The sequence below is a fragment of the Schistocerca cancellata genome, chromosome 10, assembly GCF_023864275.1.
Source record: "Schistocerca cancellata isolate TAMUIC-IGC-003103 chromosome 10, iqSchCanc2.1, whole genome shotgun sequence".
NCBI lineage: Eukaryota > Metazoa > Arthropoda > Insecta > Orthoptera > Acrididae > Schistocerca > Schistocerca cancellata.
In genome coordinates, this window is record NC_064635.1 from 180668373 (window position 1) to 180812551 (window position 144179).

Sequence of the window (144179 nt, forward strand, 5' to 3'; positions counted from 1 at the left end):
TCCTACGGTCTTGGCGTGCATCCGTGCGTCGCTGCGGTCCGGTGCCAGGTCGACGGGCACGTGCACCTTCCGCCGACCACTGGCGACAACATCGATGTACTGTGGAGACCTCACGCCCCACGTGTTGAGCAATTCGGCGGTACGTCCACCCGGCCTCCCGCATGCCCACTATACGCCCTCGCTCAAAGTCCGTCAACTGCACATACGGTTCACGTCCACGCTGTCGCGGCATGCTACCAGTGTTAAAGACTGCGATGGAGCTCCGTATGCCACGGCAAACTGGCTGACACTGACGGCGGCGGTGCACAAATGCTGCGCAGCTAGCGCCATTCGACGGCCAACACCGCGGTTCCTGGTGTGTCCGCTGTGCCGTGCGTGTGATCATTGCTTGTACAGCCCTCTCGCAGTGTCCGGAGCAAGTATGGTGGGTCTGACACACCGGTGTCAATGTGTTCTTTTTTCCATTTCCAGGAGTGTAGATCATCAAAAAATGGTTCAAATGGCTCTGAGCACTATGGGACTCAACTGATGTGGTCATAAGTCCCCTAGAACTTGGAACTACTTAAACCTAACTAACCTAAGGACATCACACACATCCATGCCCGAGGCAGGATTCGAACCTGCAACCGTAGAGGTCGTGCGGTTCCAGACTGTAGCGCCTTTAACCGCTCGGCCACTCCGGCCGGCTATTGATCATCGTCCAGGGAACGGAGCACAGCATTAGACAGGGAACATCGTTTAGTGAACTCTTAGAAGGGAATAGACAGTTGTAAATTGCATTGTTCTTGTTGTGGTCTTCAGCCCTGAGACTGGTTTGATGCAGCTCTCCATGCTACTCTATCCTGTGCAAGCTCTTCATCTCCCAGTACCTACTGCAGCCTACATCCTTCTGAATCTGCTTAGTGTATTCATCTCTTGGTCTCCCTCTACGATTTTTACCCTCCACGCTGCCCACTAATGCTAAATTTGTGATCCCTTGATGCCTCAGAACATGTCCTACCAACCGATCCCTCCTTCCAGTCAAGTTGTGCCACAAACTCCTCTTCTCCCCAATCCTATTCAATACCTCCTCATTAGTTACGTGATCTACCCATCTAATCTTCAGCATTCTTCTGTAGCACCACATTTCGAAAGCTTCTATTCTCTTCTTGTCCAAACTGTTTATCGTCCATGTTTCACTTCCATAGATGGCTACACTCCATACAAATACTTTCGAAAACGACTTCCCGACACTTAAATCTATACTCGATATTAACAAATTTCTCTTCTTCAGAAACGCTTTCCTTGCCAGTGCCAGTCTACATTTTATATCCTCTCTACTTCGACCATCATCAGTTATTTTGCTCCCCAAATAGCAAAACTCCTTTACTACTTTAAGTGTCTCATTTCCTAATATAATTCCCTTGGCACCACCCAACTTAATTCGACTACATTCCATTATCCTCGTTTTGCTTTTGTTGATGCTCATCTTATATCCTCCTTTCAAGACACTGTCCATTCCGTTCAACTGCTCTTCCAAGTCCTTTGCTGTCTTTGACAGAATTACAATGTCATCGGCGAACCTGAAAGTTTTTATTTCTTCTCCATGTATTTTAATACCTACTCCGAACTTTTCTTTTGTTTCCTTTACTGCTTGCTCAATATACAGATTGAATAGCATCGGGCTGAGGCTACAACCCCGTCTCACTCCCTTCCCAACCACTGCTTCCCTTTCATGCCCCTCGACAGTTATAACTGCCGTCTGCTTTCTGTACAAATTGTATCTTTTGATATAAATTAAATATAACTTCTTCCCAGTCTGAAGATTCAAAATGTTAAAAGGGACGCATCCACGAGCGTACCCTAGCAAACTCAGCACTGAGCATCATTTCCCCGCAAACAGAGCGACAACTAAGAAAACTCAGCCGCGTGGTTTGAGGCGCCATGTCAGGGATTGCGCGGCCCTCCCCGACGGAGGTTCGAGTCCTCCCTCGGGCATGGGTGTGTGTCTTGTTCTTAGCATAAATTAGTTTGTTTAAGTAGTGTGTAAGTCTAGGGACAGATGACCTCAGCAGTATGGTCCCTGAGGTTTTCACAAACATTTGAATATTTGAATAAGAGAACGCAAGATATACAGTGTGTTCAGAGACAGCCTGAAAACTTGTAGGCTCTGCTGACACACAACTGTTAACAAAAAAAATCGATTTGTTGCGCCATTTCCGTTTTAATTATCACTGAAGTTATCGAATCAGTTAGTTGTGCGGACAAATTCGAGCAGCCTGCCAGGTGGTGTCGCCAACCGTATTTTTCGTTTTGATTCCTGACTTCTGACTTCCGAAAAAGGAACATTTCTGCTGGTAATGACCGTTTCAACAAGTGGTAACTCACGCGAATGTCTCTCCATTACCGCATTTCAGTGCGCCCAAGTGTTTGAATTTACATCTGATTGGCTAACCTCAGTGCCAAATAATTCGTAAACGGAACAACGTATCGAATTATTTTCTTAACATTTATGCCTCCGTATAATCTCCCCTGCTACAACCTTACAAGCTCTCCAGACTGTTTCTGACCACCATGTATAGTGATTGCTAAAACTGAAGTATTTCTCGTCACTATCCGCATTGTTCAATCTACGGGTTAATGTTTGCTAGAATTTAGAGAGAATTCTGTAACGAATAGAAGCGCTGCACCCATATTCCAGCAGTGCTCGAACTTGTTGCTGGACCTCCTCCCTCCCCCCCCCCCCCCCCCCCCCCGCTCTTCCCTTGCGGCTATGATGGGAAGCAACGCCTAGTAACTAAAACAGAGCTAATCCGATGCTCCCAAGCAGACATTTCCAGTTTAGAGGCAGTTAAATCCGGCCTAAGGTTTTTATAGCAGTTTGATCATTGTACCATTTCTCCGACAGAAAATAATCTATTGATTTCTGAATGTCATCTCGGCAAAGATACGATGAATATGGCAATGTCATTGTTGCCACCACTTTTTCGGCGCTTGTTTCAGTTCGGTCCTTTAGCGCCAGATATGGCTCGTTGAAGCACTGACAGTTAATCTAGAAAGGTTATCGAAGTAGTTCGTTTACGCTGCAGAGGGTGCGATAGCATTACCGCACGGAGATAACCCCAGTCCGACCAGGCATTTTTTGCTCATCAACTTTTAAATGCTGATAATGAAATAAGAAAGTAGTATTTTTTTTGTCCGCGTGTGCAGATGTGAACTTTCCGCTAATGATGTCTCTTATTCGTTCGATTGGGCTGTTGTAGCTCCGCCCCTAGGCATGACGGGGAGGGAAATTCACGCACGTGAGAACATTTAAATAAAACGCTTCTGTGTCGCTTTGGGCACATTTTACTGTGATCGGATTCTGAACGTCCTGCACTTCATAATGGAGGTAAGAAATCTGTTTCTATTAGCTCTTCACTAAGAACAACAATGCATGCCGGCCGCGGTGGCCGTGCGGTTCTAGGCGCTACAGTCTGGAGCCGAGCGACCGCTACGGTCGCAGGTTCGAATCCTGCCTAGGGCATGGATGTGTGTGATGTCCTTAGGATAGTTAGGTTTCATTAGTTCTAAGTTCTAGGCGACTGATGACCTCAGAAGTTAAGTCGCATAGTGCTCAGAGCCATTTTAACCAACAATGCATGTTTGTTTTCAAAAAATGGGATGGCTTAGTGCCGTTTGTGCTGTAACGCAATTGAACCCATAAAAATACATAATATGCAGCGTCAGTATACAGGCCTCCGATAAAAATGTGGTAACAATGCGAGGAGAGTATGCTTGAAAATGAATGCAACTGCTAGCCAAGCCTCCAGGTTGTGCTGTTGTATTTGACCACGAGCGCCACCTGTGAGATATCCTCGATACGTTGTAATAGTCAGCCGTAGGCACAACAGTGTTCTGGGTAGTCGCGTGTACATTACGACGGAGCCAATCCCAAAGTGGGTACATTGTTGGTGCTCGTGTGGTGAGTGATTCCCTAGCGAAGGAAGGCTAAGTGTTAAGTGTTTCAAGAAGCACCGTATGCAAGTTTTGTACCGCATAGAAAAAAAAGTGGAAAAATATCAGCTAAGTCACAGCGGGAGCGGAAGTATGTGTTGAGTGATCCTGTCAGACGGTCATTGAAGAGGAATGTGACGAAAAATAAGAGCAGCTGCAAAAGTAACGAGCTAAGTCGCAGCAGTCATGGACTGTGCAGCTGGTCCCGGCGGAGGTTCGAGTCCTCCCTTGGGCATGGGTGTGTGTGTTTGTCCTTAGGATAATTTAGGTTAAGTAGTGTGTAAGCTTAGGGACTGATGACCTCAGCAGTTAAGTCCCATAAGATTTCACACACATTTGAACATTTTGCAAAAGTGAATACGGAACTGAATGTCGCATTCACGAACCCTGTCGACACCGAAAGAACACGAAGGAGCTCCACAAGCAGGGAACTGCAGCGCGATTTGGAATTCCAAAACGACTCACCAGTGACACAAATTTCCGTAACGTGGTGCCGAAGCCATAAAACCTGCGCTATGGAGCAATGGAAGGAAATCATTTGATCAAAGGAGTCTCTTTCACACTTTTTCCAACTCCTGGCCTACTTTACTTCCCAAGGGGTACTCAACTGAGGGAAGTCCACTGGACCTGACGGGATACCAGTTCGATTCTAACAGCCGTGTACCGGAAGTCTCTAGAGGAACGGAAGGTTCCAAATGATTAAAAAAGAGCACAGGTAGTCCTCAAGAAGGGTCATCGAGCAGATGCACAAAACTATAGACCTGTATCTCTGACGTCGATCTGTTGTAGAATTTTAGAACATGTTTCTTGCTCGCGTATCATGTCGTTTCTGGAAACCCAGAATCTACTCTGTAGGAATCAACATGGATTCCGGAAACAGCGATCGTGTGAGACCCAACTCGCTTTATTTGTTCATGAGATCCAGAAGATATTAGATACAGGTTCCCAGGTAGATGCCATTTTCCTTGACTTCCGGAAGGCGTTCGATACAATTATACAATTCCCCACTGTCGCCTGATAAACAAAGTAAGAGCCTACGGAATATCAGACCAGCTGTGTGGCTGGATTGAAGAGTTTTTTGCAAACAGAACACAGCATGTTGTTCTCAATGGAGAGACGTCTACATACGTTAAAGTAACCTCTGGCCTGCCACAGGGGAGTGTTATGGGAGCATTGCTTTTCACAATATACATAAATGACCTAGTAGATAGTGTCGGAAGTTCCATGCGGCTTTTCGCGGATGATGCTGTAGTATACAGAGAAGTTGCAGCATTAGAAAATTGTAGCGAAATTCAGGAAGATCTGCAGCGGATAGGCACTTGGTGCAGGGAGCGGCAACTGACCCTTAACATAGACAAATGTAATGTATTGCGAATACATAGAAAGAAGGATCCTTGATTGTATGATTATATGATAGCGGAACAAACACTGGTAGCAGTTACTTCTGTAAAATATCTGGGAGTATGCGTGTGGAACGATTTGAAGTGGAATGATCATATAAAATTAATCGTTGGTAAGGCGGCTAACAGGTGAGATACATTGGAACAGTCCTTAGAAAATGTAGTCCATCAACAAAGGAGGTGGCTTACAAAACACTCGTTCGACCTCTACTTGAGTACTGCTCATCAGTGTGGGATCTGTACCAGGTCGGGTTGACAGAGGAGATAGAGAAGATCCAAAGAAGAGCGGCGCGTTTGGTCACAGGGTTATTTGGTAAGCGTGATAGCTTTACGGAGATGTTTAGCAAACTCAAGTGGCAAACTCTGCAAGAGATGCGCTCTGCATCGCGGCGTAGCTTGCTGTCCAGGCTTCGAGAGGGTGCGTTACTGGATGAGGTATCGAATATATTCCTTCCCACTATTTATACCTCCCGAGGATATCACGAATGTAAAATTAGAGAGATTCGAGCGCGCACGGAGGCTTTCCGACAGTCGTTCTTCCCGCGAACCATACGCGACTGGAACCGGAAAGGGAGGTAATGACAGTGGCACGTAAAGTGCCCTCCCCCACACACGGTTGGGTGGCTTGCGGAGTATAAATGTAGATGTAGATGTAGGTGATGGTTTGGACAGTCATGTCATGGTATTCCATAGGCGCCATGGTTATTCTGCTAGGTCGCATTACTGACGAGAATTGTGCGACCATTTTGGTTCACTCCATCTATGCTACGACACATTGTTTCTCCTTCAGTTGTGATGCCATGCCCTGTTCACGCAGCTCGCATAGTCCAGGACTGGCTTTGTGAGCACCAGGGCGTACTGGCGCGTCTCCCCTAGCCACCCAGTGTTACTGAGACTTTGTGGTCGACTTGGGAGAGACAGATACGTGATCGGTTTCTACATCGCTCATCGTTAGCAGAATTTGCCACTATATTGCAGAAAGAATGTTATTAATTTTCCCTTTAAAATCACACAGGAACTCTATCCACCCCTTCGGAGACGACTGAAAGCTGTTTTGAACGCCAACAATCCCCGGCACCCTATTCTACATCTACATACATACACCGCAAGCCACCTGACTGTGTGTGGTGGAGGGTACCTTGAGTTCCTCTATCGGTTCTCCCTTCTAAAATGGTTCAAATGGCTCTGAGCACTATGGGACTCAACTGCTGTGGTCATAAGTCCCCTAGAACTTAGAACTACTTAAACCTAACTAATCTAAGGACATCACACACATCCATGCCCGAGGCAGGATTCGAACGTGCCACCGTAGCGGTCGTGCGGTTCCAGACTGTAGCGCCCTTAACCGCTCAGCCACTCCGGCCGGCTTCTCCCTTCTATACCAGTCTCGTATTGTTCGTGGAAAGCAGGATTGTCGGTATGCCTCTGTGTGGGCTCTAATCTATCTGATTTTATCCTCATGGCCTCTCCGCAAGATATACATAGGAGGGAGCAATATACTGCTTAACTCTTCGGTGAAGGTATGTTCTCGAAACATCAACAAAAGCCCGTACCAAGCTGCTGAGCGTCTCTCTTGCAGAGTCTTCCACTGGAGTTTATCTATCATCTCCGTAACGCTTTCGCGATTACTAAATGACCCTGTAACGAAGCGCGCTGCTCTCCGTTGGATCTTCTCTATCTCTCCTATCAACGCTATCTGTTACGGATCCCACACTGCTGAGCAGTATTCAAGCAGCGGGCGAACAAGCGCACTGTAACCTACTTCCTTTGTTTTCGGATTGCGTTTCCTTAGGATTCTTCCAATGAATCTCAGTCTGGCATCTGCTTTACCGACGATCAACTTTATATGGTCATTCCATTTTAAATCACTCCTAATGCGTACTCCCAGATAATTTATGGCATTAACTGCTTCCAGTTGCGGAGCCGCTATATTGTAGCTAAATGATAAGGGATCTTTCTTTCTATGTATTCGCAGCACATTACACTTGTCTACATTGAGATTCAATTGCCATCCCCTGCACCATGCGTCAATTCGCTGCAGACCCTCCTGCATTTCAGTACAATTTTCCATTGTTACAACATCTCGATATAGCACAGCATCATCCGCAAAAAGCCTCAGTGAACTTCCGATGTCATCCACAGGGCATTTATGTATATTGTGAATAGCAACGGTCCTACGACAGTCCCCTGCGGCACACCTGAAATCACTCTTACTTCGGAAGAGTTCTCTGCATTGAGAATGACATGCTGCGTTCTGTTATCTAGAAACTCTTCAATCCAATCACACAATTGGTCTGATAGTCCATATGCTCTTACTTTGTTCATAAAACGACTGTGGGGAACTGTATCGAACGCCTTGCGGAAGTCAAGAAACACGGCATCTACCTGGGAAACCGTGTCTATGGCCCTCTGAGTCTCGTGGACGAATAGCGCGAGCTGGGTTTCACACGACCGTCTTTTTCGAAACCCATGCTGATTCCTACAGAGTAGATTTCTAGTGTCCAGAAAAGTCACTGTGGCAGTACCATAGTTTTGTTCACCCCTTGTATTAGTCTCCTTTCTGCTCTAACATTAAGTGCTTGAAGTATTTATACTGTGTGTGTGCTTTAGCAATATGTGTTATTTTCATGTGAGAAGCTAGTGCAAAACAGCAAGGTGATGCACACTGAAGCGCCAAAGAAACTGGTATAGCATCCGCATTCAAATTCAGAGATATGTAAAGAAGAAGAAGGAAATGGTTCAAATGGCTCTGAGCACTATGCTACTTAACTTCTGAGGTCATCAGTCCCCTAGAACTTAGAACTACTTAAACCTAACTAACCTAATGACATCACACACATCCATGCCCGAGGCAGGATTCGAACCTGCGACCGTAGCGGTCGTGCGGTTCCAGACTGTAGCGCCCAGAACCGCTCGGCCCCCGGGCCGGCCAAGCAGAAGACGGCGCTGTGTTCGGTAACGCCTATACAGGACAAGAAGTGTCTGGCTCATTTGTTAGTGCGGTTACTGCCGCTACAGTGGCAAATTATCAACATTTAAGTGAGTGATGTTGTAGTCGACTCACGAGCCATGGGACACAGCATCTCCGAGGCAGCGATGAAGTGGCGATTTTGCCGTACGATCGTTGCACGAGTGTCCGTCAATATCAGGAATCAGGTAAAACATCAAATCTCCGACATTGCTGCGGCCGAAAAAATATCCTGCAATAACGGGACAGACAGCTGAAGAGAATCGTTCAGCGTGACAGTAGTGCAGCCCTTCCGCAACTTATGGCAGATTTCAGTCCTGGGATGTCAATAAGTGTCAACGCGCCAACCATTCAGCGAAACATCATCGATATCTGCTTTCGGAAGCGAAGGCCTACTCGTGTACCCTTGACGAATGCACGACACGAAGCTTTATGCCTCGGTCGGGTCCGTCGACACCGACATTGGACTGTTGATGACTGGAACCATGTTGCCTTGTCGGACGAGTCTTGTTTCAAATTGTATCGAGTGGATGGACGTGTATACAGGGTGTTACAAAAAGGTACGGCCAAACTTTCAGGAAACATTCCTCACAGACAAAGAAAGAAAATATGTTATGTGGACATGTGTTCGGAAACGCTTACTTTCCATGTTAGAGTTCATTTTATTACTTCTCTTCAAATCACATTAATCATGGAATGGAAACACACAGCAACAGAACGTACCAGCGTGACGTCAAACACTTTGTTACAGGAAATGTTCTAAATGTCCTCCGTTAGCGAGGATACGTGCATCCACCCTCCGTCGCATCGAATCCGTGATGCACTGATGCAGCCCTGGAGAATGGAGTATTGTATCACAGCCGTCCACAATACGAGCACGAAGAGTCTCTACATTTGGTACCGGGGTTGCGTAGACAAGAGCTTTCAAATGCCCCCATAAATGAAAGTCAAGAGGGTTGAGGTCAGGAGAGCGTGGAGGCCATGCAATTGGTCCGCCTCTACCAATCCATCGGTCACCGAATCTGTTTTTGAGAAGCGTACGAACACTTCGACTGAAATGTGCAGGAGCTCCATCGTGCATGAACCACGTGTTGTGTCGTACTTCTAAAGGCACATGTTCTAGCAGCACAGGTAGAGTATCCCGTATGAAATCATGATAACGTGCTCCATTGAGCGTAGGTGGAAGAACATGGGGCCCAATGAAGACATCACCAACAATGCTTGCCCAAACGTTCACAGAAAATCTGTGTTGATGACGTGATTGCGCAATTGCGTGCGGATTCTCAACAGCCCACACATGTTGATTGTGAAAATTTACAATTTGATCACGTTGGAATGACGCCTCATCCGTAAAGAGAACATTTGCACTGAAATGAGGATTGACACATTGTTGGATGAACCATTCGCAGAAGTGTACCCGTGGAGGCCAATAAACTGCTGATAGTGCCTGCACACGCTGTACATGGTACGGAAACAACTGGTTCTGCCGTAGCACTCTCCATACAGTGACGTGGTCAACGTTACCTTGTACAGCAGCAACTTCTCTGACGCTGACATTAGGGTTATCGTCAACTGCACGAAGAATTGCCTCGTCCATTGCAGGTGTCCTCGTCGTTCTAGGTCTTTTCCAGTCGCGAGTCATAGGCTGGAATGTTCCGTGCTCCCTAAGACGCCGATCAGTTGCTTCGAACGTCTTCCTGTCGGGACACCTTCGTTCTGGAAATCTGTCTCGATACAAACGTACCGCGCCACGGCTATTGCCCGTGGTAATCCATACATCAAATGGGAATCTGCCAACTCCGCATTTGTAAACATTGCACTGACTGCAAAACCACGTTCGTGATGAACACTAACCTATTGGTGCTACGTACTGATGTGCGTGATGCTAGTACTGTAGAGCAATGAGTCGAATGTCAACACAAGCACCGAAGTCAACATTACCTTCCTCCAATTGGGCCAACTGGCGGTGAATCGAGGAAGTACAGTACATACTGACGAAACTAAAATGAGCTGTAACATGGAAATTAAGCGTTTCCGGACACATGTCCACATAACATCTTTTCTTTATTTGTGTGTGAGGAATGTTTCCTGAAAGTTTGGCCGTACCTTTTCGTAACACCCTGTATTTACGGAGACAGCCTCATGAATCCATGGATTCTGCATGTCTGCAATTGACTGGTCAAGCTGGTGAAGGCTCTGTAATGGTGTGGGGCGTGTGCAGTTGGTGTGATGTGGGACCCCTGACACGTCTAGATACGACTCCGACTGGTGACACGTACGTAAGCATCGTGTCTGATCACCTGCATCCATTCATGTCCGTTGGAATTCTGACGGACTTGGGCAATTCCATCAGAACAATGCTACACGCCACACGTCCAGAACTGCTACAGACTGGTTCCAGGAACACTTTCCTGAGTTTAAACACTTCCACTGCCCACCAAATTCCCCAGACATGGAACATTATTGTGCAAATTTGGGATGCCTTCCAACGTGCTGGTCCGAAGAGATCACCCAATTCCCTCCAGCACTAATTCAGACGTTAGTCGAGTCCATGCCACGCCGTGTTGCGGCACGTCTGCGTGCTCGCAGTGGCCCTACACGATATTAGGGAAGTTTACCATGTAATTGGTTCAAATGGCTCTCAGCACTATGGGACTTAACATCTGTGGTCATCAGTCCTCTAGAACTTAGAACTACTTAAACCCAACTAATCTAAGGACATGACACACATCCAGGCCCGAGGCAGGATTCGTACCTGCGACCGTAGCGGTCACGCGGTTCCAGACTGAAGCGCCTAGAACCGCACGGCCACACCGGCCGGCGAAACATGTAATTGTTTTACCGTTTCATCTGCTGAGATACCTTGATAGTGAGGCATTAGCTACAGAATCTCCGCGATCCAACGTGAATTACGGCACGTAATTCATATGTATCATGAAAGCCCATTTTCAAGTTGTCAGGAAGTGGTTTGTTAGACTGATAATAAAGTTAATTGCACTCTTTCTCTTTCTTTGCAGAGTTCCCAGAACAGGATACTTATCAAACATGGGAAGATTGTCAATGTGGATTCTGTGATAGATGGAGATGTTTACATTGAAGGTGGAGTAATAAAGTGAGTTACGTCAATCTGAAGTGCATTATCTTAATACTGTCAAGAAGTCTCCATCGAAGTTCAAAGTTTGTTTTCCGCAGGCAAGTTGGCAGCAATCTGACCGTTCCTGGTGGTACGAGAATAATTGATGCTCGTGGAAAGTATGTGATGCCTGGTAAGTAGCAAAACAGTTAGACCTTCCTGGCTAAGAATCAGAAATGGGCCACGGCTACTTTTCTAATGACTAATATTTAGTTTTTCATTAACCGTTCTGTAGCTTGATTTAAAGAGGAGCAATCTCAGATTTTGCTTTAATAAGGCGAAATACAGCATGAAGCTATTGTATGGTTGGGTGTCTTAAGTGACTGAGATGCTCCGAGTGCAGAATTATTGGCTTGAATCATGTTAATTCATAGTTTGCGTGTTCTGGCTCTGCATAGCCGAAGCACACATTCTGATGTCGTTAGTAACTACAGAGCTGGAGAGTATTTTTAAAACACTTAAAAGAATTCTAAAATTTCAGTTGTAAATGAACACCTACACCCATACTCCGCAAGCCACCTGACGGTGTGTGGCGGAGGGTACTTTGAGTACCTCTATCGGTTCTCCCTTCTATTCCAGTCTCGTATTGTTCGTGGAAAGAAGGATTGTCGGTATGCCTCTGTGTGGGCTCTAATCTCTATGATTTTATCCTCATGGTGTCTTCGCGAGACATACATAGGAGGGAGCAATATACTGCTTGACTCCTCGGTGAACGTATGTTCTCGAAAGTTCAACAGAAGCTCGTACCGAACTACTGAGCGTCTCTCTTGCAGAGTCTTCCACTGCAGTTTATCCATCATCTCCGTAAAGCTTTCGCGATTACTAAATGATCCTGTAACGAAGCGCGCTGCTCTCCGTTGGATCTTCTCTATCTCTGCTATCAATCCTATCTGGTACGGATCCCACACTGTTGAGCAGTATTCAAGCAGTGGGCGAACAAGCGTACTGTAACCTACTTCCTTTGTTTTCGGATTGCATTTCCTTAGGATTCTTCCAATGAATCTCAGTCTGGCATCTGCTTTACCGACGATCAACTTTATATGATCATTCCATTTTACATCACTCGTAATGCGTACTCCCAGATAATTTATGGAATTAACTGCTTCCAGTTGCTGACCTGCTACATTGCAACTAAATGATATGGGATCTTTCTTTCTGTGTATTCGCAGCACATTACACTTGTCTACATTGAGAATCAATTGCCATTCCCTGCACCATGCGTCAATTCGTTGCAGATCCTCCGGCATTTCAGTACAATTTTCCATTGTTACAACCTCTCGATATACTACAGCATCATCCGCAAAAAGCCTCAGTGAACTTCCGATGTTATCCACAAGGTCATTCATGTATATTGTGAATAGCAACGGTCCTACGACATTCCCCTGCAGCACACCTGAAATCACTCTTACTTCGGAAGACTTCTCTGCATTGTGAATGACATGCTGCGTTCTGTTATCTAGGATCTCTTCAATCCAATCACACAATTGCTCTGATAGTCCATATGCTCTTACTTTGCTCATTAAACGACTGTGGGGCACTGTATCGAACGCCTTGCGGAAGTGAAGAAACACGGCATCTACCTGGGAACCCGTGTCTATGGCCCTCAAGGTCTTGTGGACCAATAGGGCAAACTGGGTTTCACACAATCGTTTTTTTTTTTAAACCCATGCAAATTGCTACAGAGTAGATTTCTAGTCTCCAGAAATTTTAAAAATACTGTCCAACTTTATATGCTCACCAGACGAAAAAATTTGTGGCCCCTAGGGAAATCATAAGCATCGTTTAATACCATATAATTCGGCCCCTGGATTTGTTAACCGCCTAGATTCCGTTAGGAAGTGACACTACAAGCTTGTGCAGATACGGCGCACACAGTTTAAGCCACTCACTGCAGAATCTGATCGAACAATTTCACCAAACTTCGGGGATGATGATGTCAGCGCCTGACCCGTCATTCCAACATGTCCCATAGATTTTCTGTGAGATTCCAGTCAAGTGATTTTGGCGGGCCAATCGAAATGGAAAAAGGTAGGGAAGTGTTCAGAAAACCAATGACACATTCTTTCAGTCCGCTGAACTTTGTTGTTGTCGCGCTTTGTGTGACAGACTCAAAATGTTGATTACACGCAGTTCCCATCGAAATGTTCTCTAACTAGCAGGCTGGGATGGACCATCAATCATTGCTTGCAGCAACTCGATTTTGATTCTCAAGTCGTTAAACGCGTCTCCGGACACTCTCGGTCTGTATGTTTTTGCGACCGCAATTCTGAGGTCGTGTTTCGTGACCATGAGTATTACGTCACTGCTTCTACACACGTTGAACAGCCCGCCGCGAAAGACCAACAAATCCCGCAATTTCATACACACTATATCCATATTTGCGCATTGGCAAGCGCTAAAGGAAACCAAAGAAAAATTTCGAACATAAAGTTCAAGGAGAAAAAATAAAAACTTTGAGGTGTGCCGATGTCATTGTAATTCCGTCAGAGACAGCAAAGGATTTGGGAAATTAGTTGAACGGAGTAGATAGCATCCTGAAAGGAGGATATAAGATGAGCATCAACAAAACCAAAACGAGGATAGTGGAATGTAGTCGAATTAAATCAGGTGAAGCTAAGGCAATCATATCAGGAATGGAGACACTTCAATCAGTAGATGAGTTTTGTTATTAGGAAGCAAAATAACTGATGATGGTCGATGTAGAGAGGATATAAAAGTAGACTGGCAATGGCAACAAAAGCATTTCTGAAAAAGAGAAGTTTGTTAACATCGAGTACATATTTAAGTGTTAGGAAGTCTTTTCCGAAGGTATTTGAATGGAGTGTAGCCATGTATGGAAGTGAAACATGAACGATAAACAGTTAAGACAAGAAAATAATAGAAGCTTTTTACGTGCGCCGCTACAAAACAATGCCGAAGGTCAGATGGGTAGATCACATTACTAATGAGAAGGCACTGAATAGAATTGGGAAGAAATTTGTGGAACAACCTGACTAGAAGAAGGGATTGGTTGGTAGGACACATTCTGAGGCGTGAAGCGACCACCAGTTTAGTACTGGAGCACTCGTAGACAGTAGAGGGTGACCGACAGATGAATACTGTAAGCAGATTCAGGTTGTAGGCTGCAGTAGTTACTCGGAGACGAAGGGCCTTGCACCTTCTTGCACCTAGTTGCAGGAAAATTCTGCGTCTCCCTGGAGTATCTGTTGCAAGGGAAATGCTCATTACAGAAGACCTTTATGAATTTCTGAAAGTATAAGCAAATTGTGGAAAAATATCTCACATTACACTCTCACCGAGCTGTGGGAGAATGTGTAACTGGCCTCATTTTCTCTGGATCAGTGACCCTATCGCTACTAACTAAGTGCCACAACATTATTATTTCTTGGCCAATGAAGAGGCACTTTCTAAGATTCAGGTGAGGCTTGCAGTACGAACACAATGCAGCACTGTTGTCAGGTCACTTGGGCGTCTTCGAAAAATCGACAATGTCATCCAGATAGCAAAGTGTGAAGTGCCGAAGCAGATTGCCATGGAACGTTCGAAAGTGACTGGACGATTACACAAACCAAACGACATAACTTAGAATTTGTAGACGCCAACAGATGTTATAATGGCAGTCTTTTCCTGGACAGCATCGTCAACCTCGACTTGCCAGTTGGCTACCTGCATGTCCATAGTTGAGATATATTCTGCTCCTTTCAAGCAGTATAGGGGTTCATCAATTCTTGATTTTGTTCAGTCAAATGCAGTCGACGCATAAACACGATGAGCCATCATTCTTCTTAACAAAGACAACAGGACCAAGGAAAGAACTAAGGATTTCCTGAAAAATTCAGTGATGTTGCTGTGGCCTTGGCTGTTGGCTCCATCGCACGCACCAAACATACAGCAGTGGCATGGGTCTTGCCGACCCACCAGCTACACGATTCGTGTGTTCATGAGGAAACAATCTGGCAGCCATGTAAGCATGCCAGGTTGCTTCCCTCTGCATCTCCAGCAGCCGCCACAGCGCTTTTGTTGTTGGCACGAACTTGCAGCTACAAGACGTGTACCACCTGAAGGTCTTCCCTGTGTCCTTCCGCCAGGAAGCTTTGTATGTCGCTGCCTTTTCGCTCTCCTGCAGAAGTTAACACTAAGGCACACTTCGGGCTTTACCTCGACTACACCAAGTGCTTCCTCAATCAGAATTCACTCATCACAGCTGACTCTGTACTGAGATACACCGGTGTAGTGGCACTACCCAGTCTTTTAGCAAAAGTAATAAGGAGTACACTGATGTTCAGAAAAAACAGCTTGAAAAACTAGAGATAGGACGTTTATATTCACAGGACATGTAGACTAGTATGTTCTGCAGAAATGATTAGCATTTGAACCATGTCGAGGTGTGGCTTCAAAGTCAATATCAATATCGTCGTGCAACACCGGTATACTGCGCCTGCAGCTCTGACATGTATTCATCTGGGACACTGATGATCATCTGGGACGTAATGTTTCGACAGTGGAACGCCTGTGTGCAGACTGGTTCATGGAAGGCCGTAGAACACGACGAGATGGATCGGGTCACACCACCCATACCCCTGCTGCACCCCCCCCCCCCCCCCAATCGAGAAGATCGACACCTGATCAGAATGGATTTGTGGGACAGATCTGCGTCCTCCTCACCACTGGTGCAACTGTGGAACAGTGTAACACATCGCACACTATCAGGGGTAACAGTCCGTCGCCTTTTTTTATGGCATGGGTTATGTGCATGTCGTCCACTTCTCCACTTACCTTTGACGAATCTTCAGAAACATGCTAGATGGCGATGGTGTATGTAATGACATCACTTGGGGAAGAAATGGCATCAGATAGTGTTTTCGGATGAATCCAGGTTCTGTCACAGAGGGGAGAGGCATCACAGTGACTGCACCCGTGCAGACGTACAGTGCAACTCAAGGCCTTATGAGTGGTAGAGCAAACTATGTACGAGCGCATTTTGTTAGTGCAGGTTGCCTATATCAGAGGCAGGTATGCACTCTCCTTTGATTGACAGGTACTTAACATATTGTTCTCCTTTGATTGACAGGTACTTAACCTATTGTTCTCTTTTCATTGACAGGTACTTAACCTATTGTTCTGTTAAGTGCTGAGTGCTGAGTGCATACCTGCCCCTGATGTAGCCAACCCGCACTAACACAAAGGGTTAATACATGGTTTGCTCCACTACTCTTATGTTGTCGGGTGGTATTGGGTACAACCACAAATCGCAGCTGGTATGTGTCCAGGCCACTGTGACCAGTGTGACCTATACAAATGACATCCTGCAACCCGTAAGCCAAACCCTTTCTGCACAACACTTCAGAAACAATTTTTCTGGAAGACAATGCATGTCCGCATGTTGCTGCCCAAACACGTGCCTTCCTGGTGTCACAGGATGTCGGCCTTTTGCCCTGGCCCACCAGATCACCAGGCTTGTCGCCAATCTAAAATATGTGGGATATGGTTAAATGACAGGTGCACCGCCTTGACCTAGTGCCAACCATGACAGATGAACTTTGGAACCAGGTGATTGCAGCATGGATGGCTAACCACAGGATGCCACTCGTACCTTACATGCGTCGATGCCATCATGCATGGAACAACTTATCAGGACCCGTGGCAGAATGTGTGCCTACTATGCAGCAGGACACATGCTGAACCGAGGTGACTGAAATGCTAATTATTTCTGCATAATATACTAGTGTACATGTAAATATGAATGTTCACTCTCTAGTCGTTCAAGATGTTTTGCTTTCTATGAACATGACTTTAGTAAAAAAGACACTGCAGAGTACTTCATTAGCATTTGGTATACATTTCGGCTCCTATTCACTAATTTTCTTTGTGAGTCATCTGGATTTGTGTCTCTGGTGTTCACTCACTAATGATCTTTCTGTGCTGACTGACTGGCTGAGATGGCCTAAGGAAGACTCTACTTACGAAAGCTTCCAACGATTGAGTGGATGGTGGAATTTCCTTATGATGTGCCCACCCGATATATACCTCATAGCTGAGATAGACAATGCCCAACCTAGTTATGCAAGATTTTTGGGGCCGCGGTCAGATATTTTTATGCTAAGTACTAAGTATCTTCCCAATTGTCTGATGAACTCGTTCTGTCCCTCTGTTAGCTTGAGAATGAAGTGGACTGGTTCTTAACTTCTTTACTTCTAACAACTGACACAACTCCTTCATTATGTCTGACATGAAGCTCGTCCCTTTGTGTGTAATTATTGTGTCTGACACCCGAACTTCAAAATCTGCCTATTAACTAACACTTGCGCGACTTTGATTGCCTGCTGGTGCGGCATCAGCACTATATCAATGTAACCAAAAAAAAAAAAAGAAACGATCTATTATGGTCAGCTGGTGTTCATTTTAATGATCGAAACTCTCATCTCAATGGAATTAAAGGGTTTCATTGCTTCTGTCAGCCTCAGCAATAGCACCTGCTTCTGATTCCACATGCTGTTCACCCTCACACACTAAACCGTCACTCACGCTAGTCTGCTGTTGCTTGCTACATAAACACCGTGCGAACAGACTTCGAAGGTCCGACGGTACCTACCGGCCGCCGTGTCATCCTCATCCCTTAGGCGTCACCGGATGTGGATGCGGGAGTGTCATGTCTCAGTCACGTAGCTCCTCAATTGGCTTCACAAGTGCGAGTGCACACTGCTTGCTACTCGGCAGACATGGACCCTTCCAAGTACTAGCCAAGCCCAGCAGCGCTTAACTTCGGCGATCTGACGGATGTTGCTTGCTATACTCTTCACATTTCTCATCGAAGCTCTGTGCTGTTTACTACTCAGCAAGGTGCTGACCCAGTGCTTGTACTACTGCTGTATTCCTGCTTCACTCGTCTGCATTTCTACGCTTCTTCCCCGATTTATGGATTATTTGGTACTCGAATTCACTGGCTTTAAATGCCCATTTCGTCTACTGGATGGGTCTTTCAAATCTAGTAACCACTTCAAAGCAACATGGCCCGTCACTACCTTGAAGCTAAGCTAGCATCTCTCTCTCCATTGCAGAATAATTCTTCTCTGCTATATTCGACTGTCTTGACGCAAAGGCAGTAGGATGTTCTTGACATCGATCTTCTGGTTTTAAAACGCACCCAAGGGCATGGTTTGAAGCATCACGTGACCACACGAACTCCTTCTGAAAGTCCCAAAACATGAACACAGGACTCGAGGTAAACAACTACTTAAATTCGACAGCGCTCCATGACATTCCTATGACTACGCCAACGTTCTTCCAGAACTGTGTAAGCGGTCATGCAATATTCACAAACCCCTTCATGAACTTTCTATAATAATTTGTCTGAGCCATGAAAGACTAGTTGTTCCTTGTACTAATCTAGGATCAGTTCTTGCACCATACTTACATATTACATTGCCTAAATAGTTGATTTCTTCTAGTGCAAAGAGACACTTTTCAGTAGTTTGTGTTAAACTAGCTGCCCATAACCTTTAGAATATGTCTCTCAGTCAAAGCCAATGTCCCTGCAAATCTCTGAAAAAGGCTAGTATGTCATCTAGGGACACCAGACGCTGATGCTGTTGTAATACTTTTAGTACTCTGTCCAATAAACGATGGAATTTTTCTAGCGCATTTTAACCCAAATAGTATCCTTCTTCACTGATAGCAACCCCAAGGCGCTGAAAATGCAGTTTTCACTCCTCTGGAGCCAGTTCTGACTGTTGGTATCCACTCTTAACGTCTACTGTCAAAATGTTCCGGCATCGTTCCTGTGTTTGGTGTAGGGTACGTATTTTTCGTAGTTTTAATATTTAAATAGTGATAGTCGCAACAGAATCGGCGTTTCTTCGAACTGTTCGTAGACTTCTTCATGCTGTTACAATTCCCTCACCCCCTTCCCCAGGTTCTACTACTTTCTTCTGCTATACTGTCAACCAATTGTTGATAAATAAATTCCTCTGAAACTGGTTGCAGAGATCGTGGTATTCTGTATGGGTGGCCAATACATTGGTGCTGCATTCCCTGTCAGAATCCTGTGTCATGTTACCGGTGTAGCAGGCAACGGCCCATGTGGAAAAAACAAGTCTTGAGATACTAGCAACAGATCCTCCGTCTGACCCCTTCACACACTTCAGTTTTTCACGAGATGCAGTCCTAGCAGCATTATATGCCCTCTTATCGCCTACACCTCCTGTTTGGCAATGTTGTTCACCCAGAATCTGCAATGTAGCCAACGATGTTTCCTTCACCAGTTTAACCTCCTTGGCGCCAAAATTATCGACACTGACGGGTGCTACCATGCCTATGCCCTTCTCTTGCATGTGTGCAGTACTACGTCTCACCAAACAACATGCTGCCTCAAATACTCCACTATTCTCCAGCGGTTCCACTATACACAGTGTATCACACGGTAAGGCTGGCTACACATTCACCCACTCGACACGCGATCACGCCAGTTAAGTCTTAACGTTTGTGGTTTATGTGGATTGTCCTGTTCTCTAGATGCTCCTCACGACACATCAACATTGACAACGGCTTTCCCTAGCCGGAATGTCTGCCCACTAAGCTCCACTACGTGCCATCAAAGGTCAATTATGGCAGAAACTCAAATTCAGGATCATGCTGTAGCCCTGGCTTACTTGAGACACCACTTCCACACATTGCCTAAACCTGGTTGTCTCCAACTGTAAATTCATCATTACCGATCCCAGTAGTCCTATACCACTGTCCCCTAATGTGTGCAGCCTGTAGCGTGGTGAGCTCCAGTGCCTCCTTCCTACTAATTCTCTCGAGGCCACTGACGCCACCCTGAAGACTGCAGATGCGTTTGGTGGTCTGAGTGCTGGTAGCGAGGGGTCAGAGGATACAGTGGACGTACCTCTGACACAATTAATAAAACATTCCGGGCTATTATGCTGTGGTCTAAGGGATTTCACTTCAAAACCCGACGTTTCGTACCCATCTGCGCAGCACATTTTCAAGGGGGATCTTAGCTTCGTTGAACTTTCGATTCACACCCTGTCTCGCTACTGACTAGTTCAACAAAGGTACGAAACGTCGGGATTTGAAGTGAAATCCCTTAGACCACAATATAATAGCACAGAATATTTTATTAATTGTGACAATTCTGGCAGTGAAATTTTACATTTTATAATATTTCTGACAGTAAAGAATGCCTTGCACAACTTTGGTACAACCTTTGTCGCTGGGGAGTTACTCAAAACACGCTTCACTCTGTTGACCCTGAGTGCCACACACGTATGGGTGGTGGCTTCTGCCCTAGTGCATACCTGCTACGGTCATCACTGCTGCATGGAGCAGTTTTCAGCTGAGAGCGGCTAACCTCATCCTGCAATCACCTTAAATGCATGGTTTTGCAACTCATATGTCGCCATACTGTATACTGTAGGTAAATAGGTGACAATTCACTTATCTTCTGTGTGCTGGAATTTTGTTTCTAAGGTGTCCCATTGTCTGTGCCATCTAAGACACTAGTATTCATTAGTCTTGTGGGTAGTTTTTCTGCTAGTGGTTGACGTTATCACTAGTGTTTGTTTTATCCGTGCCTCCCCACAGGTCCTTGGCGACTCTATCTCACTTCCCTCAGCTTTCACCTCTGCATCTAATTAGCACTCTAGGCTGCATCCGGAAGTTGCTGACCCTCCGTCTACAAAGCAGTTCCGGGGCCCTTGGCTGTTCCAGCTGAGCCATTTCAATGTAGCAAAGGTTTCAAACTCTTTAACTTCGGCCTCCATGAGAGGTCATGCGCTGTTTCGAATGCATCAGGTATTTGGAACTATGTACCAGGGCACAACATATACGCCCACTCTCAGTTGGTGGTTGTTCATTGCCAGTCTTGGCATATGGTGTTAACAGGTTTTTATCATAACCTCAAACATCTAGTGTTCATCAGATTTGTGATTTCTACCTTTCGGTAAACATTACGATAATAATGGTGAACCACACATGGAAAAATTAGGGAACAGTCATTCTACTATAGGCAGCATAAAAATCACCAGCTCCTTACTGTAGGTTCAATTTAGTTCCATGTGCCTATAATATGAAATAACACATTTCCAGCTCCATCTTCTAGCATAAGAAAACTTGGTGTTCTGTCCGCTGGAAAGTGTGAGTGCGAATGTAAAGGCTGGCTTACAGAGATTATTGCAAATTTTAATAGAGCTTTCCAGGCAAATACCAGGAATTTGAGAATATGACTTCTTATTACTTTACAGGTGGCATCGATCCGCACACACACCTAGAATTTCAGTTTATGGATGCAGTAACGGTTGATGATTTCTACCGAGGCACAAAGGCTGCTATAGCTGGAGGAACTACTATGATAAGTAAGTAAACTGACAGTCCATTATGCATCAAAATTGTGAATTTTTAAACACAACGCTGACTAAGCACTTTGTATTTACAGTTGATTTTGCCGTGCCCAAGAAAGGCCAGTCACTTCTTGAAATCTACCAGAAATACAGAAAGTTAGCAGATGGAAAAGTCTGTTGTGACTACGGCCTACACGTCGGAGTCACCTGGTGGTCGGACGAGGTACAGCGTGACGTACTTCTGTTCACTTTCAGTGTTTATCGCGTTGTTACGTACTGTAATACTGCACAATTGTGATATATTTTGTATCGTATCATCACACAGTCGCACAGATGACAAAATGGTAGATATCGAAATAGACGACAGAGGGATAGAGAAACAATTAAAATCGCTCAAAAGAGGAAAGGCCTCTGGACCTGATGGGATACCAGTTCAATTTTACACAGAGTACGCGAAGGAACTTGCCCCCCTTCTTGCAGCGGTGTACCGTAGGTCTCTAGAAGAGCGTAGCGTTCCAAAGGATTGGAAAAGGGCACAGGTCATCCCCGTTTTCAAGAAGGGACGTCGAACAGATGTGCAGAACTATAGACCTATATCTCTAACGTCGATCAGTTGTAGAATTTTGGAACACGTATTGTGTTCGAGTATAATGACTTTTCTGGAGACTAGAAATCTACTCTGTAGGAATCAGCATGGGTTTCGAAAAAGACGGTCATGTGAAACCCAGCTCGCGCTATTCGTCCACGAGACTCGGAGGGCCATAGACACGGGTTCACAGGTAGATGCCGTGTTTCTTGACTTCCGCAAGGCGTTCGATACAGTTCCCCACAGTCGTTTATTGAACAAAGTAAGAGCATATGGACTATCAGACCAATTGTGTGATTGGATTGAGGAGTTCCTAGATAACAGGACGCAGCATGTTATTCTCAATGGAGAGAAGTCTTCCGAAGTAAGAGTAATTTCAGGTGTGCCGCAGGGGAGTGTCATAGGACCGTTGCTATTCACAATATACATAAATGACCTGGTGGATGACATCGGAAGTTCACTGAGGCTTTTTGCAGATGATGCTGTGGTGTATCGAGAGGTTGTAACAATGGAAAATTGTACTGAAATGCAGGAGGATCTGCAGCGAATTGACGCATGGTGCAGGGAATGGCAACTGAATCTCAATGTAGACAAGTGTAATGTGCTGCGAATACACAGAAAGATAGATCCTTTATCATTTAGGTACAAAATAGCAGGTCAGCAACTGGAAGCAGTTAATACCATAAATTATCTGGGAGTACGCATTAGGAGTGATTTAACATGGAATGATCATATAATGTTGATTGTCGGTAAAGCAGATGCCAGACTGAGATTCATTGGAAGAATCCTAAGGAAATGCAATCCGAAAACAAAGGAAGTAGGTTACAGTACGCTTGTTCGCCCACTGCTTGAATACTGCTCAGCAGTGTGGGATCCGTACCAGATAGGGTTGATACAAGACATAGAGAAGATCCAACGGAGAGCAGCGCGCTTCGTTACAGGATCATTTAGTAATCGCGAAAGCGTTACGGAGATGATAGATAAACTCCAGTGGAAGACTCTGCGGGAGAGACGCTCAGTAGCTCGGTACGGGCTTTTGTCAAAGTTTCGAGAACATACCTTCACCGAAGAGTCAAGCAGTATATTGCTCCCTCCTACGTATATCTCGCGAAGAGACCATGAGGATAAAATCAGAGAGATTAGAGCCCACACAGAGGCATACCGACAATCCTTCTTTCCACGAACAATACGAGACTGGAATAGAAGGGAGAACCGATAGAGGTACTGAAGGTACCCTCCGCCACACACCGTCAGGTGGCTTGCGGAGTATGGATGTAGATGTAGATGTAGATCTGTAGCAGCAACTGACCTAAAATGAGGAATATCTTACATGAGATAGTTGTTGAAGGTCTCATAATGGTGAAACTTCCTGGCAGATTAAAACTGTACCCTGCACTTGGGACTTTTCGTTTCGCAAGTCCTCTACTGAGCTATCCAGTCTGTTCAACAGAACTTGTGTGAAGCTTGGAAGGTGGGAGATGAGGCACTGGAGGAAGCGAAGCTGTGAGGACGGGTCGTGAGTCATACTTGGATCATTTAGCCAGTAGAGCACTTGCCCACGAAAGTCAATGGTCCAAGGTTCACATCCCATAGCAGAAACAGTTTTAATCTGCCAATAAGTTTCAAATCAGTGCACACTCAGCTGAAGAGTGCGAATTCATTCTGGTCCCAAAATGAGTTAGTGGGTTTTCTTCTACAGAGTTGCGTATCTTCCCACGAATAAAATCTCTTCCAACCAGTTTCCCCTATTAGTCATATATTTGTCATTGATCCAAGGCATGTTCCACGTGTCCAAAAGCCACCATCTGTTCTTTTGCTTCCATTAGTATATTACACTTGATCAAAAAAGTGATACATTTCTGAAGGCATGTTTACAGTAATGGGCATTATCCAAGCTATTTATCCATTCGACGAATATCAGCAGTCGCCTCTGGACTAATAAATGGCTACTATAAAAAGGTTCCCCAAGGTAAATTGATCCATGAGGTTGCTGAACACAACGGTTAACTACTCGCACATATTGTTTCAAGATTTGAATTGTTTACCTATGTTGCGCACTATAGTTAAGATCTGGACTCACGGTCAGGAACAGCAGAGTTCAGATTCCTTCCTAGCCATCCAAATTTAGTTTTTCCTTGAATTAGTTAAGATGAATGACAGAATGGTTTCTCTGTAAAGAATACACCAGATATCCTACCCCAGTCTTCCTTCCCTCTTTCCAATTTTCCAATCTTTCTTCCTTTGTCTTCTTCCCTTCCTTCAATTTTCCATCCTTTTAATCTTTCTGCCTTCCAGTCTTCCTTCTTTCTTTCCTTCCTTCCTTTTAGCCTTCCTTCTTTCCTTCCTTCCAGATCTTTCTTCCTCCCTTTCTTTATCTGCTCTATCTGAATTCGTATCTAGATCAGTTCTCTTGAACCACAGGAACGAAATTCTGCCTATTTCACTGCGTTTCCGTAATTCTCGTAACCTTAAAATCTGATAATCCTACAGCGTTGTCATTGTATACAGGTGAGTCAGGAGGAAAGGTATATGTTTTGAGGGGGGGATAGTATTTCTGATTATGAACAAAAAACTTCAAATGAACAAATGTCCGTTTCTTAATCGTATCCAACATAGAGCTGTGTGAAAATCATGGACATCATTCGCATGTCCTCCTTCACCAGTACTCACATGCAAATGTAACTAAAGCAACATCAGGCTACGTAGTGTTGCCTTAATGACCATTTCAGTGCACACTTCATTTGCACTTAGTGGTTCCTCGATTTGCTTCAGCATGCATTACCAGAATACTTGAAGGATATTCCTTTGCCAACACGACGTCGTATGTACTTTCAGCACGACACGGAAATGTATCGTGGCCGTTGGATCAGACACTGTGGAGTCATTTCTTGGCCACTGAGGTCACCTGATCTTACACCATCACATTTCTTTCTGTGGCAAAGTCTACGAGCACAGAGTGGACACAAAGGAAGCATTTATCGCTTGCATTTTACATGTGGGTGCTCAAGTTAAAGACTGTACTAATGAGCTCAGATCAACAATACAGCAGCTGTCTGTAAGAACTGCAAAAGGTATTGCAGTTGATGGCGGACTTTTTTTTGAACACCTTTTGCGAGGAAATTGAACGACGCCTTACACTGTAATGTTTCATTTACTATCAACTATATTTATCCTGTTCCCCATCATTAGTTCCCTCGGAAATGATTAAGAACAGCACATATGTTCAAACTACTTTTTTGTTCAGAATCGCTGATACTATCGCACCTCAAAGCATGTACCTTTCCTCCTAACTCACATTGTATAATCTTTCCCATTTTCTTTCTTTACTCTCCATTTATACATTATCTTCATTCATTTATTTGCCTTGTTATGTATTTCACCATTGCTTTTACTTTTTGGATAATCTTTCCTCCTCACTCTGCTCCATTACATTTTCCCCCTTAAGTTTAGTTGTTTTTGTCCCACCTTTTTTTTCACGTGGATTATATGAACATGAGAACTGATAGCAAGTCCACATAAACAACACTTATGATATGAATTTTGTTTATTAGTACTTTGCAAATACACTTAATCAGTCGAACACTTTGCATGATATACTGTTTACACACGATATCTCTCACGAGTAGTTTATGTAAGGTTTTGGAGCGTATGGTGAACTGCCGTGTAGCCTGGTGGCTGGAGTCCCGGAGCCTTTTAACACTTGCCCAATGCGGTTTCCGAAAGCATCGTTCTGCAGTTGACGATCTATTTGCTCTCTCCACTTACGTAACGAACAATTTTCTCAGGAAACGCCAAACGGTAGTAATATTTTTTTCTGTGGACTGAGCATACGATACCTGTTGCAGGACAGGCATCCTCCGTACCCTGTTCTCTTGGGGCTTTCGAGGTCGGCTGCCCCTTTTTATTCGTGAATTTATGGCAGAGCGCACATTTAAAGTGCGCGTGAACAGTACTCTCTACCGTACTTTCTCCCAAGAAAACGGGGTGCCCCAGGGCTCCGTGCTAAATAATGTACTGTTTGCCATCGCCATAAATCTAATTATGGATTGTCTCCTTCCTGATGTCTCGGGCTCCATCTTTGTGGACGATTTTGCGATCTACTACAGCTCTCATCGGACCAGCCTTCTTGAACGACTTCTTCAAGGATGTCTCGATCGCCACCATTCTTGGAGCATCGAAACCGGCTTCCGCTTTTCTCCCAGTAAGACTGTGTTAATTTTTGGCGACGTAAGGAGTTTCTTCCACCCTCCTTACATCTAGGACCTGTCGACCTTCCGTTTTCGGACGTCGCTAAATTCTTGGGTCTTACGTTTGACAGAAAACTGTGCTGGTCCTCCCACGTTTCCTATCTTTCGGCTCGCTGTCTGCGATCCCTCAACACCCTCCCTGTTCTGAATGGTACCTCCTGGGGAGCGGACCGAGTGGTCCTTCTCCGCCCATATCGCGCCTTAGAGCGCTCGAAATTTGACTATGGAAGCATAGTTTACTCCTCTGCTCGACCGTCTATTCTTCGGCGTCTCGACTCTGTCCACCACCGTGATTTGCGTTTAGCGTCTGAAGCTTTTTACACCAACCCCGTGGAAAGCCTTTATGCTGAGACTGCTGAACCTCCGCTGTCCAATCGGCGAGCTGTCCTTCTGAGTCGTTACGCTAGCCATCTGCCTTCCATGACCTTTTTCTGCACTCCTCCTTGGATTTAGGGTATGCAGGCTGCCCTTCCTCTCTACTACCACCGGGAGTCCGCTTCTGTCAACTGCTACGTTCTCCTTCCTTCCACTTTCCTATAACTTTCTTGACAACTGAGATTCCGGACCACCTTGGCTTCGCCCACGGACGTGCCTGCTCCGAGACCTTTGTCAGCTTCCCAAGAATGGTACCGCTTCTCTCGTTTATCGTCTGGCATTTGCTGCTCTATGCGCACAAATGAAGGATGCCACATTTACTTACACTGATGGCTCAAAAACATCATTTGGTGTTGGGAGTGCCTATATTGTTGGCGACACCCCAAATCGCTTTCGGCTTCCCGACCAGTGTTCGGTTTTTACTGCGGAGCTTTACGCTGTCCTCCAGGGTGTCCAATACATCCGTCGCCATCAGTATATTATATGCTCAGATTCGCTCAGGTCTCTCTTCAGCGTCCAAGGTCTTTATCCTGTCCACCCTCTGGTCCACCGGATTCAGAACTGCCTCCACTTGCTCTACTTGGAGGGTGTCCCTGTGCCATTCCTCTGGATCCCAGGACACGTTGGTATCCGTGGTAACGAGGCGGCCGATATAGCGGCCAAGGCTGCACTCTCTTCTTCAGCCTGCTGTTCGCATGGTTCCCTTCGCCGTTCTACAGAGTGTTTTATGTCGTCGTGTTGCTCTTTTATGGCACACACATTGGTCTACACTTCCCAATAATAAATTGCGGGACGTGAAAGCTCTTCCCTGTGCTTGGACCTCTTCCTCCCGAACTCGTCGTTGGAAGGAGGTAATTTTAACTAGACTCCGGATAGGGCAGTGTCTTTTTAGCTATCGACAACTTTCAAGTGGCGATCCTCCCCTACTTTGTCCCCACAGCTCTCAACTGTGGACGATGAGACAGTGCCCCTATTTTACTCCTCTACGCGCCCGTCTGCAGCTGTCGCCTGTTCCATGTTAGCAGATGACTCGCGCTCAGCCGAACGCGTCCTCAAGTTTATCGGTGTGAGTGAGATGGCATCGGTCATTTTAAGCTCCTTTTGTGGAAAACAACCCCTCCCTTCCATAGTGGTTTTCTAAGCTTCCCCTCTGCTTTTTAGTTTCCCCACTTTTTGAGTTTCGCTCCCATTGCTGCTGATTTCCAATTTTTTTTTTTTTTTACCCTTCCCTAAGCCACAGAACGGTCGCTAATGACCGTAGCAGTTTTGCGCCCTAAAACCGTAAGAAAAATCAAAGACAGTCAGCCAGCGACACTGTTTTCTGGTCACTGTGAATGACATCACAATTCACTATCGATGCGATGCCGCATCAGCCTCTCCCTCTTCGAAGATATGATGTCCGGTAATGTGCTGAAGTGATGGGGTTCTTTCGTGGATGGCGACCAGCTGCATTGCTGCCAGCGATGTGAGTGGGAAATAACTGGGCTTTTTCTTGGTGTGGTGACAGTACATCTACACCACACATGGTGAAAGAAGGACTTGTGCAAGTGTGTTAGTTGGCCGTCCACAGACAGATAGCAGTTGGCATGTCACAGTCAACTGATCTCTGTCCACCATCATTAAGCTGGTTCCTTGTGTGAATGAAAGAGTTCTTGGTGCGTCCGCCGGGTTTCTGAAGCGGTTTCCCTGGTCGTGCACTTCTTGTATCCATGTGCTTTGATATACGCCGGTATGAGTCGTTCCATAGAATCGCTATTGGGTGCCGAGGAATGGGGCGGGGGGGGGGGGGGGGGGGGTGACTGACATCCCAACCAGAACAACACTCCTGGCTATCGGATCCCGTGTGGCAGCACACTGCTATTCTCTGTTCTGGACGTCTCCAGACATGTCTTTGCCTGTCACCAGGGCTCAGTTCTAAGTGGGTTTCACCACTGAAGGTAATTCTACCCCAGTTAATGAGATTCCAGGCCCAAGATGTGATCTTGGTCGCCTACGGTGGACTGGATGGCCGAGCGGTGTCCTCTCCAGTTGTCAGGATGCTAGGAAATGACTGTGGACGTGTCACTAACGCCAAAGAAACATTATTAATTTATGACACCTTTATTCCTGCCGAGTACAATGTGGCCCGTGTAACACAGGCTGGCTGAGCTTGGTGATACCAACGACCTTCCCTGAGTCCTCGCTGACTCGGAACGATGACAGCAGCTCCAGGCCGCACCAGTCTTGCTAGGGCAGCACTGCGTGCTGTGACGTAGCGCTGGAGTGCCCTTAGTTCGGCCACGCATGGCTGGCGGCGCCCGGCTCGCCCACTGGCTCCGCAGAGGACTGCAAGCCACTGCGCGTAGGAGGCTCCGGGTTGGAGTCCCGGCGCTGTCGGCACTAGAGGCGTTCTCGTAGGGTGGAGTGCACCCTATCCCACCCCGCCTTCTTCTCTGCTCCTCCTGGTGGCTCGTCTGCAGTGGACGGGCGGAACGGACTGCAGTGACCCAGCATCGTCGGCTCACCCGGTTGTGACGGCGGATGCACAGGGCCTAGGCCCCGCACGATCTCGACGACGGCTCACTGATGTGGTCAGCATTGGCGGCGAGCGAGTCTGCTAATCCTGGGTCGATGATTGACAGCGGCAGCAGAGAGGACCAGAGCTGGTACTGTCCCCTCACGTCTGCTGCTGGATGGGCCGCCCTTACTGCAACATCTCCTTAATAAAGATTAACACGTCTATCACCGAGCTGAGCGCTACGCAGCGACCCAGTACACATCTAACTGCAAGTCTGACTGTGAGTGCCTTGTTTGCTATCAAACCTGACGTATTTATTGGAAGCATGAGCGACGTCCTGACGTCATGCTCGTTTGTAATGAACGCATTCATTCCACTTATACTGCTCATTTATCTGTCGTACTCGCCCCTTAGGTGTTCTTGCGACAGAGCTACGTGTTGTTACAGGAGACTTACGCGATGTTGTGAAATGCAGTACAGCTGACGCTATACCTCTGTCTTACAATCTACGAAAGTCTCCATCTAACACAAACCCACGTGCTAAGAAATTCTCTCTCACCTGTTGTGTGAAACCAGGTCACTGCCCATGTGTGACGACACATTCCGATACATGTGCAATCCTCTTACCTCTTGGCTAACCTACTGTCTCTGGCTCTCGGCATAGGCAACGAAACTTTGACAATATTCCACGTTTCCAACTCTTTACTATTCCGCGACACTATAGTCTGCAGATGCCCAGGACAGTGGTGGGATACCAACTCGACTGTTGCCCACCACACGGCACGACAGTTAGGAGTCATTGTCTGGGACGCCATTTCTTTTCGTTGCACAATGTCTCTGATTGTCATTTGCGACACCCTTACACCACAGCAGTACCATACGTCGACGATACTCTATCTCCCGTTACGTTGCACTTCATGGCAAGCCATCCTGAGCTTACTTTTCAGCAAGATGATGCCTACCGGCACATGACGAGAGTTTCTACCTCTTGTCCTAGTGCCTGCCAAAACCTACTCAGCCGTGTATCGCCTCGTGCTACACCTTGTGTTTAGATTGCATTGGTTTTCCTTTTCTTCCCCTGACATAATTTTAATCTTCCCTCATTCGTTTAAGAGACGTAACAGTCGTAGATGTGGCATCATTCCTCTATATTTTAGCAATTCAGCATTAAGACAATCTCTTCCTGTGACTATTTCGTTCTTAAGTGATGTCAAAGCAGATTGCGTTGCGTCAGGATGTATTTAAGCTAAACCCTTGCCATCTATTTTTCAATTACAGTTTGTTGTACTGTATCATCACATCATAATACTTTATAATAATTTACTCCTCCTCTTCTTCAATGTTGTTTATTTGTATCTTCTTTTTAAAAAGGACAAACGAAAATGGGCCAAAGGATATATCAAATTATCAACCTGGGATGTCAGAGGAACTTTCCAAAAAGAGACAGAACTAGTAAATATACTAAAAGACATGAATGTAGATGCTGTAGCGATCACACAAAAGAAAAGAAAAATGAGGAGTACTAAATATCTAGGCGACTGCGTATTGTTCTGTAGTGGAGTCAAACAAAATCTAAGAGTAAGCAAAGGTAAGGCATTACTCTTGCGTAAGAAATCAAAGATTACACATACATAAGCGAAAGAATACTCTTAGTCAGACTGAAACTGAAAACAGGCAACGCTATCATTATAAGAGTATATGCACCAGAAGAAGGAAAAAAGGGATGAATCTAGAACCATGAATCTAGAACCTCCTATGAAGAACTACAGAAGACTCTGAATAAATACAGTGTTACTGATCAGATTATTATGATGCGGGATTTCAATGCCAGAATAGGAAATATCCCAGTAGCCTTTGGGAGAACCGGCATGTAATGAAAATGGAAAGATACAAAAAGACTTTGCCACTTACAATAATCTAAAAATAATGAAATCACTTTTTAAGGAAAGAGATACGCGTAAGTATACTAGACCAGTAATTGACTACATTTCAGTAAATGTTTAGCTAGCGAGTCAAGTAAGGGATAAAAGAGTTTACGGTCAAGATACAGAGCCAGATCATTTTCTACCAATCTACAAAATAGATCTCTCAGCAAAATGGAAGAAAATGACAGAACGAATGAGTAACCAACGATATCAAAGCGTTTCTAAAGTATACTTACTGGAAGAGGACAGCAACAAACGTCTTTCCCAAAGCAGTTTGAATAAGAGCTAATTAACTTTCAAACTAAAGATAATATAGAAGAAAAATAACTAAGTCTAAAGAACGTGATACATACAGCAGTAGAAGAAGCTCTCGGTAAAAAGAAAAAAATAAGGAAAAAATTGGCCTAAAAATTGGAAGGAGCATACAAGAAAAGCTGTTAAAGATAAACAGGACACATGTATAAAACTCATAACCAACACCATAGATGAAAAGATGAGAACATGCACTCTTACATGGAGAGAAGAAATATTCCTAAATGTGTAGTAAGAAAGGCACGCCAAGATCATTGGGACTGATTAATTTCTAATATCAAGAATGATGTTCAAGGGAGACTGTATATGGCTTATAAGGTTTTAAAAACTTTAAACACATCAGGGAACGAGAATTGAAGCTCTTTCTCTTGAATAAATCATCCAGTTTTTCTGAAATTGTGGTCATTTGTTTGTCTATGCATCTGCTTTATGTCTACCAATTTCCGTTCCATTCGGATAATTCCTTCGTTCTGCGTCATGTTCTTTTTCTTAGAGTGTATGTACGCATAATAGTAGGCTTCTTGACAGTACTGACTTTCTTCAAGTTCTCTACAGTTCTGTAGCATATTACAGGGGCAATATACGATATTACGGTAATGTACACTCCTGGAAATGGAAAAAAGAACACATTGACACCGGTGTGTCAGACCCACCATACTTGCTCCGGACACTGCGAGAGGGCTGTACAAGCAATGATCACACGCACGGCACAGCGGACACACCAGGAACCGCGGCGTTGGCCGTCGAATGGCGCTAGCTGCGCAGCATTTGTGCACCGCCGCCGTCAGTGTCAGCCAGTTTGCCGTGGCATACGGAGTTCCATCGCAGTCTTTAACACTGGTAGCATGCCGCGACAGCGTGGACGTGAACCGTATGTGCAGTTGACGGACTTTGAGCGAGGGCGTATAGTGGGCATGCGGGAGGCCGGGTGGACGTACCGCCGAATTGCTCAACACGTGGGGCGTGAGGTCTCCACAGTACATCGATGTTGTCGCCAGTGGTCGGCGGAAGGTGCACGTGCCCGTCGACCTGGAACCGGACCGCAGCGACGCACGGATGCACGACACGACCGTAGGATCCTACGCAGTGCCGTAGGGGACCGCACCGCCACTTCCCAGCGAATTAGGGACACTGTTGCTCCTGGGGTATCGGCGAGGACCATTCGCAACCGTCTCCATGAAGCTGGGCTACGGTCCCGCACACCGTTAGGCCGTCTTCCGCTCACGCCCCAACATCGTGCAGCCCGCCTCCAGTGGTGTCGCGACAGGCATGAATGGAGGGACGAATGGAGACGTGTCGTCTTCAGCGATGAGAGTCGCTTCTGCCTTGGTGCCAATGATGGTCGTATGCGTGTTTGGCGCCGTGCAGGTGAGCGCCACAATCAGGACTGCATACGACCGAGGCACACAGGGCCAACACCCGGCATCATGGTGTGGGGAGCGATCTCCTACACTGGCCGTACACCACTGGTGATCGTCGAGGGGACACTGAATAGTGCACGGTACATCCAAACCGTCATCGAACCCATCGTTCTACCATTCCTAGACCGGCAAGGGAACTCGCTGTTCCAACAGGACAATGCACGTCCGCATGTATCCCGTGCCACCCAACGTGCTCTACAAGGTGTAAGTCAACTACCCTGGCCAGCAAGATCTCCGGATCTGTCCCCCATTGAGCATGTTTGGGACTGGATGAAGCGTCGTCTCACGCGGTCTGCACGTCCAGTACGAACGCTGGTCCAACTGAGGCGCCAGGTGGAAATGGCATGGCAAGCCGTTCCACAGGACTACATCCAGCATCTCTACGATCGTCTCCATGGGAGAATAGCAGCCTGCATTGCTGCGAAAGGTGGATATACACTGTACTAGTGCCGACATTGTGCATGCTCTGTTGCATGTGTCTATGTGCCTGTGGTTCTGCCAGTGTGATCATGTGATGTATCTGACCCCAGGAATGTGTCAATAAAGTTTCCCCTTCCTGGGACAATGAATTCACGGTGTTCTTATTTCAATTTCCAGGAGTGTATGATAAGTGTAGTCCCTACAAATATAATCTCGAAAATATTATGTTATCAGTGGCACAATGTGTGTGTGTTCATGTATTGCAGGTTAGAGAAGAAATGGAACTTCTTTGTAAACATCATGGAATAAACTCTTTCAAAACATTTATGGCTTACAAAGATTTTTTTATGGTGGATGATTCCGAATTATTTGAAATATTCAAAAGATGTAACGAAATTGGAGCAGTAGCACTAGTTCACGCCGAAAATGGTTCCATCATAGCTAAGGTAACTGACTTATTTCCATTATTTTAATTTTAGGTTATATTTCTGGATGTTTCACTGTGGTAATAAAAATTTTCACAGGTAATAGTATATGATGACCAACAGAGTTTGATAAATGATTTTGTCTGTATAGTACACACTTATTATTGAACTATACACATACTAACGATTTTATTCTGATTTACTGGGATTTTATAGTGAAACATGCAATGTATGATATAGCAGAAAAAAACTGTCTTAATTTTTTGTTGTAAAACTTTGATTAGTCAAGGTGTAGCTGTAGCATATATTGCTTGTGAGCAAAACAAAGTTATTATTTGAAACAATTTTTTTAGAATTAATTACTTATTTTATTTACATTAAAATGTGTCAGTTAAGAGAGCCTAGAGCTAGGGTAACATAACATAAGTATTACTTTGCTGTAACACTGTGACAATATAGCCATGTGTCTGTGCTTTTGTTAGTTAGTTAGCTCCAACAAACGCCACTATCCGAAATATCAATAACAATGTCAGTCCTGTCTGTGTGCTTTTAGACAGCTCAAAGCCTCATCTACATTAGTGTTTACTTTTAATTTTATCCATTACTTACTTTCTTTGATTAAAAATATTTGTGTAAGAAACAGAATTACAAAACTCAGTTTCTTTTATTAGATACGCAAAGTAACCAAATGTCCTAGGAAAAATCATGAAATACAAGCTGTTCATTGGAGGGTATACAAGAATAGGCACAGTGTGTCAACATCACAGACATGTTCTGCCCAAGCACAAAAATGAAAAGGATAGCTAATTTGATTGAGATGTTCTCATTTCTACTACTTCTCATTACCTTCGTCTTTCTCCGATTTACTCTCAAACCATACTGTGTACTAATTAGACTTCATTCCGTTCAGCAGATCATTTAATTCTTCTTCACTTTCACTCAGGATAGCAATGTCATCAGCGAATCGTATCATTGATATCCTTTCACCTTGTATTTTAATGCCACTCCTGAACCTTTCTTTTATTTCCATCATTGCTTCCTCGACGTACAGACTGAAGAGTAGGGGCGAAAGGCTACAGCCTTGTCTTACACCCTTATTAATACGAGCACTTCGTTCTTGATCGTCCACTCTTATTATTCCCTCTTGGTTGTTGTACATATTGTATATGACCCGTCTCTCCCTATAGCTTACCCCTACTTTTTTCAGAATCTCGAACAGCTTGCACCATTTTATATTGTCGAACGCTTTTTCCAGGTCGACAAATCCTATGAAAGTGTCTCGATTTTTCTTTAGTCTTGCTTCCATTATTAGCCGTAACGTCAGAATTGCCTCTCTTGTCCCTTTACTTTTCCTAAAGCCAAACTGGTCGTCACCTACCGCATTCTCAATTTTCTTTTCCATTCTTCCTTATATTATTCTTGTAAGCAGCTTCGATGCATGAGCTGTTAAGCTGATTGTGCGATAATTCTCGCACTTGTCAGCTCTTTCCATCTTCGGAATTGTGTGGATGATGCTTTTCCGAAAGTCAGATGGTATATCGCCAGACTCATATATTCTACACACCAACGTGAATAGTCGTTTTGTTGCCACTTCCCCCAATGATTTTAGAAATTTTGATGGAATGTTATCTATCCCTTCTGCCCTATTTGACCGTAAGTCCTCCAAAGCTCTTTTAAATTCCGATTCTAATACTGAATCTCCTATCTCCTATCGACTCCTGTTTCTTCTTCTATCACATCAGACAAATCTTCACCCTCATAGAGGCTTTCAATGTATTCTTTCCACCTATCTGCTCTCTCCTCTGCATTTAACAGTGGAATTCCCGTTGCACTCTTAATGTTACCACCGTTGCTTTTAATGTCACCAAAGGTTGTTTTGACTTTCCTGTATGCTGAGTCTGTCCTTCCGACAATCATATCTTTTTCGATGTCTTCACATTTTTCCTGCAGCCATTTCGTCTTAGCTTCCCTGCACTTCCTATTTATTTCATTCCTCAGCGACTTGTATTTCTGTATTCCTGATTTTCCCGGAACATGTTTGTACTTTCTCCTTTCATCAATCAACTGAAGTATTTCTTCTGTTACCCATGGTTTCTTCGCAGCTACCTCCTTTGTACCTATGTTTTCCTTCCCAACTTCTGTGATGGCCCTTTTTAGAGATGTCCATTCCTCTTCAACTGTACTGCCTACTGCGCTATTCCTTATTGCTGTATCTATAGCGTTAGAGAACTTCAAACGTATCTCGTCATTCCTTAGTACTTCCGTATCCCACTTCTTTGCGTATTGATTCTTCCTGACTAATGTCTTGAACTTCAGCCTACTCTTCAACACTACTATATTGTGATCTGAGTCTATATCTGCTCCTGGGTGCGCCTTACAATCCAGTATCTGATTTCGGAATCTCTGTCCTACCATGATGTAATGTAATTGAAATCTTCCCGTATCTCCCGGCCTTTTCCGAGTATACCTCCTCCTCTTGTGATTCTTGAACAGGGTATTCGCTATTACTAGCTGAAACTTGTTACAGAACTCAATTAGTCTTTCTCCTCTTTCATTCCTTGTCCCAAGCCCATATTCTCCTGTAACCTTTTCTTCTACTCCTTCCCCTACAACTGCATTCCAGTCACCCATGACTATTAGATTTTCGTCCCCCTTTACATACTGCATTACCCTTTCAACATCCTCATACACTTTCTCTATCTGTTCATCTTCAGCTTGCGACGTCGGCATGTATACCTGAATTATCGTTGTCGGTGTTGGTCTGCTGTCGATTCTGATTAGAACAACCCTGTCACTGAACTGTTCACAGTAACACACCCTCTGCCCTACCTTCCTATTCATAACGAATCCTACACCCGTTATACCATTTTCTGCTGCTGTTGATATTACCCGATACTCATCTGATTAGAAATCCTTGTCTTCCTTCCACTTCACTTCACTGACTCCTACTATATCTACACTCCTGGAAATGGAAAAAAGAACACATTGACACCGGTGTGTCAGACCCACCATACTTGCTCCGGACACTGCGAGAGGGCTGTACAAGCAATGATCACACGCACGGCACAGCGGACACACCAGGAACCGCGGTGTTGGCCGTCGAATGGCGCTAGCTGCGCAGCATTTGTGCACCGCCGCCGTCAGTGTCAGCCAGTTTGCCGTGCATACGGAGCTCCATCGCAGTCTTTAACACTGGTAGCATGCCGCGACAGCGTGGACGTGAACCGTATGTGCAGTTGACGGACTTTGAGCGAGGGCGTATAGTGGGCATGCGGGAGGCCGGGTGGACGTACCGCCGAATTGCTCAACACGTGGGACGTGAGGTCTCCACAGTACATCGATGTTGTCGCCAGTGGTCGGCGGAAGGTGCACGTGCCCGTCGACCTGGGACCGGACCGCAGCGACGCACGGATGCACGCCAAGACCGTAGGATCCTACGCACTGCCGTAGGGGACCGCACCGCCACTTCCCAGCAAATTAGGGACACTGTTGCTCCTGGGGTATCGGCGAGGACCATTCGCAACCGTCTCCATGAAGCTGGGCTACGGTCCCGCACACCGTTAGGCCGTCTTCCGCTCACGCCCCAACATCGTGCAGCCCGCCTCCAGTGGTGTCGCGACAGGCGTGAATGGAGGGACGAATGGAGACGTGTCGTCTTCAGCGATGAGAGTCGCTTCTGCCTTGGTGCCAATGATGATCGTATGCGTGTTTGGCGCCGTGCAGGTGAGCGCCACAATCAGGACTGCATACGACCGAGGCACACAGGGCCAACACCCGGCATCATGGTGTGGGGAGCGATCTCCTACACTGGCCGTACACCACTGGTGATCGTCGAGGGGACACTGAATAGTGCACGGTACATCCAAACCGTCATCGAACCCATCGTTCTACCATTCCTAGACCGGCAAGGGAACTTGCTGTTCCAACAGGACAATGCACGTCCGCATGTATCCCGTGCCACCCAACGTGCTCTAGAAGGTGTAAGTCAACTACCCTGGCCAGCAAGATCTCCGGATCTGTCCCCCATTGAGCATGTTTGGGACTGGATGAAGCGTCGTCTCACGCGGTCTGCACGTCCAGCACGAACGCTGGTCCAACTGAGGCGCCAGGTGGAAATGGCATGGCAAGCCGTTCCACAGGACTACATCCAGCATCTCTACGATCGTCTCCATGGGAGAATAGCAGCCTGCATTGCTGCGAAAGGTGGATATACACTGTACTAGTGCCGACATTGTGCATGCTCTGTTGCCTGTGTCTATGTGCCTGTGGTTCTGTCAGTGTGATCATGTGATGTATCTGACCCCAGGAATGTGTCAATAAAGTTTCCCCTTCCTGGGACAATGAATTCACGGTGTTCTTATTTCAATTACCAGGAGTGTAGATTGTGCCTTTGCATTTCCCTTTTCAGATTTTCTAGTTTCCCTATCACGTTCAAGCTTCTGACATTCCACACCCCGACTCGTAGAACGTTATCCTTTCGTTGATTACTTAATCTTTTTCTGATGGTAACCTCCCCCTTGCAGTCCCCTCCCGGAGATCCGAATGGGGGACTATTCCGGAATCTTTTGCCAATGGAGAGATCATCATGACACTTCTTCAGTTACAGGCCACATGTCCTGTGGATACACTTACGTGTCTTTAATGCAGTGGTTTCCATTGCCTTCTGCATCCTCATATCGTTGATCATTGCTGATTCTAGCCGGCCGTGGTGGCCGTACGGTTCTAGGCGCTGCAGTCCGGAACCGCGTGACCGCTACGGTCGCAGGTTCGAATCCTCTCTCGGGCATGGATGTGTGTGATGTCCTTAGGTTACTTAGGTTTAAGTAGTTCTACGTGCTATGGGACTGATGACCTAAGATGTTAAGTCCCATAGTGCTCAGAGCCATTTGAACCATTGCTGATTCTTCCGCCTTTAGGGGCAATTTCCCACCCCTAGGACAAGAGAGTGTCCTGAACCTCTATCCGCTCCTCCGCCCTCTTTGACAAGGCCGTTGGCAGAATGAGGCTGACTTCTTATGCCGGTAGTCTTCGGCCGCCAATGCTGTTTATTTATCAAAATTTAGGCAGTGGTGGGGATCGAACCCGGGACCGAAGACGTTTTGATTATGAATCAAAGACGCTACCCCTAGACCACGGGTGTTAAAATGATGTGATTATAAGACCCCAAAAATTTGAGGTGCTCATCAGAGAATTTTCACAGCATCTAAGTGTGTCTGTGCCTGCTGTTAAAGTTGTTAATGTGAAGATATTAAGAAAATACTAAACACAATTATCACTTTTTTAGACATAAAAATTAGTTGCTGTGGACTGACAAAGCGTATTTCATATTGCACAAACAGATTTCTGAGTATCTCTGTCAATTACTTTAGATAAATTGTGCTGCAGCCGAGATACAGTGGCCATCAGCAGCAAAGATTATATTAAGATGTGATAGAACTCAGTTTTCAATAAGTAATTTGGAGAATGAGTATTTGATATCACTTAGCCGCGTAAAGAGCGTTACTGTTTGTCTGTGTTGCAACAGAATAAAGATTTATGGAGTGATTAGCCACCATACATTGATTTGGTATTCAGATGTGCTCATGTTGGCCAAGCAGATGCAATGCATAGTGGTTTTACCTGAGTGTGTTGTGACAGTGAAACTCTGAGTGACTGATGTGATATTCTGGAACTGTTTATTGTGATTTCGACTTGAACCATTCGCTTTGGTTAATAGTAAAATGAATGCAGGCATTTACACACCTGAAAGACCATCACCATTTTTATGTTGTGGCAACAATTTGGACCTGAACCTTTTCTGTGTCAGCATGATGAGCCTCCTGGTCACAAAATAAGAGTCATCCCCTAAGGGTCTAATGAACATTTGGTGAATATGCTGGACCAGCCTACTAAAATCTCTGACCAGGAACTTCTATTGATCATCTTCAACTAGTATTAGAATGTCAGTTAATTTCATTGCAATTGACTCTGAAACCCATTATAATGTAGGCACTATTCTTAAATTACAATTACATACATACTGCTCTCAACGCATCAGAACTAATGGAAAGCTTTCCCCAAAGACTAAGAACAGTAACTGTAATGAAAGATAGTCTATAGGCTGGTACTTACTTGGTCAGCATCTTCAAAATGAACTATTATTTGTGTCTGGAAGTCTGGAGTCTTGATGTCACATTCTAATACACTCCTGGAAATGGAAAAAAGAACACATTGACACCGGTGTGTCAGACCCACCATACTTGCTCCGGACACTGCGAGAGGGCTGTACAAGCAATGATCACACGCACGGCACAGCGGACACACCAGGAACCGCGGTGTTGGCCGTCGAATGGCGCTAGCTGCGCAGCATTTGTGCACCGCCGCCGTCAGTGTCAGCCAGTTTGCCGTGGCATACGGAGCTCCATCGCAGTCTTTAACACTGGTAGCATGCCGCGACAGCGTGGACGTGAACCTTATGTGCAGTTGACGGACTTTGAGCGAGGGCGTATAGTGGGCATGCGGGAGGCCGGGTGGACGTACCGCCGAATTGCTCAACACGTGGGGCGTGAGGTCTCCACAGTACATCGATGTTGTCGCCAGTGGTCGGCGGAAGGTGCACGTGCCCGTCGACCTGGGACCGGACCGCAGCGACGCACGGATGCACGCCAAGACCGTAGGATCCTACGCAGTGCCGTAGGGGACCGCACCGCCACTTCCCAGCAAATTAGGGACACTGTTGCTCCTGGGGTATCGGCGAGGACCATTCGCAACCGTCTCCATGAAGCTGGGCTACGGTCCCGCACACCGTTAGGCCGTCTTCCGCTCACGCCCCAACATCGTGCAGCCCGCCTCCAGTGGTGTCGCGACAGGCGTGAATGGAGGGACGAATGGAGACGTGTCGTCTTCAGAGATGAGAGTCGCTTCTGCCTTGGTGCCAATGATGGTCGTATGCGTGTTTGGCGCCGTGCAGGTGAGCGCCACAATCAGGACTGCATACGACCGAGGCACACAGGGCCAACACCCGGCATCATGGTGTGGGGAGCGATCTCCTACACTGGCCGTACACCACTGGTGATCGTCGAGGGGACACTGAATAGTGCACGGTACATCCAAACCGTCATCGAACCCATCGTTCTACCATTCCTAGACCGGCAAGGGAACTTGCTGTTCCAACAGGACAATGCACGTCCGCATGTATCCCGTGCCACCCAACGTGCTCTAGAAGGTGTAAGTCAACTACCCTGGCCAGCAAGGTCTCCGGATCTGTCCCCCATTGAGCATGTTTGGGACTGGATGAAGCGTCGTCTCACGCGGTCTGCACGTCCAGCACGAACGCTGGTCCAACTGAGGCGCCAGGTGGAAATGGCATGGCAAGCCGTTCCACAGGACTACATCCAGCATCTCTACGATCGTCTCCATGGGAGAATAGCAGCCTGCATTGCTGCGAAAGGTGGATATACACTGTACTAGTGCCGACATTGTGCATGCTCTGTTGCCTGTGTCTATGTGCCTGTGGTTCTGTCAGTGTGATCATGTGATGTATCTGACCCCAGGAATGTGTCAATAAAGTTTCCCCTTCCTGGGACAATGAATTCACGGTGTTCTTATTTCAATTTCCAGGAGTGTATATGTCTTTTGATTTAATGACTCTTTAAAACATGCATGTCAAGCACTCTGTTTTTCGATGCAAGCAGCTCCTTGTTTCCCATAATTATTCTATATGCACAATACCATACAACTGTAAGTAGAGAAATTCAAATCGTTACTATGTTTGAAGTATTTAGTGTTTTATTGTTCACTTTGCGACAGGCCTATTTTGTCTATAGCGCCATTTTCTAGCTTCCTGCCAATGATACATAAACTTGTTAATTTTTTTCTATTCCTTTGCACAATTACTGAAAATATTATGTGATTACACAATATTACTTACGTCTTGTTACTTTTGACATCCACAAAACATCGATTGCTGCTTTCACTGTCTAATGATTTGATTGCTGTGTCTTAAACGTGATTGTGGTGGCTATACTGCCAGATCCCAATCGTTAATATTCTTCTTTTTGTTGGCTAAGGCCTTTTCGTTCTGTTTCCTAATATTTGTACTTTTGACGAATTTATTTGATAGGACACCAGCGATTTTCAATGGTTCGAATTTTGTTTTCATTTATTAATCTCTGAGTATCTTTGTATAAGAGATTTATCTTTGCTGTTAATTTTACCTTTGACTGAAAAGGTTTTGGCTGTGTATGTTTATCCATTTGCTATATTTAGTATGTCAATAACATTTTCAGTATAGTGTGTCCATTTACGACCAGTTTGGTCATTTAATGTGCTCTAATGGTTGATATACATACACAAAAATTTCTATATCTTCTCAGATATTCATGATTAGCCCTTTTGGTATTATGTGTAATATTTGCATTGCTCGTTCTGTTTGGTTCTACTTTGTTGTTCTTTGTTTTCATGTGACTGAACAAAGTGAATGGATTTCTATAGCTATTTCTGATGTGTTCTCGGAATCTAATACATAAAAACTCATAGATTAAGTCATTAAACCGAAATTGTAACCTTATGAAATCGCTGGTGTCACATTAAATAAAGCTGTCAAAAGAACAAAAGCTAGTAAACAGAACCAAGAGGCTATAGCCAACAAAAAATCTCGTCTACAACAATATTAACGATAGAGATATGGCAGTACAGTTGCCACAGTCATATAATCATGCTACCTATAACACATAACAATAAAATAATGAGACAGTGACATCAATAATCGATGTTTTATGGACGTCAAAAACAACTAGATTATATTGTATAATCACCCAAAATTATCAATAGTTGCGCATAAGAATAGAAACCAAGGTCAACAAAGAAATGTATTATTTGCAGAGAGCTAAAAAATGGCACTGTAGCTGAAACGGGCCTATCGAAAACCAAACAATAAAACAAGATACAAAGGGTTTAAGATTATCTGCAAGTGGGAATTGATTTATATGAATGGGGCAAGTTGAAATTTGTGCCATATGGGGTTCGAACCCATGTCTCCTGTTTATTAGGCAGGTGCGCTGACCACTAAACCATCTGGACACAGTGGTCACCACAACAGTATGGACTACCCTAGATGCCTTCCATCAGACCCAGAGTCTGAACTTATATCACACATTACTGATGCAGTAGCCCTTCTTAGTCTCATTACATGTGGCATCTCGCCAATTACTATAAGAATTCGAGCTTGCTGTGCATCTGCACTAAAAGGATCATTGTCTATCGTTGACCACTGTGTCCAAGCTCTAAATCAATGCACACTGGTAGCTAATGTTTTTAATTCCTTTATGTGTGATTTACGGTATCTACAGGATCAAAATGGTGTCTGTTGTTTTAGACATGTCTGAAAGAACAGACACCACATATACACAGACAATAAGGCACTACATACTTTAAACATAGCAGCGATTTGGGTTTTTGTACTTGCAATGGCTCTGCAACACATACATCGTGTCATGGGCCATCAAGAACACAAACCATACTATTATGTTCAAAATAAATTTGGAGCAGTCCAAGAATCAAATCAGGCATCCATACTGTCAACCATTATACCATAGAGACTTTTCTCTTTCAATATATTCCCCCAATGGCCTAGTCCCACCTTTGTCTCATAGGTCAGCTTTTCTTAATTTCTCTACACTATTTCCACTTGGAAGCAATATCCATCTAATACATTTTATACTGGAATCTTTAGCCTGTCCTCAGTGTTTTTTTTTGCCACAAATATATCACATGGAAAAAGTTAATTGCTAAATGGCTTACATGAAATGTAACTCTATGAATAATTTTGAGTGTTACTAATAAACACCGATGTCTGACAATCATATTTTTTGATTGGGATATATGTATAACAGAAGACCATGCCCATTACAGAAAGCACAACAGTTGTTAGCTGCTGGCATTACTGGTCCTGAGGGGCACCAACTATCAAGGCCAGAACCAATTGAAGCAGAAGCCGTTGGAAGAGCATGTGTCATTGCTAACCAGGTATTGTTATCACTTTTAATGTCATGTACATAAATAATATAAGCTCACAATTTTAGTCCAATATGAGATTTCACATAGCACTAGAACACAGTGATTGCTAGCTATTACTGAATTTCAATTGTATAAAGTGAAACAAGTATTTTGAGCAAATCTAAAGCTGGCAACACCATACCTGTTTGTCACTGTCTGCTTTTCTGTGTTAGTATTTATAGGTATTGAACTGTTGTTCAGGACCTGCAAAGAATAATGAAAACATATTTTATTGTTCTTCTTGAAGGTCCTACAAAGAATAACAGTACTGCTGCTGTTTGTATCATTTGTCTGTCTTCAAAGTCAGTTATGTTGTTGAGACATTGTAGAAGTAAATAGTCAAACCATGAGGACTCAAATGCAGAATAAATCTGACATCTATGAGTAGTAGCAATTTGTCCAGTCTCTCAGAAGCAAACAAATGTAATTAACTCAGACTTTCCATTATACATATGGCTTTTGTGAGGATGCATTTTCACCTTATGTGAGTATTTTTTGTGAAATAAATTAGTCAACATGAAAACATTGTGCTAGAAAAAAATTGGTTCCATCAGGATGCTGAAGTGTTTAGCCCCTCCATCCCCCCCCCCCCCTCACTCTCATACTATGAAATAGCTTTCAAAGACTGAAATGTTACAAACTTCTCATCTACTGTCTGGAGATGATAGGGAAGAGTTAGTAGGTTATTTGCACTAATAATGGCGAAAACGATTTTAACCTAAGTTCTTTTTTTATGTTCATTTTAATTTCTTCAATTTTTGTCATAGCAGCCTTGAAGCATGTTATTCTGCTACATGGCTCACAACTCCAACCATATTCAACTCACAACAACTAACTTGACAAGAAGCATGAATTTATTGCATATCAAAGTAACTCTTTAACTTAACAAAAGACTTACATATTAACAGTGTTTTCTACATTATCTTTTCAGAATTCATAATTACCTATTACAACATCAGTAACTTCAAATGTAATGATAATTTTGAAATATATAGAACATACAAAAAGGTAATTATGTTTCTGAAAGGTAATAAATCTTACATTAAATTCATGTTGTATTACATTTGTTGTTCATAAATACATAAGATCACTTTAGCTATGTCATCTCACCAAATCTACACTATATGCAAAATTGCTATTTGTACACTGTTGGATTGTATTGTGAATTTATTGTATACCTCAGATGCCCAGTATGTGACAAAGAATGTTCACTGATGAGTTGCATTACAATAGGCCCCCAAGCCCAAGAAGTTTTTTAAGCAAAGCCTCAAACTATATAGATAGATAGACAGACAGAAAGTCTAGTGATATTGGATGAGTTCAGTCAAAACTACCATCATCAAAAGAAGAATTAAGAAAGAACAGCAACAGTGACAAGGCAAGAGGGTGAGAATATGAATGAGTGCACTAAAAAATATATATATGAGTAGCATCCAATGGCATCTGCCCACCAGTGCAAATTCACAACACACATTGGCGAAATGGATGATTGTGATAATAGCCTTACAGCATTGTAAGGAACCTTATCGCTGAGAAATATTTTCCAAGAGACTATTCTGGATATCAAGGAAGATGTAAAAATGAATATATGACTGTATACAGATTTAAAAACGATGTAAATAAAATACTATTCGTAACTATACAAATCATAAAATTTCAGAAAATCGCTTTGTTGCTATATTGAAGGTGAATCAAAATACTTCAAACTGTAAAACACATTTGAGTTATTGATAATTCTAGGTAGTAACCAAAGAATTTTTAAAAAATCATAGATTTGTAATACTAACTTTCAAATACTTGATAGGTAGTATGGACAGAAAAAATAGCATTGATAGATTTACAGGATCTGGAAGAAGACACACCAGGCACATAACATATTAATTTGTATGTTCTTTTGAGGAGTTCCATATAAATTTTTCAGACAAAATACACATATTTAGGTCAAAATAATAATTATCATGTTGAATACACATATGTTACAACATATACATGTATTTTTCAATATTCAATTAATTCAGAACATTCAGTTTCTTTTTCCCAGTGAATAAACTTCTCCTTTTATTCAATTTTTTTATGAATCGTCTTCACCCTTCTGCTTATAAGTTTTCAGAGAAGTTATGTTTCTAAGCCAAAGAAGTTTCCTAGATTTGAGATTTTTTCAATTGATTTGCAGTAGGATGGGATTTTCAAGAATTTTTCAGTTCAGCAGTTAAGAGTTTTGATTTGCCGAGTTTTAACAAATATATAATCTCCATCCACCAGGTGGGATGTACACGGTTCGATAGCGTCCGCATTGTTACTTTCTACCAGGAAGAGCTCTAAACAAGGGAAGTGTCCAGGCGTCTCACAATGAACCAAAGCGATGTTGTTCGGACATGGAGTAGATACAGAGAGACAGGAACTGTCGATGACACGCCTCGCTCAGGTCGCCCTAGGACTACTACTGCAGTGGATGACCGCTACCTACATGTTATGCCTCGGAGGAAACCTGACAGCAACGCCACCCTGTTGAATAATGCTCTTCGTGCAGCCACAGGACGACGTGTTACGACTCAAACTGTGCGCAATAGGCTGCATGATGCACAACTTCACTCCCGATGTCCATGGCGAGGTCCATCTTTCCAACCACGACGCCATGCAGCTATGTACAGATGGGCCCAACAACATACCCAATAGACCGCTCAGGATTGACATCGCGTTCTTTTCACCGATGAGTGTCGCATATGCTTCAACCAGACAATCGTCGGAGACGTGTTTGGAGGAAACCCGGTCAGGCTGAACGCCTTAGACACACTGTCCAGCGAGTGCAGCAAGGTGGAGGTTCTCTGCTGTTTTGGGGTGGCATTATGTGGGACCGACATACGCCGCTGGTGGTCATGGAAGGCGCCGAAACGGCTGTAAGACACGTGAATGCCATCCTCCGACCGATAGTGCACCCGAGTATATTGGCGAGGCATTCGTCTTCATGGACGACAACTCGCGCCCCCATCGTGCACATCTTGTGAATGACTTCCTTCAGGATAACGACATCGCTCGACTAGAGTGGCCAGCATGTTCAGAGATGAACACTATCGAGCGTGCCTTGGATAGATTGAAAAGGGCTATTTAGGGACAACGTGACCCACCAACCACTCTGAGGGATCGACGCCGAATCGCCGTCGAGGAATGGGCCAATCTGGACCAACAGTGCTTTGATGAACTTGAAAGTTACGAGCTCTATCTTCTTATCTCGTGTTTTCGACTGAAAATCTTGTGCTTGTACTCTTTACTATTACAGAGATCGCGTAAACTCTATTTTTTATTGGTCCTGTGCGCAACAAACAACTTACTTGGACTTTCTTCTGCCACTGCTTGATCTGCTGTATTCCATTATTTAACAAAAACATAAAAAACCTATTATTCATGCTGAGTGCAATGCATGTTCTGTATGGCGGCTCCTGCTGTTGCTGCGGCTGCTGCTGCTACATATAATTCAACAGAAAGGGTTTGGTCAAATCTAAACTCGATAAATGATAACCCAAACAAGTAATTCCTTTTTATAAAAAAACTATATTCTGAAAGCTATTCTTTCTCATTCAATTAACAAAACGGTAACCAAACTCTTGAGACAGGCTGAAATACTTCTCAATTAAAAACATAGTGAAACAATTCCCTGACAATTACAACAGAAATCAATGACAAAAATCAGTACTTAATCTATTCGACTAACAATAGTTTCCCTTACGAATTCAACTCCTATCATTATCAAAATTACCGTCTGCTGCTACGCACATACAGAAACCCTTTTCTTTAAATTGATAAGCGCGCTGCAAATTATAAAAAAAATGTCAACTCAGTACCAAATCCCGTGTCGCTGCTGGCGGACACGGCAGTACGGCAGCTCGGCGACGACCCCTCGCCCAACACACGTGCGCACCACAGCAGGCGGGCTCCTACACTGGCTTCCAAACTGCCACTAGTTAATCCGTGCGCTGCGAGGCGCGACATCAATATCTTAGATTCCAGAGTTCCAGAGCTTATGTATGCATGCTGTAGCCAACCTTTAAATCCTAAGAGAGCACTGCCAACTCTCAAACTTGTGGATGGTAATGCCACGACGAGTACAGGCATGCATCAATGCAAGAGAAAGTGCTACTGGGTATTACAGGTACCAGTGTGTACAGCAATTGTGGACCATCACCTCTGAAGGTCTCGCTGTATGGTGGTACAACAGCCAATGTGTGGTTTTCATGAGCAATAAAAAGGGCGGGAAAGATGTTTATGTTGATCTGTATTCCAATTTTCTGTACAGGTTCCGGAACTCTCGGAACCGAGGTGATACAAAAAGTTTTTTGATGTGTGTATTTCTCCTTCTCGTTATGGTAGTTGTTTTTGTTAACCTTAAGGGGCTCCGGAAAGGCTCAAAATCATGAAAAGTTCCATTTTTACTTTTTTGCGTTTTCTGAATCTGCAACTATTTCCTTTTAATAGATATATAATTTATTCAATTCCGAAGACTACAACAATTTTTAAATTTTTTTGAAATGTGTTCTACATGGGCGTGACCCACTGTGGCGCTGTTAAACTGCTGTCAAATGGTGTTATTATTAACCAATTATTAATAATAATAAGAATAATAATAATAATAATAATAATAATAATAATAACTGAACTGTTGAAAAAGTGTATTCACGGAAAAACTCAAAACCCCAATGAAAGTGTAAATAGTGTTATATGGTCGAGAATCCCCAAGACTGTATTTGTTGGAATAGAAACACCTCACTTCGGTGTGTATGATGCTGTTGCGACTTTCAATGATGGCAACATTGTAAGGTGCAAGGTATTTAGAAATATGGGAATGAAGATAGGTTCTAACATGGTACGAGCGATGCTTGCTTCAGACAAGGAACGCCTTCGGGCTGCAGACAGGGCTGTAAAGAGTCTAGAAATACAAGCAAGAGTAAACAGGAGGAGGAACAAGAGGAAGCTGGAGGAGGAGTTTGCAGAGGATGAAGATAATCCATCCTATGGACCTGGAATGCACTAAAAAGTTAATCCAATCTTTGTCGCTCGATTCCCAAAACTTTTATTTTCTCATACTAATTACATGTTTTCTAAGGATCTTCCAAACATATTTGTTTCAAACTTTCAGTAACTGTTACACAGTACCTTCTGCATAATTTAACACAGCCTTTTTCCAAAAAACTGTATATTTTTGAATATATAAATAAAAAATTGCAAAAAAATGTTGTGAATTTTCATTACAATTGAAAAAAAATCATCTTTAATAACTGAACTAAAATTTTGTAAAATCCCTGTGTTAAGTTGTAGCCCATATTCCAATAAATAATCTGTAAAAAGTTCAACTTTCTACCTCAAATACTTTGTGAGGAAAGATGTAATTTATAAGCGTTATTTTAACATTGCAAGTATAGGGCGTTCCGGAGTCCCTTAAAGCGTAAATTATTAGCCTATTAGGTATGGTGGTTTGTTGTAAATTTACATTAGTCACATCCTGACTTCTCATTCTGTCATACGGTCAAAGTCGATTTTTGTGTTGTACGTGTGACACACTTTGCTGTGTAGGTGAACTGCCCGCTGTACGTGGTGCACGTAATGAGCAAGCCTGCAGCGGACGCACTGGCGCACGCACGCAGTATCGCCTCTGCTACCGGGGGCAGCCCCGTGTTTGGAGAGACGCTGGCGGCTGCCCTGGGCTCTGACGGCAAGCAGTGCCTCCACAGGTGCTGGTACCACGCCGCGGCCCACATCGTCAGTCCGCCGCTCTCTCCTGACGTCACTGCCAAGAGCTACCTCATTCGTCTGCTGGCAGAGTAAGTACGGCCGAGGACGCACGACTTTCTCTTGTAAAAAAAAGCTCACTGTTGGTGAGGGTTCGGTTTGTGTGCACATTTAAGAGTAGCTGCATTGAGCAGATTGTCAAACTAAGTGATATATACACTACTAGTCATTAAAATTGCTACACCAAGAAGAAATGCCGATGATAAACGGGTATTCTTTGGACAAATATATTATACTAGAACTGACATGTGATTACATTTTCACGCAATTTGGGTGCATAGGTCACGAGAAATCAGTACCCAGAACAACCACCTCTGGCCGTAATAACGGCCCTGATACGCCTGGGCATAGAGTCAAACAGAGCTTGGATGGCGTGTACAGGTACAGCTGCCCATGCAGCTTCAACACGATATCTCAGTTCGTCAAGAGTAGCGACTGGCGTATTGTGACGAGGCAGTTGCTCGGCCACCATTGGCCAGACGCTTTCAGTTGGAGAGATCTGGAGAATGTGCTGGCCAGGGCAGCAGTCGAACATTTTCTATATCCAGAAAGGTCCGTACAGGACCTGCAACATGCGGTCGTGCATTATCCTGCTGAAATGTAGGGAAGACAGAGATTTGAATACGTCAAAGCCAATAATTGAGGACGTAGGTTGCAAGTGCTACTCTGAGATGAAGAGGTTAGCACAGGAAAGGAATTCGTGGCGGGCCGAATCAAACCAGTCAGTAGACTGATGACCAAAAAAAATTTGGAATGATTTCTCTAGAAGTGACGAACGTTATTTTCCGGTGACAATACGAAGAAGGCATTGGAAGCCTGTGCTGGGACTAAAAAACATGACTGGAAGACGTACAAATGTGAAAACTGCAAGTGACAATCTCAATGCAGTTGCAAGGGAGTCATTATTATAATAAAACTGGTATTAGCTCAACATTACTTTATGTAATAAAACAGTATTCCTATAGGTATGCGATCTTCAATTTTTTCTTATGCAATAACCCTATCCAAAATTAGGAACTTCATAGCCCGAAAGTACGCGCCATTTTAGTACACTCACCAAAATGCCCAACATCCTTTGACATAAACTATAAAATTAATCTGTTGACTTTCGCTGTGTTGTTGTTGTTGGTGGTGTGGTCTTCAGTCCTGAGACTGGTTTGATGTAGCTCTCCATGCTACTCTATCCTGTTTAAGCTTCTTCATCTCCCAGTGCCTGCCGGCCGGAGTGGCCGTGCGGTTCTAGGCGCTACAGTCTGGAACCGAGCGACTGCTACGGTCGCAGGTTCGAGTCCTGCCTCGGGCATGGATGTGTGTGATGTCCTTAGGTTAGTTGGATTTAATTAGTTCTAAGTTCTAGGCGACTGATGACCTCAGAAGTTGTCGCATAGTGCTCAGAGCCATTTGAACCATTTTGAACCCAGTGCCTACTGCAACCTACATCTTTCTGAATATGCTTAGTGTATTCATCTCTTGGTCTCCCTCCACGCTGCCCTCTAGTACTAAAGTAGTGATCCCTTAATGCCTCAGAACATGTCCTACCAACCGATCCCTTCTTCTAGTCAAGTTGTGCCACAATCTCCTCTTCTCCCCAATTCTATTCAGTACTTCATCATTAGTTATGTGATCTACCCATCTAATTTTTATCATTCTTCTGTAGCACCACATTTCGAAAGCTTCTATTCTCTTCTTGTCCAAACTACTTATCATCCATTTTTCACTTCCATACATGACTACACTCCATACAAATACTTTCAGAAACGACTTCCTTACACTTAAATCTATATTCGATGTTAACAAATTTCTCTTCTTCAGAAACGCTTTCCTTGCCATTACCAGTCTACATTTTATATCCTCTCTACTTCGACCATCATCAATTATTTTGCTCCCCAAAGAGCAAAACTCCTTTACTACTTTAAGTGTCTCATTTCCTAATCTAATTCCCTCAACATCACCCAACTTAATTCGACTACATTCCATTAACCTAGTTTTGCTTTTGTTGATGTTCATTTTATATCCTCCTTTCAAGACGCTGTCCATTCCGTTCAACTGCTCTTCCAAGTCCTTTGCTGTCTCTGAAAGAATTACAATGTCATCGGCAAACCTCAGTTTTTGTTTCTTCTCCGTGGATTTTAATACCTACTCCGAATTTTTCTTTTGTTTCCTTTACTGCTTGTTCAATATACAGATTGAGTAAAATCGGGGATAGTCTACAACTCTGTCTCACTCCCTTCCCAACCACTGCTTCCCTTTCGTGCCCCTCGACTCTTATAACTGCCATCTGGTTTCTGTACAAATTGTAAATAGCCTTTCATTCCCTGTATTTTACCCCTGTCACCTTTAGAATTTGAAAGAGAGTATTCCAGTCAACATTGTCAAAAGCTTTCTCGAAGTCTACAAATGCTAGAAACGTAGGTTTGCCTTTCCTTAATCTAGCTTCTAAGGTAAGTTGTGCGGTCAGTATTGCCTCACGTGTTCAATATTTCTACGAAATCCAAACTGATCTTCCCCTAGGTCGGCTTCTACCAGTTTTTCCATTCGTCTGTAAAGAATTTGCGTTAGTATTTTGCAGCCGTGACTTATTAAGCTGATAGTTTGGTAATTTTCACATCTGTCAACACCTGTTTTCTTTGGGATTGGAATTATTACATTTCACCTGTCCCATACATCTTGCTCACCAGATGGTAGAGTTATGTCAGGACCGGATCTCCCAAGGCCATCAGTAGTTCTAATGGAATTTTGTCTACTCCCGGGGCCTTGATTCGACTCAGGTCTTCCAGTGCTCTGTCAAATTCTTCACCCAGTATCGTATCTCCCATTTCATCTTCATCTACATCCTCTTCCATTTCCATAAAAGGTTATATACAGTGTGAGGCAGCTAAGTCATAACACCCCTTGTATCTGCTATTTTTTACTACAGAGATATGAGGCCATGTCTTTTTTTTTTTTTAATGGAACCCTATGTTAAATTTTAGCGTAACATGATGGGCTTAAAAAGACAGTTTCAAATATGTGTATATCATAATACTTAGGCGAATAGTTTTTGAGACACAGATATGCTCTCGTGTTGTGTTCGTCCTTCGAAGCGGCGTTGTCTAATGCGACCTTTTCTGTTGTATAGAGTACAAGATAAACGTCGCGAATCCGTCCTTACACAAACACGCCCATTTACCCGACAATAGTAATACATACTGTTATATTTTGCGCAAAAATTAACTGATGATGTCGTGCAAATATTATTCAGTTATTTGACAACTGTGATACCAAAATAGTAGACAACATTCAGTGTTAAAATACTACAAGATGTTAATATACTTTAAGTAACAGAAATGCAAATGTAAATGAGGAGGCCCTTATTGGTCACAATTATTTCGTAAATATTTGTTTTTTATTTGAAAATATTTACTATTGATCACAATACGAAGCAAATACACACAAAGATGCAAAATACATACTGTACATGATACAAAACTTTACTGAAGCATGTGCTCAAAATGCTTCTCCTCTGCATCAATGCACATTTGTAGTTGCCGTTCGAATGATTTGTGAACGGCTGCGAGGGTGACTCGTGAGATATCAGCGCACGCTTCGATGATACGTTGCTTCATATCGTCTGGCGTAGTTGGTATCTGAGCATACACTTTATGTTTGGTTGCTGCCCACAGAAAAAAATCAAGAGGGGTCAAATCAGGAGACTGGGCTGGCCACTTCACTCCAGCACAACGTCTTATCCAACAGTCCGGGAACTTTTCATTTAACAGCTCTGTGGGCACACGGGATGAGTGAGCAGGACAGCCGTCATGCTGGAACCACAAGCACTGACGCGTAGTTAGTGGTACCTCTTCCAGCAAAATGGGCAGAACGTTTCGCAGGAACTGTGCATAGTTATAGACATTTAGTATACCCGGAATGACGTACGGCCCCACAGTGACATTTCCGACGATGCCGCACTGCACGGTATCACTCCACGGTTGCTGATACTGTACCTGTGGCAGCCAATGAGGATTCTCTATTGACCAGTAATGCATATTATGGAAATTCAAATTACCGTGGTTGATGAAAGCCGCTTCATCAGAAAAAGCACCCGTTGAAAAAATGGTGGATCATCTTGTAGGCGCTGCAGAGCAAGCCGGCAAAATTCCTGGCGCCGTTCGAAATCCACACCGGAGAGTGCTTGGTGTAATGAGAGGTGAAACGAGTGAAATCTATGCCGGTGCAATACGCGTAGAACACTTCTCTGGCTTACACCATATTCCGAGGCGATACGTCGCGACGAAACAGTAGGGCTGGCCTCGGTGGCCGTGCGGTTCTAGGCGCTACAGTCCGAAACCGCGGGACTGCTACGGTCGCAGGTTCGAATCCTGCCTCGGGCATGGATGTGTGTGGTGTCCTTAGGTTAGTTAGGTTTCAATAGTTCTAAGTTCTAGGGGACTGATGACCTAACGTGTTAAATCCCATAGTTCTCACAAGGGAACATCCCCATCGCACCCCCCTCAGATTTAGTTATAAGTTGGCACAATGGATAGGCCTTGAAAAACTGAACACAGATCAATCGAGAAAACAGGAAGAAGTTGTGTGGAACTATGAAAAAATAAGCAAAATATACAAACTGGATCGTCCATGTGTAAGATAGGCAATATTAAGGGCAATGTAAGGCGAGGAGCTCCGTGGTCCCGTGGTTAGCGTGAACAGCTGCGGAACGAGAGGCCCTTTGTTCAAATCTTCCTTTGAGCGAAAATTTTAACTTTTTATTTTCAGTTTATGTGAAAAACTCTTATGTTTTCATCACTTTTTTTGGAGTGATTATTACATCCACAAGAAAACCTAAATTGGGCAAGGTAGAAGAAACTTTTCACCCATTCGCCAAGTGTACTAGTTAGGTGGGTCGACAACATATTCCTGTAATGTGACGCACATGCTGTCACCAGTGTCGTATACAAAATATCAGACGTGTTTCCCTGTGAAGGAATCGGTTGACCTATGACTTTGCGATCAAATGTTTCCGGTTCCCATTGGAGAGGCACGTCCTTTCGTCAACTAATCACACGGTTTTGCGGTGCGGTCGCAAAACACAGACACTAAACTTATTACAGTGAACAGAGACGTCAATGAACGAACGGACAGATCATAACTTTGCGAAAATAAAGAAAGCAAAATTTTCAGTGGAAGGCAGATTTGAACCAAGGACCTCTTGTTCCGCAGCTGTTCACGCTAACCACGGGACCACGGCGCTTCTCGCCTCAAATTGCCCTTAATATTGCCTATCTTACGCATGGACGACACAGTTTGTATATTTTGCTTATTTTTTCATAGTTCCACACAACTTCTTCCTGTTTTCTCGATTGATCTGTGTTCAGTTTTTCAAGGCCTATCCATTGTGCCAACTTATAACTAAATCTGAGGGGGGTGCGATGCGGATGTTCCCTTGTCAGAGCCATTTGAACCATTTTTTTTTAAACAGTAGGGTCGTTATGCGGCAACGCTAGAACGCCCTCTTCATGTACCTCGCCACTTGCAGCTTTCTGCCTTGTCTTCTGTATGGCGTTCCATGATCCCGATTCGAGTAGTTTCTTGCAAATACGTGCAAGAAGCTGGCGCGTAGGACGCACACGATCAGGATACACCTATCCATATAACTTTATTACTCTAACAGCATTTCTTCTGCTTTCATCATACACTAGAGGCATACCTAACTTTTCTTCGTTGGTGTACATGCACGTCTGCTCCAAGGAACTGTGACGGAAATGCGATGTCTCATTACCCCAGCAGCACATTTATGCCCTTCTATCCAGCTACATCGTGCGTCACTTTGCGGCGTTATCGAGAAGCAGGCAAACAACGCCTTCCCTGTTAAGTTCCTCACTGGCCAATAGGAAAGGTCGCATTAGACAACGCCGCTTCGAAGGACGAACACGATACGAGAGGATATCTATGTCTAAAAAACTATTCGCCTAAATATTATATTTGAAACCGTCTTTTTAAGCCCATCAAGTTACGTTAAAATTTAACATAGGGTTCCATTTAAAAAAAAACAGAGATGGCCTCATATCTCTGTAATAAAAAATAGTACAAACGTGAAATGTGATGTATTCAAGTAGCCTCTGTCCCTGCAATTCACTATCTAATCGGCATCTTTATATCTATTACGGTTGGGGAGATACAAGGGGTGTTATGACTTAGCTGCCACGCCGTGTATAACCAAAAAATCAATTATGTGGCCGGCCGGGGTGGCCGAGCGGTTCTAGCCGCTACAGTGTGGAGCCGCGCGACCGCTACGGTCGCAGGTTCGAATCCTGCCGCGGGCATGGATGTCCTTAGGTTAGTTAGGTTTAAGTAGTTCTAAGTTCTAAGGGACTGATGACTTCAGAAGTTATGTCACATAGTGCTCAGAGCCATTTTTTTGTCAATTATGTGAAAACTGCGTAATTTTTCAGAGAGCTTTCAGCTGGTTTTTAAGCAGCCGTATACTTAGATTTCTTTAGGTATCCGAAAATAGGACAATTTATCCTAGTGTGTGTGTGTGTGTGTGTGTGTGTGTGTGTGTGACGGCACGCCGGTGGTACTCGCACGAATTGCTGCTCATCTGACTTAAATAAGGCGCTGGACATGCTAAGCCTGACCTTGAGCCCGTACATTGATGCATCTTGTTCGTTGAGCTACTCTTCAAGTGTCGCATTTTGTAATTTCCAATTCAGGCCGAGAGGTTTTTTCACAGGTTTGCACTTTTCCATTTGGTATTCTGTTAAGATCGAAGGATGGTGCAGTGATTAGCACACTACTGACTCCCATTTGGGAGGACGCCGGTTCAAACCTGTGTCCGGCCATCCAAATTGTAGTTTTCCGTGATTTTCCTAAAATGCTCCATCCAATTGCCTTGATGGTTCCTCTAGATAAGGGCACGGCCGATAACCTTCCCCATCCATGACACAATACGAGCTTCGTCTCTAATGACCTTGATGTCGACGGGACGTTAAACCCAATCTTGCTTCATACAATGAAGGCTTTCACGACCGGATGGTACTGTTGTTGATAATTCTTCCGGGTTATATGGCCGTGGTCCATGGAATACTTCTGTTCCTAACGTTTCGTCCAATACTACGTTGGAAATCCTCAGAGGTATGGCTGGTCCTGCTGAGTCCTGCCGACTGACGAGTCGGACGTCGGAGAGCGGCCTAAATACTGATGAAAGTGGGCGTGGTCTAGCTTGCACATCGTAGCAGAGAGAAAACTAGTCAAAGATAAAGTTAACTATCGGTAATAGTCCGTCATAGATAAAAATCACTTATCGATTCTGTAACGCCACTGTCCATATCTCGCATAATTTCAAGGCCTCTTCTTTTCTATTAAAATTATCTTCATGTTTCTAAATTTCAATAGCCTCCCTATACAGTCGTGGATAATAGTTCGTGGTAGCACTTGAAACTGTAGTTTCAGAAAACTTAACTACACGGTCACCGGACTGAAGTGCATGTTCCGCAACGGCCGATTTGTATATTTTTCCCAGTCGGCAAAGACTTTTATGCTCCTTTACCCTCGTATTCACACTTCTTTTCGTAGTACCAATATAGACCTTGTCACAGGTACACGGAATTTTATACACACCGCTAGATGATAATGGTGGCCTATCTTTAACAGAACGAAGTACTTGTCCTATTTTTCTGGTGGGTTTGAATACCGATTTCACTTTATGTTTCAGCAAAATTCCATGGACCACGGCCATATAACCCGGAAGAATTATCAACAACCACTTTCCTCCAATTCTGTTAAGATTTCTTTTGTATATGCTGTTTAGTGTTCCATCTTCTCTTGTAACTCGACCTGACGGTACCTGTAGAGCTCCTACAAGATCCCTTCCTTCAAGTGCAGTACTTAAGGTATGTTTCCTTTTCTTTACTTCTCTCGTCTCACCATACAACATTATACGAGGGGCCTTCGATAAGTATTGCAGCACTTTTCTTTCTCGTCCGATTTCGGTTGAAAACATGCGGAATTAATGGTAGGAAATCTTGGCATATTCCCACTTCAGACTCTATGGTTCCATGAATTTCCGACAGGTGGCACGCTATACATACCTGTGGTGTGCGTACTGTAAGATCTTCAGTACACACACCATCAGATTATTTGACTTGTCGCTCTAGCGAAGTAGGCGAGTGTCAGCAATATGTCTCCTTATTGTGGCGTGTTTATCTTCTGCCGTTAGGTCAGACGATACAAATGCCACTTGCACGCTTAGAGTAGCAGATTGACGTGAACTTTGAACAGAACTTGATTAACTTTCACACACATTTATTAAAATAATAACAAACATAAAAGTTACTTAACTTGGTTCTGGATGCTATTTACAATTGACAATCTGAAGTTCCTTTGGTATTGGTACGTTAATCTTATTCTCACATATATCTCTGATACTTGACAAAAGTGTCTATACATTTATCTTCATGGCTATGTACGGGAATATGGTAATTTTATTAGGTGCAGACTGAAACTTGACTATAGACTTGTTCAGACAAATGTTGAACTCGTACAGACTGGTACAGATTAATGCAGACTGGTACAGACTGATGCATGCTGGCTAATCAGAGGTCTGTACACTCGTTATAATACCTCGATCGTTCATGTATCACTGCGCGAGTGTGAGCTGCGAGGTTCTACGTTACCACAAATCTCATTGGCTGCGTTACATATTAATACACGGATCCGCGGAAGCAGAATTTGGTCCATCTCTATGGCAGCGCCATCTCGTAGTGTGGAGACGGACGAGCGCTGCGCCTGCGCTGTTGTGCTTATCGGGGCGCGCTTAAGTGGGAAAGTTGCGTACGCGCTGACTACGCGGTACTATGTACACAACAATACCCTTCATAATGGTGTCTGTAATGAGGGTGTGTTCCAAGCAGAGAGAGCTCTCACTGAGTTTTCTTTGGCGGACAAGTAGAGTATGCAGATATTCATAGGCGCTTGCAGAATGTCTGTGGAAACCCAGAAGTGAACAAAAGCACGGTAGGCCGTTGGGCGAGGCGTCTCGTCATCATCGCAACAAGGTCGCGCGAAACTGGTAGCGTGCCTGCCGGCCGCACGCAGCTCTGACTCCTGCAATAGCGGAACGTGCGGACACACTCATTCGAGGTGACGGACGGACCACAATCAAACACTTCGCTGCTCAACTGGACGTCTTTGTTGGCAGCGCTGACACGCTCATCCACCAGCTGGGGTTCTAAGAGGTGTCTGACGGCTGGACTCCTTACTGCCTAACAGAAGACCATAAAGAGCAACGGAGAACCATCTGAGCAGAATTGCTTGCGCGTTACGAGGCTAATCGTGACACCTTTTGCCGAACATCGTCACAGGTGATGAAACATGGGTTCATCGATTCGAACCGAAAGGAAAGCTCCGAAGAAAAAATTCAGAGTCGCACCCTCAGCCGGTGAAGGCATTGTAACGGCCTTCTAGGACTCTGAACAGGTTATTCTGTTTGATGTCCTCCCTCACGGTGCAACGCTCAATGTGAAGTGTATGTACTACCCTCAGGGTACTGAAGAAACGACTTCAGTGTGTTCGTCGCCACAACAATATAAACGAAGTTCTCCTCTTAAATGATAACAAGAGGTCTCACACAAGTCTCTTCACCCGGGAGGAGTTCACAAAACTTCACTGGACTCTGCCCTCCGTGCAAAGCACTGAACGAATTTTATGGTGAAAAATGGGGTCTTGTAGCTGAAAAAGTGGGAAAAATATGGTGCGTTGCAATCCTGAATAAAAACAACTGGCTTTTATAAAAAAAAACTGTAATGCATTACTCACTGAACGGCCCTCGTATCATCCATGTATGTACACTACTGGCCATTAAAACTGCTACACCATGAAGAAATCCAGATGATAAATGGGTATTCATTGGACAAATATATTATACTAGAACTGACATGTGATAACATTTTCACGCAATTTGGGTGCATAGATACTGAGAAATCAGTACCCAGAACAACCACCTCTCGCGGTAATAACGGCCTTGATACGCCTGGGCATTTAGTGAAACAGAGCTTGTATGGCGTGTACAGGCACAGCTGCCCATGCAGCTTCAACACGATGCCACAGTTCATCAAGAGTACTGACTGGCGTATTGTGACGAGCCAGTTGCTCGGCCGCCATTGAGCAGACGTTATCAATTGGTGAGAGATCTAAATGGTTCAAATGGCTCTGAGCACTATGGGACTTAACATCTGTGGACATCAGTCCCCTAGAACTTAAAACTACTTAAACCTAACTAACCTAAAGACATCACACACACCCAGGCCCGAGGCAGGATTCGAACCTGCGACCGTAGCAGTCGCGCGGTTCCGGACTGAGCGCCGAGAACCGCTAGACCACCGCGGCCGGCGTGAGAGATCTGGAGAGTGTGCTGGCCAGGGCAGCAGTCGAACATTTTCTGTATCCAGAAACACCCGCACAGGACCTGCAACATACGCTCATGCATTATCCTGGTGAGATGTAGGGTTTCGCAGGGATCGAATGAAGGGTAGAGCCAGGGGTCGTAACACATCTGAAATGTAACGTCCACTGTTCAATGCGAACAAGAGGTGACGGACACGTGTAACCAATGGCACCCCATACCATCACGCCTGGTGATACGCCAGTATGGCGATGACGAATACGCGCTTCCAATGTGAGTTGACCGCGATGTCGCCAAACACAGATGCGACCATCACGTTGCTGTAAACAGAAGCTGGATTCATCCGAAAACATGACGTTTTGCCATTGGTGCACACAGGTTCGTCGTTGAGTACACCATCGCAGGCGCTCCTGTCTGTGATGGAGTGTCAAGGGTAACCGCAGCCACGGTCTCCGTGCAGATAGTCCACGTTGCTGCAAACGTCGTCGAACTGTTCGTGCAGATGGTTGTTGTCATGCAAACGTCCCCATCTGTTGACTCGGGGATCGAGACGTGGCTGCACGATCCGTTACAACCATGCGGATAGGATGTCTGTCATGTCGACTGCTAGTGATACGAGGCCGTTGGTATCCAGCACGGCGTTTCGTATTACCCTCCTGAACCCACCGGTTCCATATTCTGCTAACAGTCATTGGATCTCGACCAACGCGGGCAGCAATGTCGTGATGCGATAAACCGCTATCGCGATAGGCAACAATCCGACCTTTATCAAAGTCGGAAACGAGATGGTACGCATTCCTCCTCCTTACACGAGGCATCACAACAACGTTTCACCAGGCAGCGCAGGTCAACTGCTGTTTGTGTATAAGAAATCGGTTGGAAACTTTCCTCATGTCAGGACGTTGTAGGTGTCGCCACCGGCGCCACCCTTGTACGAATGCTCCGAAAAGTTCATCATTTGCATATCACAGCATCTTCTTCCTGTCGCTTAAATTTCGCGCCTGTAGCACGTCATCTTCGTGGTGTAGTATTTCAATGGCCAGCAGTGTAGTTGCTATGAGTTCACGATGTAGATCATAGAAAATATACGGGTCAGCCAGTGATCGCAGCATCGTTTTCTTGTGCAGGATCTCGTCGAGTGTTTCACTCCATCTCGCATGTCCCACAGATTTTGTATGGTGTTCAAGTCAGGTGATTTCGCAGGCTGGTCGAGATGTAATAGGGTGGGTGGGGGGGGGGGGGAATGTTCAGATAAAAACTCTCCGTCCAAACAGTCCTCGGAAGGCACAACGATGTCGTCCGACAACCGTGTGATGCTCAGCCGACAGGCGTGTCTAGATGTGGATACGAATGGGCGCGTGGTCAGCGCACCGCTCTCCCGGCTGTTGTGAGTTTTCGAGACCGGAGCTGCTGCTTCTGAATTCAGCAGCTCCTCAGTTGACTTCACAATGGCTGAGTGCACCCTGCTTGTCAACGGCGCTTTGCAGACCCAGACAGTGTCCCACCCAAGCCTGACACCACTTAAGATCAGTGATGTGACGGAGGCTGGTGTTAGCACTGCCGCAAAGATGTTGCCAGTGTTCAGAAACGCACTGATATATTCTTCCAGCCTGATGAACTCTCCTGTTGTCTTCTTGTGAAACAGGAGTATCATCGTGCAGAAGTTGACTGAAAGGAAACACCTGATCATTCAGAATAATGTGATTCTTGAGTTTCTCCCGGCGTATTTGATGATCAAAATATCCACGGGTGTACTGCCGGTCTACAGTGTCCAACGGGCACAGTATTTCGGCGATCATACATGTCGCCATCATCAGGTGAACTGACGGACTGAGCTCCTGTGAACGTGCCGGCACGGAGATCCGTACGCTATGGCTGCTCAGACGGAACTGGGTTCGGTCGCGGCGGCGGCCGATTTAAATACCCTCCGCCCGCGGCGCGCTCTCTCCGCCTTCCGCGCCCCGCGCCACGGTCGCGCGGTGGAACAGATTGCAACGGCGTCTGAGATGACGTCGGTGTGACGGCTCTGTCCGCCGTGGTCGTCACAACTATACGTTTGCTCGATTTACTCTCGATTAACCCAATCGCTTGTTCCCAAGCCTTGCTAAGATTATAGCCACAGTCACGGTTTATGACGTCGTCATTGGTGCGAATTTCGATGGCCTCTCTAACAACGCTATCCCAGTATCTCGATTTGTTGCTGGTAGGTTTGATCATCACGCGAGTGTTACGGAAATCCTTCAGGAACTCGGGTGGGAGTCTCTAGAGAAAAGGAGGCGTTCTTTTCGTGAATCACTACTGAGGAAGTTTAGAGAACCAGCATTTGATGCTGACTACAGTACAATTTTACTGCCACCAACTTACATTTCGCGGAAAGACCACAAAGATATGAGAGATTAGGGGTCGTACAGAGGCATATAGGCAGTCATTTTTCCCTCGTTCTGTTTGGGAGTGGAACAGGGAGAGAAGATGCTAGTTGTGGTACGAGGTACCCTCCGCCACTCACCGTATGGTGGATTGCGGAGTATGTATGTAGATGTAGAAGAAATGAGAGCATCAGAGAGCTAATTACAGGAGGAGATAGAGAAATCAAGGCTGAGATGGTATGGACACGTTACGAGAATGGAGGAGAAGAGGATACCCAGGAGGATACACGAGATGAAAGGAAAGAGACCAAGAGGAAGACCGAGAGACAGATGGCTGGGAGGAGTAGAGGAATGCGTCCAGAAGAAAGGAGCAGACTGGACCAAGGTGAAGACGGAGAGATGGTGGCAAGACAGAAGACGACCGAGTGGCCTATGTCCCATACCGACCCGGCCAGAGGTTGGAAACTGTCCAAGATGATGGTGATGGTGATGGTGATGGTGATGGTGATGGTGGTTTAGTGTGAACGTGCTTCCACCGTACTGAATATAAACTAAATTTAATAAATACGATATCGCACTGCACTGTGTTGTTCAGAAGTACAATGCAATACATGAATGTCCGAAGGAACAGGCACTGCGGTGACTACGGCCGTTACGAAATACCTGAAATGTGTTAGCAGCTGCAAATATCGGTAACCATCAGGCGTATAATGGAATGACGACACTGAAAATTTGTGCCAGGCTGGGTCTCGAACCCAGATTCCCTGCTTCAGAAGAAATTCTAAATGTTTCAGTATTAACAACAAGAAAGGAAGTTTAACGTTATGTGCTCCTATGAGCATGTGCCCCATGAACCTGTGAACGCAAATGCAGCGTTGGCATGGTACGTGGAGCTGACGAATGACAGTTCCTCTGACCACGTGCCGTGTGCTCCATGTGTGTTGGAGACTGTGTGATTGACGCAGCGAACTGTAAGCAGCAGAATGGTCCGGTATTCATTTCATGTCGCGAACAAACCGAGGTCTTATTTGTGTAGGGTCAAGAAGATGGAAACGGTCGAGAGGCGGTACGGCTATACCAAAATTACACTACTGGCCGTTAAAAGACACCACGAAGATGACGTGCTACAGACGCGAAATTTAACCGACAGGAAGAAGATGCTGTGATATGCAAATGATTAGCTTTTCAGAACATTTACACAAGGTTGGCGCCGGTGGCGACACCTACAACGTGCTGACATGAGGTAAGTTTCCAACCGATTTCTCATACACAAACAGCAGTTGACCGGCGTTGCCTGGTGAAACGTTATTGTGATGCCTCGTGTATGGAGGAGAAATGCGTACCATCACCTTTACGGCTTTGATAAAGGTCTGATTGTACCCTATCGCTATTGCGGTTTATCGTATCGCGACATTGCTGCTCGCATTGGTCGAGATTCAATGACTGTCAGCAGAATATGGAATCGGTGGGTTCAGGAGGGTAATACGGAACGCCGTGCTGGATCCCAACCGCCTCGTATCACTAGCAGTCGAGATGACAGGCATCTTATCCGTATGGCTGTAACGGATAGTGCAGCCACGTCTCGATCCCCGAGTCAACAGATGGGGACGTTTGCAAGACAACCATCTGCACGAACAGTTCGACGACGTTTGCAGCAGCATGGACTATCAGCTCGGAGACCATGGCTGCGGTTACCCTTGACGCTGCATCACAGACAGGAGCGCATGCGATGGTGTACTCGACGACGAACTTGGGTGCACGAATGTCAAAACGTCATTTTTTCGGATGAATCCAGGTTCTATTTACAGCATCATGATGGTCGCAACCGTGTTTGGAGACACCGCGGTGAACGCACATTGGAAGCGTGTATTCGTCATCGCCACCCGGGGTGATGGTATGGGGTGCCATCGATTACACGTCTCGGTCACCTCTTGTTCGCACTGACGGCAGTTTGAACAGTGGACGTTACATTTCAGATGTGTTACGACCCGTGGCTCTACCCTTCATTCGATCCCTGCGAAACCCTACAATTCAGCAGGATAATGCACTACCGTATGTTGCAGGTCCTATACGGACCTTTCTGGATACAGAAAATGTTCTACTGCTGCCCTCGCCAGCACATTCTCCAGACCTCTCACCAATTGAAAACGTCTGGTCAATGGTGGCCGAGCAACTGGCTCATCACAATACGCCAGTCACTAGTCTTGATGAACTGTGGTATCGTGTTGAAGCCGCATGGGGGGCTGTACCTGTACACGCCATCCAAGCTCTGTTTGACTCAATGCCCAGGCGTATCAAGGCCGTTATTACTGCCAGAGGTGGTTGTTCTGGGTACTCATTTTTCAGGATCCGTGCATGCAAATTGCGTGGAAATGTAATCACATGTCAGTTCTAGTATAATATATTTGTCCAATGAGTACCCGTCTATCATGTGCATTTCTTCTTGGTGTAGCAATTTTAATGGCCAGTAGTGTATCTTCACAGACACCAACCACATCACACAACTCTTAAAGCCCTTTTTGGGCGTTTGTGTGACCATGGCTTCCTTCAGACAGACGGAAGCGCAGGGAGACGGCGGACTGTGCGTACACCACAATTGGAGGAGCGGATGCTACGGGACACTGATACGGATCCTAGAACAAGCTCCAGGCAAGTGACCCGTTAAGCCAAAGGGCGATTATGTGTATCCTTCACGACAGCCGCTACTATCACTACCCCTGCAACGAGTGCAAGGATTATCAGCAGTGAATTTTCCTGTACAGAAAGGACTTTGTGGATGTTCCTTGCACCAGACCATCACAATCATTGCATTTCTGTCATCAGTCCTCTTTACTGTCGAAGCAACCTTTACAAGAACTGGCATAACCAATCTGCATTATCGTCATATGTTCAAAATGTGTGTGAATTCCTAAGGGACCAAACTGCTGAGGTCATCGGTCGCTAGACCTACACACTACTTAAAGTGACTTAAACTAAGAACAACACACACACGCATTCCCGAGGGAGGACTCGAACCGCCGCGCGGTTAGAGGTGGAATGTCGCGGACTGCGCGGCCACTCCGCTTGACAATCGTCATATACAGGGTGGTCCATTGATCTACATCTACATGTATACTCCGCAAGCCACACAACGGGGTGTGGCGGAGGGTACTTTACGTGCCACTGTCATTACCTCCCTTTCCTGTTCCAGTCGAGTATGGTTCGCGGGAAGAACGTCTGTCTGAAAGCCTCCATGCGCGCTCGAATCTCTTTAATTTTACGTTCGTGATATCCTCGGGAGGTATAAGTAGGGGAAGCAATATATTCGATACCTCATCCAGAAATGCACGCTCTCGAAACCTGGACAGCAAGCTACACCACGATGCAGAGCGCCTTTCTTGCAGAGTCTGCCACTTGAGTTTGCTAAACATCTCCGTAACGCTATCACTCTTACCAAATAACCCTGTGACCAAACGCCCCGCTCCTCTTTGGATCTTCTCTATCTCCTCTGTCAACCCGACCTGGTACGGATCCCAGACTGACGAGCAATACACAAGTATAGGTCGAACGAGTGTTTTCTAAGACACCTCCTTTGTTGATGGACTACCTTTTCTAAGGACTCTCCCAATGAATCTCAACCTGGCACCCACCTTACTAACAATTAATTTTATATGATCATTCCGAATCTCAAAAACATCGGTGTTGAGAGTGCTACCTCAACATCGGTTGCACCCGTACCATATTTCTATCCACCAGGAATTGCTTGGCGACGACTTTGAACGTCGTGTACAGTTCTGGCACTGGGCACAAGAGAAATTACGGGACGATGACAGATTTTTTTGCACGCGTTCTATTTAGCGACAAAGCGTCATTCACCAACAGCGGTAACGTAAACCGGCATAATATGCACTATTGGGCAACAGAAGATCCACGATGCCTGCGAAAAGGGGAATATCAGCGACCTTGGCAGGTTAATGTATGCCGCGGCATTATGGGAGGAAGGATAATTGGACCCAATTTTATCGATGGCACTCTAAATGGTGCAATGTATGCTGATTTCCTACGTAATGTAATCTACCGATGTTACTACAAGATGTTTCACTGCATGACAGAATGACGATGTACTTCCAACATGAGGGATGTCCGGCACATAGCTCGCGTGCGGTTGAAGCGGTATTGAATAACATATTTGATGTCAGGTGGATTGGTCGTCCGCCCGGGTTTCCGGGTTCGATTCCCGGCGGGGTCAGGGATTTTCTCTGTCTCGTGATGACTGGGTGTTGCGTGCAGTCCTTAGGTTAGTTAGGTTTAATTAGTTCTAAGTTCTAGGGGACTGATGACCATTGATGTTAAGTCCCATAGTGCTCAGAGCCATTTGAACCATTTCATTTTGATTGGTCGTCGAAGCACCATACCATGGCCCGCACGTTCACTGAATCTGACGTCCCCGGATTTCTTTCTGTGGGGAAAGTTGAAGGATATTTGCTATCGTGATCCACCGACAACGCCTGGCAACGAGCGTCAGCGCATTGTCAATGAATGTGAGAACATCACGGAAGGCAAACTGCTCGCTGTAGAGAGGAATGTCGTTACACGTATTGCCAAATGCATTGAGGCTGACGGACATCATTTTGAGCATTTATTGCATTAATGTGGTATTTACAGGTAATCACGCTGTAACAGCATGCGTTCTCAGAAATAATAAGTTCACAAAGGTACATGTATCATACTGGAACAACCGAAATAAAATGTTCAAACGTACCTACATTCTCTATTTTAATTTAAAAAACTCACCTGTTACCAACTGTTCCTCTAAAATTGTGAGCCATATGTTTGTGACTATTACAGCGCCATCTGTCACAAAGCGTAAAAAGTGGTCCAACTAAAACATTCATATTTCTTTACGTACTACACCAATATGTAATAAAAAATGGGGGTGCCTATTTAAAAAAACGCGGTATTCGTTTCACCTACAGCAGCGCCATCTAGAGGGCCAACCATAGCGCCATCTGGTTTCCCCCTTCAAGCTAGATAAGTTTCGTTCTTCGTAGTTTTTTCGCTTCACGCTTATTTCGTGAGATATTTGGCCCGGTCACGATCTTCGGACCACCCTGTATTACGACGTGAATGTTATGCTTTCTCTCTCTCTCTCTCTCTCTCTCTCTCTCTCCCTCCCCCTCCCCTTCCTCCCCGTGTGTGTGTGTGTGTGTGTGTGTGTGTGTGTGTGTGTGTCTGTGTGTGTGTTCTGAGACAGAGAGCGATAAAATAAATGTATGTAACACAATGACTGTGCTCTCTTAAAAATTTTACTGCATAATTGTATGTCGTCTTTTGTTTTGCTTTCCTGCGTCGCTCATATCAAATACTTCCATATTTGACAATCTGAACGATTTAATCATTTTTATATTTCAGAGACAAACTGCAGCTTGTTGGCAGTGACAACTGTACATTCAGTCAGGACCAGAAAGCTCTGGGTAAAGACGATTTCACCAAAATTCCAAATGGCGTGAATGGTGTTGAAGACAGGATGTCTGTAGTGTGGGAGAAGGGTGTGCACTCTGGCGTCATGGATGTAAAACGTTTTGTTGCTGTCACCAGCACAAATGCTGCAAAAATATTTAATATTTATCCTAAGAAGGTGAGAGTCGGTCTTCTACAAAACATACATTGTAGAATAGGTATTGATTTATAAAAATCCGTAACTTTAATTCTCTCTCATAATTTTTCGCTTTAAACAAAAATCTTATACGTAAAACAATTTCTCATTGAACATTTAATATAGGGATGTATTGCTGTTGGTTCTGATGCTGACATTGTTGTTTGGGATCCAGTGAAGACAAGAGTTATTTCTGCTAAAACTCATAATCAGGCCGTTGAATTCAACATTTTTGAGGTAAGTATATATTCATAAGACCATATATGAGCTAAATGATTAAATGTGTTGCATTACATGGTGATATAAAATTATTGTAAGCTGTCTCTGGTGTTAAAGTGATGATTAAGAGATAGTCTTCCCAGCAACTACTTGGAAAACGGGGTGATGAAGCTTTATCTTGTTACAAGCTGCGTTGTAACTGAATAGGTGCTGCAAACGGGTCCATGGGTTGTGGAGAGTACCCAGCTGGGCAATGAGCTCTAGAAAAATCCACTTGAACATATCTCGCCATTGTAGAGCTGTGAGTAGCTTATTCCATCTGTAAGTGCTTAAATTTCAGCATCGATCTCCAGAACGAAGGGTATTTTATTTATTTACTCATTTTACGTTTCATGGATCCATGTTGTAAGGATATCCCTTGGACATGAACTTGTTACACATGACAGATACATTATACATTTACGTTTCATGGATCCATGTTGAAAGAGTATCACTTGGAAACGAACATGTTACACATTGCAGATACATTATACGTTATCAGAGGGCTAGAGGTAACAACTCGATGGATAATGGAGGCATTAAGTGAGTCGATTTGAAACTACAAGTTTACTGTTGAAAGAGTCTCACTTGCACATGAACATGTTACACATTGCAGATACATTATACGTTATCGGAGGGGTAGAGGTAACAACTCGATGGATAGTGGTGGCATTGAGTGAGTCAATTGAAACTACAAGTTTAGTGTTACCACCCACAATTTCTTTCATTTGTATTACATGATTCAGAGATTTAAACCTTAATCAATAGGTGGATTTATATGAATGAGTGGTACATGTGTGTACGACTTCGTGGAGGGCTTTGGCACTGTCTAGTTGCAGAAGACAAAAAATAAAACATATTTTTAAACTGAGACCTTTTTGTTGCTTTCAGTCGATTCCTTTTTCGAGGTACACACACAAACACACACACACACACACACACACACACACATTGTGCCCTCTGACTAGGTTCTGCAACTCATCTGGGTTGTGAGGGGATTGTGTCAAGTGGAGGGGAGAGGTTGAGGAAAAGTGACTAACAGCTGGGATGGAAACCCAGCATGTGCACGTCAAACAGAAGTGCTGCATGAGCACCACACCAGGTGGTCTCGTGTGTCCTGTAGTGATGTGAAAGAGGGATTTGGAAAGGGTAGACAGAACAAAGGAAGGGGAGACTGTGTGGAAGAGGGTTGGCTGCACGATGGATGAAGTCAAGGCTTTGGGACAGGGTGGAGGTGAAAGGAGGGTGGGGTCTATCAGAGGTTTTGGCCAGGAGGATTACAGGAGAGAAAGATGTGTTGCAAGGACAATTCCACCTATGTAGGTCAAAAAAGCTGGTATTGGGAGGCAGGATCCAGATGGCTAGGATTGTGAAGCAGCGATTGGAGCATATTGCTCTGAGCAGTGTGTTACACCAGTGGGTAGTCATCTTTGCCCTTTGCCACTGTTCAGTACTGGCTGTTGCAACACAGCTGATATATGACATGAATGCCTCCACAGGTGGCCCTTCTCTGATAGCATAGAATATGATAAGTCAGTGACAGGAGTAGAAGGTTTATAGTGGATGTATCTGACAGGTATTGCACTGGGCTCCCGCACAGTGGTGTGACCAATTTGGCAAGCGTTTGGGAGTAAGTGTGGCTTGAGGATGGACACGATATTTGCAGACTGGGTGAGCAACTGAATACAACTTTCGAAGTTATTGGAAGGACTGTGGGTAGAATGATCCTCGTTTGTGGGCAGAATGATAAATACTTGTAGCCCTGGTGAATAACATGCAATGTGCAAATATGCAAATGTTGCAGTATCGAAATTGGTTACTGAAGCAGATTTTCCTTTACAATGGTTCTTGGGAGTGGTCAGGCGATGTTATGTTATGGTGCAGGATATCTATCTGTAGACTAGGTTTGGGGGTTGGTACCTGTCTTAGAAGGCGTTCATAAGATCCTCAGCTTACTGAGCAGGGGATCTCTCAACACTGCAAATGCGCCATCCATGGTTGGCCAAATTATTAGGGAGTGGTTCTGTTGGTGCAGTATTTGAAGTGACAAGAAATCTCTTGCTGAATTTGCTTACCAAGACCTTTACAGATAGGCACTACCCCCAAACTTAGTCTGCAAACTTATTTCCCACACCATATCCTTAACACCTCTAATCCTCAGACTGTCCTGAGAACCAATTACACAGGAAACCTCTCCTCATCACCCAGTGTCATCATGTACTGTAACAACTAGACCATATACTTTGCCAGGACTTCAACTATTTATCTTGGTGACCATTTATCACTTCCAAAGTTCTTGGAGAAAGTACAGCTGAACTTAATCTCTAACCTTTCTCTCTCTCTCTCTCTCTCTCTCTCTCTCTCTCTCCCTCTCTCTCTAAGTGGTGATAAGTGGTGATGATGGGCAGATGAGGAGGGAGGGGATAATATTGCAATTTCTGTCCTTTGTATACACAGTTACTAGCAAACCTAGCAATGCTTCTCAATTGCCAAATACTTGTAGGAACTGGATGTACAACTCCTTTCCTCACCCCCTCTTTCAGCCCATCTCTTCTTCCCCCTCTCTCTCTGTCCAGCTCCTCCTCCTTGCCCCTCTCTCTGCACATGTTGCCCCCCCTCTCTCTCTCCTCCTCCTCCTTCCCCCTCTCTCTGTACATCGCCTCCTCCCCCCTCTCTCTCTCCCCATCTCCTCCTCCTTCCCCCTCTCTCTGTGCATCACCTCCTCCCCTCTCTCTCTGTCTGTCGCCTCACCCTTCCCCCTTTCTCTGTACATCACTTCCTCCCCTCTCTCTCTGTCCATCTCCTCGTCCATCCCCTTCTGTACATCACCTCTTCCCCCTCCCTCTCTGCCCATCTCCTCCTCCTTCCCCGTCTCTCTACATCACTTCCTCCCCCTTTCTCTCTCTGTCCGTCTCCTCCCTCTTCCCCTTTCTCTCTATACATCACCTCCTCAGCCTCTCTCTCTCTGTCAGTATCCTTCCCCTTCCCCCTCTCTCTGTACACTGCCTCCTCCCCCTCTCTCTCTGTACTTCTCCTCCCCCTTCCCCCTCTCTCTGTACATCACCCCCTCCCCCTCTCTCTGCCCATCTCCTCCCTCTTCCCCCTCTCTCTGCACATCACTCCTCTCCTCTCTCTCTGTCCCTCTCCTCGTCCTTCCCCTTCTGTACATCACCACCTCCCCCTTTCTCTCTCTGTCTGTCTCCTTCCCCTTCCCCCCTCTCTTGTTCATCAACTCCTCATCCTATCCCCCCCTCTCTCTCTGTCCATCTCCTCCCCCTTCCCCTCTCTCTGTACATCACCTCCTCCCCCTCTCTCTGTCTGTCTCCTCCCCCTTCCCCCTTTCTCTTTACATCACCTCCTCCCCTCTCTCTCTGTCCATCTCCTCATCCTTCCCCTCCTGTACATTACCTCCTCCCCCTCTCTCTCTGCCTATCTCCTTGCCCCTCTCTCTGTACATCACTTCCTCCTCCTCTCTCTCTGTCCATCTCCTCATCCTTCCCCTTCTGTACATTACCTCCTCCCCTCTCTCTCTGCCCTTGCCCCTCTCTCTGTACATCACCTCCTGCTCCTCTCTCTCTGTCCTTCGTGCATCACTTCCCCCCTCTCTCTCTGCCCATCTCCTCGTCCTTCCCCCTCTCTCTGTACATCACCTCCTCCCATTCTCTCTGTCCATCTTCTTCTCCCCTCTATGTCCGTTTCCTCCTGCCCCCCCTCTATGTCCACTTATCTTTTCCCACTCTCCCACCATGAGTCTTTCTTATTCACTTTGCAAGCAAGACCTTGACTGGGAACTGGAGTCGCTTAAAATGAAATGATTAAATCGGTTGCGATCGTTGGTATCTGGAGTACGAGAGAGACTCCAGCTGTATAGTAGCTTCAATGGCAATATCTCACATATTTTTAGTTTGTGAATGGGCATGATTATAATGTTTTGTACTTACAGGTGCCCTGATAATATTCTGATCATAAGCCGAAAACCTACAAATAAAACTTTCTTATTTTGTATAAAATCGATGGTGAAGAAGAAAGCAAAACAGCGCATTGTTATGTATATATTTGTTTTTTTTAGTTATGTAGAAGGAGAAATAACATGTATGTGGGAGAAACGATTTGAATCGAATATTTTTGAAACCAGTAGCTTTAAAAATGCTTTCACAATGAAATATTTTCATACAACATTTCACCCCACCTACTTCACCTCCGCAGAGGTTGAGTGTCAAAAAAAAAACGCAATGCAAGGTGTTTTTTTTTATTTCTAACAGAGAAGTGAAATACCGGTTTGCTTCGATCCAGCTTTAAAACTACTTTAGTAGTCTTTAATAATGATTTATTTCCAAAAACAATTTCATCTACTATTTTAGCCCCTTAGGGCTTGAATTTCAAGAAATACTGGTACGCATATTTCTTTATTTCTGGCCAAGAAACCAAATATGTATTTCGGTGGGTCTATCTTCGAAATTGCCTTAATAGCGACCAGTTTTGGAAAAACCTTTTATCCCCTATTTCTTCATCCTAGGGATGGAATTTCAAGAAATCCCTTCTTAAAACGACGCCTATAGTATAAGAACAACACTCTCTGCAAATTTCAAGTTTCTATCCTTAGTGGTTCTGGGTGGCGAGTAATGAGTCAGTCAGTTTGGACATAGTCTTTTATATCTAGATATTACTTTTATATCTGCACTTTACAAGGCACTGTGCAATATACAGCAGAAAGAGCTTTACTTAATTTGGTTGTCATATTTACGTCCCTAATGAAATCAGGGGACTATCCGTGCCTTAGTGCCTCTATTGTGTGTTCTCTTAGTATAACTTGATGATCCCTACAAAAGCTATACTCGAGCGATAATTTTACACACCACACATTTATGAGTGTATGAGCATTATTTCAACAATTTTCATTTAAATTATTTAAGTACCTCTGTTATGCTTAGAAGTGGACTACACTAACCTGTCACGAGAGATACTGATCAGCCAGAACATTATGACCATCGATACAAAGCGTCACCTGGCCAGGTACCTGCTAATGAGGTACACGCACGTTGCATGCGGTACCAGCGAGCGTGCTGTTCGTCTGTAGAATGGGGAAGGCGCGCGATCTGTCCGAGTTTCACCGAGGACAGAACGTGACCCGCTCGGAGGGCACGAGCACTTCGGAAACTGCACAACTTATCGGGTAGACGAGGAGTGCCGTGGTGAATGTGGCGAAGCCGAGGTGCAACCACGTCCAGACGTCGTGGGGTTGGGCGGCCAGGCCTCGTCACAGATGCCGGACATCGTAGGTTGGGGAGGCTGGTGAAACAGGAGAGGGGGCGAACTCTCGCGCCACTAAATCAGGCTTTAATTCTGGGCAGAGCACAAGTGTGCTTCAACGCACGGTGCACCGGAGACTCCTAACGATGGGCCTCCACAGCCGACAACTCGTGCGTGTGCCAGAGTTAATACCACGACATCGGTAACAACGACTGTAATAGGCGAGTGACCGTCGGCACTGGAGGTTGGAGCCGTGGCAGAGCGTTGCATGATCTGTTGAATCGCGGTACTCTCACCATCACGCCGATGGGAGAGCACGAATCCTTCGTCTTCCAGGGGAACAGCTCCTTGAAACCTGTACTGCGACATGGAGACAAGCTAGCGGCGGCCCCATTAAGTTTTGGGGAACATTCACGTGGACAGCCGTGGATCCAGCGGAGCTCGTGCAGGCCACGATGACGGCCGAGGAGTATCGTACACTGCTTGAAGACGACGTACACACCTTCATGACCGTAATGCAGTGGCAGCTTTCAACATGATAATGCGCAATTTCACAAGACCAGGAGTGTAATGGAGTAGTTCCAGGAACACAGTGGCGAGTTCCAATTGATGTGTCTCTCCCCCCCCCCCCCGCCCCAGCTCGCCAAATCTGAACCTGACTGAACACATCTGGGATGTGACTGAACGTGGCGTCACTCATCGGCCCCTTCCCCAGATTTTACGGGAATTAGGCGACTTGTGGGTCGAGCTGTGGTGTCAACTCACACCATGTTTTCAACATGATAATGCGCAATTTCACAAGACCAGGAGTGTAATGGAGTAGTTCCAGGAACACAGTGGCGAGTTCCAATTGATGTGTCTCTTCCCCCCCCCCCCCCCAGCTCGCCAAATCTGAACCTGACTGAACACATCTGGGATGTGATTGAACGTGGCGTCACTCATCGGCCCCCTCCCCAGATTTTACGGGAATTAGGCGACTTGTGGGTCGAGCTGTGGTGTCAACTCACACCATGTTTTCAACATGATAATGCGCAATTTCACAAGACCAGGAGTGTAATGGAGTAGTTCCAGGAACACAGTGGCGAGTTCCAATTGATGTGTCTCTCCCCCCCCCCCCCCCCCGCCCCAGCTCGCCAAATCTGAACCTGACTGAACACATCTGGGATGTGACTGAACGTGGCGTCACTCATCGGCCCCTTCCCCAGATTTTACGGGAATTAGGCGACTTGTGGGTCGAGCTGTGGTGTCAACTCACACCATGTTTTCAACATGATAATGCGCAATTTCACAAGACCAGGAGTGTAATGGAGTAGTTCCAGGAACACAGTGGCGAGTTCCAATTGATGTGTCTCTCCCCCCCCCCCCCCCAGCTCGCCAAATCTGAACCTGACTGAACACATCTGGGATGTGACTGAACGAGGCGTCACTCATCGGCCCCCTCCCCAGATTTTACGGGAATTAGGCGACTTGTGGGTCGAGCTGTGGTGTCAACTCACACCATGTTTTCAACATGATAATGCGCAATTTCACAAGACCAGGAGTGTAATGGAGTAGTTCCAGGAACACAGTGGCGAGTTCCAATTGATGTGTCTCTCCCCCCCCCCCCCCCCACCCCAGCTCGCCAAATCTGAACCTGACTGAACACATCTGGGATGTGACTGAACGTGGCGTCACTCATCGGCCCCTTCCCCAGATTTTACGGGAATTAGGCGACTTGTGGGTCGAGCTGTGGTGTCAACTCACACCATGTTTTCAACATGATAATGCGCAATTTCACAAGACCAGGAGTGTAATGGAGTAGTTCCAGGAACACAGTGGCGAGTTCCAATTGATGTGTCTCTCCCCCCCCCCCCCCCCGCCCCAGCTCGCCAAATCTGAACCTGACTGAACACATCTGGGATGTGACTGAACGTGGCGTCACTCATCGGCCCCTTCCCCAGATTTTACGGGAATTAGGCGACTTGTGGGTCGAGCTGTGGTGTCAACTCACACCATGTTTTCAACATGATAATGCGCAATTTCACAAGACCAGGAGTGTAATGGAGTAGTTCCAGGAACACAGTGGCGAGTTCCAATTGATGTGTCTCTCCCCCCCCCCCCCGCCCCAGCTCGCCAAATCTGAACCTGACTGAACACATCTGGGATGTGATTGAACGTGGCGTCACTTGTCGGCCCCCTCCCCAGATTTTACTGGAATTAGGCGACTTGTGGGTCGAGCTGTGGTGTCAACTCACACCATGTTTTCAACATGATAATGCGCAATTTCACAAGACCAGGAGTGTAATGGAGTAGTTCCAGGAACACAGTGGCGAGTTCCAATTGATGTGTCTCTCCCCCCCCCCCCCCAGCTCGCCAAATCTGAACCTGACTGAACACATCTGGGATGTGATTGAACGTGGCGTCACTCATCGGCCCCCTCCCCAGATTTTACGGGAATTAGGCGACTTGTGGGTCGAGCTGTGGTGTCAACTCACACCATGTTTTCAACATGATAATGCGCAATTTCACAAGACCAGGAGTGTAATGGAGTAGTTCCAGGAACACAGTGGCGAGTTCCAATTGATGTGTCTCCCCCCCCCCCCCCCCGCCCCAGCTCGCCAAATCTGAACCTGACTGAACACATCTGGGATGTGACTGAACGTGGCGTCACTCATCGGCCCCTTCCCCAGATTTTACGGGAATTAGGCGACTTGTGGGTCGAGCTGTGGTGTCAACTCACACCATGTTTTCAACATGATAATGCGCAATTTCACAAGACCAGGAGTGTAATGGAGTAGTTCCAGGAACACAGTGGCGAGTTCCAATTGATGTGTCTCTCCCCCCCCCCCCCCCCCCAGCTCGCCAAATCTGAACCTGACTGAACACATCTGGGATGTGACTGAACGTGGCGTCACTCATCGGCCCCTTCCCCAGACTTTACGGGAATTAGGCGACTTGTGGGTCGAGCTGTGGTGTCAACTCACACCATGTTTTCAACATGATAATGCGCAATTTCACAAGACCAGGAGTGTAATGGAGTAGTTCCAGGAACACAGTGGCGAGTTCCAATTGATGTGTCTCTCCCCCCCCCCCCCCCCCCCGCCCCAGCTCGCCAAATCTGAACCTGACTGAACACATCTGGGATGTGACTGAACGTGGCGTCACTCATCGGCCCCTTCCCCAGATTTTACGGGAATTAGGCGACTTGTGGGTCGAGCTGTGGTGTCAACTCACACCATGTTTTCAACATGATAATGCGCAATTTCACAAGACCAGGAGTGTAATGGAGTAGTTCCAGGAACACAGTGGCGAGTTCCAATTGATGTGTCTCTCCCCCCCCCCCCCCCCAGCTCGCCAAATCTGAACCTGACTGAACACATCTGGGATGTGACTGAACGTGGCGTCACTCATCGGCCCCCTCCCCAGATTTTACGGGAATTAGGCGACTTGTGGGTCGAGCTGTGGTGTCAACTCACACCATGTTTTCAACATGATAATGCGCAATTTCACAAGACCAGGAGTGTAATGGAGTAGTTCCAGGAACACAGTGGCGAGTTCCAATTGATGTGTCTCTCCCCCCCCCCCCCCCCAGCTCGCCAAATCTGAACCTGACTGAACACATCTGGGATGTGACTGAACGTGGCGTCACTCATCGGCCCCTTCCCCAGATTTTACGGGAATTAGGCGACTTGTGGGTCGAGCTGTGGTGTCAACTCACACCATGTTTTCAACATGATAATGCGCAATTTCACAAGACCAGGAGTGTAATGGAGTAGTTCCAGGAACACAGTGGCGAGTTCCAATTGATGTGTCTCTCCCCCCCCCCCCCCCCAGCTCGCCAAATCTGAACCTGACTGAACACATCTGGGATGTGACTGAACGTGGCGTCACTCATCGGCCCCCTCCCCAGATTTTACGGGAATTAGGCGACTTGTGGGTCGAGCTGTGGTGTCAACTCACACCATGTTTTCAACATGATAATGCGCAATTTCACAAGACCAGGAGTGTAATGGAGTAGTTCCAGGAACACAGTGGCGAGTTCCAATTGATGTGTCTCTCCCCCCCCCCCCCCAGCTCGCCAAATCTGAACCTGACTGAACACATCTGGGATGTGACTGAACGTGGCGTCACTCATCGGCCCCCTCCCCAGATTTTACGGGAATTAGGCGACTTGTGGGTCGAGCTGTGGTGTCAACTCACACCATGTTTTCAACATGATAATGCGCAATTTCACAAGACCAGTAGTGTAATGGAGTAGTTCCAGGAACACAGTGGCGAGTTCCAATTGATGTGTCTTTCCCCCCCCCCCCCCCCCCGCCCCAGCTCGCCAAATCTGAACCTGACTGAACACATCTGGGATGTGACTGAACGTGGCGTCACTCATCGGCCCCTTCCCCAGATTTTACGGGAATTAGGCGACTTGTGGGTCGAGCTGTGGTGTCAACTCACACCATGTTTTCAACATGATAATGCGCAATTTCACAAGACCAGGAGTGTAATGGAGTAGTTCCAGGAACACAGTGGCGAGTTCCAATTGATGTGTCTCTCCCCCCCCCCCCCCCCCAGCTCGCCAAATCTGAACCTGACTGAACACATCTGGGATGTGACTGAACGTGGCGTCACTCATCGGCCCCCTCCCCAGATTTTACGGGAATTAGGCGACTTGTGGGTCGAGCTGTGGTGTCAACTCACACCATGTTTTCAACATGATAATGCGCAATTTCACAAGACCAGGAGTGTAATGGAGTAGTTCCAGGAACACAGTGGCGAGTTCCAATTGATGTGTCTCCCCCCTCTCCAGCTCGCCAAATCTGAACCTGACTGAACACATCTGGGATGTGACTGAACGTGGCGTCACTCGTCGGCCCCCTCCCCAGATTTTACGGGAATTAGGCGACTTGTGGGTCGAGCTGTGGTGTCAACTCACACCATGTTTTCAACATGATAATGCGCAATTTCACAAGACCAGGAGTGTAATGGAGTAGTTCCAGGAACACAGTGGCGAGTTCCAATTGATGTGTCTCCTCCCCCCCCCCCTCCGCAGCTCACCAAATCTGAACCTGACTGAACACATCTGGGATGTGACTGAACGTGGCGTCACTCGTCGGCCCCCTCCCCAGATTTTACGGGAATTAGGCGACTTGTGGGTCGAGCTGCGGTGCCAACTCACACCAGTGATCTACCAAAGCCTCACTGCTTCGATGCCACGACGCGTCGCTGCTGTTATCCGTACCAAAGGTTCGATACCCGGCGGGGTCAGGGATTTTCGCTTGCCTCGAGATGACTGGGTGTTTGTGTTGTCCTCATCATTTCATCATCATTCGCGCAACTGGCGAGACTGGACTGAGCAAAGGTTGGGAATTTGTACGGGCGCTGATAACCGCGTAGTTGAGCGCCCCACAATCCAGGCACCATCATCATCATCATCGTACCGAAGGTGGGCGTACCGTCTACGAAGTAGGTGGTCGTAATGTTCAGGCTGATCGGTGAACTAACAAATCTTTGTGCTCCTGCAGTGCTCCATCTTTATGATGGCTTTATATGGACCCCAGACACTGAAACAAATCTCTAGAATATAAATACATATGAATATCCAACATCAACAAATTAGTGATTAAAACAGTGTCTTATAGTATTGAAACAGTTCTGGTTGACTGTCAAAATAGCAGGTACAGAGTCCCAGAACTAGTCTCTTTCCAAGAAAGCGGCCATCCTCACATGGTACTAGCAAGTAAGAGCTGACATCAGTAAAAGGGGACGTAATTTAAGGGTAGAATTCTGGTGAAGTGCATTGCACCTCTTAAGGAAAAGTTGACTCCAGACTCAAGACTGTATTAGTCATTGGAATAACACTTCTCATCAGCGTTGAGATCTTGTAGGAGAGCCTGGCTTTTTTTTCAAATTTGGAAAGAATACGGAGTAGTCCTAGATACCACTACTATTTTTGGTGTTAAGTAACCGTTAACAGTGCAGACTATTCCTTCTGTACCATTTCTTTTCACTAATTATGATTTGACTGTAGCCATGTATGCCGCCATGACATTGAGTACTGTTGTTGTTATTAATATATGCAGTATGTTGAGGATTGTGAAGCCAGTAAACATTTTGACCTCATTTAGCCACACGTGTGTCTGGCACGTTTCACAGAAAAGGATGTAGTATACCGCCTGTTGCGCTGCTGATCACTTAGCGCCATCATCACATATTTAGAGAAAGCTGATCATTATGTTGTTTCATTAATATAATAACGGTATAGGCTATCGATTTCTTTTGATCACAGAACATGAAATTCATGCAAGTTTGTCATTTGATGACACATGGTTGGAGACCGTGGTTGTTATTTGAAGGCAAATGTTGATGGTGTTGGGACATAAAAAAAGGAATAACTGTATAATTAATGTAACTGTATCAACTCAAAAAATCAATGTCTCTGTACTAGCGTAAAATGCATTTCAGTTGCCTAAGTGAAAATATGATCCTTTCCAAACATAGGACAACTCCAAATGTTACGATATATCATAGCATCTTTGATACTCATATGTTTGTAAGCTCTTTGTTTGTATCTAAACATGTGGTGCGTGGTAGAAATCTCCTCTGTGACAAATCTAAAGTGTTCAGTGAGAAAAATTTGCGTGTGCAACAATAAGAATGCAGTGGGAATGTATTCACATCTGTTGGACGAGTGTTATGAAAACAAACACTCCAAACCGACATCTCACGTAACTCACATGCAACGAAACTCTGTAACGCAATCATCTGTGTGTGGACTGCTTATAATTATGTATTATTTATATTTTAGGCTAATTAATCCGTAAAAAAACACACCACATGTTATAAGGAAAGCGTGTAAACCGTCTGAAGACGAATCACGATGATTCGAAACCGGTAACGGTACCCTTTGAATAAAGGAACTGAAAGTAAATTTGTGGCTGGTTGCTGTCCCAACACCATCAACATGAAATTCAATCTAAGACAAAAAGCGACATATCGCGATGGAATTATCCTGAAATCGGCAGCTGTGATGTAAATCTACAGTCAAAGAAATGATTACCATTTCAGACACATTGTACGGTTTATTCGAGGGAAAAAGCTTCCACCTCTGGACCTTATGTAAGCTGTTATTCGACTTGGTAGTGATTGAGAGAGAGATGTCGGATGTCCTCCTGGACGATACCGTGCCAAATTCTGTCCAACTGGGGCGTTAGATCGTGAAAATCAGGAGCGGCTTGGATGGCCCTCCCGTTAATGCTGTAGACGTTTTGAGTTGGTGAGAAACCTGGTGACCTCGCTGGCCGAGGTAGGGTTTGGCAAGTATGAAAACAAGCAGCTGAAACTACATCTACATACATACTCCGCAATCCACCATACGGTGCGTGGCGGAGGGTACCTCGTACCACAACTAGCATCTTCTCTCCCTGTTCCACTCCAAAACAGAACGAGGGAAAAATGACTGCCTATATGCCTCTGTACGAGCCCTAATCTCTCTTATCTTATCTTTGTGGTCATTCCGCAAAATGTAAGTTGGCGGTATTAAAATTGTACTGCAGTCAACCTCGAATGCCGGTTCTCTAAATTTCCTCAGTAGCGATTCACGAAAAGAACGCCTCCTTTCCTCTAGAGACTCCTTCCCGAGTTCCTGAAGCATTTCCGTAACACTCGCGTGATGATCAAACCTACCAGTAACAAATCTAGCAGCCCGCCTCTGAATTGCTTCTATGTTCTCCCTCAATCCGACCTGATAGGGATCCCAAACGCTCGAGCAGTACTCAAGAATAGGTCGTATTAGTGTTTTATAAGCGGTCTCCTTTACAGATGAATCACATCTTCGCAAAATTCTACCAATGAACCGAAGACGACTATCCGCCTTCCCCACAACTGCCATTACATGCTTGTCCCATTTCGTATCGCTCTGCAATGTTACGCCCAAATATTTAATCGACGTGACTGTGTCAAGCGCTACACTACTAATGGTGTATTCAAACATTACAGGAGTCTTTTTCCTATTCATCTGCATTAATTTACATTTATCTATATTTAGAGTTAGCTGCCATTCTTTACACCAATCACAAATCCCGTCCAAAACATCTTGTATCCTCCTACAGTCACTCAACAACGACACCTTCCCGTACACCACAGCATCATCAGCAAACAGCAGCACATTGCTATCCACCCTATCCAAAAGATCATTTATGTAGATAGAAAACAACAGAGGACCTACCACACTTCCCTGGGGCACTCCAGATGATACCCTGACCTCCGATGAACACCCACCATCGAGGACAACGTACTGGGTTCTAGTACTTAACAAGTCTTCGAGTCACTCACATACTTGGGGACCAATCCCATATGCTCCTATCTTAGTTAGGAGTCTGCAGTGGGGCACCGAGTCAGACGTTTTCCGGAAGTCAAGGAATATGGCATCCGTTTGATACCCTTCATCCATGGTTCGCAAGATATCATGTGAAAAGAGGGCGAGTTGCGTTTCGCAGGAGCGATGCTTTCTAAAGCCGTGCTGATGCATGGACAGAAACTTCTGTCTCAAGGAAATTCACTATATTCGAATGGAGAATACGTTCGAGAATCCTGCAACAAACCGATGTTAAGGATATTGGTCTGTAATTTTGAGAATCCGTTCTTCTACCCTTCTTATATACACTCCTGGAAATTGAAATAAGAACACCGTGAATTCATTGTCCCAGGAAGGGGAAACTTTATTGACACATTCCTGGGGTCAGATACATCACATGATCACACTGACAGAACCACAGGCACATAGACACAGGCAACAGAGCATGCACAATGTCGGCACTAGTACAGTGTATATCCACCTTTCGCAGCAATGCAGGCTGCTATTCTCCCATGGAGACGATCGTAGAGATGCTGGATGTAGTGCTGTGGAACGGCTTGCCATGCCATTTCCACCTGGCGCCTCAGTTGGACCAGAGTTCGTGCTGGACGTGCAGACCGCGTGAGACGACGCTTCATCCAGTCCCAAACATGCTCAATGGGGGACAGATCCGGAGATCTTGCTGGCCAGGGTAGTTGACTTACACCTTTTGGAGCACGTTGGGTGGCACGGGATACATGCGGACGTGCATTGTCCTGTTGGAACAGCAAGTTCCCTTGCCGGTCTAGGAATGGTAGAACGATGGGTTCGATGACGGTTTGGATGTACTGTGCACTATTCAGCGTCCCCTCGACGATCACCAGTGGTGTACGGCCAGTGTAGGAGATCGCTCCCCACACCATGATGCCGGGTGTTGGCCCTGTGTGCCTCGGTCGTATGCAGTCCTGATTGTGGCGCTCACCTGCACGGCGCCAAACACGCATACGACCATCATTGGCACCAAGGCAGAAGCGACTCTCATCGCTGAAGACGACACGTCTCCATTCGTCCCTCCATTCACGCCTGTCGCGACACCACTGGAGGCGGGCTGCACGATGTTGGGGCGTCAGCGGAAGACGGCCTAACGGTGTGGACCGTAGCCCAGCTTCATGGAGACGGTTGCGAATGGTCCTCGCCGATACCCCAGGAGCAACAGTGTCCCTAATTTGCTGGGAAGTGGCGGTGCGGTCCCCTACGGCACTGCGTAGGATCCTACGGTCTTGGCGTGCATCCGTGCGTCGCTGCGGTCCGGTCCCAGGTCGACGGGCATGTGTACCTTCCGCCGACCACTGGCGACAACATCGATGTACTGTGGAGACCTACGCCCCACGTGTTGAGCAATTCGGCGGTACGTCTACCCGGCCTCCCGCATGCCCACTATACGCCCCCGCTCAAAGTCCGTCAACTGCACATACGGTTCACGTCCACGCTGTCGCAGCATGCTACCAGTGTTAAAGACTGCGATGGAGCTCCGTATGCCACGGCAAACTGGCTGACACTGACGGCGGCGGTGCACAAATGCTGCGTAGCTAGCGCCATTCGACGGCCAACACCGCGGTTCCTGGTGTGTCCGCTGTGCCGTGCGTGTGATCATTGCTTGTACAGCCCTCTCGCAGTGTCCGGAGCAAGTATGGTGGGTCTGACACACCGGTGTCAATGTGTTCTTTTTTCCATTTCCAGGAGTGTTCATGCGTCACCTGCGCTTTTTTCCAGTCGCTCGGGACTTTACGTTGGGCAAGAGATTCGCGATAAATGCAAGCTAAATAAGGAGCCAATGCAGTAGAGTACTCTCTGTAAAACCGAATTGGAAGCCCATGAGGACCTGGCGATTTATTTATTTTCAACCCATTCAGCTGCTTCACAACCCCAGGGATGTCTATCTCTATGTCCTCCACACGGGAATCTGTACGAGACTCAATCGGCGGTTTGTTTGTACGATCCTCCTGCGTGAAAGATTTCTCAAATGCTAAATTTAAAATTTCAGCTTTCGTTTTGCTGTCTTCCGTTGCCAGGCCAGACTGATCAGTGAGTGACTGGATGGAAGCCTTCGACCTGCTTACCGATTTTACGTAAGACCTGAATTTCCTTGGGTTTTCAGCAAGATCTTTTGCTAAGGTATGACTGTGGTAGTGGTTGAATGCTTCACGCATCGCTCTTTTTACAGCAGCACGAATCTCTACTAACTTTTGCCTGTCCTCATTCTCCCGATCTTTCTTGTTCCGCGAGTGCAACTGCATTTGCTTCCTGAGCATTCTCCGAATTGCGCTGTTAAACCACGGTGGGTCTTTTCCGTCCGTAACCCACTTTTTCGGTGCATACTTATCCAATGCGTCATTTACAATGTGTTTAAAATCTGCCCATAATTGTTCCACGTCCGTCGTACCAAAAGTAAATGAAGTCTATTCATTTACTAAGTGGGATGCTAACGACTGCTTATCTGCTCTTTCAAGTAAGAATACTCTCCTAACCTTCTTGACCGACTTTTTAACTTTCGTAACCATAGTCGTAATGACAACATCATGATCACTAATCCCTGACTCAACACTGACACCGTCGATGAGGTCTGGTCTGTTCGTGGTTACCAGATCTAAAATATTTCCATTACGCGTTGGCTCGTCGTGTGTGGGCGAGCATTATCTTGTGAAACATAATCCCAGAACACCTTGCCATGAAGGACAACAAACCAGGGTGCAGAATATCTGTACATACTGTCGTGCTGTAAGAGCGACGCGGATGAAAAACAAAGGGATCCTGCTATGAAATTAAATGACACTCCAGGTCTTCGCTTCTGGTTGTCAGGTCGCATGGCGGGTGGACAGTCAGCTTGGAATCCAACGGCTGACCAGGGCAGCTTCAGAGCTCAGTTGGAAGCGGGAGTCATCCCTGAACACAGTTCTACTCCAGTCGATGAGATTTCAGAGCGAAGGCGTGTCTAGAGACTGCAGAGTCACTGGTGGGATACCATACTGCCTGTAGCCCACTGTACCGCCCGACAAGGAATGATGGTCCGGGGTGTCATTTCATTTCATAGGAGGACACCTCTAGTTGTCATCTACATCTACATCAACATCCATACTCCGCAAGCCACCTGACGGTGTGTGGCGGAGGGTACCTTGAATACCTCTATCGGTTCTCCCCTCTATTCCAGTCTCGTATTGTTCATGGAAAGAATGATTGTCGGTATGCCTCTGTGTGGGCTCTAATCTCTCTGATTTTATCCTCACGGTTTCTTCGCGAGATATACGTAGGAGAGAGCAATATACTGCTTGACTCCTCGGTGAAGGTATGTTCTCGAAACTTCAACAAAAGCCCGTACCGAGCTACTGAGCGTCTCTCCTGCAGAGTCTTCCACTGGAGTTTATCTATCATCTCCGTAACGCTTTCGCGATTACTAAATGATCCTGTAAAGAAGCGCGCTGCTCTCCGTTGGATCTTCTCTATCTCTTCTATGAACCCTATCTGGTATGGATTCCACACTGCAGAGCAGTATTCAAGCAGTGGGCGAACAAGCGTACTGTAACCTACTTTCTAGGTTTTCGGATTGCATTTCCTTAGGATTCTTCCAATGAACCTCAGTCTGGCATATGCTTTAAAAATGGCTCTGAGCATTATGGGACTTAACATCTGTGGTCATCAGTCCCCTAGAACTTATAACTAGTTAAACCTAACTAACCTAAGGACAGCACACAACACCCAGTCATCACGAGGCAAAGAAAATCCCCGACCCCGCCGAGAATCGAACCCGGGAACCCGGGCGCGGGAAGCGAGAAGGCTACCGCACGACCACGAGCTGTGGACACATCTGCTTTACTGACGATCAACTTTATACGATCATTCCATTTTACATCACTCCTAATGCGTACTCCTAGATAATTTATGGAATTAACTGTTTTCCAGTTGCTGACCTGCTATATCGTAGCTAAATGATAAGCGATCTTTCTTTCTGTGTATTCACAGCACATTACACTTGTCTACATTGAGATTCAATTGCCATTCTCTGCACCATGCGTCAATACGTTACAGATCCTCCTGAATTTCAGTACAATTTTCCATTGTTACAACCTCTCGATACACTACAGCATCGTCTGCAAAAAGCCTCAGTGAACTTCCGATGTCATCCACAAGGTCATTTATGTATATTGTGAATAGCAACGGTCCTACGACAGTCCCCTGCGGCACACCTGAAATCACTCTTACTTCGGAAGACTTCTCTCCATTGAGAATGACACGCTGCGTTCTGTTATCTAGGAACTCCTCAATCCAATCACACAATTGGTCTGGTAGTCCATATGCTCTTACTTTGTTCATTAAACGACTATGGGGAACTGTATCGAACGCCTTGCGGAAGTCAAAAAACACGGCATCTACGTGGGAACGCGTGTCTACGGCCCTCTGAGTCTCCGCGACACCCGTATAGCACAGCTCCGTTTGTCCTTTATGGCAAGTCGTCCGGGGCTTACATTTCACAAGATAATGCCCGCCTGCATATGATGGGTGTTTCTACTGCCTGGCCCGGGTTCCCGGGTTCGATTCCCGGCGGTGTCAGGGATTTTCTCTGCCTCGTGATGACTGGTGTTGTGTGATGTCCTTAGGTTAGTTAGGTTTAAGTAGTTCTAAGTTCTAGGGGACTGATGACCTCAGCAGTTAAGTCCCATAGTGCTCAGAGCCATTCTACTGCCTGTGTTTCTGTTTCCAAACCCTACCTCGGCCAGCAAGGCCGCCGGACCTCTCCCCAATGCGAACGTTTGGAGCATTACGGGTAGCGCCCTCCAACCAGCTCTGCATTCTGACGGTCTAACGCACCACTCGGACAGAATTTGGCACTATAGCCCTCAAAAGGAGATCCAACAACTCTGTCAATTAATGCTAATCCGAATAACTCCTTGCATTAGAGCCGGAGATGTACCAATGCGTTACAAACTTGCTCAATTTGTGAAGCTCTTTCTCTTAAATAAATCATCCAATTGTTCTGAAATTGTAATAATTTATTTGTGCGTACATTTACCGGTTGATCAAAGAGTCAGTATAAATTTGGAAACTTAATAAACCACGGAATAATGTAGATAGAGAGGTAAAAATTGACACACATGCTTGGTATGACATGGGGTTTTATTACAACAAAAAAAAACACCCCATATTGCTAGACGCGTGAAAGACCTCTTGCGCGCGCGTTTGGTGATGATCGTGTGCTCAGCCGCCACTTTCGTCATGCTTGGCCTCCCAGGTCCCCAGACCTCAGTCCGTGCGATTATTGGCTTTGGGGTTACCTGAAGTCGCAAGTGTATCGAGATCGACCGACATCTCTAGGGATGCTGAAAGCCAACATCCGACGCCAATGGCTCACCATAACTCCGGACATGCTTTACAGTGCTGTTCACAACATTATTCCTCGACTACAGCTATTGTTGAGGAATGATGGTGGACGTATTGAGCATTTCCTGTCAAGAACATAATCTTTGTTTTGGATTACTTTGTTATGCTAATTATTGCTTTTCTGATCAGATGAAGCGCCATCTGTCGGAAATTTTTTGAACGTTTGTATTTTTTTTGTTCTTATGAAACCCCATGTCATTCCAAGCATGTGTGTCAATTTGTACCTCTCTATCTACATTAACCGTGATTTATTCAGTTTTCAAATTTATACTGACTTTTTGATCACCCATTATATCACATCCACCGATTTCCGTCCCATTCGGATAATTCGTTCGTGGTGGGTGGTTTTTATTCATCTACATCTACATGGAGACTCTGCAAATCATATTTAAGGGCTTGGCAGAGGGTTCATCCAACCACCTTCACAATTTTCTGTTATACCTATCTAGTATACCGCGCGGAGACAATGAACACCTATATCTTTCCGTACGACCTCTGATTTTCCTTATTTTATCGTGGTGATCGTTTCTCCCCATGTGGGTCGGTGTCAACAAAATATTTTCGCATTCGGAGGAGAAAGTTGATGATTGGAATGTCGTGAGAAGATTCCGTCGCAACGAAAAACGCCTTTCTTTTAATGATGTCCAGCCCAAATCCTGTATCATATCTGTGACACTCTCCCATATTTCGCGATACTACAAAACGTGCTGCCCTTCTTTGAAGTTCTTCGATGTATTCCGTCAGTCCTATGTGGTAAGGATCCCACACCGCGCAGCAGTATTCTAAAAGAGGACAGACAAGAGTAGTGTAGGCAGTCTCCTTAGTAGGTCTGTTACATTTTCTAAGTGTCCTGCCAATACAACACAGTCTTTGGTTAGCCTTCCCCACAACATTTTCTGTGTGTTCCTTCCAATTTAAGTTTTTCGTAATTGTAATACCTAGGCATTTAGTTGAATTTACGGCTTTTAGATTAGACCGAAGTTTAGCAAGTTCCTTTTAGCACTCATGTGGATGTCCTCATACTTTTCGTTATTTAGGGTCAACTGCCACTTTTCGTACCATTTAGATATCTTTCCTAGGTTGTTTTTCAGTTTGTTTTGATCTTCTGGTGACTTTCTTAGTCGATAAACGACAGCGTCATCTGCAAACAACGGAAGGCAGCTGATCAGATTGTCTCCCAAATCGTTTATATAGGTAAGGAACAGCAAAGGGCTTGTAACAGTACCTTGGGGAACGGCAGAAGTCACTTCTGTTTTACTCGATGACTTTCCGTCAGTTACTACGAACTGTGACTTCTCTGACAGGAAATCACAAATCCAGCCACATAGCTGAGACGATATTCCATAAGCACGGAATTTCACTACGAGCTGCTTGTGTGGTACAGTGTCAAAAGCCTTCCAGAAATCCAGAAATACGGAATCGATCTGAAATGCCTTATAAATAGCACTCTTCATGTAAATAAAGAGCTAGGTGAGTTTCACAGGAACGATGTTTTCTAAACCCATGTTGACTGTGTGTCAATAGACAGTTTTCTTCGAGGTAATTCATAATGTTTGAACACAACATATGTTCTAAAATCCTGCTGCATATCGACGTTAACGATATGGGCCTGTAATTTATTGGATTACTCCTACTACCTTTCTTTAATATTGATGTAACTTCTTAGATTGTATGCCTAAATATTGTTTACACAATAAAGACTTAACATTTCTTGAAAGAAGCATTTTCCTGTATGATGCTGTCCGTTATTTGAAACAGAAACTTTGTTTTTTGAGCTATTAGCTAATGTCTCCCACCTGTAAAGCCCTATCAAACAATGTCATACAAAAACTATGTCATACACTCCCATCTGTCAGTATGCCATGCTTCGCAAAGCAGAATGCAAAGGTAAATATGAAATGATGCTCCATATTCCTGTCGAAGGGCATGAAATTGTAAGAGACTTACCAGACTCCTTGTCCTTACACAGTTAATAAGAAACAGATATTTTGTGCACATTTTTATTACATTTAGTACTTTTGAGAGCGAAATCTCATTGACTGTGTTACTAAAAATAATAATATTTTCAGGGAATGGAATGTCATGGTGTTCCAGAATATGTAATAGTTAATGGGAGAGTGTGTGTTGATGCAGGTGTTTTGAAGGCTGTTCAAGGTTTTGGAAAATTTGTTCCAACACCAGTGTACTCAGAATATGTATATGAGAAGGTGAAACAAGCCAAAGTAAGTACTATTAATTTTATGTGACTGTGTGTATGAATATACTCCTCTTTTTTACCTTGCATTTATTGAAACTTGGATGCTAATGTATCAATATGTAGACCTTAAACTGCCCAGTGTGTGCACATACCTTTTGCACTGGTGATAAATGCAAATAATTTTGTAATTGTATAGCTTAATACCTTCTTTTGCAATTGGAATGAAAGTCTTATTAAAATCAGACGCGTTTCGCATCTTCAGTGACCCAACAATATGGTTTTTACAGTGACCACTGAAGATGCTCAAGGATAAAGCGAAACGCGTCTGGTCTTAACAAGACTGTCATTACAGCTGCAAAAGACGGTAATTAAAATACATAACATGTATATCTGAAATTGCGGAAAAAGGGGCGGGAAAACAGAGAAGACAACACGTATAATTTTTCAGTGTTTACTTATCCAATGGCGCAGCGTGAATTTCTGTCACCCGGTGCGAGACCTAAATTTGCTGCTGCCTATTTGTGCAATTATGCAAAAAGCAATAGAGGCTTTGACAATGCGTAGCCATATTAGGTTAATGCTTATCAATACGGAAGTTATAGGCCTAATTCATTATCCCTGCATAATTTTTTGGTGGCTTCCATGCTTTTCGTTACCCTGAACAAGTCGTTTGCAAAAACTATTTATATGACTTATTTGTGTGAATTGTCGGCAACAGCAAAGAAAAACATCATATATTTAAGACAGTTTCAACAAAGAAAGTAGACGTATTCATGCTATAAGAAGTTAATAATTCGTAACATCAGAATCTACAGGGAAACGGAATTTCATAGGCTCAATAAATTATGTTGTTCTGATTTAATTTTAGAGAGTACTTTCATGCATATTATGCCGAAAATAACTCCTTGTCAACAGGCAGTCAGTAGATATTTCGACTGTTCGTTACACGAGGTGCATCCAGTCTGCGTATGGAAAGACATGCCCCATTTTTCGGCTTACCACTAGCTTCAGGGTTGAATTCTGTTAAACCAGGCGCTGTTATATTCAGGAGAATCCAATTACACAGGGGCTTACCTTGACATACAAAATTTTCGTAATGTTAGAACGAAAATAATAGTAACGAACAGCCGCACCAGAAAGCAATGTCAAATATGACAGTGCTATCAGCAGGGAGGGAAGAACTAGTAACAGAGGAGGACGACGATGCTTACGCTGGAACAGAAGCCAGTCAATGAGTTACCGCAGCACTTGTTAGCTGAAACATTTAATCTAAAACTGACGTCCTCCAGACTAGAAATGTAGAGGTCTCAATAACAATCTAGAGCACAGGTAGACATCCAGCACGGTATGGGGAACAGATGGTAGATATTTTGCCAGTCCTGACGTTCGAGATGAGTGATTACGTATCAACTGAATCATGTCGTTATCTTTCGGTGCCCATAGACATCCTGTGACATCAAGAAGGCACGTTTTCTTAGAGCAATATGCGGCCGTGCATTGTCGTAGAGGAAACAGATAATTAAAGGTTTTCAGTGGAGAAACTAGACACACGTATAGCTATCACTAAAATCTGTCACATAATAGTTGTGACGGAATATCCTTGTCCAACAATTTGAATTGAAACTTTAAATACGTCTAGAACTGTCGATTGAAATTCACTGAACGTTTCGTTTAGCGATCGTGATGTACACTCATGTTCAGAAAAACAGAACACCTTCAACGACATGGGATAGGATGTTCATATTCACATGTACAGGTACATGTACGTTATCAGCATTTCACTCATTTTAGTTCAACATGTGTTCTGTTGCCTACCATGGTTCCTGATAACCTTTCCCATGCGTGACGCCATGTACACGCATAAGGCGCGAATGGCGTTCTGTGGTACAACCACCCATAAATGATGATTAACTGAAACCCTCAGCTGCCGACAGATGTTGTTGATATACCTCGATGTGGACAGCTGAAAATGTGTGCCCCGACCGGGACTCGAACCCGGGATCTCCTGCTTACATAGCAGACGCTCTATCCATCTGAGCCACCGAGGACACAGATGAATAGCGCGACTGCAGAGACTTATCCCTTGCACGCTTCCCATGAGACTTACATTCCCAACTGTCCACAATTCTACATATGTATTGTACTTTATAGACATTTGCCCAACCACTCATTACTCGCGCACGCTTTGGCGATTCCCATAAGAGTTTGGGCAACCTGTGCACATTCGCACAGACGAAGGTCAATGGCTGGGTAGCCTTTAACTAAATATATACAGTAACTGTTCTCGAAAGAACAGATCCTGCTGATGACCATGCAGCTTTTCCCTGGAATAAATGATGACTAACTGAAACCCTCAGCTGCCGACAGGTGTTGTTGATACACCTCGATGTGGACAGCTGAAAATGTGTGCCCCGACCGGGACTCGAACCCGGGATCTCCTGCTTACATGGCAGTTGGGAATGTGGGTCTCACGGGAAGCATGCAAGGAATAAGTCCGTGCAGTCGCGCTATTCATCTGTGTCCTCGGTGGCTCAGATGGATAGAGCGTCTGCCATGTAAGCAGGAGATCCCGGGTTCGAGTCCAGGTCGGGGCACACATTTTCAGCTGTCCACATCGAGGTATATCAACAACACCTGTCGGCAGCTGAGGGTTTCAGTTAGTCATAATTTATTCCAGGGAAAAGCTGTACGGTCATCAGCAGGATCTGTTCTTTCGAAAACAGTTACTGTCTTCATATATAACCACCCACGCTGCGTTCATCTTGTTCCAAAGTTCATCTGTGGTGGCTGGCATTGGATCACAGCGCTTCAGTTGTCGTATCACCACATCCCGTACTTTTTCGATTGGCGACATGTCTAGTGATCTGGCGTACCAGGGCAAAAGGTAGACATCCGGTGACGTCAAGAAGTCACGTGCTCTTGGAGCGATGTGCGGTCGTGCATTGTCTTGCTGAAAAATGGCGTGTGGGGTGTTTGTAGAAAGGGTATGGCTACGGTTCGCAGAATGTCATTCACTGGTCACAGTGCGCTGGACACGCACCAGATGTGATTCGTGGTTGTACCACATAGCACCACACACCATAAGGCCTTGAGCTGGCGCTGTATGTCTTGTGTAAATACAATCACTGTGTTGGCGCTCCCCCTGTCTTCGGCGAACCAAAATGCGACGTGTTCCAACATTTCTACGGAGTTTTTCCATCCGTCTGTAAAGAATTCGCGTTAGTATTTTGCAGTTGTCATTCATTAAACTAATAGTTCGGTAATTTTCACATCTGTCAACACCTGCTTTCTTTGGGATTGGAATTATTATATTCTTCTTGAAGTCTGAGGGTATTTCGCCTGTCTCATACATCTTGCTCACTAGATGGTAGAGTTTTGTCAGGACTGGCTCTCCCAAAGCCGTCAGTATTTCTAATGGAATGTTGTCTACTCCCGGAGCCTTGTTTCGACTTAGGTCTTTGAGTGCTCTGTCAAACTATTCACGCAGTATCGTATCTCCCATTTCATCTTCATCTACATCTTCTTCCATTTCAATAATATTGTCCTCAAGTACATCGCCCTTGTATAGACCCTCTATATACTCCTTCCACCTTTCTGCTTTCCCTGCTTTGCTTTATACAGGTTTTCCATCTGAGCTCTTGATATTCATACAAGTGTCTCTCTTGTCTCCAAAGGTCACTTTAATTTTCATGTAGGCAGTATCTATCTTATCCCTAGTGAGATAAGCCTCTACATCCTTACATTTGTCGTCTAGCCATCCCAGCTTAGACATTTTGCACTTCCTGTCGAGCTCATTTTTTAGACGTTTGTATTCCTTTTTGCCTGCTTCATTTACTGCATTTTATATTTTCCCCTTTCATCAATTAAATTCAATATTTCTTCTGTTACCCAAGGATTTCTACTAGCCCTCGTCTTTTTACCTACTTCATCCTCGGCTGCCTTCACTACTTCATCCCTCAGAGCTACCCATTCTTCTTCTACTGTACTTCTTTCTCACATTCCTGTCCCTTATGCTCTCCCTGAAACTCTGTACAACCTCTGGTTTAGTCAGTTTATCCAGGTCCCATCTCCTTAAATTCCCACCTTTTTGCAGTTTCTTCAATTTTAATCTGCAGTTCATAACCAATAGATTGTGGTCAGAGTCTACATCTGCCCCTGGAAATGTCTTAAAATTTAAAACCTGGTTCCTAAATCTCTGTCTTACCATTATATAATCAATCTGATACCTTCTAGTATCTCCAGGATTCTTCCATGTATGCAATCTTCTTTTATGATTCTTTAACCAAGTGTTAGCTATGATTAGGTTATGCTCTGTGCAAAATTCTACCTCACGGCTTCCTCTTTCATTTCTTATCCCCAATCGATATTCACCTAGTATGTTTCCTTCTCTCCCTTTACCTACTCTCGAATTCCAGTCACCCATGACTATTAAATTTTCGTCTCCCTTCACTACCTGAATAATTTCTTTTATCTCATCATACATTTCATCAATTTCTTAATCATCTGCCGAGCTAGTTGGCATATAGACTTGTACTGCTGTAGTAGGCGTGGGCTTCGTGTTTATCTTGGCCACAATAATGCATTCACTATGCTGTTCGTAGTAGCTTACCCGCACGCCTATTTTTTATTCATTATTAAACCTACTCCTAAACCTACCTAAACAAGCAGAATATAGATTCCTCAGTAAACACTATCTGATGCCATCCCTCTTCCCAGTGACGTCGTTCTATACACCATTGCCGTCTAGCACGTTTCTGCACATTCGCCAAACGTAGGCGGAGAAGTGGACGACGCGCAAATAACACATGCTGTAATCAACGGGTCGTACCGTCACCCCTGACAGTGTACGATTTGCTACACTGCTCCATTGCTGCGTCAGAGCGGAGGAGGACGCAGATCTGGCCTTCGTCGCCATTCGGCTGACGTGTCGATCTTCTCGGGGGGGTGGTCCCTTATGGATCCATCACATCCTCTGATGCCAATAACGCGCCCTCTTCCAAACTAATTGATTTGATGGTACGGTTTGCGTATACGTCTGCGAGGCATCCTACACGTCTGCTCAAGACGCACTGACTCATTATTTTCGGATTATAGCGACAACGAGAGCACCAGACACAGTTTACTCGAAGGCAGTGTTACGCCGCGATATCCGTGTTGCCCTTGAACCCACGAGACGACATGGTTCAAATGCTAATTATTTCTGCAGAATATACTAATGTTCACTCATGCCCATAAATTAAGGATAATGCTGATACATGGTGAAACAACGCTCTGGTGGGCGGTTTGCGGGTTTCAGTCACCTCGGGGTATGACCATGCGGTGCATTTGACCTGCGGTCGTCGCACGGTGGCGCTGGCAACAGTCCACATACACAGAGATGTGTTGGTGCATGTCAGAGTACGGTGCAGCGAGTAAGTGTGCAGACGTTTTCAGACGTGCTATGGTGACTGCGTGTTGAAAATGGCTCAAAGAACACATATTGATGACGTTATGAGGAGTAGAATACAGGGCGACTGGAGGCTGGTCGAACACAGCAGGTCGTAGCACGGGCCCTCCGTGTGCCACAAAGTGTGATCTCAAGATTATGGCAACGATTCCAGCAGACAGGAAACGTGTCCACGCGCTACAGTACGGGACGTCTACAGTGTACAACACCACAAGAAGACCCTTACAGCAGCCACTGGAACAGTTGTCTGCAGACACACAGTCTACAGACGACTGAACAGACATGGTTTATTCGCCCTGCAAGGTGCATTCCACTGACCCCTGGTCACAGGAGAGCCCGTAAAGCCTGGTGTCAAGAACACAGTACATGGTCATTGGAACAGTGGTCCCAGGTCATGTTTACAGATGAGTTCATCTATAGTCTGAACAGTGATTCTAGCCGGGTTTGCATCTGGCATGAACCTGGAACCAGATACCAACCCATTAATGTCCTTGGAAGGGACCTGTATAGAGGTCGTGGTTTGATGGTGTGGGGTGGGATTGTGACTGATGCACGTACACCCCTGCATGCCTTGACAGAGGAACTGTACCAGGTCAGGTATACCGGGACGTCATTTTGCACCAGTATGTCTGCGTTCTCAGGGGTGCGTGGGTCCCTCCTTCCATCTGAGGGATGATAACACACGGCCCCACCGAGCTGCCATCGTGGGGGAGTACCTTGAAACAGAAGATATCAGGCGAATGGAGTGGCCTGCCTGTTCTCCACACCTAAACCCCATCGAGCACGTCTGGGATGCTCTCGGTCGACCCTATCGCTGCACGTCTTCAAACGCCTACGACACTTCAGGAGCTCCGACAGGCACTGGTGCAAGAATGGGAGGCTATACCTCAGCTGCTTGACCATCTGATCCAGAGTATGCCAACCCGTTGAACGGCCTGTGTACGTGTGCATGGTGATCATATCCCATATTGATGACGGGGTACACGCGCAGGAAACAGAGGCGTTTTGTAGCACATGTGTTTCGGGATGGTTCTCTCAGCTTATTACCAATACCGTGGACTTACAGATCTGCGTCGTGTGTGTTCCCTATGTGCCTATGCTGTTGGTGCCAGTTTTATGTAGTGCCACGTTTCTGCACGTTTCACTTCCATACATGGCTACACTCTATACAAATACTTTCAGAAACAACTTCCTTACACTTAAGTCTATACTCCCTCTTAACAAATTTCTCTTCTTCAGAAACGCTTTCCTTGCCAGTGCCGGTCTATATTTTATATCCTCTCTACTTCAACCATCATCAGTTATTTTGCTCCCCAAATAGCAAAACTCCTTTGCTACTTTAAGTGTCTCATTTCCTAATCTGATTCCCTCGGCATCGCCCGACTTAATTCGACTACATTCCATTATCCTCGTTTTGCTTTTGTTGATGTTCATCTTATACCCTCCTTTCAAGACACTGTTCATTCCGTTCAACTGCTCTTCCAAGTCCTTTGCTGTCTCTGACAGAATTACAATGTCATCGGTGAACCTCAAAGTTTTTATTTCTTCTCCAAAGATTTTAATACCGACTCTGAATTTTTCCTTTGGTTCCTTTACTGCTTGCTCAATATACAGATTGAATAAAATCGGGGATGGACTACAAACCTGTCTCACTCCCTTCCCAACCACTGCTTCCCTTTCATGCCCCTCGACTCAAATAACTGCGATCTGGTTTCTGTACAAACTGTAAATAGCATTTCGCTCCCTGTATTTTACCCCTGCCACCTTCAGAATTTGAGAGTATTCCAGTCAACATTTTGAAAAGCTTTCTCTAAGTGTACTAATGCTAGAAACGTAGGTTTGCCTTTCCTTAATCTTTCTTCTAAGATAAGTCGTAGGTTCAGTATTGCCTCACGTGTACCAACATTTCTACGGATTCCAAACTGATCTTCCCCGAGGTCGACTTCCACCAGTTTTTCCATTCGTCTGTAAAGAATTCGCGTTAGTATTTTGCAGCTGTGACATATTAAACCGATAGTTCGGTAATTTTCACATCTGTCAACACCTGCTTTCTTTGGGATTGGAATTATTATATTCTGCTTGAAGTCTGAGGGTATTTCGCCTGTCTCATATATCTTGCTCAGCAGATGGCAGAGTTTTGTTAGGCCTGTCTCTCCCAAGGCTGTCAGTATTTCTAATGGAATGTTGTCTACTCCCAGGGCCTTGTTTCGACTAAGATCTTTCAGTGCTCTGTCAAACTCTTCACGCAGTATCGTATCTCCCATTTCATCTGTGGTGTCACCGCCAGACACCACACTTGCTAGGTTGCGGTTCGTGAGTATACGTCGGACCCGCGTGTCGCCACTATCAGTGGTTGCAGACCGAGCGCCGCCAGACGGCAGGTCTAGTCTAGAGAGACTCCCTAGCACTCGCCCCAGTTGTACAGCCGACTTTGCTAGCGATGGTTCACTGACTACAGACGCTCTCAATTGCTGAGACGACAGTTTAGCATAGCCTTCAGCTACGCCATTTGCTACGACCTATCAAGCCGCCGTATTCAGTTACTACAAGAACTATCTTCAAGAATGTATGTTGAACAGATAAAATTGTGACTCATGTACCGTCAAGAGCGACGTTCATCATAAATGGATTAAAGTTAAGTATCAAAGTAATTACGTCCGCTTTCTGAATTCTCATTCCTTGTCATGTTCCAGACCTCTCGTCAGTATAGTTCTTCCCTCCTCACGCCAGCCTGCGTGAGCTAAAACGCGTGCATTTCGGCCTCCACTGATAACACGGTGTTGGCTCTTCTTCCAACACAAAGTCTTCTTCATTCTCTTCCATTTCCATAATATTGTCCTCAAGTACGTCGCCCTTGATAGACCCTCTATATACTCCTTCCACCTTTCTGCTTTCCCTGCTTTGCTTTGAGCTCTTGATATTCATAAAAGTGGCTCTCTTGTCTCCAAAGGTCTCTTCAATTTTCCTGTAGGCAGTATCTGTCTTACCCCTAGTGAGATATGCCTCTACATCCTTACATTTGTCCTCTAGCCAACCCTGCTTAGACATTTTGCACTTCCTTTTTGCCTGCTTAATTTACTGCATTTTTATATTTTCTCCTTTCATCAATTAAATTAAATACTTCGTCTGTTACCTATGGATGCTGGGTGCGTTAGATTGTAAAAATCCCGAGATAGTTACAGGGCTCTGCCAATCATCCTCCAAACATTCTCAACCGGACAAAACATTTGGCAACCTTTCTGGGCAACGCAGGGTTTGACACAGACGAAGACAAGCAGTAGAGACGCTCGTCGCGTGCGGGTGGGCGGTATCTTGCCGAAATGTAAGTCCAGGATGGCTTGCCATGAAGGGCGACAAAACAGGGCGCAGAGTATCGTCGATCTACAGCTGTGCTGTGAGAGTGCTGCGGATGACAACCAAAGGGGTCCTGCTATGAAACAAAATGGCACCCCAGACTGTCACTCCTGGGTGTCGTGCCCTGTGGTGGGTGGCAGCAGGGCCAGTGTCCCACTGCTGTCCGAGGTATCCCCACACTCGTCTTTGGCCAGGAATTTCATTGACTGGACTACAGGGTGAAAAGCATTTAAACCGACAAACTCTGGGAGGCTGTAGGGGACATCGAAACAAATATTTTTCCCTAATGTCATTTTTTCCTATGGGGATTATTTAAACCAGCGAAGGCCGTTTTACGCTCTTCAGTTGTTGGAGGCCGTATTACGCTCTTCAGGTGTAGGTAACTGTTGCCCATCAGTGTAGTAGTGCACTGTCTCTGTTTACTAATGGAGCGATACACCTGGAGTGAATACACTGATATGGTTGGTGTGTACTACGTAGCGCACCACAACGGACGAGCTGCACAGCGGGTTTATCAACAACAGTATCCTAATCGCCGTATCCCGCATCATACGACCTTTGCTGCTGTGTACCAACGTCTGAGTGAGACCGGGTAATTTAGCAGATTACCTGGACAGGGACGCCGTCGCACGGTAAGAACGCTGCAGTTTGAGGAAGCTGTCATGCAGCATGTTGAGCAGGATCCTTCAATCAGCACTCGTGCAATTGCACGTAACATGGGAATGAATCAGACGAATCTAAGAACAGTCCTTGGAGAGCAATTGTTAATTCCATTTCACTTACAGCGTGTCCACAACCTGGAACCAGTTGATTGTCCACCCAGTTTTCGCAGTGGTACCTGGAACAGTGTGAAATGTGTCCTACATTTCCATCCGCTGTGTTCTTTATCGATGAAACAACGTTCGGGCTTGATGGAGTCTTCAACACGCACAATTCGCATGTTTGGAGTGAGGATAACCCACATGCCACAGTTACTAGCGCTCATCAAGTACGGTTCTTCGTCAATGTGTGGGTCGGTGTTGTTGGGGACTGTTTAATTGGGCCGTATCTGCTACCTAGGCCATTAAATGTCAGGCACTATTACAATTTTCTCGCCAGAGCATTGCCAGAATTGCTGGATGACGTCCCGCTACCTGCAAGACAACGCATGTGGATCCAACATGACGGGGCGCCGGCACATTTCAGTCCTCGTGTGCGTCGATTCCTGGACCGACGGTTCCCAGAAACGTGGATTGGCAGAGATGGTCCTGTACCGTGGCCTACTCGATCCCCAGATATGTCCCCTCTGGACTTTTTTGGTGTGGGGAGAGACGCGTAACCTTGTTTACGCAACTCCTGTTGCATCAGAAGACGATCTGCGTGCCCGGATAGTAGCAGCAGCGGGAACAGTTCAGGATACTCCTGGGCTTCTTGCCCGTGTCAGACAGAACATGATCCGACGGTGTAACCTTTGTTTACGTGTCAATGGAGGCGTTTTTCAAAATCTACTGTAGTTGAAATTGGGGTGTGTTAATGTGTTGTCTCGTGGTCATAAAAAAATTGAAAAGTATTTGTTGGTTTAATTAATTTTCCGCCAGAGAAATCTTCCTCTACCGGTTTAAATACTCCTCATAAGAAAAAATGACATTAGGGAAAAATATTTCTTTTGATGTCCCCTACAGATTCCCAGAGATTGTCGGTTTAAATACTTTCCACCCTGTAGAATTGTCTTCAGTGATAAGTCCCGATAACTAGATGAACATTACCCTTAGGGTTCAAGCAGCCTTAGTCTACTGTAAATAGGTTAAGGACAAACTCTATTTCCGGCGGCGGTGGCCGAGCGGTTCTAGGCACTTATCACAGGCTCGAATCCTGCCTCGAGCAGGTAGTAGTAAATTTTGATGTCCTTATGTTAGTTAGGTTTAAGTAGTTCCATGTTCTAGAGGACTGATGACCTCAGATGTTAAGTCGCGCGTTGCTCACAGCCAGCCATATTCTATTTTGAACAGCTTTCACTTGTGCAACTGCCTTGAAATTCTGAATAATACTTATGAAGTCCCAATGGTAATACAGTTACCTGATCTAATCACGATGCAGACAGGATTGTCCGGCTTGACCGCAAGCTGCCCTGCCTCTTCGCGTTTGTCCCACTTGCAGAGATGCCGCCCCACTCGTTGGCCACACCTTCATGCAACGCCACTCGTGTACTAATCACAAAGGTGTGTGTGTGTGTGTGTGTGTGTGTGTGTGTGTGTGTGTGTGTGTGTGTATGTGTATACATAATGTGTTATACATTTTTCTTCCTCATTATATCAGATAATGACCTCCGAAACTGAGTGCAATACTTAGCTATAAACATTGAATTACAGCACATTATAACTATTAACTGAACTAATTATTCTGTCATCGGTATTGTAACCTCCCAACAGTAAAAAAATATATAATTGTAGCATTAACATTCTGCGTAGCGTACCAACAGATAAATTCCGTTACCTACCAATAATACAATTGACTAATCTCTCAATAGAGTTGTGGCTCACTTATAACCTTTCAATAATTATCTAATTGTGAATCCAAACTGATAAATTTGGACGTCAGCAGTGCTGCGTCATGGCCCTGGAAGATCATTCTGAATAAATTGAAAATTCTTACCTCGGTCAAGTCGCTGGATAACGCGTATATATCTGTTCCTTTAAGAAATTTTTCTGGCACAGCCCACTGCAATGCTGGCCGATAGATTCGTCATGTATAAAAGGAAACAACTGATGTTTCTTTACAATAATCGTGATGACCATGTATTGGAGAGATTAGTAAATTCTTTAAATTGAGATGAATGATTGTCAAAAGTTAATTTTTATAAAAAAGATTATTATTAAGAGATTTCTTTTTAAAAGCATTTACATGGGACTTGATATAACAATAGTACATATGCGAGAGGCTGCTTTTACCTTATACTACAACGCTCCGCCATCGCTCCACACGACCGGCCCAGCCAACACGATACACCAGACAGCTAGCTGCTGCTACTACTACTACTACTACTACAACTGCTACACAGTTCCTACTGCTGACGACACTGCTCTCTGGTCTGAGACTCTCTTATAGCTTACATATCGCAGGCAGCGCGTGAGCAATCCATCGAAATTACATTTGCTCGAGTGCGCTGGCAACGAATTCCTTACTCATGGACCTCTTACAGTATTAAATATAGCTTTATAATGCATTATGCAAGTAACACTACAGAAATAAACGTCAGTGTAGATAACTTATGGAGGTGGTAATTGCAGCATAGCAGGGTGATCACTCCTGCTATATTGTAGTAGTAAATTGTGCGTAAAAAGAACGCAAACTGCACTGTGATTTGGAGTCTGTCAAATGTAGTTAAGAAAGGCAGGGATACAATACATGTAATAGCAGCCTTTTGATAAACTTGGATGATGAAGTGACCCCTCTATATAATCACAGCTTATAATGTGGTGTAAAGGAGTCATCCATAGGTTTTTTAAGTTAATGAACTCAGGACTAATGCATGCTTATCATCCGTACCGCTTAAGTTTTTCCATTATTTTCCAATGCTCAGTTTTTGATAAACACAAGAATTCCGTCAAGGTTATCATGTTACAGCGGAGCTAGACGACATCACAAAGAAGTTGTCTGTGCGAGAGAAGAGCCCCTCTGGCAGGTAGCCATCGGGTGGGTTTCGATAAAGCATCGCCTGGCAGCTCAAGTTCGGCTACGAGGTGCACCAGCGTCTGTCAGCTGCGACTGATAACCGTTCAGATACTTCATGTGAATAATTGTATGCCACTGCTTTTTAAAATTTTAAATTGTAAAGAGATGTTTTAGCTATATATAGTTCCAGCTGTGCTACAGAAGAAGGAAGTTAACTGCTGTAAGGGTACATTTCAATAGTGGCCATTTGAAGATAAGTTTAATATTGCTGGTTTTGTAATAAATGTTGTTAATAGTTTGTCCAAAAGTATTGTACCAATTAAAAGATCATTATTCTGACTTATGCAGAGAATCTACTTTTTTATTTCATCCTGGACTTTCCACTCTTTTATTTTAATTAGTGTAGAACCTTATATTCCACTTGGACTTGGAAGAGCAGTTGAACGGAATGGACAGTGTCTTGAAAGGAGGGTATAAGATGAACATCAACAAAAGAAAAACGAGGATAATGGAATGTAGTCGATTTAAGTCGGGTGATGCTGAGGGAATTAGGTTAGGAAATGAGACACTTAAAGTAGTAAAGGAGTTTTGCTATTTGGGGAGCAAAAAACTGATGATGGTGGAAGTAGAGAGGATATAAAATGTAGACTGGCAATGGCAAGGAAAGCGTTTCTGAAGAAGAGAAATTTGTTAACATCGAGTATACATTTAAGTGTCAGGAAGTCGTTTCTGAAAGTATTTGTGTGGAGTGTAGCCATGTATGGAAGTGAAACATGGACGATAAATAGTTTGGACAAGAAGAGAATAGAAGCTTTCGAAATGTGATGCTACAGAAGAATGCTGAAGATTAGATGGGTAGATCACATAACTAATGAGGAGGTATTGAATAGAATTGGGGGGGAAGAGGAGCTTGTGGCACAACTTGACTAGAAGAAGGGATCGGTTGGTAGGACACGTTCTGAGGCATCAAGGGATCACCAATTTGGTACCGGAGGGCAGTGTGGAGGGTAAAAATCGTAGAGGGAGACCAAGAGACGAATACACTAGCCATATTCAGAAGGATGTAGGCTGCAGTAGGTACTGGGAGATGAACAAGCTTGCACAGGATAGAGTAGCATGGAGAGCTGGCATCAAACCAGTCTCAGGACTGAAGACCACAACAACAACAACATTCCACTTTTGCGTGTGAAGCTGTTATAATTTCAGAACCTAAAAACATTGTTGCAGTACTCTTTAAGCACTGATTTTTCAATGCTAGTGAACAGTTCTTCTATCCAGAACTCAGAGATACTTTGAGAAAATGACCACACTCATGGCTCGGCAATACTCGTGAGTTTCCATGGCCAAGACAAGTATCAAACACAAGCCTTAATTTGACCTCATATAGCTGAGAGGTGAATGCTGGTTTATAAGGAAAACTGAATAATCCGTGCTCCAGCCGAGACTCGATCCCGCCACCTCTCGGTTTCCAGTCACATATTTACCGCTAGATAATTCATCCACAGATTTCGATGAATGAGTTTGTGAGTATCTAGATGTGACATATAGGACCGTATCTTTTGGCTGCACTGACTTATAGGCATCACTATTTACACCGCCAAGGGACAGCAGACCTTAGTATTTGACATAAATTTCAACTTGATAACCCTAGACATAGGACTATATGAAATGTAGTAAATCGAGAGCCAGGACAACAAGCCACGGAAGAGGATAACATCACAATACATTTAAATTGAAGAGCTATAATTATTAGCCACGGATAGCAGATGTTTTTAATATCAATGTATTAAATGTAATACAAATGTATGGGGCCAAATATTCCATGAGATGAGACAAAAGGCTTGGATGAGCAATTCAAAAACACGGATGCCTCACCCACTTCTCCTTCTGAAATTAAGATATATCAAAAATAAGAGCTCATCTGGATTTGATGGGGTTTAAGTGTATTACAGTCTTGCTCCCATATAATAAGCACAGTCTTTTCTGAAATATGCAAGGCAGCACTAACTCAGGACGCTTTTTCCAGAAAGACTGAAATATGCCTTCGTAAAACTCCTTTTCAGGAAAGGTTACTAGAGATATGTCAATAACTACTGACCCATTTCACTACTGACGTCATTTTCCAAATACCTGAAGTCATGTATTCCACAATACATATTCTCAGTAAGCCACACTTTTGATTACAGAAGAGTTGCTCAACTGGCAATGGATACTCACCAAATGTTACAGACAATAACATTTGGTATTTTCTGTGACTTTTTACGATGCTGGACTGTGTGAATCATAATATCTGCTGCATAAACTGAGGCTTAATGGGATTTATGGTATAGTTAAGCAATGATAAGCCCATATCTAACTAAAAGAATGCAGGAAATTATACTTAAGAAATCAGTCAATGTAAGCGGAGGAGATTCTTCTGAGAAATAGCTTATGAGGTTCCACACGGCTCGATCTCAGATCCACTATTCTTAGATATGTAAACGACCTTCTATTTAACACACAACATGCAGAATTAGTACTTCTTGCTGATGACACTCATTTTGTAATCAATGAAAAACACGCAGACAGCAACAGAAGAAATGGTACATAATGTTGTTAAAAGTATTATTTCGTGGTTTTCTGCGAATGATCTGACTCTCAGTTTCAAAAAGACACAACATATGCAGCTCTGCGCGTTTGGAGGTGGTACGCAAATGACAAGTGTAACTCGTGGCGGGGAAAAAACTACGGAGAAACATCAATGAAACGCCCAGCTTAACCTGCAGAACAGGACAGGTAGTTTACATTGTGGAAAGGGGCCAAAATAAGGGACTGTCAGTTACACTCGAACATACAACTTTATTATTTGATCAAACATTACAAGATCCGAAAAACAAATTTCTTTTAAACACACAACTTTAATCATTGGAACTTAATTACCGGCTGAAAGCCGGGATCACATAAAGATAGCTAGAACAATAGTGTCTCCCGCCAAGTAGAAGGGCCTGGTGAGAAATTTCGTCTGAAGCTATGCAGCCAACATTACATAACTGTCACGCGGTTTCTTCTTCAAGACAATTCTCAGCCGCATTTTGCAGGGGCGATAGAGATACTCCTGCATCGTTTTCAATCGGAAATGTTTGATTACTTACAAACCTTAAATACAGCCCGTAATTGTCTCCCTCTGAGTTTCACCTCTGCTCACATGAACCGCTGGCTATGGAGACAACATTGTGGCACAGACAACGAGCTGTAGGCCAGCGTAGAGAGTTTGCGGAAAGCACTGGCGGATGTATTCTACAACAAGGGTATTGGACAGTTGGTTTTAACGCTACGACAAACGTCTAAGTCGGATCGGCGACTATGGAGATAAGTAGCTGGAAGTTGTAGCTAACTGTTGCAAATAAAACAGTTTTGATTTTCACTGTAGTTTCCATTTCGTAACCTATCGTTCCTTACTTTCCGAATAGCCCTCGTATAAGCACAAATAGAATGAAACCAGCAAAATAAAATTATAAGAATTAAGTCCCTTGCTCAATTATATTAGTTTCTCAAGAATGACTTCAGGAAATTTTAAATTTAAATACTGAGAAGAGCAAGCACACCAAAATCTAAATACTGAAGCTTAATTTTCAACTTGCGACAATTATCGCCGAGCTTGCCAAGTATTCTTGCTAAACAGTAATAGAATAACGATTGGATTTACATTTGAAACGAGCACGACTGTAGCCGGAGACACTAATTTAAGGTAAAGGTTAATATACCGAAATTTGCAACAAACACTTCTTATTAGCAACATAATCACATTAAATATTCGTTATTTGCCGAGCAGTTAAGAGGCCCACCTTAGACAGACAGCTATTGAAATAAGGGGAACACTAACTCTACTACTTAATAACAAAGCAGGATGGTATGCGTGATCGGCAACACTCAAGACTAAGCACACTGCTAAACCACATTAAACCATTAAACACAATAATGTTAGTGAATGCTGTCGTTCTTACAGCACTGCGCAGTCCACAGATAGTAATGCCACTGACCCCATACAAACCAAACCGCCAGGAAGCAATTTAGTCCTTGTCATATTTTTCTTTTTTCGTTCCCCTTACCTACACATCTAAACCACGTGGCCGCCGCGGTATGCACATAAGAGAATTCGAAGCCTGCAAAATCAACCCGCAGCTCGATGGGCACGCATCAGTAACATTAGAGCCTATGTACAGATGAAAGCACTGGGACGGGATGCTGGGATGACTTGCAGTGGACGAGACAAATGGTTCAAATGGCTCTGAGGTCATCAGTCTCCTAGAACTACTTAAACCTAACTAACCTAACGACATCACACACATGCATGCCCGAGGCAGGACTCGAATCTGCGACAGTAGCGGTCACGCGGTTCCAGACCGAAGCGCCTAGAACCGCTCGGCCACACAGTCCGGTTGGACGAGACATTCCGTACTGGGTTGGAACAGAAGAAAGCAGCCTGTGGATACAAATGCTCTTTATTGTTTATTACTTACTACGCTACTGACCATTAAAATTGCTACACCACGAAGATGACGTGCTACAGACGCGAAATTTAACCGACAAGAAGAAGATGCTGTGATATGCAAATGATTAACGTTTCAGAGAATTCGCACAAGCTTCGCGCCGGTGGCGACACCTACAACGTGCTGGCATGAGGAAAGTTTCCAACCGATTTCACATACACAAACAGCCTGGTGAAACGTTGTTGTGATGCCTCGTGTAAGGAGGAGAAATGGTTACCATCACGTTTCCGACTTTGATGAAGGTCGGATTGTAGCCTATCGCGATTGCGGTTTATCGTATCGCGACATTGCTGCTCACATCGGTCGAGATCCAATGACTGTTAGCAGAACATGGAATCGGTGGGTTCAGGAGGGTAACACGGAACGCCGTGCTGGATCCCAACGGCCTCGTATCACTAGCAGTCGAGATGACAGGCATCTTATCCGCATGGCTGTAACAGATCGTGCAACCAGGTCTCGATCCCTGAGTCAACAGATGGGGACGTTTGCAAAACAACTACCATCTGTACGAACAGTTCGACGACGTTTGCATCAGCATAGACTATCAGCTCGGAGATCATAGCTGCGGTTAACGTTGACGCTGCATCACAGACAGGAGGGCCTGCGATGGTGTGCTCAACGACGACCCTGGGTGCACGGATGGCAAAACGTCATTTTTTTCGGGTGAATCCAGGTTCTGTTTACAGCATCGTGATGGTCGTATCCGTGTTCGGCAACATCGCGGTGAACGCACATCGGAAGCGTGTAAGCGTCATCGCCATACTGGCATATCACCCGGCGTGATGGTACTGGGTGCCATTGGTTACACGTCTCGGTCACCTCTTGTTCGCATTGACGGCACTTTGAACAGTAGACGTTACATTTCAGATGTGTTACGACCCTTGGCTCTACCCTTCATTCGATCCCTGCGAAACCCTACATTTCAGCAGGATAATGCACGATCGCATGTTGCAGGTTGCAGATCCTGTACGGGCCTTTCTGGATACAGAAAATGTTCGACTGTTGCCCTGGTAAGCACACTCTCCAGATCTCTCACCAATTGAAAACGTCTGGTCAATGGTGGCCGAGCAATTGGCTCGTCACAATACGCCAGTCACTACTCTTGATGAACTGTGGTATCGTGTTGAAGCTGCATGAGCAGCTGTACCTGTACACGCCATCCAAGCTCTGTTTGACTCAATGACCAGGAGTATCAAGGCCGTTATTACGGCCAGAGGTGGTTGTTCTGGATACTGATTTCTCAGGATCTATGCACCCAAATTGCGTGAAAATGTAATAACATGTCAGTTCTAGTATAATATATTTGTCCAACGAATACCCGTTGCCGGCCGGGGTGGCCGAGCGGTTCTAGGCGCTTCAATCTGGAACCGCGCGACCGCTACGGTCGCAGGTTTGAATCCTGCCTCGGGCATGGATATGTGTGATGTCCTTAGGTTAGTTAGGTTTAAGTAGTTCTAAGTTCTAGGGGACTGATGACCTCAGAAGTTGAGTCACATAGTGGAGCTATTTGAACCATTTTTGAAAACCCGTTTATCATCTGCATTTCTTCCTGGTGTAGCAGTTTTAATGGCCAGTAGTGTATCATTCAGTCTTCTTGGCGATTAGTGTTGGTAACTTGGATTTTCGATCTCAGAAATTATGGCAAATACGGCACCACAGCATCTGCCAGTGCAGATCCGTCGTCGCCAGCAGCACGTATCGAGAGTCTGCTGATGCTGCGTCAGACCCCGTGGACGTCCATAGCAGATCCGGCCGTGGCATCTGCTGTTGTACTGGGGAAGGCGGCCAAGAGATGGTAGGGCGATACAGAGCCCCGAACCCCACGCTGGAGGATGAAGGAGTACTAGTTGTTGCCTTCAGCCGCTGCAATTCATGGCTGGGGAGACCTTAACAGTTGATCAGAGAGATCACTTGCAGTAGAGGCAGACTGCAGGGCTGCCAAGAGCCTGGGCAGTCAGGCAGGCATCGAGGGTTCGAGGTCAAGTGACGATGTTGGCAGCTGCATCACGGGCACATTAGCATCAAGGCAGCACGCGTCTGGACCCCGGCGAGTAGACCGGAAGTGGCAGTGCAATGCAAGGTGACCAAGAGCGCAGGAAGGCAGTATTTGATGGTTCAAAATTCAGTGACTTTGTTGGCATGTTGTCATAGGTTGTTGTGTTCACGACAGCCTCCGACACAGTGTGGGCATCATAACTTACCCCAGTTGTCTGATTATGATTGTCCGGCCACAGAGGATATAAATACTGCTGCAGGAGGTAGAGATAGCACTGCTGCATTCTTCCATCTTGTGGAAGCTTCTCAAAGGGAGGCCAGTCTTCTAGGACTCGGTCATTGCAAGGGAAGCATTGGGATGGTAAACTTCACTTTCAGTGTCACTGTTCCTTTTCCATACATACATTTTTATCACTGTTTGATTTGTCTCTGGCTCAGATACAGGCTCTGTGCACTGTCCTATGTCACTCAGTCCTTCGTTGGTGCTGATATTACTGATATGAATCTGTAGGTTGAAGAATGGTAGGGATGGAATGTAGGGAACTGTGCGCTTGGTGACGATGTTCTGTAGGACAAATGGTCGAAATGGCTCTAAGCACTATGGGACTTAACATCTGAGGTCATCAGTCCCCTAGACTTAGAACTACTTAAAACTAACTAACCAAAGGACATCACACACATCCATGACTGAGGCAGGATTCGAACCTGCGACCGAAGCAGCAGCGCGGTCCCAGACTCAAGCGCCTAGAACCACTCGGCCTCTGTGGGAAACCTTTTGATGTTGCTGCATTGCAAATCTATGGACATGTGGCCGTTTTGTGCAGCTAACATCTGATCTAGAAACGCTAAAAGGGTCAGGTCTAAAATTTGATTCAGGTGACTCAGGTTTTCAGTGGGTAGGGTCTCAAAGGGTAGATCGAATAGGTAAATTAATTTATGGGTGACATTTAGGGTGATGGTTCCTTTGGCAGATATTCGGAAAGAGGTGCCGGTGGTCAATGACCCTTGTCCGTGCCGCTCTACGCACAGTGTGCCACTGTAGCGTCTTCTTTCATAACACGTACACATGGTGATCACTGGGTTTACCAAGGAGAACAACCAATGCAACCCGTCTTTTGCAAAATTCGATTTTGTCTGTGATCACGGATTTAGGGCAATCCCTCTCAGATTTCTTGGAGTGGAACAGGGTTAATTCGCATGACCTAGGGACGGTGTTTACCCATTGTGTGTGGCAGGTGGTGGCTGACCCAGTTCAACATTCCCGTAAGAGCAGAGAATGAGACTTCCATGCAGTAGTATTTTGTGTACTTTCAGACGCACAGACTTTTGCAGCTCCCCGTGATAGTACAATTCTTCGTCCACTGTTGCAAGTAATTGCAGCGGTGCTGGTAATTCTTCTCCACAATGTAAACAGGATCTCAGTAATTTAGTCTACTCACATAAGAGAACTGGACATGAAATGCTGTAGGTACAGTCTGTCTGTAAACTGAGAAGCGAGCAACGTTCAGGGGGGAAGCTGACTTTCTCGAAAGAACAGCTATTGAACACAATGAATAAGGATCAGTTTCCCCTCTTGCAGCGTAGAACAATGTGCGGAGATTAACGTAGATTCTCTCCACATGTACTTCTTGCGTCACTGTTATTAGTATCTCATAGGTGTATTCCATGTAGTCTTAACGCATTTTGTGGGAAGTAAACCCCCTCATTCCCATAGGCATTTCTGTGCACTGCGTCGCCACCGATTCATAAGGCACGCTGACAATGGTCGGTATAAATTTGTGGAACACCATGCGGTTGCTTTTTGTGGTTCAAATGGCTCTGAGCGCTATGGGACTTAACTTCTGAGGTCAACAGTCCCCTAGAACTTAGAATTACTTAAACCTAACTAACCTACGGACATCACAATCATCCATGCCCGAGGCAGGATTCGAACCTGCGACCGTAGCGGTCGCGCGGTTCCAGATTGAAGCGCCTAGAACCGCTCGGCCACTCCGGCCGGCTACTTTTTGTGACTTAGTAGGATAGGCAGAGTGTTGGGATCACCTGCTGATCTAAGGAGGAGGGAGGTGCACGAACACAATCCGGCGACCTACCTCCCCTTGCGCTTCTACCCCGCGCAGCCCCTCCACCCTGTTACACCTGGAAAACAATTTATCCCTTAATACAGTTCTATTCCACTTAGGCGTAGTAATCACATTTAATATTTGTTGTTAATCCACTTCAACTGAAGATAAACATTGATTTCTGAATTTTGAAACTATATTTTTAGTAGGTTGCCTTCAATGGGGTGGGTGCACGCAACGACTGTAGTTATATTGGGTTAGATAGGGCAGCAATGGGTCGTAGAATTAAGTTGGTTTAATATGACAGTTATAGTCACAGCGCAGATCAGATTTCGACCTGTGTCAGGTCATTATCAATAAAGTGCGGAATTGTAGCAGTTGTTCATTCTCAAATGAATGCTTACACAGTTCAACCATGGTTGCTACAATTCCTCACTGCATTGATAATGACCAGACACAGGTCGAAATCTGATCTCCGTTGTGACTATAAATGTCATATTAAACCAACTTAATTCCACGACTGATTGCTGCTCTATCTAACCCCATATTTTCAATAATCTGGTATTTTTCCATCGCCTGCAACACGGAAACTATTAGTCCTAAAGGAAAAGTGAATGGGACATTTTTTGTAGGAAACTACACAGATCAGCCAGAGTATTATGATCAACGACCTACTATCAATATAAGCCTGTCAACGATAGCGGCGCCACCTGGCCAGGAATGACTGCTAGTCAAACACACGCACGGTGCATGCAGTGGGCGTCGTGTCCGTGAATGGGGAAGGCTTGCGATCTATCTGAGTTTGACCGAGGGCAGATTGTGATGGCCCAGGGGCTCGGCACGAGCGTTTCGGAAACTGCACGACGGCTTGTCTGGTGTTGGGGGCGTGCTGTGCTGAGTGTCTTCAACACGTGGCGAAACCGAGGTGAAGCCGCGTCTGGGCGTCGTGGGGTTAGGAGGCCCCTCCTCATTACAGATGACGGACATCGTAGCCTGGGCATACTGGTGAAACGAGACAGGATGCGACCTGTAGCGGAACTAACATCAGACAAGTGTCTGAACAAGCAGTGCACCCAATACTCCTAGCAATGGGCATCCCCATCCAACGACTTGTGCATGTGCCTATGTTAACATCTTTTTTTTTTTTTTTTTTTTTTTTTTTTTTTGTCATCAGTCTACTGACTGGTTTGATGCGGCCCACCACGAATTCCTTTCCTGTGCTAGCCTCTTCATCTCAGAGTACCACTTGCAACCTACGTCCTCAATTATTTCTTGACGTATTCCAATCTCTGTCTTCCTCTACAGTTTTTGTCCTCTACAGCTCCCTCTAGTACCATGCAGGTCATTCCCTCATGTCTTAGCAGATGTCCTATCATCCTGTCCCTTCTCCTTATCAGTGTTTTCCACATATTCCTTTCCTCTCCGATTCTGCGTAGAACCTCCTCATTCCTTACCTTATCAGTCCACCTAATTTTCAACATTCGTCTATAGCACCACATCTCAAATGCTTCGATTCTCTTCTGTTCCGATTTTCCCACAGTCCATGTTTCACTACCATACAATGCTGTACTCCACACGTACATCCTCAGAAATTTCTTCCTCAAATTAAGGCCGGTATTTGATATTGGTAGACTTCTATTGGCCAGAAATGCCTTTTTTGCCATAGCGAGTCTGCTTTTGATGTCCTCCTTGCGCCGTCCTTGGTTATATTACTGCCTAGCTAGCAGAATTCCTTAACTTCATTGGCTTCGTGACCATCAATCCCGATGTTAAGTTTCTCACTGTTCTCATTTCTACTACTTCTCATTACCTTCGTCTTTCTCCGATTTACTCTCAAACCATACTGTGTACTCATTAGACTGTTCATTCCGTTCAGCAGATCATTTAATTCTTCTTCACTTTCACTCAGGATAGCAATGTCATCACCGAATCGTATCATTGATATCCTTTCACCATTGATATCCTTTCACGTTGTATTTTAATTCAGCTCCTGAACCTTTCTTTTATTTCCATCATTGCTTCCTCGATGTACAGATTGAAGAGTAGGGGCGAAAGGCTACAGCCTTGTCTTACACCCTTCTTAATACGAGCACTTCGTTCTTGATCGTCTACTCTTATTATTCCCTCTTGGTTGTTGTACATATTGTATATGACCCGTCTCTCCCTATAGCTTACCCCTACTTTTTTCAGAATCTCGAACAGCTTGCACCATTTTATATTGTCGAACGCTTTTTCCAGGTCGACAAATCCTATGAAAGTGTCTTGATTTTTCTTTAGCCTTGTTTCCATTATTAGCCGTAACGTCAGAATTGCCTCTCTCGTCCCTTTACTTTTCCTAAAGACAAACTGATCGTCACCTAGCGCATTCTCAATTTTCTTTTCTTCTGTATATTATTCTTGTAAGCAGTTTCGATGCATAAGCTGTTAAGCTGATTGTGCGATAATTCTCGCACTTGTCAGCTCTTAACATCTACATCTACATTTATACTCCGCCAGCCACCCAACGGTGTGGGGCGGGGGGCACTTTATGTGCCACTGTCATTACCTCCCTTTCCTGTTCCAGTCGCGTATGGTTCGCGGGAATAACGACTGCCGGAAAGCCTCCGTGAGCGCTCGAATCTATCTGATTTTACATTCGTGATCTCCTCGGGAGGTATAAGTAAGGGGAAACAATATATTCGATACCTCATCCAGAAACACACCCATTCGAAACCTGGACAGCAGGCCGGCCGAAGTGGCCGTGCAGTCTGGAACTGCGAGACCGCTACGGTCGCAGGTTCGAATCCTGCCTCGGCCATGGATGTGTGTGATGTCCTTAGGTAAGTTAGGTTTAAGTAGTTCTAAGTTCTAGGGGACTGATGACCTCAGAAGTTGAGTCCCATAGTGCTCAGAGCCATTTGAACCATTTTGAACCTGGACAGCAAGCTACACCGCGATGCAGAGCGCCTCTATTGAAGAGTCTGCCAATTGACTTTGCTAAACATCTCCGTAAAGCTATCACGCTTACCAAATATCCCTGTGACGAAACGCGCCGCTCTTCTTTGGATCTTCTCTATCTCCTCTGTCAACCCGACCTGGTACACATCCCACACTGACGAGCAATACTCAAGTATAGGCCGAACGGGCGTTTTGTAAGCCACCTCCTTTGTTGATGGACTACATTTTCTAAGGCCTCTCCCAATGAATCTCAACCTGGCACCAGCCTTGCCAACAATTAATTTTATATGATCATTCCACTTCAAATCCTTCCGTACGCATACTCCCAGATATTTTACAGAAGTAACTGCTACCAGTATTTGTTCCGCTATCATATAATCATACAATAAAGGATCCTTCTTCCTATGTATTCGCAATACATTACATTTGTCTATGTTAAGGATCAGTTGCCACTCCCTGCACCAAGTGCCTATCCGCTGCAGATCTTCCTGCATTCCTCTGCAATTTTCTAATGCTGCAACTTCTCTGTATACTACAGCATCATCCGCGAAAAGCGGCACGGAACTTCCGACACTATCTACTAGGTCATTTATATATATTGTGAAAAGCAATGGTCCCATAACACTCCCCTGTGGTACGCCAGAGGTTACTTTAACGTCTGTATACGTCTCTCCTTTGAGAACAACATTCTGTGTTCTGTTTTCTAAAAACTCTTCAATCCAACCACACAGCTGGCCTGATATTCCGTAGGCTCTTACTTTGTTTATCAGGCGTCAGTGCGGAACTGTATCGAACGCCTTCCGGAAGTCAAGGAAAACGGCATCTACCTGGGAGCCTGTATCTAATATCTTCTGGGTCTCAAGAACAAATAAAGCGAGTTGGGTCTCACACGATCGCTGTTTCCGGAATCCATGTTGATTCCTACAGAGTAGATTCTTGGTTTCCAGAAATGACACTATACGCTAGCAGAAATCATGTTCTAAAATTCTACAACAGATCGATGTCAGAGATATAGGCCTATAGTTTTGCGCATCTGCTCGACGACCCTTCTTGAAAACTGGGACTACCTGTGCTCTTTTCCAGTCATTTGGACATCCGCAACTACGACTGACCAGGGCACGTGATCATCTGCTCTGGACGTTGGCGCAGTGGCAGAGCGTCGCGTGGTCTGATGAATCCCGGGACCTTCTTCATCGTGCCGATGGGAGAACGTGAATCCATCGTCGTCCAAGACAACAGTTCCGTGACATCTGTGCTATAGGACGGAGGCAAGCTGGCGGCGGCTGCACTATGGTCTGGGGAACATTCATGTGGGCGTCCATCGGTCCAGAGGAGCTCGTAAAAGACACCAAGACGGCCAAGGAGTACCGTACGCTGCTTGCAGAACACGTATACCCCTTCATGACGACCGTGTTCCACGACTGCAGTGGCATTTTTCAAAGAGATAATGCAACATGTCATAAGGCCAGGAGTGTGACGGAGTGATTCGAGGAACACAGTGACGAATTCCAATAATGTATTGCCCCCCCCCCCCCCCGAACTCCCCAGATCTGAAACCGATGGAACACATGACATCAGAGCTCATCCCTCTCCTTACGGTAATTAGGTGGCTTTTTTGTGCAGATCTGGTGCCAACCCCCTCCCTTCCATTAACCATTTCGTGGGCAAAATTATTGAGCAATTTTTTTTAATGAATGGAGAGCAGATAGTAGTAGGTATATTTATCATACAGAATATCAGATTTGCTACAACTGTGAAAGTGGGGGTACACAACAAGGTGGGAAGTATTCTTCCCAGTGCCCTTCCTTGGAGTTAAATGACAAAAACAACTTTTTCAATATAAGTCATATTTATTTGATACATTTACTTCTCTTGTTCCAATGATTGTCACCATTACTTGCCATGAAATCTTCTGAAACATGGGTCTAGTCAAAGTGGTATTTGACAATATGTGCAAACACAGCGAGTGCTCTTTTCCGCAGCTTTGGTACTACAGTGACGGCACGTCCAGTAGGTTTCTCCTAAAATGGCTCCCCTACAGCCACATGACGAAAATCTTCAGGCACTTTACCCGTTCTTGCCAGAAAGACAGGTTTTTGTCACCGCCTTTTTTGGGATGAGAAACCAGCGATCAATTGTCTTGGCTAGATGGTTCCTGTATGTGAGCTAATCGTGCTGTCCACTTTCTCTTTTAGTTATTTTCCACAAGATAAAACTGTTCACTGCAGCAACGTCCACCAGGAAATAAAATATTCAGTGCCAACATTTTACAGAACGTCTGCCAATAGCATACCTTTCTCGTAATTGATCAAACTTGTCGACACCACCCATTATTTTGTTGTATTCTGCCACAACTTCAGGACAAGAAATCTCTGTACTAGTACCATCCTTGTTTTTCATTTCACTGTGGCTGTTTCACATGGATCATAAATTGAGGACAGGAAAGTGACTGGACGGTTATCCATCCATTTTACTGCAGAAATGGCTCCTTTTGTTTCAAACTGGAATTCTCCTCGTTCAAATTTTAAGTTTTCCTTCATAATTTTACCTTATACTATAGCTTTGAGGAAAAAATCACAAAAGTCACGCAAACAGCACTGTAAGGCTCCTCTACAGAGCAACACTCAGCTATACAATGCCTCTGCACGAAGGTACAGCAAAAATGGCGGGAATTTCCCACGGCTCACTATAGGGTTAACCTACCGAGATCTTATTGCTTCCGTGCGACATCCCGTCGCCGCTGTTATCCGTGCCAAAGATGAACATAGTGGCTATTAGGCTGGTGGTCATAATGTACTCGCTGATCAGAGTATAAAGCTAAAAGAGAAATTGGACAAATACGAAGTACCTCGTCCACTAAACGTAAGCAAAGCGTTACCGCGTGGAGCGCACCGGCTAATAAGTCTGGAAGGGTCTTAGAAATCAGGACCGCTATCCATCTATAGGCATTGAAATAAATCAGGAATGAAGGTTGAAAATTTGTGCCAGGCTGGAACTCGAACTTTGGGTGCTCCGCTTTTCTAGAACGGTCGCCTCGAACAGCCGGACACGTTTCTCAACCTGCTATGCCCAAGTGGCGCCTCACTGCATATACAGTTGAGCTGAGGGGTTTAGAAATCAAGGTGCATCAGCACAGGAAGTTCCAAGAGCCGTCCACGCTCAAAGATACACAGTTGTAGTGTTCTATAGTTCACTACTGGCCATTAAAATTGCTACACCACGAAGATGACGTGCTACAGACGTGAAATTTAACCGACAGGAAGACGATGCTGTGATATGCAAATGATTACCTTTTCAGAGCATTCACACATGGTTGCCGCCGGTGGCAACTCTGTGCCACCACCCGGCACAACGCAACTCAGTGCTTAACACACTTGTGCACAGGGCCAAGTCTATCTGTGATGATGACAGCCTACCTGCAGAGTTACAACACCTAAGGAAGACCTTCCGCAGCAACGGTTATAATGAGACGCAAATCTCGCGCGCCCTACACAAGAGCAGGAAGGTAGACACACCGGAAGAAGAAGATGAGACCAGATGCCTGGCATTTCTACCATACGCGGGACCGCCAACAGCCAAGATTGCCCGCATTCTGGAGAAACACAACATCAAGACAATTTTTCATGCCCCAAGTAAAATTAAAGACATACTTGGCTCAGTCAAAGACCACCTAGGACTGCAGACTCCGGGCGTATACAGTATTGAATGTGAATGTGGTACGAAATACATCGGACAAACGCAGCGCTGCATCACGCAGAGGCGCTCGGAACACATTAGACATGTACGCCTTGGTCAGACAGAAAAATCGGCGGTTGCGGAACATAGCCTTAACGAAGGACACACCTTCCTCTTTGAGGGTACGAAGAAGCTGTGTGACGCTAAAGGATTTTGGGATTCGGTTTTCAAAGAGGCTGTAGAAATTCGGTTGAACAGCAACCTGATCAATCGAGACACTGGTTTCCAACTTAGTACAGCTTGGAATCCCGCAATAACTAAAATTAGAAGAGAACGCTCCGGCACGAAGACGGTAGCGGTCAAAGACGTAGTAGGAACCAGCAGGGACTCGACGCCCGGTCCGCGCCGCGAACCCCCCACCACTGGCGCGGCGGCCGATTCCGCAGGTACCTGATTGGTCGGCGCCCGGGATCAGTCACTGGTCCAGGAGCCTTTATAGGACCGCGCAACACAGCATCTCGACACTTCGCTTGAAGATGATGGGTACGAAACCCTTCGAAACGTTGCGAGAAGACGACGCCTTTACTCGGCTGATCACCCGAGAAGATTTCACGAATGGTGAAAAGTTGTTGCGATGTCTTGTGTAAGGAGGAGAAATGCGTACCATCACGTTTCCGACTTTCATAAAGGGCGGATTGTAGCCTATCGCGATTGCGGTTTATCATATCGCGACATTGCTGCTCGTATACAGACGTTAAAGTAACCTCTGGCGTGCCACAGGGGAGTGTTATGGGACCATTTCTTTTCACAATATATATAAATGACCTAGTAGATAGTGTCGGAAGTTCCATGCGGCTTTTCGCGGATGATGTTGTAGTATACAGAGAAGTTGCAGCATTAGAAAATTGCAGCGAAATGCAGGAAGATCTGCAGCGGATAAGCACTTGGTGCACGGAGTGGCAACTGACCCTTAACATAGACAAATGTAACGTATTGCGAATACATAGAAAGAAGGATCCTTTATTGTTTCTGTAAAATATCTGGAAGTATGCGCACCGATCGATTTGAAGTGGAATGATCATATAAAATTAATTGTTGGTAAGGCGGCTACCAGGTTGAGATTCATTGGAAGAGTCCTTAGAAAATGTAGTCTGTCAACAAAGAAGGTGGCTTACAAAACGCTCTTTGGGCCTATACTTGAGTATTGCTCGTCAGTGTGGGATGTGTACCAGGTCGGGTTGACAGAGCAGATAGAGAAGATCCAAAGAAGAGCGGCGCGTTTCGTCACAGGTTTATTTGGTAACCGTGATAGCGTAACGGAGATGTTTAGCAAACTCAAGTGGCAGACTCTGCAAGAGAGGCGCACTGCATCGCGGTGTAGCTTGCTGTCCAGGTTTCGAGAGGGTGTGTTTCTGAATGAGGTATCGAATATATTGCTTCCCGCTACTTATACCTCCCGAGGAGATCACGAATGTAAAATTATAGAGATTCGAGCGCGCACGGAGTCTTTCCGGCAGTCGTTCTTCCCGCGAACCATACGCGACTGGAACAGGAAACGGAGGTAATAACAGTGGCACGTAAAGCGCCCTCCGCCACACACCGTTGGGTGGCTCGGGGAGTATAAATGTAGATGTAGCTGTAGAGATCAGATAGTTGATGCAGTCACTGTAAAATGTTTGGCTTTGTTGGCGGCGCCACATCGCCACCTCTGCTTGCAGCGCTTCATCAGTATCTAAGTCAAGTCCTCGAAGGTTTCCTTTAAGATTCTGAAAAGTGTGAAAGTCGGATGGAGCCATGTGGGACTGTGCGAAAGATGTAGACGACAGTGAATCCGAGGCGTCGGATTGTCGCAAACGCACCGCTCGTGTGTGGCGTGAGAGGGTGCTCCGCGTGTGGACGAACCCTTTCTGTGGTTAGAAGCTGGATTACAGCACGCTGTTCTAGTTACGTCACACACAGCCACGTTACACGCTGTAATTCGGAGATTTCTGGCGGCACACGGTTGTAACTTTCTTCAGCGGAGCGGAAAAGTCGACAGAGTAATAAGCGTGGCAGCTTTGTAAGTAGGCTGTTTAGGTTCTTATATTGGTAACGCCACGTAGCGCTATGTACGAAAATCACTCGCTGTGCTGTGTGCAGTCTGTGGCTAGTTTTGCATTGTTGTCTGCCATTGTAGTGGTGGGCAGCTGGATGTTAACAGCGCATAGCGTTGCGCAGTTGGAGGTGAGCCGCCAGCAGTGGTGGATGTGGGGAGAGAAATGGCGGAGATTTGAAATTTGTGCATGAACTGCTTTATGTATTATGACTATTAAGGTAAATACATTGTTTGTTCTCTATCAAAATCTTTCATTTGCTAACTATGCCTATCAGTAGTTAGTGCCCTCAGTAGTTCGAATCTTTTATTTAGCTGGCAGTAGTGGCGCTCGCTGTATTGCAGTAGTTCGAGTAATGAAGATTTTTGTGAGGTAAGTGATTTTTGAAAGGTATAGGTTAATGTTAGTCAGGGCCATTCTTTTGTAGGGATTTTTGAAAGTCAGATTGCGTTGCGCTAAAAATATAGTGTGTCAGTTTAAGCACAGTGATGTATAAATTGTTCAAAGGGGACGTTTCATAGCTTTAACGGGGTTCTGTCTGTTTTAATTATTCGGGAGTTGACCGTCTGGTTTTAAACTTTCTTTCCTTTTTGCGTTTAATTTGATTGGGAAATCGTTGGGATGGAATGTGGTGTCACCGCCAGACACCACACTTGCTAGGTGGTAGCCTTTAAATCGGCCGCGGTCCGTTAGTATACGTCGGACCCGCGTGTCGCCACTATCAGTGATTGCAGACCGAGCGCCGCCACACGGCAGGTCTAGAGAGACGTCCTAGCACTCGCCCCAGTTGTACAGCCGACTTTGCTAGCGATGGTTCACTGACAAAATACGCTCTCATTCGCCGAGACGATAGTTAGCATAGCCTTCAGCTACGTCATTTGCTACGACCTAGCAGGGCCCCATTACCAGTTACTATTGATACTGTGAATAATGTACCGTCAAGAGCGACGTTCCCCATTAATGGATTAAAGTTAAGTATTCCACCAGCTACGTCCGTTTTTTCTAAATTCTAATTTCCTTGTCCTGTTCCAGACCTCACGCCAGCCTGCGTGAGCTAAAACGCGTGCCTTTCGGCATCCTCTAGTACCACGGCGTTGGCTCTCCTGCCAACCACAACATTGAACTTAACATATACCCGGTTATCAAAAAGTGCGTATAAATTTGAAAACTGAATAAATCACGGAGTAATGTAGATAGAGAGGTAAAAATTGACACACATGCTTGGAATGACGTGGGGTTTCTTAGAACTAAAAAAAAAATACAAACGTTCAAAAAATTTCCGACAGATGGCGCTTCATCTGATCAGAATAGCAATAATTAGCATACCAAAGTAAGACAAAGATGAGGTTCTTTACAGGAAATGCTCAACATATCCAACATCATTCCTCAACAATAGCTGTAGTCGAGGAATAATGTTGTGAACACCACTGTAAAGCATGTCCGGAGTTATGGTGAGGCATTGGCGTCGGGTGTTGTTTTTCAGCATCCCTAGAGATGTCGGTCGATCACGATACACTTGCGACTTCAGGTAACCCCAAAGCCAGTAATCGCACGGACTGAGGTCTGGGGACCTGGGAGGCCAAGCATGACGAAAGTGGCGGCTGAGCACACAATCATCATCAAACGACGCGTGCAAGAGATCTTTCACGCGTCTAGCAATACTTCGTTTTTTTTGGTTCTAATAAAACCCCATGTCATTCCAAGCATGTGTGTCAATTTTTATCTCTCTATCTACATTATTCCGTGGTTTATTAAGTTTTCAAATTTATACTCACTTTTTGATCACCCGGTAGATGGATGGACATGAGAAATGAAAGGTTGCAATAAATTTTTCATCTTTGATTATTACTTTACGTATGAAATATTCTGTTGCAGATTAATAAAAATGAATTTCTTTGGATATTCCAAAATAATTATTCAAGTTTTACTAAAGCTGTTTGTGCAATAATGAAAATATTATTGTCCATCGAACTTAGCAAACATTCTCACGTTGCAGTGTATTTTTGTTTAACTGGATATACCCCGACTAGCTTTGAAGCATAAGACTAATATGTGTCTGGAATGCTGTACCCTTTTTAGGATGTGGTCGTTATTGCGATCGTATATTTAAATCTGCTGCTGCTGCAGACTGCTCGCTCGCGGCTCAGCTCCGCACCGCCAGCGATCTTTAATAACATGCTGAAATTTCTTAAATAAAATGGGTAATGTCCGGTGCGAACTTTGCAGTAATTGTGACAAACAGATTTTACTAGATAAATATATTTTAACAGAAACAATTAAATTCTTAATCACCTTTTACAATCCCAGCTACAAATGGCGTCAATCATCGACTTATGACAAATGAAGACTACGTAAGATCCTAATGCAACGACACGGGTTCCTGTCCCATTCGTCCGTGCAGAAGACAAGCGATTCTATTACAACATATTGCCTGTTTATATCTTAACTAACTCTTGTACAGTCTTTGTTATTTTTAATTACATATCGTTTCTTCTGTGGCGGTTTTCACATCCTCCGCCACAGATGGTATTTCACACTCTTTGAATAATCATTTATAATAGCAAAATTCATAATTATCTTTTTCCTCACAAAATTAAGTGTCCTTTTGAAATTCAATTAACAGAAATACATATAAATTATTTGTTACAGTGAGCATTATACATCGAAATGTTCTTTTCACTTTGGATGAGAGCTGCCAGAGATCGTTACACAGCTAACACCTTAACCGATATTGTAATTCGGCGCCGTTACTTTTCAGCGCGCTCACTTATTTCCACTTGATAACGAGCACAAGACCTAATTGATGTAGTGGGTTTTACAAATAAATATTTTACAGTCAAAGATGTCTGTAATGTCATTTACTGTTCAAAAAATGACAAAATATTTAGAAAATTCCGCTGAACAAGCTCTGAAATTGTATGGACGGAGTTCGGCATATGTTTCCCAAGTTTGCAGGTGACACGCGAGACAGGGAGGAGAATGGAGGAGGGTGCTTTGCACAGACGAAGAGGCGCAGCGTTCGGGGACGGAATTTTTAATTACGAGCCGGCGAGGGTACCGGGAAGTCGGCCGGCGATGCAGGGCACGGCTTTATTACGGCTGTCTGCCCGGAATTCATAATTAGCTGCCGGCATTCCGCGACTACTTGCTACGCACCTGGTTCATTTTTCTCCCTTACACTTTCTGTGACATTTCGCCTAAAGGGATGCGTAGCACGAGGTCATAAATGAAGGAATGTCGTATCCGCCTGTCGAATATGGTAATAACTCATTCTCCCCATTCCTGTACCTTTAGAAATCTATCTTTTTTAAGTTCTAGAAGTTCGGGAACATTCTATATGTTCCGTTCCGTAGCCCCACTAAACAACCTGAGTAAGAGGTCTCTCATCTGCAGGTCTAAATTCTACATTACATTCGACCTAAGTCGAAACAAGGCCCCGGTAGTAAACAACATTCCATTAGAGCTACTGATAGCCTTGGGAGAGCCAGTCCTGACAAAACTGGTGAGCAAGATGTATGAGGCAGGCGAAATACCCTCAAACTTCAAGAAGAATATAATAATTCCAATCCCAAAGAAAGCAGGTGTCGACAGATGTGAAAATTACCGAACTACCAGTTTAATAAGTCACAGCTGCAAAATACTAACACGAATTCTTTACAGACGAATGGAAAAACTGGTAGAAGCCGACCTCGGGGAAGATCAGTTTGGATTCCGTAGAAATGTTGGAACACGTGAGGCAATACTGACCCTACGACTTATCTTAGAAGCTAGATTAAGGAAAGGCAAATCTACGTGTCTAGCATTTGTAAACTTAGAGAGAGCGTTTGACAATGTTGACTGGAATACACTCTTTCAAATTCTACAGGTGGCAGGGGTAAAATACAGGGAGTAAAGGCTATTTACAATTTGTACAGAAAGCAGATAAGAGTCGAGGGACATGAAAGGGAAGCAGTGGTTGGAAAGGGAGTGAGACAGGGTTGTAGCCTCTCCCCAATACTATTCAATCTGTATATTGAGCAAGCAGTATAGGAAACAAAAGAAAAGTTCTGAGTAGGTATTAAAATCCACGGAGAAGAAATAAAAACTTTGAGGTTTGCCGAAGTCATTGTAATTCTGTCAGAGACAACAAAGGACTTGGAAGAGCAGTTGAACGGAATGGATAGTGTCTTGAAAGGAGGGTATAAGATGAACATCAACAAAAGCAAAACGAGGATAATGGAATGTAGTCAAATTAAGTCGAGTGATGGTGAGGGAATTAGATTAGGAAATGAGACACTTCAAGTGGTAAAGGATTTTTGCTATTTGGGGACCAAAATAACTGATGATGGTCGAAGTAGAGAGGATAAAAAAATGTACACTGGCAATGGCAAGGAAAGCGTTTCCAAAGAAGAGAAATTTGTTAACATCGAGTATAGATTTAAGTGTCAGGAAGTCGTTCCTGAAAGTATTTGTATGGAGTGTTGCCATGTGTGGAAGTTAATCATGGACGATAAATATTTTGGACAAGAAGAGAATAGAAGCTTTCGAAATGTGGTGCTACAGAAGAATGCTGAAGATTAGATGGGTAGATCACATAACATAACTAATGAGGAGGTATTGAATAGGGTTGGGGAGAAGTTTGTGGCACAACTTGACTAGAAGAAGGGATCGATTGGTAGGACATGTTCTGAGGCATCAAGGGATCGCCAATTTAGCATTGGAGGGAAGCGTGGAGGTTAAAAATCGTAGAGGGAGACCAAGTGATGAATATACCAAGCAGATTTAGAAGAATGTAGGTTGCAGTAGGTACTGGAAGATGAAGAAGCTTGCACAGGATAGAGTAGCATGGAGAGCTGCATCAAACCACGGACGGTATTTGCAGAAATAAAGGGTTATTCAAAATGATCCAAACAATTATACGTATGGAAACAGCACTCAAAAACTTTTTTTTTACAGTGATCTACAAGATCATGGTTGTCGGATCTACGATTATGGCAGCTTTCGCAGTTCATTCTTCCAGTTGCAATGGGACGATGGCAATTTCATTTTTCAGCAGGATGGTACTCGGCTGCACTTCCGCAAGAATGTTCGTTAGTTCTCGGAGCTACTACGATGATGGATCGGTCGTGTAGCAGTTGACAATCTCCACTCCACCCACGTTCTGCAGACCTGACACCGTGTGATTTCTGCCCGTGGGGTTACAGCAAAGACTGCACGCCTCCACTTCCCCACAACACCACTGGCCCACGAGGACGTATCAGGGCAGCAGACACTTCAGGGTGCCTGTGGACCGAACTGGGCACCGTCTGGAAGTGTGCCGTGTGACTGACGGTTCACACACTGAGCATTTGTAAACATGACACAAAAACTTCTTGAGTTGATTTTTCTATTTGTATTACGATTACGAGTGTTTGCTGAAAAGTAATGCCTCCGAATTATTTATGTGAAAATTTACAGCTTCTAAATAAAACAAACTTTATTAACATCTTACAGACGTTTTTTGCAATCACTTGAAAGTAGATTTTCAATAACCCTTTATTTTTGCCACTACCGCGTGTCTGTCAAGCGGACGCGATAAAATAGGAATGTAGTGGACAACGGAGTCTTGCAGATGACAGATCTCTTGCTCATCTTGTTTAGTGGGGCTGCAAAGCAGAACATGTACAAACAAATTTCGGGCTTGCAGCCGGAGGTTGTTCAATAGTTCGCACGATATTTCAACTGGGTCATCTTCAGGTGAGCCGTCGCAGACTGGCGAAAACGTTTCTTTTTTTTTTTCTTTATTGTATTTCAATTCCCCATCAGGGCGGGCTGGCAGCAGCATATGCGCTGCTCTTCAGCCGAAAGACATAGAACAAACAAGAGAAGACATTTAAAAATAACAAAGGAGAGAATATGGTGAACATAGATATAGAAAAGGGGGAACATCATGGAAGGCAATAGACAAAAAACGGGGTGACTGTAAAATGGAGATAAAAAACTGTTTCAAAGTAGTACACAGAAGAAGCCACACACTGCGACAGTTAAAAGAACACAAGGCACAGTATGACTGGAGCATAAAAGGTATCGACGGATGGCATAGCACATAACAAACACTGACGGCGAACCTCAAGGCAGTACACAATTAAAATCACACCTCTTGACGCACAGGAGAAACAGCACTAAACACAACACTGATGTGGCACACTGACAATGATCAAAACAGAGGATCTGCCAGACGCAAGGAGATGAGGGTGACCGGAAGAAGGGAGGGAGGGGAAGAGAGGGGGAGATGAGCGGGGGCCGCGCTGAAGAGGGCCAGGTAGGGAGGGATGTGGGAAGGAAAGAGGCAAGTATGGAGTGCAGGGTCTCAGGGGAGGGGGGGAAAATGAGGAAAATCCGCTTTGGGAGAAGGAGGGAAGAGGAAAAAGGGGGCCCTGGCGAGGGGGGGGGGGAACAAGGCCAGGTTATAGTTGGAAGGAAGGGTAGATGTCACGGCAAAGTTCGTCATCCGGGAGGGGGAGGCGTTGGAAATTGCCCTGATGAAGGAGATGGAGGGTGTGGAGGTGGAGAGAGGGAGGGATACAGCGATAAAGGCGCGGCAACGGACGGGGGGTGGAGAGGAAGGAGGAAACCAGAGGGTGGGGGGGATCAAGCCTGCGGACAACGTAAAGGATGCGGAGATGGGCGAAAACGTCCTCCGTTCCGCAATATATAGCGTACCGTAACTATTCTGTGCACGCGTTGACAACTTGATAGATGAACCACACTGCCCGCCGGAAGCGCCCTCGCTGGTGGAGTAGCGGAACTCAGTCGCCCTCTGCGTTGCTGTTTGCCACGGCCGTCGACGCACTCTGTCGCCTTCGATTTGAGCAAATCATGGAGATGATGGGATTCCGTGCACTGTCCAGCTGGTAGCCGCTGTCACGGTTTAACAGATTTTCCGCCAGTCGTATTTCTACGGATTCTTTAATAATGGAGTCCCAGAAGGACGTTGCTGTGGACAAAATCATTGTTTTCTCATACTCCATTGAATGTCCAGTAGAAATATAATGTGGTTTTCCGCCCACTATCGAAGATTGCGGACCGTGTGGGATCAGTTAAGGACAATCTGTTACTACTAAAGGCCGGAATTTACAAGATACCGTGCCAATGTGGTATGGCTTACATAGGTCAAACCACAGGCACCGTGAAAGAACGCTGCACTGAACATCAACGTTACACCCACCTTTTGCAGCCAAGCAAGTCCGCTATTGCTGAATATTGTATTTGTACTGGAAATTCAATGGAGTATGAGAAAACAATGATTTTGTCCACATCAAAGTCTTTCTGGAACTCCATTATTAAAGAATCTGTAGAAATACGACTGGCGGAAAATCTGTTGAACAGTGACAGTGGCTACCAGGTGGACAGTGCACGGAATCCCATCATCTCCACGATTTGCTCAAATCGAAGACGACATAGTGCGTCGACGGCCGTGGCAAACAGCAATGCAGAGGGCGACTGAGTTCCGCCATTCCACCAGCGAGGGCGCATCCGGCGGGCAGTGTGGTTCAACTATCAAGTTTTCGACGTGTGCGCAGAATAGTTACAGTACGCTATATACTGCGGAACGGAGGACGTTTTCGCAGCCACCGTTGCCTGGATCTCCGCCCCCACCCGCTTTTACAAGGCCCTCCAAATCGTTGAGCGCCATGCACTCCGCCTTGCATTCCATATCCGCCTTCCATCCGCCACACGGCTCCTGTATGAACTGATCCCCTTCCCCCAACTCCTCCTGTTCCTCCAACATCTCCCCATCCTTTACATTGTCCACAGGCTTGAACCCCCCCACCCCACCCTCTGGTTTCCTCCTTTCTCTCCACCCCGCGCCTGTTGCCGCGCCTCTATCGCTGTGTCCCTCCCTCTCTCCACCCCCACACCCTCCATCACCTTCATCAGAGCAATTTCCAGCGCCTCCCTCTCCCGGATGACGAACTTCGCCGTGACATCTACCCTTCCTTCCGACTATAGCCTGGCCTTGTTCCCCCCCCCCCATCCCCAGGGCCCCCTTTTCCTCTCCCCTCCTTTCTTTTCACAGAGCGGATTTTCCTCCTCCCCCCCCCCATGAGACCCTGCACCCAATACTTGCCTCTTTCCTTCCCACATCCCTCCCTACCTGGCCCTCTTCAGCGCGCCCCCCCCACCCATCTCCCCCCTCTCTTCCCTTCCCTCCCTCCCTCCCTTCTTCCGGTCTCCCTCATCTCCTTCCACCTGGCAGATCCTCCGTTTTGATCATCGTCAGTGTGCCACATCAGTGTTGTGTTTAGTGCTGTTTCTCCTGTGCATCAAGAGGTGTGATTTTAATTGTGTACTGGCTTGAGGTTCGCTGTCAGTGTTTGTTATGTGCTACGCCATCCGTTGATACTTTTTATGCTCCAGTCATACTGTGCCTTGTGTTCTTTTAATTGTCGCAGTGTGTGGCTTTTTGTGTGCACTACTTTTAAACAGTTTTTTTATCTCCATTTTACAGTCGCCACTTTTTTTTTTGTCTATTGCCTTCCATGATGTTCCCCCTTTTTTATATCTATGTTCACCATATTCTCTCCTCTGTATTTTTCACTGTCTTCTATTGTTTGTTCTATGTCTTTCGGCTGAAGAGCAGCGCATATGCTGCTGCCAGCCCGCCCCGATGGGGAATTGAAATACAATAAAGAAAGAAAAAAAAATAAACGTTTTCGCCAGTCTGCGACGCTCACCTGAAGATGACTGGCAGGTGCCCAGTTGAAATATTGTGCGAAGTATTGAACGACGACCGGCTGCAAGCACGAAATTTGTTTGAACAGTCAATTCGCCGGGAAAATTTTAAAATTCACAAAACAGAAGATGTCTACAAATTTATTTATCGACATAGTCACCATGGCGACGAACACCTTTATCTCAATGAGAGGCTAGTTTGTTGACACCACCACTGTAGAATATTTGACATTGTCGACGGAGTCACAGCCTGACCTCTTCTTGCACCGCTTCGTCACTATCGAAGTGAAGTCCTCCAATGCGTTATTTAAGTTTTGGAAACAGATGAAAATCGTATGGGACCAAGCTGGGACGAAATCGGGAATGATCGATGGCAGGGAACCCAAAGCGACGGATTGCTGCAGATCTAGCAGCGCTCGTGTGTTGTCTGGCATTCTCAGGATGAAAGAGAGGGCGCTTCATATGTGGACGAATACTTCGAATTCCAAACTCCATTATAGCACCCTTTCTCAGACCCTGACATAGTTCCGTCCAGACCGTCATATTACACACACTGCATTTCTAGGCCCTCTGGCGGCAGAGAGTTGCAATTACGTCAGAGAAGTGGGAAAGTCGACCGTGTAACGTTCATAACACCTCAGCCGATATTGACAGCGAAATAAAAAAACTCGGAGGCTTTACTTTACAGCCACATAGTCCCTAACCTCAAACAAGCACTATGGGACTCAACATCTGTGGTCATCAGTCCCCTAGAACTTAGAACTACTTAAACCTAACTACCCTAAGGACATCACACACATCCGAGGCAGGATTCGAACCTGCGACCGTAGCGGTCACGCGGTTCCAGACTGAAGCGCCTAGAACCGCATGGCCACACCGGCTGTGAATGAAAATTGTCTATCAGTGTTCGTTACCTAAATCACTCTCTAAGTAATGTTTAGTTCAATTATCTAGTTAAAAGTTCACTTTATTCTAGTAGGTAAAAGTCCTCCGTTCGAATTCTAATGCCGTGATATTTGAATTCAGAAGATCGTATTACTGCGTCATAATAGATCGCAATTACTCAATCTCAAAAACAATCTAAGCGCGCCTACATGTACGAGCATTCAAATATATGACCTGCTTCGGCTAACTCTCGTAACGTAGTGACAATGCATTGAATTAACCTTAGTCATTACTCACGATTCCCAAAGAGTACTCACACGGAGTATTCTTTGGGATCGTTGGTTCTACTTTGCGAATGTTAATTTATGCTAACTTTGCAATTTATTATGATTTTGATTTTAATTTTACTGAAATTTTATCTTTCATTCGTAGATTGCTAAATTTTCAAGTCTTAGATTCCTATTTTAATTACTTGTTATTGTCCTAATAATAGTGATAAATGGAACTTCGTTCGCTTATTGACTTTTCTGGGAATTTGGGACTTGGGAGGAAATCTTTGGGGTATTGGGAGCTAATTTTTGATTTTTATTTCTCGTCCGAGCAAGTGGCATTACAAAGGGTAATCATTTCTTCGACGGATGGAGGTGGTAATTTCGAAGATTTGCTTAAAAATGTAGTCTGAGAAAAACGGGTATTCAGCATTTTCCACCATTTTCTTAGTTCACAGATTTTAGGATAAAACGTCATTCATCCTCTCTCTACACTGAGAACAAAAAATTTGTCGCCTTAGGTTTCACTTTAAAAACATTGCTCTTTACAGCACCTCATGCAAGCAATCTTACTGCAGTGCTGTTTTCTGCAGTACACCTTATTATCTATAAAATTGATAGCACTATGTCACTTTTGATTTAGTCGATTTAATATTCAAGCTTTACGTAGTAAACATCATAGAAAATTTCCCAAGCGACGCCGGACAGCGATCACAAATTGTAATGCTATTGTAAATATAATACTGCCATTAATCTGTATATTTAAAAATTATTTTGTTCCGTAATAATTTTGAAAGATTAAGAAAATACTATAACGAGAGTAAGCTTTTGTTAAGTGTAGTTTATCTGTTTAAAATAACATCTTTGACGTAGGTGGAATAAATGTATTAAAACATATTTTGTAAATAATTATGTAATATTTCAAGTACAACTGTAATTAATTATGTAAATTTTGTATGTATATGCTGTCATGCAATTGTAGATGGTTCATACTTAGGATTTTTGTAAGCAGAAGTGTAAATTGAAAAGGTGTAGTGATCATAGGTAGAACGGAACTACGTTCTGTGGTGGAATGGAAAAGGTGGTGTGGCGCGAGAGTGAGAATTGGCGCGCGAGTAACACACAGTCGGCAGCCGCCCTGCAAGTGGTGAACACGCATTGCGTTGGTGAAGCACTAGAGGCCCCGAATTTACCTGCAAGGCTGGGTTTTTGGCCTCGGACGTGTTCTACATGATTGGCGCAGTACAGCAATAAATTAATAGCTCAGAAATTTGTAATTTTATCGTCGCCACCAAGAGGAAGACAGATCTGTGTACATCAAGAGCCGTACCTGCGCAATGTTACTTCGCAGCACCGCCTCACGCCACCTTCGACATCAGTAACAGGCAAAGTACTTTATTTAGAAGTGTATCACAGTATGAACCATCCATCTTCAATCAGTGGAATATAAGTGTTAAATGTACCTTTGTGTTTAACCGTGATTTTCCTATTTCATGTACCTCAGTATGGTCCTTACCTAAACGAATTTATTCCGAGTATCCTGATGTTTGTTGAAGCTTGAATAATAGTAAATTACTGGCAAGAGTACTGTTTTTGTAGTAAATTCTGAAAATCATTATTAAATACTAAAGTTTGCACATAGCAGTTTAAGGGCCACCACTTTGCGTGACCATGAGGATAAGTTTTTAATAGTATTTATGAAAGTAAAGTAACATAATTGTTTAACTGCAACAATCTTAACATAAATTCCAGAATGAGAATTCCACTCTGCAGCGGAGTGTGTGCTGATATGAAACTTCCTGGCAGATTAAAACTGTGTGCCGGACCGAGACTCGAACTCGGCACCTTTGCCTTTCGCGGGCAAGTGCTCTACCAACTGAGCTACCCAAGCACGACTCACGCCCCGTCCTCACAGCTTTACTTCCGCCAGTACCTCGTCTCCTACCTTTCAAAGTTTACAGAAGCTCTCCCGCGAACCATGCAGGACTAGCACTCTTGAAAGAAATCTGCCAGGAAGTTTTATATCAGCGCACACTCCGCTGCAGAGTGGAATTCTCATTCTGGAAACATCCCCTAGGCGGTGGCTAAGCCATGTCTCCGCAATATCCTTTCTTTCAGGAGTGCTTGTCCTGCATGGTTGGCAGGAGAGCTTCTGTTAACTTTGGAAGGTAGGAGACGAGGTACTGGCAGAAGTAAAGCTGTGAGGACGTCGCGTGAGTCGTGCTTGGGTAGCTCAGTTGGTAGAGCACTTGCCCGCGAAAGGCAAAGGTCCCGAGTTCGAGTCTCGGTCCGGCACACAGTTTTAATCTGCCAGGAAGTTTCTTAACATAAATTGTTCGTGTTGCTTCTCCGTGTCAAAGAAAGCCAGATAAATATTGGTGTTAGTAAAACGTTAACAAATAACAGTCCTAAGGAAATGAAATTTAGTCGTGTTAAATAATAGTTTTGGACATTTGGACAAGTTTAATTTTTTTTGTATCCTTGTTGAAACATATGTGTATCTTCTTTAAATAATTTACTGAAGTATAGTGATAAATTCCATAAGTAACAGAAAGTGGGATTAATAGTACTTATTGCCAAGTGACCGTAATAAGTGAAAGTAGTTATTTATTCAGTGTCGAAAATTGACTTCATCTTTTTGTGTAGACACTGTGCCCGATTTGGGTTGGCGGCAGTTTTATTAAGCGAAACAGTTTGTTGTTATTACAGGCTTTGTCTGATAAAATGTTTCCAAAAGTAATTATTCTCACTGCTTTTCCCCAAACTGTATGAGTCGGAGAACAATAGTTCGATACTTTACCATTGGGTTGAACACGGTTAAAATCTCTCTCCGAGAGTCGATGGTTTGGAGTGTTAGTGCTGCGTGATTTTGTGCTGGTGTTAATGCCGCTGTTTACTGCACAGTTCTGACATTCCGAATCGCGGATCTTCCGTCTGGTGTAGAACTTAAACGTTCTGGTACCGTATTGACGAGAACGCGAAAGTACCGTTGCAAAATGTAATCTACGGACGGAGAGCCGCCACATCATGGTGCGCAGTCTCCGTGTCGTCACGATGCGACCCGGCCAATCAGATGCCGTCCTCTGGGCTTAAACGTTGGAGCCCCGCCTGTTTCACAACGGTCAGACTTAACCCCTGCCGCCAGTGGTGGAGGGAAGCAGTCGTCGAAAGCTCGGGATTTTATCGGAATTCGACGCGGCAAGTTAACTGAGCACGCTTCACCCGGGAGGTATTAGGGACTTTCGGAGTCGCGCGCGTGGCACCACTCGACGCGGCTCGCCGGCCCTTGTGACGGGGGAATTAATTTGCGCACTAATTGGCTGGCAAAGCTCCTCTCGCCGCCCGGCGCGCCCGTTTTGTTTCCGAGGCGCAGGCTTTTGTTTCCGCGCTCCATTTTTGTTTGACAATTTTTTAAAGCCCCGCCCGCGGCTGGTGGCCGGCTTCCGCTCTGTGGCAATTACGTAACCTGCACGCCGCTTTCGTACGTGGGGTCACGCGGACGTTATCCTCTCCCGCTGTGTGATTTACGCCCCCTGTATACATAAGCTCACCGGACGAAAAAAATTTGCTGCCGCCAGGAGCCATCACACATTCCACCACCTGTAGCCTCCGTGACGGCCCCAGTTCGTCGCCGGCAGGAGTGGCCGTGCGGTTCTAGGCGCTGCAGTCTGGAACCGAGCGACCGCTACGGTCGCAGGTTCGAATCCTTCCTCGGGCATGGATGTGTGTGATGCTCTTAGGCTAGTTAGGTTAGGAGCCATCACACATTCCACCACCTGTAGCCTCCGTGACGGCCCCAGTTCGTCGCCGGCCGGAGTGGCAGTTGCGGTTCTAGGCGCTGCAGTCTGGAACCGAGCGACCGCTACGGTCGCAGGTTCGAATCCTGCCTCGGGCATGGATGTGTGTGATGCTCTTAGGCTAGTTAGGTTAGGAGCCATCACACATTCCACCACCTGTAGCCTCCGTGACGGCCCCAGTTCGTCGCCGGCCGGAGTGGCCGTGCGGTTCTAGGCGCTGCAGTCTGGAACCGAGCGACCGCTACGGTCGCAGGTTCGAATCCTGCCTCGGGCATGGATGTGTGTGATGTCCTTAGGTTAGTTAGGTTTAATTAGTTCTAAGTTCTAGGCGACTGATGACCCCAGAAGTTGAGTCGCATAGTGCTCAGAGCCATTTGAACCCAGTTCGTCGAGGAAGAGTTTTCCATACCCAGGCAAAGCCGCTTATTGATCATTTGATCCCGTAAGGCTACCAAGAAACGCATTTGAGATTGAGAGGAAAAAAATAAGTAGAGTGCCTAATATCAGACACGCTTTTGTAAACCCATTTGAAAGACCTAAAAGTATGTGCAATTTTTTTTATGACGGTAATAATATATTGCATTATTTAATTTTATCATACAATTATCGTATTTGCAATAATAAACAATTTTTCAGAGTAGTTATTGAATCTTCACAAATAAGGCATTTCGTAGAAATGAGATCAAGGTTTCCTAATATGAGACAGTAATAATATTTTGCTTCAATTATTTTATTAGAGAATAATGACATATGAACATACAATTTCTACACGTTCACTAATTTCTGTTATCCTTCACTCATTTCACACTACTTAGGTTCATATTTACGACATCCTGGGCTAACAAAATTGTCTTCTGTGAGACCGCAATCCAGTCCGGAAGATGGTGAGTCCCATAGTGCTCAGAGCCATTTTTTTGAACACCGCAATCTTCGTGAGCCCAGCGATAACATTTCGTGCACTGTGCCCACTTCTCCCCGTGTCTGCCTTCAGAAAAGCGCCCAGTACAGAACAGACACTCTGCGTCATCGTCATCACTGCTGTCCGAATCCCCACTGTCATCAAGATGGACATCGGATTGCGAGTCACTAGACGATTCTTCTGCTTTAAGTCTACGATTTGAAGATTTTCCACTCTTCTCCCAAAATAACTTTCTGACTGCTTTCTTAGCTTCAGCCTCTGATTCTTTTTCTGTTTCGATTCTTGCAATTGCTTCACATAAGGAGTTGAAGTTAGTAACGCAGCAGAGCACGAACGCGACGTTTGACCTGTTTGACTAACTCCAGGTGGTTTTGCGATGTGTGGCAGAGGTCTGATGTCTGCCGGCCTGACAGCTTGACCATCACCATCAGTAGTTTCATTTTCGTTTTTGGCATCTCTTTCTTGAGGAGCGTTAGCATGGCGATGAATTGAAAATTCATGTACCCTAAAGATGTTCCTGTTGCATGGGATGAGACCTGTTTTTCTAAAGGCATTCAGAGATGCTTCAATTGTTGCTGCTAGGTTGTAAGCTGCCCCAAATAACTTGGCTACTAATAATGGGGTGATAACACGACCTGAGTTACTCGCCAACCACGTTTCTATCTCTTGGTCATAGTAGGTTTTCAAATGCCCCATAAATCCGACGTCAAGTGGCTGCATTTTATGCGTTGAGTGAGGTGGCAAACATACAACATGAACATTGCTTTCACGTGCTTTATCTAACACATCGAGATTCTTTGTGTGGAAATAATGCCCATCAAGAATCAAAATGACAGCCTCATTTGAAGATGGCTTTACGTGACTCACAAAATGATCAAACCACTGAGTAAATATGTGAGTTTGTATCCAGCCACTTGGATGACTACAGTACTACAATAAATGATAAAATATTGTTCTCTCATGATAGTATTGCGTAAATTACATATAAAAAGTCGTGAGAGAACGAGTTCCCCCAATATGCGATAGGTATCATAATATGCGACACTGTCGCATATTTGCATCCCCATACTATCGCATATTAGGAATTTCGCCATCTTACACAAAAAACCACGCACTTGCTAACAACGTTCGTTGGAAAATGAACCTAATTGTCAATAATTGCAGGTAATATTGTCACAAATAACAACAATAAAAGAGTGCAGTAATATCCACTCAACTTTAAGCTGAAATATTGTCTTAACACCGATGTCGCAAAAACTCCAAACACAAGAAATTTTGTATCAGCCTGTACGTACTGTGTCCGGCTCAACTACGGCGTCCTACTCGCTGTGTCGTCGTCTGGCACACAACAGACGTGTTTAAGAAACTCTCCACCAGAGTGCAACCCCTAACATGAGCACAGCTGGGGTGTCTCATATTAGGGAACTATCGCATAATAGGCACCTTTCCTCTATTGTAGATAACTGGTTTCGGTGAAACTAAATCACCATCTTCAGATCTGTAATAAAATTATAATAAGTGCTACAAACTGTTACACAAATAACGCACCATTAATCCGTAGAAAAATAAAACGACAACATATCTTCATAATGGTCATTACTAACATATTGCTTTCAAATAACTTCCGAGAATTCAGCCAGGTAACACTTTCAGCGACCGCCGATATTTCGGTGGCAGAACACCCCGCCATTTTCAAGGCAAACTGGAACAGACAGGCGGCGTACACGCAAATTTAAAACCTCGGTTCTCGGACTGAGGTAGGAAAGACAACACACACACTGAACACTAGTGCCACCAAACATGACCAAAGCTAGAGCTGTCGATAGTGAGACTATGAATTCGCAGGTGACGTAGCACTGACTCTGTTCCTCTGTTTTTTGACAAGGGAGAGAGCCGGATTCCAAACAGAGTTTAAACAGAAACCTCCAGCCCTGTTAACGAGGTTGCTCGCTAATTTAATCTCAACTGCCTCCCTAATAACACTGTCCCAATAGCCGGACGTGCATGCCAATATCTCGGTGTTATTACATAACATGGGGTGACCAGTATCCAAGCAATGTTCGGCAATTGCAGATCTACTTGGCTGCTGTAATCGTGTGTGCCGTTTATGCTCAGTACATCGGTCCTCCACGGTCCTGATAGTTTGACCAATACATGCCATGCCGCAGCTACAAGGAATACGATATACACCCGCCTTACGCAGACCAAACAGAACTCAAAAGTGCTCTAGTTTTACATGGAGGTCGGAAAACACATTTCACATCGTACTTCCGTAAAATACGACCGATCTTGTTAGACGTGTTTCCTACGTAAGGCAAAATGGCAGTAGACTTAGGTGTTGACTCAGAATTATCATCAATCACCCGATGTACAGTTGGTCGATAGCGCAACGCACGTTCAATCTGTCTATCACTATAACCATTTCGACGAAATGTAACTTCAAGATGGGACAGCTCAGCCGGCAAAGTCTCAGCGTCAGAAACGACATGTGCCCTGTGTACCAAGGCACGAAGTACCCCTTCACGCTGAGCCGGATGGTGACAACTATTAGCCTGTAAGTACAAGTCGGTGTGAGTACGTTTCCTGTAGACTGCATGTCCCAATGCATCATCCTTCCTCCTAACCAACACGTCAAGAAAGGGAAGGCAACCATCCTCTTCTACCTCCATCGTAAAACTAATGTTCGGATGGACCGAGTTCAGATGTTCTAGAAAGACATTCAAATTCTCCCTACCATGAGGCCAAACAACGAAGGTATCGTCAACGTATCTAAAGAAACAGGCGGATTTCAAAGACGCCGACTCCAATGCGCTTTCCTCGAAGTCTTCTATAAACAAATTTGCGATCACTGGAGACAACGGACTACCCATCGCAACTCCATCTGTCTGCTCGTAATACTGATCATTAAATAAAAAGTAGGTTGATGTCAACACATGCCGAAAGCGATTAGTTAATTCAGCACCAAACCTGGCCTCAACTAACCGCAACGAATCAGACAGAGGAACACGAGTGAAGAGAGTGACCACATCGAAACTCACTAAAATATCATTCAACTGCAGTCCCTCCAAATGACGTAAAAAATCAGCTGAGTTCCTGATATGATGTTCACACCGACCTACTTGTGGTTTCAACAGAGAAGCAAGATGCTTGGCTACACGATATGTCGGAGATACACACAAAACCTTTCTGCTGAATTTGGAGGTACATAAACATGAGATGAACCATGCGTTGGCACTTACACCACTACTCGTCGAAACGTCGTTCCCATAATACAAAACGTCATGTCCACCAGCGTGCCACCCGACTGTCAACAGCCACTGGATGAGACGAATTGCCCACAAGCACAACAGGTGTCGCTGCAGTACGTAGAATCGGTCAGAAAAAGTCACATACGTAGTTTAAAAACAACCACGATTCCAAATAGACTTATATAACAGATTCTGAAATATTTATAAAATATTTTTGATGACTTCTTCATGGCAGAATACCGCTAAGGAACCCTGTATACCACATTAACGATGCTTGCGTTATATCATTACAAAACTGCTGGTACCTTTTCTGACAATATAGCTAAGTTAAGCAACAAACATAGTAACAAAAGAAAAAATAATTTTTTAAAAACGTATTGTAAGAAGCAGAGCTTAGGCTGTATGCTAAAAAAATTTTAGTAAATTATTAAAATCAAAATACAGCGATGTCGAACCTAATATCTAGAGCTACGGCAACCAATTTGAAAATTATACAATTGTAGCTCAACGTATCATATTTAGTGCACCAAAAAAATTATGTGGTGTTTTAGCCTATACAGGGCCATAAATACTGTGTCGGATACCAAAGGAAAACCGTCAAAAATAATGACAGTCTGCGACTTAGGTAGAGTACATGGACGTATGTAACCAAACAATACTGAACATGAGAAACCAAAATCCAATTCTGACTCACAAACCTACGAAATCTCATCCGTTGCATTATAATAAGTTACGCACTAATATATAACTTAATGCGTAGGAATATAGTAATGTAGCCAACCAACTGTCTTAATACATCAACTTACAAAAAGACTATCCAATGTGGATGGAGACTTGAATAACCCATAGGACACGCCACAGACCGGGCAAAAGCCAAAATAAGTAGTAAAGTAGCCCCCCCCCCCCTAATAAATCGTTTTATTACTCCATCGTAGCTCGAGGTTACGTGCAGCATCAGTCAGCTGAAAGTACTGAAGAACTAACGACGCCAGCTAGCACCTACCAGAGTAATACAATATCTGAAGATACAAGGCCATAACATACTGAAGGAGAGTTAGCAAAATATGAGACATTGAACTGCCTATGCAACAGCGCATATTGCCTGAGATTAAATACGATATTAAGGGATACTCAATAACCTTTCTTTTATAGAGCAGTGAAGCTCAAGGCCTACGTTCCCCCGCCGGCCGTAGTGGCCGTTCGGTTCTAGGCGCTATAGTCTGGAGCCGAGCGATCGCTACGGTCGCAGGTTCGAATTCTGCCTCGGGCATGGATGTGTGTGATGTCCTTAGGTTAGTTAGGTTTAATTAGTCTTAAGTTCTAGGCGACTGGTGACCTCAGAAGTTAAGTCGCATAGTGCTTAGAGCCATTTGAACCATTTGAACCTACGTTCCCCAACGTAAAGTTGGAACTATAACAACCTAGTCATAGTTATCGTAGCTCGAAGTCTATATCAGACCACTGTTAAGATCTGAAACATGGGCACTTTCTAGCAACTGAATACCATCTTGTGTCCGAAGAATAGGTCAAAGCTTCGCTAGATATCTGCATATCAAATATATCAACTTACATGACACAGTACATCATTATTATTGTACAACATACACTGGAGGAATAATAACTAAATAACAGATACCGGACTGCATAGAAACAGCATGCATTAGGAAATTATCTTCCTCTACCCACAAAATGATCTGTAAAAGGATATTCAGAGGATTCAACAATCTGTCGTATATACAACAATGCAGCTCGAGACTAACATTCGCCGACACTAAGTGGAAATACCAAAAAACAGACGCATCAAATATGAAACATATGGCAACCTAGCTTCTGCGTACAACCGGATGTTACAGTCCACAAACTAAGCGGTATAAAGAAGACAATCACACGTCGAAACCACAACCCAGTAAGCACTGAAGGATAGGATATGAGAGATTTCCACTTAGCGATGTCGGCTAAGAAGTTTTTCTTCTCCTAACTAATCACTACAGATCTCACCCTCCAGTTCAATACGAGTAAAGTAATAAATACAAATTACATTAACAATGGAAAGGGTGTCCGTAATTAAAGTTCCAGTTTGGAAATTTTTGGGAATTTGTGGTAAGGTCTTATGGGACCACGTACTTAATACTTGGCAACCGCTAAGTTAGTATGCTGAATGCGAATCAAAGTCCGTGACGGCACCCAAAAACTTCTGTCACGTCACAACAACTGTTCAAAGGCAGTAATTGCACTAAAGGAGCTCTATTCACCCTCGACTTCCAAAGGCTCCTCCATCTGCGCTGATGGATGCGGTCGAGCACTGTCACACCTCAAAAGACCTATGTATACTGGGAAGGAGTACAGTGTCTCAGTATCATCAACAGGTGGGTGCACCGTGTTCAAAGATATAAAAGTCAGTACGGCCTTGCAGCTTTATGCCTTCCCACAATGTAACACCTGGCCACCACAACAACAATGTTCGGCAATCCTGGACTTAAAGGGTGTCCGAAAAGTCTTTCCCTGATTACATAAATTGATAACTCAGGCTAGAAGTAAGATACAAATATGAAACTGGTGTCTAATTGTTTACAAACTATCAAAGTTTTCTTCACACATCAGTAAACTTCCACATGAGTCATGGAGTGCACCAGAGGCAGTCCAAAGGTGAATTACTCTATTGCACGATCGAATTATCGGGCCATTCTTCTTCGCTGAGGCTACCATCACATCTGCAGTGTATCTGGACATGTTGCAACTGTATGCTGTTCCTCAGCTGCTTCAGTATCACCCCGATGTCTTGTTTCAGCAAGACGGTGCACCGCCTCATTGGTGTTTGGACGTCCGTGCCTATCTCGATATGACCTTTCCTGGGCGATGGACTGGTCGTGATGGGCCAACAATTTGGCCTCCACGCTCTCCTGCCATAACCCCATTAGACTTCTTTTTATGGGCTTATGTCAAGGACGAGGTCTACCGAACACGTGTACCAGATCTTGAAACCCTGTGGCAGCGGAGACCACAGTCGTTGAATCGATCCCTCCAGTGATGTTGGCTAATGTGTGGACGGAAATGGAATGTCGCCTAGATGTGCTACGTGCTACCAAGGGTGCTCATGAAGAAGTTTACTGATGTGTGAAAAAAACCTTTGATAGTTTGTAAACAATAAGACACCAGTTCCATACTTGTATCTTACTTCTAACCTGAGTTATCAATTTATGTAATCAGGGAAAGACTTTTCGGTCACCCTGTATATTCATATGGGTACAGGTGGGAATATGTAAAGCACGGAGGAACATTGTCGAACATGTTTTGGGTGTGTATTGTGTATTACACCGGGTATCTAGAAACGACAGAGAAGCTTCGTCTCGCCGTAGCCCTCAGTGTTTCACAACCACACAGCAGGCCACAGCAATCCACCCACCCCACCGCCGCCCCACACCGAGCCCAGGGTTATTGTGCGATTCGTCGAGCCCCAGTGGAACCCCCTCTCCCCCCCCCCCCGGCCAAGGAATAACAGACGACTGTAACCCCAAATGTTTGGGTGGTAGAGTAATTATGGTGTACAGTGTTACAGTGTTTGCGTAGCAATCGGCAGCATAGTGTAACTGAGGCTGAAAAGGGGAGCCAAGGGAACCAGCCCGCATTCGCCGAGGCAGATGGAAAACCGCCTTAAAAGCCGTCCACACACTGGCCGGCACGCCGGACCACGACACTAATCCGCCGGGTGGATTCGTGCCGGGGGCCGGCACGCCTTCCCGCTCGGATAGCAGCGCGTTAGGCTGCGCGGCTAGCCGGGCGGGCTATGTTTTGGGTGGTCGAGGTGTTATTTTGTCGGGAGGCATAAAGTTGCATCGGCGTATTGACATCCAAAGCCTTGAACACGGTACAGTCACCGGTCGACGTTAATGTGACGCAGTGCTCCTTTCCCATATGCGCCTTTCCAGGGGTGTTATTCGGCCGTGATGTCATTTTTGTAGATTACAATGCGCAAAGCTCTTGGACTGTGACGTATTCGGCTAATTGGGAGGCCAGCACGTTCCTCCGACTTAAATTGCATGAAGCACGGGTCCGACGAATTGGGAAGACATGCTATAGAAAGTCCACATGTACCAACGACCGTACACCAGTTCCCAACCGTATTGACGGAGGAATGGGGCGCCTAACCACAAGAACTCCGTACCAACCTTGTGTTCAGCATGAGAAAACGTTGCAGAACATGCATTCCTGTTCGTGGTGATCCAACACCCCATTTAGAACCACGTCCCCCCTTTTGTAACGTCCCGGCTTAGAACAGGGAATATGCAAAAAGGAAAATGGAGGGTGGCTTCTTCGATACATATGAAATGAAGTGATGCGGTCGTCGCCACATTTAAACCAAGTAAACGCGAAACTATAGCTGGTTACGAAACGCTAAGGAGCGTGGAATGTCAGATCCCTTAATCTGGCAGGTAGGTTATAAAATATAAAAAGGGAAATGGATAGGTTATAAATACAAAATCAAATAGGGTTAATGCAGGAGTAGGTTTAATAATGAAGAAAAAATACACTCCTGGAAATTGAAATAAGAACACCGTGAATTCATTGTCCCAGGAAGGGGAAACTTTATTGACACATTACTGGGGTCAGATACATCACATGATCACACTGACAGAACCACAGGCACATAGACACAGGCAACAGAGCATGCACAATGTCGGCACTAGTACAGTGTATATCCACCTTTCGCAGCAATGCAGGCTGCTATTCTCCCATGGAGACGATCGTAGAGATGCTGGATGTAGTCCTGTGGAACGGCTTGCCATGCCATTTCCACCTGGCGCCTCAGTTGGACCAGCGTTCGTGCTGGACGTGCAGACCGCGTGAGACGACGCTTCATCCAGTCCCAAACATGTTCAATGGGGGACAGATCCGGAGATCTTGCTGGCCAGGGTAGTTGACTTACACCTTCTAGAGCACGTTGGGTGGCACGGGATACATGCGGACGTGCATTGTCCTGTTGGAACAGCAAGTTCCCTTGCCGGTCTAGGAATGGTAGAACGATGGGTTCGATGACGGTTTGGATGTACCGTGCACTATTCAGTGTCCCCTCAACGATCACCAGTGGTGTACGGCCAGTGTAGGAGATCGCTCCCCACACCATGATGCCGGGTGTTGGCCCTGTGTGCCTCGGTCGTATGCAGTCCCGATTGTGGCGCTCACCTGCACGGCGCCAAACACGCATACGACCATCATTGGCACCAAGGCAGAAGCGACTCTCATCGCTGAAGACGACACGTCTCCATTCGTCCCTCCATTCACGCCTGTCGCGACACCACTGGAGGCGGGCTGCACGATGTTGGGGCGTGAGCGGAAGACGGCCTAACGGTGTGCGGGACCGTAGCCCAGCTTCATGGAGACGGTTGCGAATGGTTCTCGCCGATACCCCAGGAGCAACAGTGTCCCTAATTTGCTGGGAAGTGGCGGTGCGGTCCCCTACGGCACTGCGTAGGATCCTACAGTCTTGGCGTGCATCCGTGCGTCGCTGCGGTCCGGTCCCAGGTCGACGGGCACGTGCACCTTCCGCCGACCACTGGCGACAACATCGATGTACTGTGGAGACCTCACGCCCCACGTGTTGAGCAATTCGGCGGTACGTCCACCCGGCCTCCCGCATGCCCACTATACGCCCTCGCTCAAAGTCCGTCAACTGCACATACGGTTCACGTCCACGCTGTCGCGGCATGCTACCAGTGTTAAAGACTGCGATGGAGCTCCGTATGCCACGGCAAACTGGCTGACAGTGACGGCGGCGGTGCACAAATGCTGCGCAGCTAGCGCCATTCGACGGCCAACACCGCGGTTCCTGGTGTGTCCGCTGTGCCGTGCGTGTGATCATTGCTTGTACAGCCCTCTCGCAGTGTCCGGAGCAAGTATGGTGGGTCTGACACACCGGTGTCAATGTGTTCTTTTTTCCATTTCCAGGAGTGTAGGAGTGCGTGTAAGCTACTACAAACAGCATAGTGAAAGCGTTATTGTGGCCAAGATAGACACGAAGCCCACGTCTAATACAGTAGTACAAGTTTATATGCCAACTAGCTCTGCAGATGATGAAGAAATTGATGAAATGTATGATGAGAAAAGAAATTACTCAGGTAGTGAAGGGAGATGAAAATTTAATATTCATGGGTGTCTGGAATTCGATATCAGGAAAAAAGAGAGAAGGAAACGTGGTAGGTGAATATGGTTTGGGGAGATGAAATGAAAGAGGAAGCCGCCTGGTAGAATTTTGCACAGAGCATAGCTTAATCGTAGCTAACTCTTGGATCAAGAATCATGAAAGAAGGTTGTATACATGGAAGAACCCTGTAGATACTAGAAGGTTTCAGATAGATTATATAATGGTAAGACAGAGATTTAGGAACCAGGTTTTAAATTGTAAAACATTTCCACGGGCAGATGTGGACTCTGACGACAATCTATTGGTTATGAATTGTAGATTAAAACTAAAGACACTGCAAAAAGGTGGGAATCTAAGGAGATAGGGCCTGGATAAACTGACTAAACCAGAGGTTGTACAGTGTTTCAGGGAGAGCATAAGGGAACAATCAACAAGAATGGGGGAAAGAAATACAGTAGAAGAAGAATGGGTAGCTCTGAGGGATGAAGTAGTGAAAGCAGCAGAGGATGAAGTAGGTAAAAAGACGAGGGCTAGTAGAAACTCTTGGGTAACAGAAGAAATATTAAATTTAATTGATGAAAGGAGATAATATAAAAATGCAGTAAATGAAGCAGGCAAAAAGGAATACAAACGTCTCAAAAATGAGATCGACAAAAAGTGCAAAATGGCTAAGCAGGGATAGCTGGAGGACAAATATAAAGATGTAGAGGCATATCTCACTAGGGGTAAGATAGATACTGCCTACAAGAAAATTAAAGAGGCCTTTGCAGAAAAGAGAGCCCACTTGTATGAATATCAAGAGCTCAGATGAAAAACTAGT

General features: G+C 45.1%; 1 protein-coding gene and 1 non-coding gene across 3 annotated transcripts; one reads left to right on the plus strand and one right to left on the minus strand.

Annotated features, from left to right (window-relative positions):
• Positions 1-3331: 3331 nt before the first annotated feature.
• On the plus strand, positions 3332-102468 carry LOC126106557 (dihydropyrimidinase-like). 2 transcript variants are annotated; one of them, XM_049912894.1, is made up of 12 exons: positions 3332-3370; positions 11361-11455; positions 11536-11609; positions 21721-21831; positions 21912-22039; positions 33866-34045; positions 43916-44029; positions 49625-49872; positions 67979-68204; positions 68349-68459; positions 89538-89690; positions 102054-102468. In XM_049912894.1, the coding sequence occupies exons 1-12, from the start codon at positions 3365-3367 to the stop codon at positions 102075-102077; spliced, it is 1470 nt and encodes a 489-aa protein (XP_049768851.1). In that variant the 5' UTR covers positions 3332-3364; the 3' UTR covers positions 102078-102468. The 2 variants fall into 2 exon arrangements, with proteins under 2 accessions (XP_049768851.1, XP_049768852.1); XM_049912895.1 differs by having other exon boundaries at positions 102069-102468.
• On the minus strand, positions 91640-91713 carry Trnat-ugu (transfer RNA threonine (anticodon UGU)). The gene has a single exon. It is a non-coding gene; the product is annotated as a tRNA-Thr (tRNA).
• Positions 102469-144179: the final 41711 nt, after the last annotated feature.

Bases quoted from the DNA above. Each gene is read 5' to 3' on its own strand.
- LOC126106557 (XM_049912894.1), top strand. The intron at 68,205-68,348 runs GTGAGAGTCGGT...CATTTAATATAG, and splicing joins TTAATATTTATCCTAAGAAG to GGATGTATTGCTGTTGGTTC. The intron at 89,691-102,053 runs GTAAGTACTATT...AATTCCGTCAAG, and splicing joins AGAAGGTGAAACAAGCCAAA to GTTATCATGTTACAGCGGAG.